Consider the following 144,179-nt stretch of genomic DNA (forward strand, 5'->3'; position numbering starts at 1 on the left):
AAGGGCTTCTTTTTCCAAAATGGAAGCCTTTCTCTGCATCTCCTCTGATAGCAGCGAAGACACCACATCATCCATTTTGAAGGTGACTAATGTGCTTCTAAGAGCCATCACAAGATGGTCCCATGAATCCGATAAAGAACACAAAAGTGTGTAGCAACGATCCTCCTCCTCTAACTTGACACTAGCTGATGTCAATTGTGCAGCCAGCAGATTAAATGCATTTAAATGATCTGTTAAGGATCCACCTTCCTCCATTCGCAGAGAATACAACTTCTTCCTCAGGAACAACTTGTTCACCAAAGATTTGGCCTGATACATGGCCCCAAGTCTCTCCCACAAACTATATGCAGTTTTCTCATCTAGAACATTTAGAAGGACTGCTAAACACTCCATGGTTGGCGTAGTAAAAGCACTTGGGCCACACTCCCATATCAAATAGTGGATGGATGATTTTCAATGGCTGTGGAGACTGGGACTTACATATGGACACATGTTCGAGGTAACTTATTTTAAGAATTTTTCATGTGTTGTAATTTATAACATCATCTTATATTATGTATTCTTGCATCCATTGTATATTATACAATCGAACATATGGATTTTAATGGCATGTCATGGATGTATGATGTGTAGGTCAACATCATTGAATTGAGATTCTAATTGCTTAATTAATAAGTAATATTATTTATCTTTGATTTTGATTGAAGATATGGATAACTACTAGTTAATCTTGATTATGGTTTAACTACTTGGATGGTTAGATAGTCAACTAGGGTTTAATCTTTTAAATTTCACATTTCTTGCACATTTGATTATGTGACTTTGCTTAGTAGGATAGGGATCTTACATATGGTATCAGAGTGGTCTTTAAACCTTGGGCTACCATGCTAATGTGTACAAATATGAATGGGTGTAGGTGTTTCAGATGTCACCATGAACACCAGAGGTTGTAACATGGTTGGATCAAGGAATGGTCCACAAAATGATGGATTGAGGTTGGACTAGATTCTTGCACTTCTGACTCAACAGGGATCCTTGTTGCAACAACAAGTTTAGAGGATGGATGCCTTAGAAAATGAAGTGAGAGGTTGACATGCTGAGGAGGAAGCAAGGAAGTGGGATGAGGATCATCATTTAGAGGCCCTAGGTAAGCAAGAGCAGGAACAAAAGAAGAAAAATGAGGAGAATCAGTTAGTCAAAGCATGATGGAAGTTAAAGGAAGATAGGAGGAGATAAGAACAACAAAAGATGGAATTTGACTGTTGAATTACAGAGAATGTCAATGACAAGATTCAGATTACGGTTGACTTTAACAAAGACCTCAAGAAGGTCACCCCTTGTACGTTTAGTGGAAAAACTAATGGGAAAGATTTCGAGGGATGGATTACTAATATGGGAAAATACTTCCTTGTTTAGAATTTCACTGGGAAATCCAAAGTAGTATGGATCACATTTTAGCCGGTGGGTGAAGCAACTATGTGGTGGGAAAACATCGTGATAGAGAAGAAACTTCAACATGGTGAAGTATTTTGGGAGGATTTCTTACAAATTTTTAGCAAGAGGTGGTTACCTCAGCTATTCTATGAGAAGAAGTCAACATAATTCTACAAGCCAGTACAGGGGGTCATGATCATGACATAGTTCCATGAGCAGTTCTGCCATTTAGTTAAATATGTTCCACAGTACCAAAACGATGAACTATTCATGACCTATAAATTTTTTATGGTCTTACAACCAAAGATCTACAGTGAAGTGAAAATGTATGAGCCTAAGACCATTGATTATGCACTCCGAAAGGTTCTTAAATAGAAATAGACGTTGAAGGATGCAACCTCAACAAAATCATATAACAATCAAAATTATACAAGGAAATTTCAGGAAGATAAACCAAAGAATGGTGGACATCAGTAGATTCAAAGCATGAAAGGGAAGGAATCATTTGGAAGGAATTTCACTTGGGATTCTCAAAATGAGAACATAGACTATAACCAGAAATTAGGGGTTAGACAAGGACACTGGGGCATTTGTTTTAAATGTGAAGGTGAACATTTTGCTAGAAATTATCCACAATACATAAACTATAGAGAGGGAAAATCCCCTAGGACACCATGTCATATTAATGTAGTCATCGATCTTAGACGTGATGAAAACTAGATTATTTATATCAAAATCAAAAGTTCATGATTCAAGGTTATGCTGACAAAGCGAGCACTTGTCTCAATGACCATGATGTTGATTGAGTATGCAACATAGATGTGTTGCAATATTAGGTCCAGTGGGACCAATTTTTGGCATTATCACTTGGAGGGTGATGAAAAGAATGTGCATGGACCCTTATCATGTATCTTTTATATGGACATTGTGTGTGATTTCATATTTTTTTAGATATTTTGGGGTATTGTGTGAATAAATATTGTTATGATTAATTAGACATCAGGTCAATGTCTCTTCCTAGTGGGGAGGGATGTCACAACCCATCCTTTGATGTTCTTAATATGTTGCTTATGTTGACTAGGCCAAACCATGTTATGGATATTAATTAAGAAAAATAATAAAGTTTAATATTCTTAATTTTTGTTAATTAATGAAAATGTTTAAGATGCTTTTAAATTCATTAATTTATGAATCTAGGTGATGCATTGATTGAAATGGTTAATTTAATGCATAGATGTATGTCTAGGATCATGACATGATAATGGATTGCATATTTTATTACAACCTATGATTAGAATGATGCATGTCAATAAATATTGATTGATTAGAGATGCATTATTAACTAATAATTTATATATGGATACCGACTCATTCCTTGTTTGAGTGTCTGAGTGGTTGGAGGTTCAACAAGATGAGAGTGTGGTTGAGGTAGAAGAGATTAGCTTGTTGGAAGTGGATGATTGGATCTTCTAAGCGACTTGCATAGACCACATAGCTAATTTTTAATTATGTTATCTACATTGCTCCTTGATTTTGTCATACTGAGAGTTGATTGTATTTCTACTTTATATCCTTCATGATGTTTTATTATATTCACCTTATGTTTTAATTAGCATTTTGGCTTGGCAAGGAGAAGAGGTTTAATAAACTAATGGATAATAGCATTTTTACAAAGTAAACAATATTAATGCTCTAAATTGTATTAATATTGTTTAACCAAAATCCAACACATGAAAGTTAATAATTTTTTTAAAAATGATATATGTTTATATTTCCTTACATTACTTTAGTCATTCCTTGGATGCTATAAAATAATAATTTTAAAAGCTAAAATTTAAAAACCAAATTAGGTCAGTTAAAATTTCAAGATTAATAAAAACACATACCATTATAAAATATGGGAAACACGAGAACTAGAGGTGATTGAACTAAGGAAAAGGATTGGGAAGTGGGCTCAAGAAGGAAGAGGGTACAACAATGGTTGTACTAGGTTCTCTATATTTCTCTTTGTTTGTACAATTTCTTGAATATGATGCTTTCCTTTAGAACTTAAAGAACTGAGAATAAATATTTGGTTGACTAGAATATATTGTATTGGTTTTCTTAGATACATCTATCAACTAGATCGATTAACGATAACAATTTATCATATGCTTGAATAAAATTGTTATACGTGTAAGTTGTTGTGTTGTGCATTTTGTGAAGGCCTTATTAAATCTATTCCCTACATAATTACCAGTAGAAAGACCATCTTTTAACAAACAATGATACTAACAAAGCTACCTTTAAACTAACTATTTCCCTATCATTTAGGTTTGTTATGTTAATATGAACTAGGCAATTATAAACCATAGTATAGTGTGAACAAACACTCTAAAATTCTAGGATTTGTGAGATGGGATCACCACCTAACCATGTGGATTGGAATCTGACCTTTAGATCTCCTTAACATGATTGTTTTGTTAGATCCTCTTGATGTGACTTTTTTGTACACTAATACTGACAGAAGTTGAATTGGCTATAAAGATATTTATTGTCATTCCCTTGCTAAAATGTTGGGTGGTTCTATGCCAAAACATAAACACCAGACTCCTTAACTCCCTGGAGTGGAAAATAAACTCTTCTATGTTTCTTTTTGTGGCATGCTCAAAGGCTTAAGAGAATTTAGTTCCTCTACTCAATTTCATGGAATGCTTGTAGTTGTAGTTGTTGACATTAAGGTTAATTTGTCTATTAGTAACTCAACAATTAGTCAAAATGGTTACGTTGCTATTGAACTCTACAGTTGCTATTGAGTTATCATTCACTCTATAGTGTTAACCAAGTGTTTTAGATACTCCCGAGCCAAGGAGTCAGTTTGTAGTGTTTACCAAGCTACACAATGCTTACCGAGATTTAGAGACAAAGTTCAGTGTAAATCGAGCATAACAGAGGCAATCGATCTATTCATAAGAAGTAAAGACGATCATAGTGTTAACCAAGCTCTAGTATGTTAACCAAGCTATATAGTTTCTACTAAGTTCACACTGTTAACAATATGAATCTAGTGTTGACCAAGTCATGCAATGCCAACCGAGTGATTCAGCAACTACCGAGTTTCTCAGTGTTCACCAAGTCACACAGTGTTGACCGAGTTCAAGCTAATTGGGTGTGATTAGTATGGATCAAGCTTCAAGTTCAACCAAGTGCCAAAGATTTTCAAGGGTTGATAATGTTTTCCATGTATCAAAATATCACCGAGTTTGTCTTTAGAACCCAAGTTACGACAATTGGATCAAATTTGTGAATTATGATGAAATTGGTATTGTAGCTAACTCCAAAAAGTTATGATTTGGATAGTTATATATGTAATACATTGTATCATATCCAAGTATGAATGTGAAGAGTATATGATGAGAAGTGTGAATTAAAGAAGGCTACAAACAGTATGAGGGACAACAGAGATTTATCTATCACATTCAGGTGATCATTACAATACAAGGAATCTCAACCAACAAATTCGAGTTGTAGATTAGAGATCAGCCATTGGTTCATATAAATAGGTTCTTCAGTCAAATCCTTTAATAGGGAAGACCTAACAGTCTTTGCTAAATCTCCTAACCAAGTGCATACTTCATTGTATGTTTGTAAATCCTTTAACAAGGTGGACCTCACAGTCCTTATTGCTCCTAACAAGAAAAATCACCATAAGTGGTCAATTGTAAGCCTTAATAGGTTAACTTTATACTGCAATACTAAAGCTTGTGGGTATCATCCCCACCCTAGTTTTACTTTCTATTGGAAAGTTTCTAGGTCACTATATCTCGTGTTAAAGTGTTATAAATGTTTTTAATGCTTTCATTCTTTCATGCATGCAATTAGATCAAAATATTATATGAAGGATTAATTGGTGAAGTAAGATAAAGTTTTACAGTTCATGATTCACCCCTCCCCTCCTAGTAACCTTGTCTACTTTATATTTCCAATAATTGGTATCAGAGCTTCTTGGTTCTCACATTAGAAGTTTAACAACTTGAGATAAAGATCAGATGCAATGGAGATATACAAACTAGATAAGGCTATTGACAATAAAAAGTTGGATCTAGAATTGGCCATTAGACAACTCAAGAAAGCAAAGGAGCAACTCTCTCAATCATTGAAAAGAAGGAAATATCTTGTAGTACAAATAAAAGACAATCTCTATACTAAAGAAAGAATTGAAGACATTTGTTTAGAAAGAAACTCAAATGAAGCTGATGAAGCATCAAAGACCTATTAGAAAAGAATTCCAATATTCAAGAATAAGTTAGAAAGCTAAAAAGAGAGCAAGAAATCAATTAGTCAGACTATGTGAAGTCATGGAAGAAAATGACAAAGCCAAAGAAGTGATAGAAGAAAAGAACAATGAAATTCAACAACTATCCCTTTAGCAAGCAGACTTCATTGATCAACTCACCAATGCAAATGAAGAACTTATGAATCTAAGAACAGAGAATGAAAGACTGTAGAATAAACTCAACATTGAAAAGAAAACCTATGAAAGAATGATGAAATCTCAGGAAAGCATGAATCAATTAAATGAACAAAGTTAGTATAGACACAAAGGAAAAGTTGGAATTGGATATATGGAAGAAGGTGAATCATCTCAGTAAGGAGCTCAAAAGAATAATAGGTCTACTTGTAATTATTGTGGTAAGATAAGTCATACATCAAAAAAATGTTAAAGCAGTGGTAAAGAAAAATTCAATAAAAAGGATTACAGTTGCAATAAGCATGGTCATAGAGAAAGTGAATGCACAGAGAAACCTAAGTTTGAAGGAAAGTGTCACAATTGCAAGAAACAAGGACACAAATCTTCAAAATGCAAAACCAAGTAGTGGAACCCAGTAAAACAAATTGTGAAAGCAATATTTGGATGGGATTACAATACATGGTGTAGATGTCACTACTATGGTGAATTTGGGGACATTGAAGTAAATTGTGTGAAACATCACATAAGGAAAAGAGATACTACAAAAAGATGTTTTATTTGTACAGAAGTTGAACATCTTGCCAAGAACTATATGAACACAAGTAGAATTAAAGATGAAAAGAAAGCCAAAGCTAACAATATCAGAAAACAAATAAGGCAGCAATGGGTACCAAAATCTCTAGAGAATGCAAGCCAAAATCATGAAGTAATTGGCACCCAAGTCAATGAGTTGGGTGGCTCAATCATTTCAACTTAGTTCCTTATGGAGATTACTGAAACTATGATTTAGAAAAAGCCATCCAACACCAGTTGCAGTTGGCAAGCGGAATGGTCCAATCAACATTCAAGATGAACAAGGATCACCAAGCATGATGAAAAGCAGAAGACCTTACTGAGCTAGGTCAGGTTGTAAGACCTTATTGAGCAAGGTTAGGTTGCATATTGTTTTTGATTGCAGAAACAAAGTTGGTAGTTCCTACCGAGTGATGGTGACTCTACCAAGCTATAGATGTCTCCCAAGCATAAAGAATAAGCTAAGTGAAGGACATCCTATCATCGAGCGAGGATGAAGTATAAAGCATTAATAGCAATTGAAAAGAAAAAAATTGTGAAAAGGAAGAAATCAAATGCATTATTTCACCACAAATTTCTAGAGCTATTTGTGAAGAAAGAATTTAGAGCCCCCAAGAAATTTGAGTATTTGTTGTTGAAGAATTCTCAAGCTTTCAGAAACCCTACTGAGCATGGCATCTTTAAGCAGCAAAGTGAAGAATTCTCGAGTTGAGTCCAACAATTGTAGAGGCGCTCAACCTAGCTGGTGCACAGTCTCAAATTCTGCCCAAGGTATTACTTGTGCCTAACATCCATTTATTCTACCACTATTTTATTTAGGAACTTAGAACCCTAGAGATGAATGAAGCGTACAATGAATTGTGTGGATGGTGCATTGAAACCTAAGCATCAACATTTGGAAACTAAGGGTTTGACGTATATTTCACATGTGCCAAGAGATTTTAAGGTCAAATGCATCCAATTTATTCTAATCATGTTCACAATGGGCAATTATGGTTGGGCCAACCCATTTAGATTATAAAGAAAATGATTCACAGAATCACTGGGCTTCCAATGCTAAACAAAGCTAAGACAACCAAACCCCTAGGTCGGGTAGAACTAACCAAGAAGACTCTTGTCAAGTGGGACAAAAGAGGCAAGGAGCTTAATGGTATAATAGACATGGAGCTGAAATTTTCCATACATGTAATTGCATACAAAATATACAACTCTAATCAATTAAACAATGTGTCATGTGAAGCTATCGATCTTACATACAAAGTAGTGAAGATAATCTATCCTTCAACCTTGTCAAGTTGTTGTTGAACCAATTCACAAGAACATGGAGAGCATTAGAGGGTCAATGAATAACCCTTGTAAGTTTGGTTCTCTTTTGACATGTTTATTCTTCTTTGTTCAAAATTTTTTCGCTTCCAAAGGTTTAGAAGTATGAGGAAGGATATTCTTGTTTTACATTAGATCAATGAGTATATAGTAGAAACGGGTGAAAATCTTGATACCATCATGGATAACTATTTTGAAACATTCAAAGAAAAGATGCAAAATAGATTTAGGATCCCTAAGAAGCTTGTAGAAGATTACAAGGATGATATATGTTTCATGGTGGACTGTGACAAAGTATATATTCAGGTAGTCAAACCTAGAGTGGCATGGGTTAAGCCTCCAGAGTATGAGGTTAACATTCATGACACTAAGGATATTATAGAGGCTCTGTTGAATGAGCCTATGGATCCCAAAGCCACCTATTTCAGAACATATGATGAGGCAAAGGCAAGGATTAAGCTTGAGATCAAGCTACCTCAAGCAGTAAATAAAGGAAGGAAAAGAGTAGAGAAGCTATTGAAAAGAACAAAGCAAGCAAGTTCTCCTCTAATGCTTACCAAGGGAAAAGGTGATGATGTAGAAGATGATGATGAAGAGGTCGAAGTAGAGGATGAAGTAGAGGATGTCAAATTTGAGGAAGAAGAGCCTCTTAGGAAGAAAGGTAAGGTTATCATAACCAATTCTGCCAAGTCCTCCCCTATTGTATTCACAAGAAGGGCAACCAAGTCTAGGAAGAAGTTGAAGTTAGGTGAAGATGAATCCAAGACAATTATCTTCAAAAGATCTACACCTACACTTCAAGAAAGATTGAAGAAGATGGAAGAAGGAACTTGCATGGCATGTTTCAAATTTCTCAAATATGAGACAAGGAATGAGGAAGAGAAAAGGAAGATTGATGATACTCTTATAACCAAACTAGGTAAATGGAAGTACTCACTAGATGAGCTTGCACAATAAATTCCTAATGAACTTATGCAAGCAATGAAACCTAAATGGGAAAATGTAGAGAAGACTGCCAAGGACATCTTTGAACAGACTTTGAAGCAACTCATGCCAAATCTCTATAAGAAGGAGGTAAAGGAATCCTTGATGCAAAATGAGAAGAAGTTCACTCTCAATTTAAACACATGTATGATATTTCTTAAGGACATTGAATATGTGGTGAAGGCAGCTACAAATACATGGAAGAACATCTATTAGTTGCATCAACCAAGTGACTTTGTTGTACATATTGATGAAAAGGATGATGAAGATGAGGATAAAGAAGTAAAAATAAAAGATGATGTCAATCTGGATGATTATGAGGAAGAACAGGAAGCTACTAGAGGAAGCCTTCTAGAGATACAAGGCATTGAGGAAACTGATGCAGAGAAAATTGTAGCAATAGACATGGCTTCATTTCCTCACTCTCCGAGCATAGCCTTAGTGCAATCTGGCTCTAGAAAAAGCTTCTACCATGTAGGTTGTGGACACCACTACACCACCAAGCACCCAACCAAGCTTTGAATCTGTTCAGTTAAGTGTTACATTAACTGAAGTTCCCAACACTTCATTTGCCAACCAGCAAGTTCCTCCATCATCAAGTTTGATCGAGCAACAACAAGGTGTTCTTGTTGTTAGTGTCATTTCTACATTCGTTGCTAGTCCATCAATTTCTACAATGATTTTTATTCCAAGTATATCCATAGCTAGTACAATGACAGTTGAGAACTAGTCTCAACCAAGTACTAAAGTCTTAGATAAGGGTAAACAAATTGTTTCTACCATTCTAAAGGAAAAGGGTAAAGAAGAAGTAGAGGCAATTGATCTAGATAAGGATATAGTTATTCCAAATTGGGATATCTCTACCCTCACCCCTAATCAAATGGATACAATGGGTGAACAACTAAAGAAGAGAGCTAAGCAACAAAATCTTAGAGAAGAAAAGAAAAAAGAAAATCAAGTTCTTGAAGACATAAAGAACAAATTTATTGATGCACTAAGTATTGAGGTTGATGCCAAACAACCCATTTTGGACCAATTAGTAGAAATTGTTCACAAATACAATGAAGACTTGAATGGATAGGATAAACTACTACAAAGAGCTAAAAGAAAATTTGAGAACAAAGTGTTGGAACAAGTTACACAGAGAATTGTAATAGATAAAGTAGAGTTAGCTATTATTCTTGGTTCATTAGAAATCTCTGTTAACAATGTTGTTTCATTATTTGTCAAACTGAGTAACACATCTATCTTCACAAAGGATATCAAGGATAAACTGTCCAAGATAGATGAAGATATGAAGGCAAGTGCACACTAGTTGTCACTTGACCCAACTCATAGTTCTACACATTATTCAAAGATCAGATATCTAACAAATTTATAAGTAGAATTATTGAAGGAAGAAGCCAGGATCGTGGAAACACTTGTAGAAATTTAGGGCATGATTCTTCCAAACATGGATGCATTACAAAAATACATTGCACATGCAAAGACACTCATCCATGACAACAACTTCTCCATAGCTAATCACATGATGGAATTATTAGCAGAAGTTTATATTGCATTGCATGCAATTAAGGTACTACAGGAGAATTGAGACAAGACAATGGTACTTATTCTGAAGGTACATTTTGATTTCTTGTCACATTTTGGTATTAACATATAGATATTATACACCTTTGGCATTTATGTCAAAAAGGGGGAGAAGTAAATATGTTTAATATATAAAGAGCGAGAAGATATTGTAAAAAAGAGGAGAAGATTACTATACTTCAAATGTATGTATATAAGGAAGATACATGCATGGGGGAGTAATATAGTATTATGTAGATACTTGTACAGATAAGTAGAAAATATCTTTACAAAAGTAATTTTGAAAATTTAGAAAAATAGAGTATCTTATCGAGCTATAACTTTAAGAAGTTAAACCGAGTTGAAGATATAGAATCATGGTAAAGGAATTTTTTTTTGACTTGATAAGTGTTTTTTTCACTAATGCCAAAGGGGGAGATTGTTGACATTAAGGTAAATTTGTCTATCAGTGACTCAACACTTAGTCAAAATGGTTACATTGCTACTAAGCTCTACAGTTGCTACCAAGCTTATCATTTATTCTATAGTGTTAACCAAGTGTTTCAGATACTCCCCAGCCAAGGAGTCAGTTTGTAGTGTTTTCCAACCTACATAGTGCTTACCGAGCTTCAAAGACAAAGTTTAGTGCAAACCGAGTGTAGTAGAGGCAATCGAGCTATTTAAAAGAAGTAAAGAAGATCATAATGTTAAACAAGCTCTAGTATGTTAACCAAGCTATACAATGTCTACCTAGCTCATAGTGTTAACAATCTGAATCTAGTGTTGACTGAGTCATGCACTGTCAATTGAGTGATTCAATAGCTACCGAGTTTCTCAGTGTTTATTGAGTCACACAATGTTGACCGAGTTCAAGCTACTTAGAAGTGATTAGTATAGACCGAGCTTCAAGTTCAATCGAGTGCCAAATATTTTCAAGGGTTGATAATGTTTTCCATGTATCAGAACATCACTGAGTTTGTCTTCAGAACCTGAGTTACGATAGTTGGGCTGACTTTGTGAATTATGATGAAATTGGTATTGTAGCCGACTCCAGAAAGTTATAATTTGGATTGGTATATATGTAATACATTGTATCATATCCAAGTATGAATGTGAAGAGTATATGATGAGAAGAAATGTGAATTAAAGAATGCTACAAGCAGTATGAGGGACAACAAAAATTTATCTATCATAGTCAGGTGATCATTACAATACAAGGAATCTCAACTAGCAAACTAGAGTTGTAGATCAGAGATCAGCCATTGGTTGATCTTAACAGGTGCATTAGTCAAATCCTTTAACAGGGAAGACCTAAAAGTCTTTGCTAAATCTCCTAACTGAGTGCATACTTCATTGTATGTTTGTAAATCCTTTAACAAGGTGGACCTCACAGTCCTTATTGCTCCTAATAGGGTAGATCACCAAAAGTGGTCAATTATAAGCCTTAATAAGTTAACTTTATACTACAACACTAAGGCTTGTGGGTATCATCCCCACCCCAATTTTACTTTGTATTTGGAAGGTTTTTGGGTCACCATATCTTGTGTCAAAGTGTTATAAATGTTTTAAATGCTTTCATTCTTTCATGCATGCAATTAGATCATAATATTATATGAAGGATTAATTGGTGAAGTAAGATAAAGTTTTATTGGTTCCTGATTCATCCCTCCCATTTCAATAACCTTGCCTACCTTATATTTCCAATAGTACTGTAGTCTCACATGAAACCAATTGAATTGTGAGCACATCATTTGTATTATTTTGTTCTAAGCTACATTTATAAACACTTGTTATTTAAACCTTGACATGTCATTCAGAGTTGAAGGTTCTTACAATGCTTTCATTTAATGCTTAAAATGGTTCCTTCCACACTTATCTTTTTGTTACATAAATCCCCTGTTAGGATGATAATTTATTTGATCTTTCATTATATAGAAGGATCAAAGGCTAAAGTTGAAGCGTTAAACAATGTATGCCACATGTTGGACTTCCATGACATAATATATATGCACTCCACTTCACTATCTCCTTCCTATTCCAAATAGGAGTGAAATTTATGAAGATATTTCACCTTTTCTCAATAACATGACTACATTACTACTCTTAGCATAACACAACATTTTACCCTGTGTTCTTTGCTCTATGAAATCATGTCCATTATTAGATTGTTATCTCAAGTTTTTCTTCTTCTTGTAATCTGGTAGAAATTGATTTGATTATCTGTGTGGAGGAATAGGAAAGTAATTGGTGGTTGCTACATTTTCTTAAAAGCTTTAGAGAACATACAATCTCTTGTATGGATTTTGCATAAGGAATTATTATATAAGTTCCAACATATTGTTTGTAAACCAAACTGCTTCAATCTATTGAAATGAGAGCATATAAGGACTATACCAATTCGTGTAGGAGCACCTAAGGAACAAGGAAAAAAGGAGGATAAGAGATATTATATGATACATTTAAATTGATTTGAGTAATTTTTAATGAATTTGAGTTCATTTTGTCAAGGTGTAAAGGCTAGACAAGTCATTTGTAATAAGTTACCAAAATTGTGCAAGGAGGTCTTAATGTGGTCAATAAGGTCAAAATGTGTTTGTAAACTCAAGGAAGGGTAAAAATATTGTAAATGGTGATAAATATTCCATTATGATATGTTTTTAAGGTTGACACAAAATTTTGAGATCAAAATGTTCAAAATGTAAAAGTTGCAACTTCAAAACTTTGCAAAAAGTGCAAAAAAGGGTTAAAAGCATGTAATAGGTTGGTTCAAAATTTGGTTGTGAAGTTGTAAAATACAAAAAGTCTATAAAATCATTGTAATGGTTATTCCAAATCAATATATGAGAAGAAAGATAAGAAGGAAACATTTTGGGATCTATTTTGGAGATTTTCTATATTGTAGTTTTGTTTGATTTTTTTAGTTTTTGTGTTATTTCTAGGCCTTGTATGGCCATGTACATCCCATAAACCATGCATAATTTATATATTTGGATAGAAGGATGAATAATATTCCTTCTTTTTTTGGTTTGGAGGAATTCCATGAAGTTTTGAAGAAGTTATGAGCATTTTGGTGAAAGTGGTTATTTGCAGATTTGAGAATCCTTGGCAATAGTCATATTTTAGGGTTTAGCACAAACTCATTTGTAAACATCAAGACCTCTAAATAGATTAATTGGAAATATATGTGAACCCACTTCCATTTCCTATTGGTTTGATTCATTTTAATTCATATTTGTAGACGTTATACATCTCTTAGTGAAAATTGGTTTTTAAATACCTTCAATGGAGTTGCAAGCAATGATTTGTTGTCACATAATGATTTATGAATTAAAATAATTAATGACTTGCATATGTAGAAACTATATTCATATAGGGTTAATATGAAATTGGTTTTGAATCATTTGTATTTTTCTTGAAAAATATATTGGATTCCCTAGGCAGGGTTACAAGTTTTGTTTATGGTTTATGATAGTGAAAATGGGTCTCGGTACAGAGACCAAAACTTGTAATTGGTTTATTGGATTGGGCTTAGATTTGGATATGATTTAGCAAGACTAATTTTTAATATGCCCTCCAAAGGGTTTGGCAAGAAAATGTCAGGATTTTTTTAAAAATAATATACAGTCAAACCATGTGAATTGTGAAGTATTGATAAAGTTGTTGAAGCATATTTTGTTTTATCTCATGAGATGTCTCTAAATTAATGGAATTATTTAATAGATGCTGTAAGGATCAACATTTATCCCATTTATTTCTTTGTTCCTACTATGCTCTACATCATAGAAAGTGGAGATTTGAGGAAGCAGTCAAAAATCTGCTTGCATACATAATAGTTTCATTCCATGATTTAACTTCGTGATTTTTCTTTTAATAATGTACATGTATTGTTTTTTTATTCTAGAATTATTGGTTGTGGATTTCCATAAAATTTATGCTCTCATGTAAGATCCATGTCCTACTAAGCAAAGTCACATCATTAAATGTGCGATAAATGTGGAATTCAAAAGATGAAACCCTAGTTGACTATTCAACCATCCAAGTAGTTAAACCATGATCAAGATTAAAAAGTATTTATCCATGTCTTTAATCAAATTCAAAGGTAAAAAATATTATTTATTAATTAAGCAATTAGAATGTTAATTAAATGATGTTGATCCACATGTCATACGTCCGCGACATAACAATAAAATCTATATGTTTGATTGTACAATATACAAATGGATGCAATAGTACATAATTACATTCCATCACAATGATTATTTACATCATTGACATCATATAAGATGATTTCATGCATTACATCATGAAAAGTTCTTAAAATAGTTTGCCTCCAACATGTGTTCATCTATAAGTCTTAGTCTCTGTAGCCATCGAACATCATCCATACGCTAACCATAGAGTGTTTATCTCCCTTGGGGTTAATCTTGACATGGAAAATTCCCCAACCCTAGCACAAGAAGCCTAGCAACTTGGAATAAGAGGATCAAATGGATCTGGTGCAGTCGTGAAACATACTACTTTCCAAATGTGTCCAAGTAGCCTAATTATGAAATATGACAGGGAGCATAAAATAACAAGCATATCTACACATATGCAATGTAAAAACAACTTTAACAAAAGCACTTTGTTCTAGATTCAATTGATAGAAAGAAACAAAACATATTGTATCCATTTCTAATCAGAACTGACAAATAGAAAGACACAAAACATATTGTATCCATTTCTATCCCTCCCAGTTTGCCACATTACACCCACCCCATAGGAAGTCTAAACACGTCCACAATAAATCAAGAAGCATACTAAGTTCAATATTTAAAACTGAATTCCAGTTGTGCTATCTACACATAGGCATTTCACAAGTTGTTTCCAAATAAGGTACTCATTCCTTTAGAGAAATTATCACAAAGCACCATAAATGTCAAGTCCTAATATCAAATTTCCTTTCTTATTATAAATACATAAGCACACAAGTTAAACTCTTGTTGAACCATAACATTGATTGTACCAAGACTCTAAGCATGTACTTACCACAATATAAGTAGGTTCCATCTAAGAATGCAATGATCAAATTTTCAACCCAAATATGAATGAATTATGCTAAGTCCTGACAATTAATCTATCTCAATTAGTGATGAAAAGCATCATAGAAACCAAACAATAAATGAGATACATGTTGATCCCTTCAACATTGATGCAGTGAAAGGTAGGAGAATCCCCATAGGAGATATCCTAACCCCCAACAAATAAACACATAGCGAAAACACAACACAAGATAACAACAATGCAAGATCTAATACCAAATCACAACTCTTTATTCATATAATAATTGTTTACATGCAATATGACCAGTTGTAAGGCCTTCTAGGTTACGACCAAATACAACAACAATTACAATAACAATTCTACAAGATCCCTCAAGATCCAATCTAAACCCTAGCTAGTCTAGATCTGTAACATAACAACAATCTGGTAGAAACCTCCAAGATCTCAACTTGTGTTCGCAAGCCACCAAGCAACCTCTTTGTCTCTAAACTACAACCACTAGCTCCTTAATCCAAACTCGCAACTCTACCACAATCCTGCTATAAACTGCCTCACATTTGGTGCTCTGTCCATAGACTTAGGAAAACTCACCCTTCAGCTACTCTCCAAACTCACTCCTCTAAAATGAATGAATCACTCCATGAATGAATTAATAAAAGACTCCACAAGACCCCCTACTTATACCTAATTAAGCCACAAGTCAGCCTAGCAATTACAAATTAAATAAACCCCTTACATTATATGCACATTTAAGCCACAAGTTGGCTCACAACAAACATTAAATACAAAACTTTAACTCTCACATTAACTCACAGTTAACACACGATAACCACACAAAATACTTAGGACAAGCCCAAGTTTACAATACAAATTTAAATGTACACAGGAGAGAAAACCAAGATCACAAATAGGTCCACACAAACTCCCAGATTGATCCATGACATAATAACATGCTACATGCATTAAATTTACCAAGAACTCTAGTCAGCACCAACAAATTGTCACATGACAGTAAACTTCCAAGCATCGCTGAACTCCTAATACATGTTGAGCACAATAGACCATGCTGAACTCTAAGACCATGCTAAGCTCCAAGCCCATGCCGAGGTCCCAAACCATGTTGAGCTCCTAAAGCATGCTGAGCACCAATCCTTCTTCAATCGAGTACCAGTCCAAGCACCCTCCAAAGCAACTACCGAGCCTCCTCCCATGAATTACAAAGTATTCACTAAGAAAACCCAAGATGCTCCTACATCAGACTCCCTAGGTAAATAGAACAGTGTGTCCCACACTTTGATGCCCAAAGAAATATCAATAACCATCTTCATCTTAACCAAAGGCTTCCACTCCAATAGGGACAAGAAAACCAATTTGCAAATCATCCACATTTGCATCATTCTGTCAAACACTAGAATCTTAATCATCCAATCAACATGCTCACTCTCAAGAACAAATTGAACATAATGCTTCATCAACAAATCCTCATCCACAACAACAACTAGTGAATCCACACCAGCAACAACAAAATCCACATCAATAGCAATATGTAGATCTCCATCAACACATGCCAAACTCTCAACACTGGCAATCTCATTGCTCACAACAAGATGCTCTTCAACATACAACTCGTCACCAACAAAAACTAAGTCATCCATGATAGAGTTCTCTACAATTTCCAAGTCATACTCAACTAAGTAATGATGAAAACCAACCTCTGTCCCAACATCAAAAAGGTTAGGAATATCTTTAGCAACGACCTCCAACTACTCTGTAGGTTTTGTATCAAACTCCACAAATTGATCAACAAAACCAAACTCTTCCACCTCGACCTTATCATGTCATCTTCTCTCTTGAACAAGCCTCTTAACCAACCAGACAACTCTCTTCCAGATCGGTAGAATCTAGCTCCACAAACATCTACAAAATTCCTTCCTTATCCCATCCTTAACTTGATCGATGGAACTAGCTTCAAATCGAGTAGACACCTCCTTAGCTCGATCAACCAAACTAGCTTCAAACTATGTAGACATCTTAGAAAACCTCCTCTCCACCACATTACATAGATTCACAATCATCTTAGGGTCAAATCCTCTCAGATCCATCTACTAAGATCTTTGCAAACCCTCTGCAACAAATCCTTCTCAAGCTCCTTGTGATAAACCCAAATTTTTTGCAACTCAAATCGCAACCTTCCACCTCACACGAACAATCAGGAACCAAATCACAAGTCTAGGAACATGGATCTCCAATACAAAAACTCTCAGTGATCATGCCTCAAGAATATTAGTCTTCCATCTTTACATCCATCTGCAAGCCCTCTACAATTTGCAAGTTAGAACCATGATCTACCACCTCACAACCAAGAGATCTAGAACTTTAGAAAGAAAATTCACCACCGGATCAAGATCTTCTCAGATCTACTTCTCCAACCCCAAGTCCTAGTGCAAACTGCCACAAATTCAATGATCTATCTACACACTTAGGAATGACCTTCGCTCTAATACCAACTGACACAATGAAAGTTAGGAGAATCCCCAAAGGAGATGTCCTTGCCCCCAACAAATAAACACACAACACAACTTAACAACAATGCAAGATCTGATACCAAATCACAACTCTTTATTCGTATAATAACTATTTACATGAAATATGCTTGACTGTAAGGCCTTTTGGGTTACAGCCAAATAAAACAACAATTACAATAACAATTTTGCAAGATCCAATCCAAACCCTAGCTAGTCTGGATCTGTAACATAACAGTAATCTGGTAGAAACCTCCAAGATCTCAATTTGTGCTCGCAAGCCACCAAGCAACCTCCTTGTTTCTAAATTGCAACCACTAGCTCCTTAATCCAAACTCGTAACTCTACCACAATCCCACTGTAAACTGCCTCATATTCGACGCTCTATCCATAGACTAAGGAAAACTTGCCCTTCAGCTACTCTCCAAACTCACTCCTCCAAAATGAATGAGTCACTCCATGAATGAATGACTAAAAGTCTCCACAAGATCCCCTACTTATACCCAACTAAGCCACAAATCAGCCTAGAAATTACAAATTAAATAAAACCCTTGCATTAAATACATATTTAAGCCACAAGTCGGCTCACAAAAAACATTAAATACAAAATGTTAACCCTCACGTTAACCCGTAATTAACATACGATAATCACACAAAATGTTTAGGACAAGCCTAAGTTTACAATACAGATTAGGTGCACATAGGAGGGATAACTAAGACCACAAATAGGTCCACACAAACTCCCAAATCGATCCAAAACACAATCACATGCTACATGCATTAAATGCACCAAGAACTCCAGTTGGCACCAAAAAATTGTCGAGTGACAACAAAATCCCAAGCATCACCGAACTCCCAATACATGCCGAGTGCAACAGACCATGCTAAGCTTTGAGACCATGCCAAGCTCCCAGAGCATGCCGAACACTAATCCTTCTTCGACTGAGTACCAGTCCAAGCACCCTCCAAAGCAACTACTGAGCTTCATCCCATGAACTCCAAAGTAGTCACCAAGAAAACCCAAGATGCTCCTACATCAAAAATTCATTAAATAATTCCATTGATTTAGGGGCATCTCACGAGGTAAAACAAAATATGTTTCAACAAGTTTATTAATACTTCACCATTCACATGGTCTGACTTCTATTCAAGAGTATATTATTTATAACTTTTGTTCTTGACATTTTCTTGCCAAACCCTTTGGAGGATGTGTTCAAAACTAGTCTTGCTAAATATATCCAAATTTGAGCCCAATCCAATAAATCAATTACAAATTATGGTCTCTGTACCAAGACCCATTTTCAATGTCATAAACCAAAAATAAAATTTGTAACCTTGCCTAGGGAATCCAATATCTTTTTCAAGAAAAATTCAAATGATTCAAAACCAATTTCATAGTAATGCTATATGAATCTAGTTTCTTCATATGTAAGTCATTAATTATTTCAATTTATAAATCATTATGTGAGAACAAATCATTGCCTGCAACTCCAATGAAGTTATTTAAAAACCAATTTCCACTAAGAGATGTATAACTTCCACAGATCTAAATTAAAATGACTCAAAACAAAAGGAAATGAAAGTGGATTCACATATATTTCCAATGAATCTATTTAGAGGTCCTAATGATTCCAAATGAGTCTGTACCAAACACTGAAATATGACTATTGCCAAGGATTCTCAAATTTGCAAACAACCAATTTCACCAAAATGCTCATAATTTCTTCAAAACTTCATGGAATCACTCCAAACGAAAAAGAGAAGACATATTATTAATCTTGTTATCCAAATACATAGATTATACATGATTTCCAGGTCATACATGGTCGTACAAGGCCTAGAAACAACACAAAAACTTAAAAAAAAATCAAAACAACAATATAGAACATCTCCAAAATAGATCCCAAAATGTTTCCTTCATCTCCTTCTTCTTAGATATTGATTTGGAATGACCATTACAATGCCTTTATAGAATTTTTGTAGTTTATAACTTCTTAACCAACTTTTGAACAAATCTATTACATGCTTTTAACCCTTTTTTGCACTTTTTGCAAAGTTTTGAAGTTGCAAATTTTACATTTTGATCTCACAATTTTGTGCTGACCTTACAAACTATTGGAAATATAAGAGGAGTAATTGAGAGGGAAGGGATGAATCAATTACTACTAAAATAAATCCTAGATCTATTAGATGTCAAATATATAATTCAAACTGATAAAATTGATCATTGCTGATACTCGGTAAGCATATCAAAATTGCTGTAACTCGGTAAATGTAGAATGTGTTTAACTTAGCAAATCTTAATATATTGTTAGTAATTTACTTGCAAGCATGAAAGAAATAACATGAACACATATGACACTAGGATTTTAACGTGAAAACCCAATTTGGGAAAAAACCACCAATTGTAACTAGTTATTGTTTTTCATTCTTCTGAAGTGAGCCCTGTTAGGAGCCAACCCTATTAAAGGTTACAAAATACACTATTAGGTGTGACCCTGTTAAAGGATTTAATCACCCTATTAGGAGTGGCCTTGCAAGAGGTCTTGAAAAAATTTAATGGAATTGCCACCTTGTTAGAGGATTTACAAATGGCTATTAAACCAACTTTGTTAAGATATTTTAGATCACTGCTACAATGGTTAGAGAGTAACAATGAAATGACCTGATTGAGATGCATCTAAATTGCTACTTACAGATCTCTTTTATAGCTTATACTTGATCTTTCTTGATCGAAAACACTTTTCTACTCCACAAGGATACCTACTTATCCTTCAAGTTTGCTTCCTCTCTTCTTATATCTTCTAATTCATTCAACTTGCATACTTTGAAATCACAAATTGACCTTTTACTTACACCTTCCAGATTGTCAAGTCGGCTCAAATACAAATTAGAACAACCAATATTCATTACCTCAGTCAACTAGAATCAATAGGTAAAATAATTAAGCTTTACATGCCAAAATAAGAAAGGTAGCCGACCCAGCTTGGTAGAAACTAATTCTGAAGTGATTTCCTGTGTTAACTAACAAAAGCTTAGTTAACACTGTGAACTTACAAAATTCCTTTGGTAATTGAGTGAACTCAGTTAATACTAGCTCTATTCAATTTTTCTTTGTTAACCGAGTGAGCTCGATTAACAGTCTTTTCTGCATAAATTCCTTCGACGCTCGAGTGAGCTCGGGAGATACTACCTTCTATATAGAGCAGACTCAGGAATGCTCAGTAGACAAGGAAAATTGTCTTCACTAACCAAGTGAGCTTAGCATGCACTGACTATCAATTGATATGACATTTGTGTAACATCAAAGACAACACAGGATTAATCAATTATATCTAACAATCTCCCTCTTTGGCATTGATGGCAACACAACATGCCATAGTACAATGAAAATTTTGAGAAAGTTTTTCTCTCTTTGATTTTACACAGAAAACTTCTCCTATAGTATTCTCCCTCTGTGAAGGAACTACTTAACTTCTCCTTCTTGGAATTACAAAAAAAATTTAGAAAGATATGATAGTAAACTTCTCCCTCTTTGACAACACATGCCAAAGACAATTTTGATTAGTGCCAATGTACCTTGAGTACAGATTGATCTACAATATGTCCTTGTCAATACTACATTAATTGATTGATCTTCAACTTAGTTCTTGTTGATGCATCGCTAAATTTTATTTAGTGAGCTTCGGATAGGGGAATGACCCCTAGCTTATTTCTTAGATACAAAAATGCATCCTTAGGTAATGACTTGGTGAATATATCTACAATTTTTTCTTTTGTATGCACATATTCTAATCTTATTTCTTTGTCCTGTACTAATTCTCTTACAAAGTGATATTTTATAGCAATTTGCTTTATTTTGGAATGCATCACTAGATTCTTTGATATGTTGATTGCACTGGTGTTAACACAATACATGACTATTGGTTCTTTGATTTCAACCTTCATTCCTTCCAACAATTGTTTGAACCAGACAATGTTAGAGAAATTTACTATTGCAACCACATATTCTACTTCTGTTGTGGGTTTGAGATGTGCAATTTTGCTTCTTGCTTGTCCAAGATACCAACCTTTTACGAAGAAAGAATGCTCCACCACTAGTGCTTTTTCTATCATCAAGATTTCCTGCCCAGTCAACATTAGTAAATACTTTTAAGTCAAAATTGCCTCCAAGTTTATACCATAAGCCATAGTCTTTAGTACCTTTTAGATATCTAAAGATTCTTTTTATTGCCATCATGTGGCTTTCTTTGGGTTTCGCTGAGAATCTTGCTACTATCTCAATTGCTAAGGCAATATCGGGCCTTGTATGTACTACATACTATAATTTCTCAATCATTGATCTGTATAAGGTCTGATCTACTTCTTTGGAGTCATGATCTTTGATATACTTAGATAAAGTGATATAGATACCATTCTTGTTTTGCTATATCTGCAATCCAACAAAGAATTTTATTTCACCAAACATGGACATCTCAAATTCTTTATTCATTTGTTCTGAAAATGTTTTGCATAAGTCATCATTTCCTATAAATAGATTATCATCCACAAATATTTTTGCCAACACAATCTTCTTATCTGATCCTTCCTTGATATACAAACTACTGTTATCATTTGTTCTTTGAAAACCAATTTGTATCAGATAGTTATGTAATCTTTCATACTAGGCTCTAGGAGCTTGTTTTAGACCATGTAATGCTTTGTGTAATTTGCATACCATGTCCCTTTTGTCAAGATCAACAAAACCTTTTAGTTGTTTAATGTAGACTTCCTCATCAAGAATTCCATTCAAGAATGCAGATTTAACATCCATCTGATATACTTTGAATCCTCTGTGAGTTACATATGCCAGTAGAGTCCTAATGCCTTCTAATATTGCAATAGGGGCAAAAGTTTCACCATAGTCAATACCTTCTTCTTGAGAATAGCCTTTGCATACCAACCTTGCTTTGTTTCTTGACACTTTTCCATCTTCATTCAGCTTATTTCTGAATACCCATTTTGTACCAATCACATTTTTATCTTTGGGCCTAGGAACAAGAGTCCAAGTTTTATTCTTTTCTATATATTATATTTCTTCATTCATGGCGTCAATCCAACTTTCATTTTCTAGTGCATCCTTAAACTTCTAGGTTCAAAATCAGCAAGTAAGCATGTACCTCTTAGTTTGCTTCTTGTCATTGTTCCATCTGATTTGTCTCAAATGATCTAATTAGGTGCATGATGCCTTTTGACATATTTAGCCAATACAGGTTTTTTGACCTTTGAATGAATTGTACTGTCTTTATTTTGAATCTCAACTTTAGGATCGATTCCTTCTATCTATGGCTTGGGTCCTTCAGACTCGGTATGCACTAACTCGGCAACCTCTAAAAGTGACTCAGTCCCTGTGACTCGATTTGCACTTCCCGTAACTCGGTAACTATTGGAGACTTGGAGAGCTTAGGAGATGAAGTCTCCTTTTTGTCAAATATGTTTGGCAATGTATCAAGTTCATAATTAACAAATCTTCTGTAATCTTCTGGCTCCTTTTTGCTTTATTCTTCACTCTTTTTTGCAAACTCATCAATTCTCACATGTGCACTTTCTATGATTTTGTGAGTGGACAAATTCAGACATTTGTATGCTTTACTTCTGTAGGAATATCCTAGAAATATACCTTCATCACCTTTTACATCAAATTTGTCTTTTCTAGATTCTTTCAAGATATAACATTTGTTGCCAAATACTTTCAAGTAACTTACATTGGGTTTGTAGTCATACCATAGTTCATAGAGAGTTTTGTTTGAGTCATTCTTCAACTGAACTCGGTTCAAAGTATGAACTGTAGTGCTAGTAGCTTCCTTCCAGTATTTGATAGCAACATTATTTTCAATCATTAGTGTTGTTGCACAATCCATGATGGATTTGTTTCTTTTTTTAGCTATTTCATTCTACTTAGGAGTACCAAGGGCTGACATTTGTCTTTTGATTCCTCTTTCAATGCATAAATTGTTGAATTCATTCGAGATGAATTCACCACCTCTATATGATCTTAGGCATTTCAATCTTTTTCTAGTTTCTTTTTCTACTCTTATCAGATACCATTTGAATTTCTCAAAAGTTTTTGATTTTTCTTTTAGATACATAATAGTCATCATTCTAGAATAATCATCAACAAAAAGAATGAAATTTTTTTCTCCACTATAACTTTCTATTCCAATGGGTCCACATAAATTAGTATGCACAATTTTTCCAAGACATCTTTTGATTGATAGTTTTTGCTCTTAAAACTAGTCTTTCCCATTTTACCAATTTGGCAATTTTTGCATAATCCAACATCAGGTTTCTTCAAACTAGGGATACCTCTTACTCTTATGAGTTTTCTTATCTTGACCATATTATCAAAGTTTACATGACATAGTCTTCTGTCCCATAACCAACTTTCTTCTACTTGAGCAATAAAACATGAGCAATCACTAAGATCAAGATAAAATAGGTTACCTATTGTTTGCTTGCTTGATCCAATCAAATTTTCTTTGTTATCCAGTAGTCTTACCTTGCCATTCATGAACTCTACCTTAATCCAATGTTGTTCAACTATGCCACACTCAGTAAATTATGTTTTAGTCCTTCAACCCAATAGGCATTATCACATACAAGTTCATTGGTTAATGAGATACAACCTTTTCCTTTTATGCAACAAGGTTCATTGTTTCCAAACCTTACACTACCTCCATCATAGTGTTCAAAATGTTCAAACTTAGTTTTATCTCTAGTCATATGGTGAGAACATCCACTATCTATGATCCAAGTATCATTTTTACTAACATGAGAGACAAGTGCCATCTTATCTCCCTCATCATGAGATTCGTCTTTTACAACAATATACACTATTTCATCTTCATTGTTATCAGAATCTTTAGCCATAAAATAAGTTTTTTTACCTTTGTCTTTGTAGGATTTGTGACCTTTGAATTCCTTCTTGCCTTTGTACTTGTGGCTTTTCTTCTCTTCCTTGCTTTCTTTGTTTGGACATCTAGTAGCAATATGACCAATTTCTTCACAAGAAAAATAAATTAGAGAAATTTTACCTTTGTACTTCTCTCTACTCTTAGAATATTTCTTTGCAAGTAGGGCTTCAACAATTTCAAGATCACTATTAGAACTTTCTTCAGTTTCTTCCTCTCTTCTTGATTGATTGTCTTTTATTTTCTTGCCTCTTTCTTTGATTGAGAATTTAGCTTCAAATGTAGACTCAATATTCTTGGAAGCAGGAACATAGTTGTCAAAGTTGTCTAGTTCAAAAGCTATTAATCTTCCTACTAGGGCATCCAAACCTATCTTTTTATTTGGATCACATCTCTTTTCTTGAATAACAGACACTCTAATTGCATAGATGGGAAGCAGAGTTATGAGTATTTTTCTTACAACAACTTCCTCTTTGATTTCTCCTCCAAATGCTCTAATTGCACTAACACTGGCCTTAATTCTTTCCATATATTTTGCAACGTTTTCATCTTCTCTCATTCTCATTTGATCAAATTGTCCTCTAGGGTTTTCTGTCTTGGCTCTTCTTACGTTTTCATCTTCTCCATAGATTTCTTTCAGTTTGTTCCACATATCAAAAGCAGTTTTACAGTCTTTGACCTCATCAAATTCAACATAACTGAGAGTAGATGCAATATCAATCATCATGATGTCATGGTTCTTTTTCTCAACAATATCTTCAATTGATAATGTTCTAGTGGGACTTTTGTATTCTTCATCAAGGTATTTGCAGCTTGAATCACTAATGGTAGCCAGATGAAGCCTCATAAGTCCTTGCCATACTGCAAAGTTGTCTCTATTCAGCTTTGGAACTGTAACGCCCCGCCAAGGGATCCAAAAGAATTAACCTAAAGTTTCACTAAGTTTGCTAAACATTTTTTTTTAAAAAAAATTAAGAATGTATAACATACACATCAAACACATAGTAGCGGAAGCAATAACATGTAATCATCGACAACCATACATTGCAAGTTACATTTCTTAAAGATCCCAAGACGTTGAGTCACGTTTAAATTTAATTAAATCTAAGTCTAACAACTATCACATACATGTGAAAGAATAATTAGAAAGTCCCATGTCCATAATATACATTTGTTCCGAATGCCTCTCGGCAAATTAATTCGGAATGCTCAATCATCCACTGTACAAGTCACAGGGTATGAAAGGCTTAAAAGAATATACATATGTAAAGATCAAGATACAACATCCTCAAATCCATGATACAAAGTACAGTAAAATATATGAAACTATTCACCATACATGATACATCCATACATCCATAATGATAAAACATCTATCATAAAATCTAACCATCCATCATACTAATCCAAGAACATAGTGTAGGTAAATGCCAATCACGAAATCTCCAACCACGGTGACCACGGAACGGATCTCAATGGTAAGAGTAAAAGCACTACCACCCGACCGCGTGGAACCTAAATGGTCCACTCCCACCGCGCTGAGGAGATAGTCTCAAGTCCCAAATAGGATAACAAAACCTATAATCATAAATACTCTCTAAGTCCAAGAAATCCTATAAGTATGCTAACTCAAGGGTTCCTAAAAAGATCGACATCTATATCCCAGAGGTACCACAAGACACGTAGGAAACCTAATATGAAAGCGGGAAAGTGTCATCGCAAAAGTCATGTAGAAGTTACCCGAGCAATCCCTTAGGAATCCCGGGTCCCTACTGATCCTGCGGCCACTAGTATCCTCTCGTACTGACGAGGCATACTATGGAATGCAAGGTCGTAACCAAGCGTCCTCTCTACCCCATCCTAGTCTGTACTAGCACTCATGGCATGGGAGAGAACATACAATTATCTTGTTAGGTTCATTTTCTCTCATTTAGTGTAAATGTTTTCACTTATTAACAACGACTTACAATGGGTTTCTCAAGGCAACCTCTTAGGGCTCCGACCCCCATTGCAAGCCACTTCCCGACTCTACACATAGATAACCTACCCTAGCTCATGAACTCGTAAATCAAAGAATCATAATAAAACCATCTCAGTCCTATACGAGCAACTGAAAAATATCATAAAAAGATAATCCACAAAATTACATTAGTTCTTCATGAGCAACGGATAACATCAAATAGTAATCATGTAATCACGACAGTCCTCTATCAGCAACTGAAGGCATCAATGATAAGTCACAAAATCCAATGGTTCTCTAATGAGCAACCAGAAAGTAATACAAGTATAACTGATCGAGACTCAGAAATGGTTATCAAATATAACTGATCGAGACTCAAAAATGGTTAAGTTAGGTATTCTCAAATACATACACCTCAGCTTCACACAAGGAAACTGGAAGCAATCACAAACAGTAAACACAATCATGTCATAGAGCACTTCATCACATTACCATGGTCGGGTTAAGAAAGATCGAGACCAAATCATCATGACATCACATTCACAACCCCGAGCCTCTGGTAACAACCTGAACTGGTCAACGCTAAACCAACCCCAAAACATTCAAAGTACAAAGACAACATCAAAGTCTCAGAGATTGGATCTGAAAGTATATTATTTGAGTTAAGGTAAGGTTTATGTTTCAGTTTAATGTCGAATTCAAGTAACAAAGTTTTCATATTTACCCCCCCTTACGATTAACCCTTTCTATAATAACTTCCATTAAGTCAATCTTCCAAATTTACTATCTAATCAGATAGTATTCATTATTAATTAACTTTAATTAAACTAATTTTAGTTAAAGAAATCAATAATCATTTGATCTAATTACTTATTTTAATCTATCCATTAATTGTTAAATTATTAATATTCAACCAAAATTATCAATAATTTAATATTTACCATTTATGTGAAATACATTTAATATTTATTATTTAAGTATTAATAGAATAAAACTTTTATTAAATAAAAATATATAATAATTTTATTAATTAAAAATTTTAATTAATAATAAAAAATCGTTTTTTGTAAATAATATATAAAAAAAAAAAAAAATTTTTACAAACTATATATATATATTTTTTAAAAAAAAAATAATAATAAAAAAAAATAAAAATCAAACTTTTAAAAATAAAACTGCCGGCTTAAATAAGCTGACGGCCTGCTGCAGTCCTGCGGACGCAGGGCCTGCGGCAGCAGGTACGTCGTACCTGCTGTCGCAGTACTTGCGACGCAGGTCTGTCGGCTGAGCCGACCGTGGGGGGTGGGCACGGGGTAATTCCCTCCCCCCCCACAAACTTATAAAAATTATAATTTTTTTAAATTTAATTTTCTTTTTTTTTTAAAAAAAAAAGGGGGTACAATCAAAATATATATAAACATTTTTAAATTATATATATATTAAAATAATTAATTAATTAATTTTTTTTTTTTTTTTTTTTTAATATATATATAAATATATGCTTTGAAAGATTGTTTCCTCCTCTATCTTGATATAGAAAATATAGTCATGCATCCAAACGTTTAATCTAGAATCTCGGTATTAAATTCAACCCTTCCCATTTAAATCTCATGTTTGAAGAAGTTTATAAACAAGTAACTGATAAATACCAATATCGTAATGTTTAAGTATTCTTCACAAGGAATTTCAGATTTACAAACCCCAGACACGAAGAAGACAGGAAAGGATAATTGCGTATTAAATCGATAATCGAAAACACCAGAGATTACCTGATTCTGATGCTATTATGCAATCTCCAGGAACTGTAAAAGAATTCGCTCCTCTCAATAACCTTCCTCTGGAAAACTTTCTTGGTATCAGCTTTCTGAAATTCGCTTCCAAAATTGTCTCCCCCCAAAAATTTCTTGTCCAAATTCGTCTATCCCCCAAAAATGAACCCCCAAAGTTGTGATAAGCAAATTCTCCTCAATTCGGGGCACTAATTGTGCGTTTACCCGAGAAGACTCTTTGCACAACTCAGTTAACTCCAAATTAACTTTTATTATCTTTTCTAATTCTTTTGCATTCAACTTTCATGCACATTAAGTTGAATGATTAAATAACTTTATTTAAAATTTCACTTGACTTCACTTGTTAATTAATTTATTACTTTAAATCTTATGTGCACTTTTAAGAAATTAAAATAACATTATTAATTTTTATAATTTAATCTTTTAATTTAATTCTTATATTTAACTCATGTTTAGATCATGCGATCTAGAATTCTTAATAAATTAATATCTTTCAACTTTTTAATTTATTTTAGAATTTAATTGATAACATATTTAATTAATTTAAATAACAATAATATTTAGCATTTATTTAAAAATGAACTCCAAATATATTATTATAAAATTAAATAAATATTATCCTGTTCTAAATATATCTTGAACTTTAATTCTTTTATTTAATTAATTAATTAATTAATTAAATATAAAGATATCATAATAATTTCTTATTAAATTAAATCATTAATTAGTCTTTTTAATTAGACTTAATTAATAGAAAATACACCAAGGACTCATAAAGCAATATACGAAAACCCATCATAGAAAAATACATACCAAATCAAGCAAAAGGGTTATAATCACAAAATTACATCATTTGATGCATTCGGAGGGTACTTAACTCAGATACTTGTCCTAATTATCAATTAGGACAATTGGCTAAAGGGTTTAGGATTTGGACTTAAGAGTTTATCTCCCCTCTCTTACCATTGAGACAGTGCGATAGGGTACGCTCATCCTGACAATTTAGGGAAGTCGATACTCGGTACCTGCAACCTGCATAAAATCCACGCATGTACAAACACAATATTCTAAGCTAAACAGGCAATGGCAGGAAGTGGTGCATCGTGTAGATCCCGACTAGCAGGTGACTACGACTCCCTTCCTTAACCATATTAGAAACACCATACATAAATAAAACAACACGCACACCATACACATGCAGTATGGGGTAAGTATCCATACGAGGCACATGAAATAATAAGCCATTTAACTAATCATCATCGATAACTAAAACCATTGAATAATCATCATACATGCACGAAATATAGAGTACTAAGTAATCTCATCATATAATAAACTGAGTGTAAACATCCTCTGATAATCTCTAAAATAATAATACTACTCATCAAACATAAATTGGCCTAAAAGAGTTTGGCAATCATATCATAAATGTAGCTCGAAAAATGTAAACTAGGGGCAGGCACTACAGGAACCTCTCTTTTGTAAGACATCATGATCTTTAGCTTAGGTCCTTGAAACCTTCTCTACAAGCACCAAAAGCTCTGATATGTTGGAAATATAAGAGGAGTAACTGAGAGGGGAGGGGTGAATCAACTACTACTAAAATAAATCCTAGATCTATTAGATGTCAAATATAAAATTCAAACTGATAAAACTGATTACTCTTGATACTCGGTAAGCATACAGAAATTACTGTAACTTGGTAAATGTAGAATGTGTTTAACTTAGCAAATCTTAAGATATTGTTAGTAATTTACTTGCAAGCATGAAAGAAATAACATGAACACATATGACAGTAGGATTTTAATGTGGAAACCCAATTTGGGAAAAACCATCAATTGTAACTAGTTACTATTTTTCACTCTTCTGAAGTGAGCCCCATTAGGCACCAACCCTGTTAAAGGTTACAAAACACCCTGTTAGGTGTGACCCTGTTAAAGGATTTAATCACCCTGTTAGGAGTGGCCTTGCAAGAGGTCTTGAAACAATTCAATGGAATTACCACCTTATTAGAGGATTTACAAATGGCTGTTAAACCAACTTTGTTAAGAGATTTTAGATCCTTGCTACAATAGTTAGAGAGTAACAATGAAATGACCCGATTGAGATGCAACTGAATAGCTAATTACAGATCTCTATTATAGCTTATACTTGATCCTTCCTGATCGAATAACACTTTTCTGCTCCACAAGGATACCTGCTTATACTTCAAGTTCGTTTCCTCTTTTCTTATCTCTTCTAATTCATTCAACTTGCATACTTTGAAATCATAAATTGACCTTTTACTTATACCTTCCAAATTGTTAAGTCGACTCAAATACAAATTAGAACAACCAATATTCATTACCTCAGTCGGCTAGAATCAATAGGTAAAATAATCAAGCTTTACATGCCAAAATAAGAAAATCCTTTGGTAGCCAACCCAACTCGGTAGAAACTAATTCTAAAGTGATTTCTTGTGTTAACCAACAGGAGCTCAGTTAACACTATGAACTTACAAAATTCCTTTGGTAACTGAGTGAACTCGATTAATACTAGCTCTGTTCAATTTTCCTTTGTTAAATGAGTGAGCTCGGTTAACACTCTTTTCTGCATAAATTCTTTCGACACCTGAGTAAGCTCAGTAGATATTGCCTTTTATATAGAGTGAACTCAGGAATGCTCAATAGACAAGGAAAACTGTCTTCACTGACCAAGTGAGCTTGGCATGCACTGACTGTCAATTGATATGACATTTGTATAACATCAAAGACAACACACAATTAATTAGTTGTATCCAACAACAAACATATCATAATGGAATATTAACCACCATTTACAATATTTTTACCCTTCCTTGAGTTTACAAACAAATTTTGACCTTATTGACCACATTAAGACCTCCTTGCACAATTTTGGTAACTTATTACGAATGACTTGTCTAACCTTTACACCTTGACAAAATGGACTCAAATACATTAAAAATGACTCAAATGAATTTAAATATCTCATACAATATCTCTTATCCTCCTTGTGTTCATGTTCTTTAGGTGCTTTGCATCGTTCTATAGTGATAGGCATATACAAAATGTCATGTTGTAATCATGTACACAAAAACAAAATGAAAAATGAAATGCGAGTATATATATAATGAAAAGTTTCCAACAACCAAAATAAAATTGTTGCTCCTTTCCCATCACAATTTTGTCCTTAATATGGCTTAAATTTTATAGATAAAAATCAAATTTCATTGTTGCATATAAAAAGGATAAAACTGCTAGTTTAAAACAAGGACACATTGCGTCTAGTTCCTGTCATAAGTTCTTTATTATTTTTTTATACGTAGGTGTTGTAGCAAGTAATTTTGTTTTATTTTTTAGAGGGACGTGTTGTAGCAATAATATGGAATATAGTTGAGTAATGTGCTTGTCCATGGATATCCATTGTATTATATAGACATATAATTGTAACAATACATAATTTATTTTTTTGAAAAATAACAATGATTTTGAAGAAAATGAGGGCACAGAGAAAGGCCATGTGTTCACATTAGCATCTATTGCACCAACAATCAATTTCATGAAATTACACTTTGGGCAAAAGATTGTGAATATAATGATCAGGTAAATGATGCAAGCAAGATCTACAACTTCCTTTGAAAACTTTAGAAAATAAATATGGAGCGCTATTACTTCAAACAACTAAACTGATTAGCAATTACACGGTACTTAAATATGAAACTGACAGGCTGTTTTAATCTGAGAGTTTCTAATTTGTCATTCATAAAGTAGAATAGTACCCTCACACTTTAATTGTAACTATTATGTGTGTAAAACAAAATTTCTTCCGTAAAGAAAAATTATAGCCAATTCCTAGCAAGATACGCTACTTCTTCCACAAATGTTTGAAGTAAATATGGAGCGGTATTACATCAAACAACTAAACTGATTTGCCAAAAAGACTCATTAAAAAGTACACATAGGGAATAATAATCAATTTGTTAAGTTGTGGTCTAGTGGTTTACTGGAGGCACTTATAATAAATATAACCTAGGTTCAAAACCCAATAATCATGCCTTACTAATGTCTTATGTGAAATTGAATCTGGATCATTGCTTGACCCATGGGCTTCATAAGGCATTGGTTGTTTTGCAACAGGCCATGGTTAAAAACTTAATTTTTCTCAGATGCAAGGCCACTCTAGGATGATAAGCAAATCCTCAAACAAAAAAAGGCAGGATATACCATACATAATAAAATTTGGCAACTTATTAGCATACTAGTAGTCTCTGAGAGTTCAACAAGGAAGGTACTTTGTGCAGCCATGATGTGATCCCTTGCTGCCATACGGACAAATATACGATCAATAGGCAAAAGTTGAAATTCTTTGGCAGGGACATCTGCCCTAAGCTATAGACCCAGAAGGAAACTAGTTCTTAGCCAAAATAATATATCAATAAACTAGAAAACCTTTTGTTAGAATATCATCCAACTTGAGCCAAAATAATTGCCAAGCACACTTGCTGAAGAAGACTATCATGCTCAATAGCTAAATTATTAGAATCAATCTCAATTAGGAATGAATTTCATTGTTCTATAGTTGCTCAAGATCTAAAGTCAAATTTTTAAAAGTCAAAAATTCCCACAGTCAATTGAATCTAAATCAAAACTTGCCAACATATATAAATGTTCCATGTTGTGAGAGAAAAATGGAATTCAAATACTGGTAACTACCTACAAACTGCGTATCCATTAAAAAACAAAAAGGTGAGAAATTCACTAGTCAGTAGGAAGAGATGAATTTCTTGACTCAGAAGCAAAGAAAAATGTGCAAATTTCGTTCCGCAGATTTTATGAACATGACTCCATAAATTTTTGGCTCTGAAGTTTCCAAACCAGAAAAGGCCTTGCTCGTGTAAATAAGAATCTGTATCTTAAACAATATTTCAAAATCTCGAGGATAAAAAAGAACAGAACCTTTTCAATAGAAAAATATCAGATGAAGAATTTTCTAGCAGGAAATGTATTTAGATTTTTCTAGATTAAGATTTTTCTAGAAGAAGCTGAGATTTTTCCAGAATTTTTTATTGTGAAAAAGAAAAAAGCCTAAAATTGAGGGGAGAAAGATAAAATATGTCAAGATATGAGAAGATATTGTTACATATTGTTAGACAAATTTATTTGAATTGTCTGATTATATTAATGGTAGCTCTAAAGTTTGGAAAGTTGTCTTATCATATTAATAGCAGGTGCAAAGTTTGGGAAAAAAAAAAAATTAAGTAGAAAATTAAAAGGCAACTCATGACTGTAGCAAGGCTACAACCAATAAGACTAGAAATAAATATTTTTTTTGAAATTTTTAAAATATAAAAATATATGACAACTATATAAAATAGAAAGTTTTTGAAAAATAGAAAATTCTGATTGGAGAAATTAATTAAAGAGTAGCATTGCACTGAATGCTATAGTATCCTGGATAAAAAATTGAAATACAATGGCGAAATGTATTTTCTGACTAAATAAAATGTATTTTCTTTTTTTGGTAACGAAGCAATAAACGATCAAATGAAACAGGTCTCAAGCCAGACAAAGAGATTCATAAATCCAAACAATTAAGAAATTATGTACTTCTCAAAAATCTTTCTAACAAGTTGTCATAGCGGAGCCTCCTAAGCGGAGCTTCGTATTCATTTCTTTACAGCTCTGCGAAAGCAGTAATGGAAGGAGGGTTTAACATAGACGTCTCCGGCGATGGCGCTGCGCGCTTGCGTGAGGCCATTAAGGGCAAGCTCTCCCAATTTATGGGCGCTTGTACCGACGACGTTTTAGCGGTGGGTTCAGCTTGACTTTTTCGTATGCTAAATTTTCCATGTTTTTGAAAGGTAGGGCATACCTTCCACGTAAATGGATCACTCCTAAATCCGGTTCCAACATTTTATCCCGTCCATTTAGTATTTGAACCTTGGGGTTTGCCGCCGTGATTGCTTTGTTATTCAATTATTTGATCTAACCCTGTTTGACGAGTAGTGCGTTGAAATTTTAGCGCATTGTGGAAAATGAGGGATCCGGGTTCAGGTTATGCAAATTTTGAATAATTAACCTACAAATTCAGGCTTTTAACTTCTGGGGCAGGAGTTTAATTGCATGGTTTTACTGTTGAATTGGATGAATTGTGCCGTTTAAATTTTGAGCGTCAATGCGTGAAGTCTTTAAGGCGGTCGATACCTAAATCAGTATACATATCGATACACGCCTTGGGAGTCCGAATTTCCTTGAGTCACGCAAATGTAAGTTCCGTAAAAGTCCCCAGTTATTGCTTAAGGCAAGGTTACTGAATACGGTAGATTAATGGTATTTACAGTATTTTTCAGTTTTTGCAATCCTCCGTGTAAAACCCTGATTAAATGGTGAGGAATTTGTAAATATAATTAGCATATTTCTTTCTTACCTAAAATTGGATGTGAAAAAATATAAAATATACTCATATAATGATGGTTAATAAATAATTTAATTCTTAAAACTTATGCATTGGCGCGACAGCTCAAAGTACAGGGTAGAAAACTGGTTGATGCAAAAGCTAGCAGACAAGCTAATCCAGAAGCCGTTGTTCTAATTTCATGGATTGTGAAAATTGATGTCTTTGACAGATATATTCACAGCTGTTAATACGCAATTTACCATTTTTTTCTATGCCTTTTATATTTGTTTCAATAGATCATTTTTTTTTCTGTATTATGCGTTAAGAGTGTATGAAACGTTCAGTATGAGAGTTGCTACCTTGATGTAATGTTTTCATATTGGAAAGCGGGAGGATTTTTTAAGCATTTGGCTATGTTTTGGTACTTTTTCGTTTACTTTTTTATATCATTCTTCTGTGAAATTTGTAACGGTGGTTTATTGCTTCTTATTTTGTTATTATATTTATATAACTTCAGTTTGTGATAGACTAATTGTTGGATTCAATTTCCATTTGCAGGAGTATGTTGTTGTTCTGGTCTGTCATGGGAAGCATCAGGATCAGGCAAAGAAAGACCTCGATGCATTTCTTGGTGAGCACAGCAGCCCATTTGTTACATGGTAAGTCAAGTTTTTGAGCCTTTCACGCGTCTTTTGAGCCAAATAGTGTTGTGAGCAATATGATCTAATATATGCATTCATACGAGAATGACATTACGTTTTGAAATCTCTCAGTAGTATTTGAGAAGTGGAACAACTCAGAGTGAAATGCTGTTGCCAAATTGATATGTTAGAATAGTGCTCAGTGGCTTTAATTGAAAACATGAGTGTCTTTAAGGTTTTCTGTAAATTAAAAACATTTAACGTTGATGCACACCATTTACAGGAAGAAATATAGTAGTTTATTCCATTAACCCTTTGTGAAAGGTTTTTCAATTCCTATGATTTTTTATTTGTCATCATTCATTTTCCATTGATATATAACATCAGCAGCAGCAGTAGCAATCGACTAAGTGGGGAAGGCTAATGGCTAATGGACAAAATGTCAAAAAACCGAATTTCTAATCTGCAAAGCTACACAGAATGACAGCGAAGACAAGCTTAATATAATAGCTCAATGTTGATCAAAAGCAGTCATGTTTAGTTATTTCAGTAGAAATTGATGATAATTAAAAGACCCACTCGGGGCACAAAACAGGGATTGATATTTGTTGCTCTACATTTGCAAAACTCAATGATATGATTTTCATTTTCTTGTGTATCTCTCAACAGATTTTTTTAATGGCCATCTTTGACCTTCTTGATATTTTAATTGTCTATAGCTCATGCAAGTAAACTGAAGGATAATGGAAATGAACCATAATCGCATGCTCTGAACCTGCCTCTTGTTCATGATGGGTTAGTTGTCAAATATTTTGCAGAGGGGAGTCATGTCTTAATAGATTACAAAATAATTGGATGGTATGATTATTGCGAAGTAATTGGTAAAATACTTGCTTGATATTAACAAAGACCGAGAGGTCTATATATACAAAAGAATAAAGTGACGTTTCCTTAGGAAACAATTGTAAAGAATAGAAACATTCTATTCTAGCTGAAAGAAAGTTGAAAAAGCTACAGCTAACTAAAGCTAACTAGATATTTACAATAGATTACCATTAACTAATAATACACGATTATCTATTATCGTAATACTCTCCCTTAATGGTTAATCTATTTAGAACACCAAGCTGTCCTCTGAATTTGACAAACTTATCAGGACCAAGAGGTTTGGTGAGAATGTCTGTAGTTTGATTTGTGATAGGAACATATTGCAAATCTATTGTCCCGTCTTCAACTAGCTGTCGTATGTAATGACAATGAACATCCACATGCTTGGTTCGTTCATGAGAGACTAGATTTCATGCTAACTTGTAATGCTTTCATTATCAACAAACAGAGTAGTTGTTCCTGCTGGTGACATCTGCATATCCTCAAGCATCCGACAAAGCCAAACAACTTCACATCTTGTCTTAACAGCCCCTCCATATTTGACCTCTATAGAGGAGAGAGAAACTGCCTGTTGCTTCTTACTGGTCCATGTGATTGCATCGGATCCCAAACTGAATATATATACAAAACTTGACTTTTTATCATCAATAGAGCCTGCCCAATTTGAATCTGTGAACTCACTAATTTAGGATTAGAACTTCGAGAGTACAGAAGTCCATAATCGGAAGTGCCCTTCACATAACGATGCACACGCTTTGCGGCCATCCAATGATCAGCTTTAGGAGTTGTCATAAAGCGTGATATAGCTGACTGCGAAGCTGATATCAGGCTTAGTAGCAGAGAGGTAGATGAGGCTGCCTACTAGTTGCCTGTATGTAGTATCATCAACGGAAGGAGAATCAAACTTTGCGGATAACTTGAGACCTTTCTCAACGGGTGTAGAGGCAAGCTTGCAATCCTGCATATGGAATTTGTCTAATAGAGCCTTGGCATATTTGGACTAAGAAATGAATATAGCAGAAGATTGCTACCAAACTTCAACACCTAGGCAATAATGCATGAGCCCAAGGTCAGCCATATCAAAAGACTAACATAAATTCTGCTTGATTCCCTGAATCAAAGAATGCCGAATTGCTAGTGATGATCAAATCATCCACATAAATAAACATAAGGATGATGTCACTGTCAGTAGTCTTGATGTACAAATTTGAGTATGAAGAACTCTTGAAGCCTTGATCACTGAGATACTTATCAATTTTTATGTACCATGCTCGAGGGGCCTGCTTCAAGCCATAAAGAGCTTTTACCAATCTGAGAACTTGATGGTCTTTACTAGCAACCTTGAAACCAGGAGGTTGCATCATGTAGACCTCTTCATGGAGGTCACTATTTAGGAAAGGACTCTTCATGTCCATCTGATGGACTTTCCAATGTGTTGATGTGAGTTTTTGTACCACTACATAACATATTAGCAATTGAATATCTGATACAGAGTATCAAACACACAATTCCTCTCTTGAAAAGTTAATGCTCATGGGACATGAGAATAACTCCAATGTTCCTTACGCCAGTGGATACTCACTCAGTTTACCAATGTGATTTGCTAGTAATCACATAGGCGGCCTTACGCTAATTGTTGAGGATGACTTGGACTTTGGTGGGATGATGGAGATGGTGGTTCGGTGTGAATACTAGATGATGTTGGTAGGGAAAGTGATGGTGGTGGAGGGTGAATGGTTCTTATGACTGGTATCTATCTAACTTTCTTCTTCAAAATTCTAAGTCCTAAACTACTTGCTATCCTACTCTTACTCCTATGGATAGAAGATTAGCAAATGGACTAGGATCGAATCTAATAAAAGTTAACCAGCGGCTTCACCTCCATAGATGCAGTGATTCAAAGGAAAATGAACTAGTTTACCACACAAGGCTTCCCAACAAGCTGCTAGGATGCTAGTGGCCTAGTATTGATCCCTATCAGACATCTACTAATGCTACCATGAAACTATTCATCTACTTTACTCTTCATTTAACAATTTGAAATGCAACCAACTTTAACAACTTGAAAAGAAATTTTACTCTAACTATTTGGAAGTAGAAACCATGCAATGACAAAGGCTCTTAATCACCATGCAAGTCACAACAATGAGAAAGAAATAGCGAATTTGGGCATTATCTTTGCAACAGTTTTCTCTGACCATTACAAATGAGAGCAAATGGCCTTATATAGAGGCCAAAATGTACAACCGACGGTAGAGATAAAGAGGCAAAATTGACGATCCGGATTGGATCCTAGAAACCCTAATTAGGGTTGCCACCCCATCGGCCAATGAGAAGACGCCACTTGCACCAAACTGGTGGCCAATCAGAATTAGACACTCGTCCTATTCTAGAAGAAAGAGAAATTGCCACTTGGGCTTACATCAAATGATTTTCTAATATAATTCTTCCTTTTTCTTTCATTCTTTTAGCTAAGGCAATGAACCTAGCTAGCCTTTTGTTGACTTCTTCCATGGGAGGGCTAGGTGTGTGCTTTATCTTGAGCTCCGCCGATTCCATCACGCAGTTTGCTGCTTGTAGTGTCTTCTCATGATCCTTCTCATACTCTTTTGCAAATCCGATAAAGGCATTGAGGGAGGATAGGGTGTTCAAATGTTTCTTTTTGATAACAACCTTTCCTAACTCATCCAATCTTGATCCAAGTCTTGTCTCATTGATGTCCTCTTCTCTGATGTCTTCAAAATCAAGTGCCACCCCAATGTCGCTCATCATGGTTGAAATGGAAGTTTCAACGCTTGCGCTATGATGTGCAACTGCCTTCTGTATCTCTTCAAGTGTTCTCAATCTAGTAGTCAAGGCGACAAACCAAGACTCAACTGTACTCAATCCTCTTTCATCAACCAACTTGGCCGTTTCCAAATATGCCTCCGGTAGCCCAATGAACGCATGTAGCTTGGGAATAGCTAGATCTTTGACTGGAAGGAACTCCTTCCACTCCTCTTCAAATATTTTGAACTTGTTTCTAACAGTCACTAATGACCGAAATCTCGAGATGAAGGAAGGCAAGAAATTTCGCCCATCTTGGATTGTATCATGGATCCAACCCTTGACTTCATGTAGCTGAGCTGATATCTCTTCTAGGTTGCTCCTGCTATTTTGAGGAAGGGCTGCCTGGTGTAACTATTGGATAGGCTGGCAATTTCTCCAATATTTATTCTCGGCCTCCAACTTTACGATCCTTTCATTTGCCTTCCTCAACCTTTCTTTGATTGAAGCTATACCCTCTTGGATCTCTTCACATTCCATATCATCCATGTTCCTTCCCAAGTTGTGTTCCATTATCTCATATTCTTGGGCCGCAATCTCATTCACTACCTTGTTGATCGTTGGTATAGCAATCTGAACCTTTTGGTGATCATCATTGTCGCTCCTGATTACTTTTTCCACAGTCTTTGCCATTTGTTTTTGGTTCTCGCTATCACCTTTTTCTATTAATCCTCGGATGTCTTCCACCATTCGGGCAGTTACTACCTTGCCTCTTGGTATAAGCATTTGGCTTAACCATAGTGGTGCGATGCATCTCCCCAAATCTGGATTTGGTTCGACTAACAAAGCATCACCAATGGCCTCGAGTGCTTGACTTATTGCCTCAATGTCAATCGGCCCATCTTCTTCTCCATTAGTTACTGCCATATCATCTCCTTGTTGGTTTTCTGAGAGAGGGGAGTACTCGGTGCTCTCACTATAACCACTTGATTCTGAATCAGAGCTCACCTCTACCGCGACCCCTTTATCACTTGAATTGACCTCTTGGCTTCTAGCCTCAATTATGCTTTCTCTTGATGGTGCTGCATGCTGTCTCTTGGCTGGAGGTTCCGGATGTTCTTTGCTCTTCTCAACCTCCAAAGCTCTCTTTTTGCTTCTAACTGCTTCCTGTTGCCGTCTACTTCCTTCACCCTTCTATCCGACTGATTCTACTGGACCTTCTTTTGGCTTCATCTTCTCATAAGTAAGGGGAATTCTTTGTCTTTTTAGCTTCCTTAATCTTTCATTATACCATGACTCGGTATGCAAATCAACTGCTCTTGTAATTGCTTCCAAGGAAGGATCCTGATGATCGTTCCAATCTATTGGATTCAATTCTGTTCCTTCTACTATATTATAATCTTCTCTCAGCACATTTCCATCGTCTTCCAGTTGATCGGGAATATCAAGGCCTCTCCGTTTGATATCTCTCATCATGTTCACCGACAACCTTGAGAAAGCAAGCTTTCTCACATGAAAGTCATCCTTGGCATTGGCCCAAAAGTCTTCTATAGTGGGAACATGCTTAAATACATTTCAATGAGATGCCTTGATAAGACCTTTAGGATCGAATCCTTGCCTTGCTCTGTACCATTCCAATTCCTTCTCTGCAGCTGCAAAGGCGGGACGATTGGGGCAACTATCATTGCCAATTCTGAATGAGAAGGTAATCCTTGTTTTACCTTCGTTTCTCATTATTCTATCATAGTGCTCAAGTTGCCTAGCCAATTCCATCAAAAATACCTTGTCGGGTGGGTATCTTGGAAGCCTCTTGGGACAAACTGTGCTTCCTACAACTCTAATGTATGTGAATTGCGGAAATTGGATGAACCAACTCCCATACTTCTTTATCTTTGCTTCTGCTTCCGGTGAAAGTCTCCTAACAGGTGTCCCTTGTAGTACCCTTACTGTCTTCATGGCAAAGGCATCACAAAATATCTTATAGTCTTTGTTGTTATGCAAATGAAGCAGTGTGTAGCATTCATGCACCAAATATTGCCTTGGCCCATTGCCAACTTCTTCTAAAGCCTTAAGTCTCGGACTTTTATATAGTCTAGCAATTAGTTAAAACATATAGGATCCCATATAGAATTGCTTTTGGTTTTTTGCTGTTCTGAGTTGCAACTCTAGATTCTCATTTACGATCCTAGCCCAATCAAATCTTCTTTTACCTTTTTCAATTCCATCAATAAAGAAGTACATCTAGTTTTCAAATTGCATACTTTGAGCTAGGCCTATAGTTCGGCTGAGAAGCACAATAAGATCTCCATATTCTGATTTGAAGTGCACCACTGTAAGCTTTGATGACTTAGTTATGCCCTTCTTTCCCTCATGTAGCCAATCTTGTTTTAGATGTGTGAAATAGGCCTCTTGGTTATCCTGAAATGATTTGGCTGCCTGATCCATCATCACCATTGTCATGCTCTTGAACAGGGGAATGTTAAATGCTTCTTCAATTGCTTGTCCGCCAATAGTGGCCAACACTCTTTTCCCTTCATAAAAAATGATAGATTTACTAATTAGATCAAACCTGGATGCGCACTCTATAACCAATTCTAGACGCAACAATGTAGGAGGAAAAATTGCTGCGTGTACAATTCCACTTTTGTATATCTTCTTTGCCAAGTTGGATTGTACTTCCTTTAGTCTGTTCTTTACTTGTATCATGTTTACTGTACTGACATTGGTATCGGTTATTCGCCTCATTTTTGAGAAGAAAGTTGTTTTGGGCATCATATCCTCTTTGTCTTTCTTAGTGTTTGTTCCCTTATGGTTCTTGCTTGCACTAACATCTACCATCTTGTCAACCTATGATGGGATGGTGAAGTGGTGGATGATGAATGCGAGAAGAACCAAGGGAGACAATGTCTAGACAAGAACGAAAGAGAGAAATCCGTTTAAGGACCCCTTTCAACTCTAAATGATTTGAAATTACCTTTGCCAATAGTCGGGTCTTCTTTTGGAATTTAGGATCAGACTTTGAGAATTTCAAACCCCTTGCAAATCTTGAGGCCCTAGCTGAAAAAATCAGAATTTAGTGCTCTTGAAATTGTCTACCATTTGCTCAAAAAAAATCAGACCTTTGATCATAATAACCTCCTCCAAATAAAATCGCCCAAATTAGGGCAGAAATTGCAGCTACTTAGTAAAATCAGACTTCGCAAAAAAAATCACCTAGCAATGGAAAGTTTCAGATCTGCCCTAGAGAAGCCGCCATGCATGAGAACTTTGCCCTTTAATCATAAAAATTGCCAATATAAAGTGCAGATCTGCTCCGCAAAAAAAATCGCCAAGCATAGGGGATTTCTACCATGAAGAAAAATCACCAAAAAAGAATGCCAATCTGCCCTTTCAAAATCGCTTAAAGGAGAAGAAATCGGCTCCAAGTTAAAAAAATCGCCTAAGCACCCAAGGGGAGGAGTGAGTAATGAGGAAATGAGGGAAAAGAGTTTCCTCTGATACCCTACTTGCTCATCCTCCCGAGCTAGCCGATTGGGACCCTAGGAGCAAAAATAAATTAATTAGAACACAAGGCATGGCCCCCCCAATCAAATGCTTCGCCAAAAATTAACTTTACCAAGATGAAATTTAATTTTTTAAATTGCCAATTAGACCAAAATTGCAAAAAGAAAGTAAATAATGCCTTGGAGATGCTAAATGTTTCCATTTAATGATGATATAGTAATTAATATGTCATTTGGCTAGCCAAAAGCCATTTTTTCAATATTAAATTACCAATTTCATTAAGATTTAAAAATTTCAAGACAAATTTAATCCATTTAATGCTAATTTTTGCAATTCAATTCAAATTGATTTCGCTAGGCAATTTTAGTTTTTTGACAAAAATAAATCATCTGTAGAGTCTAAAATTGAATTTGCAATTTGATTTCATCATCACAAAAAATTAATTTTTTTTCTCACTGAAGAAATTCAAGATTTTCCAAAAACTTAAATCTAACAAATTTCATTTTTTGAAAACTATTCAAATTTATACAATTATATCCAAATTAAAAAAAAAAATGTCTAAGTACAAAATTTACAATTTTATCCTGCCAAGTATTGCTGTTTGAAATTTTGTCTAGCCTAAGGATGAAATTGGTTGTTCTGGAAAATCAAGTTGAAAGTGGGTGAGAATAAATCTAACCCTCTCCCCACTGGCCCTGAAGGTGTCCTATCACTTAAAGTTTTTCAAAAATCAAATTAAATTTTTTTGGACAACCCCAAAAAATTTGCCAAGGTGATTAAACAAAGGGGGTGCCCAATGTTTTGTGGCGATGGTGTGAAAACCTCACAACATAGTGCTGCCATGGCTAGGACTAATTTGATGGTGCTCGTGTTTGTAGTAGTAGCAAAGGTTTCCTCATAATCAATGCCTTGATGTTGAGAAAAGCCCTTCGCAACTAAACGAGCTTTGTACTTATCCAAAGTACCATCCAATTTGTATTTGATTTTGTAAACCCATTTGCAGCCAATAGGTTTCTTCTCTAGTGGAAGATCAGAAAGGACCCAGGTTTTATTCTTCAGCAGGCTCTGGTGTTCATATGTCATGGTCTGTTCCCACTCCGGAATTGCTTTAGCCTCAAAATATGTTCGAGGTTTAAACACACTGGGAATGTTGGCTATGAGAGCAAAGTTAACAAACTCTATAGGTTTTCTCTTTTTCCAAGCAGGTTTCCCATCAATGAGCTCATCATCATTAAGATCAGCAAGTGTCTTAGGCCACCACTTAGGCCGGAGAGGAGAATGACCAACATTAGTATTAGGAGATGCTTGGTGATTTGGTTCCTCATTAGAAGAATTAGGATCAAACTCAGACGAAGCATGTACAAATTGAGGTGATCTTGTAAGAGAAGCTGGAGGTGTCTGTACAAGGATCATTGGTATAACTGGAGCTGTAGGAGCTACTGGAGCTCTCCCATCAATTGGACCTAATGGAAGCCAAACTCCCAAATCATGAGCCTTCATAGGCTGGTCTGTTGGATGAAGAACGAGAGAAACAGGCATGAAAGGTCCTTGTTGCTTATCAAAGATTACATCATGACTATAGATGAGACGAGACGTCTCAACATCGATCAGGTGGTAGGCTTTGTGAAGACTACTGTATCCAATAGGCATGAGTTTCTGACTCTTGGCACCAACTAGGTGCATGACGCATTAGGAATCCAAACAAAAGCATGGGAGCCAAAAACCTTCAGGTGATTGATTCTAGGCTTGCAACCTAACCAGAGCTTTTCCGGAGATTTACCTTTGACTGCCACTGTGGGGGACTGGTTCAACAGATAAACTGTAGTGTTAACTGCATCTACCCAAAACTTCTTCGGAACATGTCTGTGTTTGAGCATGGATCAAGCCATCTCGGTGATTGTTTTGTTTCGATGTTCAACTACACTGTTCTGTTATGGTGTGTGGGGTGTTGTTAATTGGCGTTTGATGCCATGAGTATCCAAAAATCTAGAGAAAACATTAGAACAAAATTCCTCCTCATTGCTTGATCTAAGAGTAATAATAGATTTCCCAGACTATTTTTCAATTAAAGATTTAAACTTTTGAAATACAGGAAATGCATCTGATTTCTTTTTCAAGAAATACACCCACATTTTTTTACTGAAATCATTAACAAACAACAAAAAATACCTAGACCTAAGAACAGGAGTGGCTATAGGGCAACAGATATCGACATGAACAAGCTGAAGTACCTGAAAAGCTTGCCTTGAATCGCCACTGGTGAAAGGTGTGCGATGTTGCTTCCCAGTTTGACATGCATCACAAACTCCAAGCTATTGAGTCTGAATCTCTGGCAATCCAAGAACAAGCTCATCCTGAGCAAGTTGTGAGAGATAATGCACATTTAAGTGCTCATATTGCTGATGCCAAAATGTGCTAGCAGAAGATTGTCGAGTAGCCATAGCTAAGTCTCGAGAATCACCATAATCAGTAAATTTGAAAAGACGATGACCCTCAAGACCCACTGCAATAGTAGATTGAGTCACCCGATTAGTAAACTAAAGGTGACATCCAAGTGTGGAGATTGTTGCAATAACTGACTGATTGTGAGTAGATTTAGTTCCATCCTTTGAACATACGACACATCGAGGAAAATGAGATATCCTCCCAGCAGACTGAATCTGAATGTTGCCTTTTCCAACAACAGTGCACTCTTCTCCTCCACCAAAAATAACAAAATCTGTGTAAGGCTAGTAACCAGTGACCCAGTCTATACGATGGGTGAAGGAAGTGACGAGAGGCACCCAAATCAATGTACTAGGCAAACAACTTGACACGATCTGTAGGTCTTTTAGCCATGAAGGCGTAAAAGGCAGATTCTATCTGTTTAGTGTGCTCTGCACTTTTCGCTTTGGGCTGCGAATTTGATTGCTTAGATTGTGTGGCTAAGCGTCTTTGACATTCAACCTTCATGTGCCCAATCTTGTGCCAGTAGTTGCATTGAATGTTCTTCTTTCGCGAGCCATCTGATGCTAGAGCAGAAGACTTTTGCTGAAACTTGCCTTTATCCTTCTGAAAGGGTTTAGCAGCAAAGGCTTGTTCTGTGGAGGTGGAGCTGGAACTGCTACCAAACTATTGTTTTCACCGATCTTGTTGAAGCAAAAGTGTGCAGAGATCAGTGAACTTCAAATCAACACTAGAAGATGTGATGTTGAAAGTCTTGATAAAATGCTCAGAGGACTTTGGTAAACTTTGAAGAGTGATAACCACAATGTCCTCTTCCTCCATATTGCAACTGATGGCAAGCAATTGATTATGGATTTCTTGAATCTGATTCAGGTGTGCCTAGAGCGAGATTCGCTCATCCATGACAATAGAAAACAAAGCGTTCTTAAAAAAGAAAGCTTTGCTTTTGTCAAAAGTCTCATGAAAACCTTTGAGATGTGTCCAGATCTCGGCAACTGTCTTGTCGGATGGAATCTAAGAGAGCTGATCATCAGCTACGGATAACTTGAGAAGCATCCTCTCGATTATTCACATCCCATGTATCTTGATTAGGACCAGGAGCAATCGGATGCTTCGTAACACCCAGAACAAGTTGATTGGTGTTCTGATATTCAAAAATTGCGATGATCCATTGCTTCCAAGTGCCATAATTTCGACCATTGAATTTGGAGTTGTGCTCGAGCAAATTGTTTGTTAGAGATGCCATGGCACATTTTTCAATGAAAAAATGTGAAAATCTATGAATGCATGTTTTTCGAGGCAAAAAACAAAAGACTCAGAAAATTTGGAGAGTGACCTATAAGGGTCCATTTGGTTGTTGGAATATGATTTGAGGATTGGCATTCAGAATCCTAGATTTGGGATTCTAGAACTTGAAATCCAGACTATGGTTTTGGGAATTTAGTTTGGATCGTTTGGTTCGAACTCTAATATTTTGAATTTGGTATTCTAAACATGTTTGGTTCAAACTCAAATTTCAAAGAAAGAAAAACCATCCAAGAATAGTTTTTATATTTCAGTCAAAGATCACTACATTCAACCATAGCTTCCAGTGGAATAAATTCAAAAACTTGGATTTGGATATCATAGCTATTGAGAACCAAACAATAATATTTTGAATAGCACATAAATCTATTGGTTGCATTGGAGTTGTTGAATCTATTGGTTGCCCTGAGGAGCTCTTTGTACTAGATTTGTGAATACTCCACCTTTTGAAGCATTTTACAAACTATTTGATGTTTATGCAATTTGTGTATTGCAGAATGGCTTTCCCCCTTTAGAATGGTGTATACGATTTGTTATTTGATATGTCTGAAGTCTTCGTTTTAAATTGAAAACTTCGAGATTTATCCTTTTAATTTGTTATTTGACAGTTTTAATGCTTCAAGTTGCATCGCATGTGCTAAAGACTTTGGGATTTCATGTGTTAATTCATTGTTTGAGAGATCTAATACCTCAAGATGCTTCATACTTGCTTTAGATTCTGGAATTTCATCCAATTTGGTATCTCTTCGATGTGCTGTGGAGTATCTGGAAATGAGAAAAAATTTGGCAGTTGGGAATCAAATCTCCCAAACAAAAGACTTTCTTAGGTATGTTTCAATGGTCTCATGGCTCGACTCCATTATTGTCCAATGATGTGTGGATATCATGTCAATGCATAGAGTTCTGCTGAGACCATTTTCAAACTTTTAATGGATTGATCGATAAAAGCGTCAATTAAAAGCAACAAAAAAATTGGATTTAAAACCTAATTAAATTTCACTTTATTTGGAATCCTCATTTTGGAAAAAATGGAATTTTAAACGTGGATTCCAAATAACAACTATTTTGAAGGAAATTGGAATGCTTGTTTTGGGGGTCAAATGAGAGTACCAAATCCACATTTCTCCAAATCCCAATTCTGATTTTGTGCACCCAAACAACAGATTAAAAAATTTCAAGAATTCGGCATACCAATTCTTGTCTAATTCCAGCAACCAAATGGGGCCTAAGAGAGCTCGAAAAATCCAGAAAGAATATGTTGTTGATTTTTGGATCCGTTGGCTTGAAAATTGAGGCACCCAGAAAAAATAGATGACAACCTAGTTAAGCTCTTGAAAAACCCAACAAGGATCTGAAAGCAGAAAAATTTTCCAAGCTCAAAATTTAGGGTTTCGAAGAAAACCCTAGTCGGCAGCAATGGAGGCAAAAAATTGTAGAAAAAAGATGATTTCAGGTAGAAAAATGGCCGATTTCTTCTACAAAGATTGGTTTCCTGCCAAAACGTCATAGATTATGAAGAAATCGACACCAAAAAGTGGTGTTACAAGCACGTTTTTGAAGAAAAATGACAAGAAAACGTGGCTGTAAAAAGCGTCTTAAAAGACACAGGAGTTTTCTTTAGATCACAACCATGGAAAAATGACAACCTTTGTTGTGTATAGGTGTGATTTGTTTGTCGAAAACAAAACTAGACAAACCCTAGTTCGAAGCAAATATTCCAGACATATAATTTCGAAAATAGCTTCTGATAATTTCGGAAAGGAAATTATTATTTTCGAAAAAATAAAAGAACCCTTGCTCTGATACCATATTACGAAGCAATTGGTAAAATACTTGCTTGATATTAACAAAGACCGAGAGGCCTATATATACAAAAGAATAAAGCAAAAATCGTAAAGAATAGAAACATTCTATTCTAGCTGAAAGAAGGCTAAAAAAGCTACAACTAACTAAAGCTAACTAGATATTTACAATAGATTACCATTAACTAATAATAGACGATTATCTATTATCGTAATAGATTACAAAATAATTGGATGTTATGATGACAATTTGAAGTGTTGAAATGGTTGAGGTTGTAGAAGTTATTGCTCAAGACGATTTTCTTCATTTGCCCTCTCATCAACTTGTTAATTATAGGACAATTTTTATGTTGTCACAACATTCTTCCGATGCATGACACTTTTTGACTACTATTTATTGATCAATTCTTTGGAGGATTTTTGTAACCAATATTATTAAGCATATTTTAATTTGGATTAGAGACCATCGTGGAAGATACACCACAAACAAGGAACAACCAGTTTGGAGTTCCACCTATCTAGAGCAGTACCACTATCATATTAGTGCTTGATCACTACAAGATGTGAGAAAAACTTTACCAACAGATTTTGTTGGTTGTCAAACAAACAATGAACGCATGGTACAAGCCATGTTGGCATTACTTAGCATAGCAATGTTATATATCACATATGATTGAATAACTTATACTGAAAGATTCAAATGTGACAGAGACCTACCATTTATAAGATGACCTTTGAAAGTCAATTTTTGCAATGTGTCACGACCCCTCTAGGCTACTACTTACAAATCTTTATATACTTATAGATAATTTGTTAAGTATGACTTGTGGTCTTATTATCGAGATTTATTTAATTTCTTAGAAAGCAACTTCTTTAAATATTTCGTAAAATATTTAATATGCTTCCTTTGAAGTAATTTGTATAAATGTTAGTGGGTTTCTTTTTGAAATATGATTATTTAATATTTTACAAATAATTTAGTTCTTAAAATATTTAATTTGACTTTTGTGGAGATGACATTTAAATATTTCATAATTATTTAATTGAGATGATCTTTTGCTTCTTAGGAGATATTTATTTGATTATCTGACAATTATTAAATTTAGTTGATTTTCAAAGTTCTTAAAAGTTTTTTGGTCAATTCCTTGGAAATTATTTAATCATGTCGCAATTAGCTAGTGGAGAAGATTTTAATTATTATTTTTGTTTGTGATTATTTAAACTAGTAATGTATTTTTGGATGTTTCCTTCTTTGGTGTTATTTATAGTGTTTCGCAATGAAATCTATAATGCTTAATAGCATTATTATTTATAGTGTTTTGTAATGAAATCTATAATGCTTAATAGCATTATTTATAATTTCCTTATATGTTAGACATTATAAATATTTTAACTACAAATTTTAAAACTAGGTGTTTTAATAACTATTAAATATAACTATTAAACAAATCAAATAAATATTAAGATAATAAAGGAAATGATCTTATAAAACATAGATACTAAATATAACTATTAAATAATAAATGAAACTAATTAATTAATTAAATAAACCATAAAGTTATTTTAATTGAATTATAAGTATTAATGATTCAAAGGGACATAAATATATATAGATGTATGTAATGTTAACTATTACCAAAATAGAACCTTGATTAAGTGAACGAATAACAAAGTTTAAAAAAAAAAAAAAAATTATAAATACATAGCAACTATGTAACTTAGGAAATAAAAAGCTAAGGAATAAGAAGTCTATAAATTCGGAATGGAGTAGCTATGACGTATGATTTCCGAGCAATGCTGCAATAGCTTGATTGGTAGTAAATACAAAGGAAGGTACATACGAAACCTTTATGTTAATTCTTTGGGATCAAGGATGACAGGAAAAGCTACAATGAGGGCTTGATGAACTTAGTTGACATCCTTATTGGTGCCGCTGTTTGATGCTTGATAGGTGCTGCATATTCCCAGACATACTTTGTGGTTGTAAGTGCTAAACAATACACTAATTTTCAGAGTCGATAATCTTTTGCTTATCAGAATGCAATTCTTCCACTGCTAAAAGTGCTTTTACAATGTCGTATAGTTTGTTATCACAAATGGATTAGCATTGCATGTATAGCTGGATAGTCCTAGGTAGAATGCAATTGGATACCAATGCCATGCCAATAAGATGAGGCCATCACATACTTTAAAGTTAAGTGACATAAGAAAAGACTAAGATCCTGGTTTTTGGTTAGGATAAAATTGAAAAGTATTGTTTACTTTGGTTGGAGATGATTCTCAGCATGCAAAACATTTTGAATATAATTATTAAACAATGTGATACTTTGTTGAATAAAAATTTACTTGTACAAGAGTTGAAAACTTTGCTTTTGACCTCAATTTTGACCTTAAGTTTATTTGATTTGGTGTAATTCAAATGTCAGGTTATGGGATCACATTGCATCCAACATGCAAGACTATGCACCATCTTCACGGCCATCACTACCAGTTCTCATAAATGAGCAAGTGCAAATTTGTTCCGACTCCAAGAAACTGGACATGAGTATTGATCCAGAAACAGAGGTACACCAGCTGTCAAAAGTTGTTTGTTTTTTATTACATTTGATTAGATAGTACAGTGCTTTACAAATGATTACTTTTTTCTAGACATTTCAAATCAAAGTTTTGCTGATATAATCAAATTATATGCCAGTCTAAAAATGACAATGGAGAATCAAATTCAATTGTGACTCACAAAGAGGCAGATGAAAGGCCAACTAAGGTGTTGGGAGCACCCCGAAGAAGGAAGTGGATTTCTGATAATAACTCATCAGCTGAAACAAAGGAAACATCAATACAACATATTGAATGTGAAGAAAGAAATGATTATAGTGGAGCTCGACATTCCAATTCCGATGGCAAATCAGGATCAAAGAGACAGCGATCTCCAGAGCCTTGGACACGAAGAGGACATTTCCGATATGATAAAAGACATGCAGACAAGGTTGTCATTTTGATTGCTGTCTAATGTTTGCTAATGTAATGCACTTTTTTGTATTTTTAACAGGAATAGCACATTATTCACAACATGATGTAGTTTTAATTTCAAATTGATGGGTGATTTCATTGAGCAGAAAACAGACTCACCTACAGGATTGCATGCAACTCGTCGACTTCTTCAATCTGCTGTACGTGAAGCTGTTAGCCCTATTGGGCCAACCAATTCCAAACCTATTGGTCCACCCAATTCTAAACGATTAGAAATAGAATCATCAAAAAAACGCCTGCGCTCTGTTGTTTCTACAAATGTTGGTAAGTGAGTTGTATAAGACACTTTTTTATTTTCTTGGGGTAATTTTTTGTTGCTATTTTTCTTTTGGAGAGCCTTGTGAAGCTTAGCATTATGATCCCTTTTTGAACTGATTGGTGCAGACCATTCAGATGCATTATCAGATGTTGTTGAGGCCTCAAATAGGCCAAGGGCACTTGCAAAATCTTTACCAGCTATGGCTGTTGCTTTGAAAGCAGCGGCTGCAGCAGCAGAAGATGTAGCAAGGTTCAAATCAGCAGGAAGTGTCTTTGAGAGGCTGGGTAAAAGGTCTGACAGCAACCTAAATGAATTACATGAAACTGTTGAGGAACAAATGCTAGACAATGAAGGAAATGGTGAGGAAAATACAATGACAACTGTTTACCAAGGATACAAATATCAACATAGAGCTGAAATTCAAAAAAAATTAAATAGGGGGTCAATAGATGATGTAGACTTAAAGGATAGAGAGAGTATTATGCCTTCAGATAATGTCAGGGAGGGTTATGGTGAGGCACAGGAAGATGCAAGGCACATGCGATATCATGGAGGTGCCTCAAAAAGAAGAAAACAATTGGAAAACGTTGAGAGAAGTGGAGTCTCAAGGTTCTCAACATCCAAGGATAGACACTCTGTACAAGCACAAAAAGCTGAGAAACGTTCAGAGGAATCAGTGACTGTGCAGTATAGAGTTGCACAAAATTCTCAAGAAGTGGCAAGGGAAAGTAGGCTTCAGAAGACTTCATCGAAGACTCCAAGTGCTTCAAGGGAAATTGTGAACATATCTGTGAATGTGAATACCTGGAAACCACCACCCCATTTCCAGACAGCTAGTGATTCAGTTGCAACAAAAGCAACATCTGACATGGATTGTAGTTTACCAGAAGACCACAATGAAATGCATGTTGATGGAAAATTTTCTGACGTCACTGACATGGGTGGTCTCATAGGTGAAGCTGGGAAGATCGTACCTACTGCTGATCCAAATGTAAGTAGTGTGTATTCATATGCATGTAATTTATTCTTTGATCAATTGATGATAATGTTTTTTATGGTTTATCTTTATTTTGACAGAGTGCGTCAAATGCAGATAATTGCAGTGATATTAGGGATGGCACTTCAGCATCTGGTGAGATACAAAATCGTGCCCCACAAGTTTTAGGATCATCAAGTATAGGCTTTGCATGCAAAATGATAACCATTGTTTTGGTGAAGATTTATAGCTTGAATAGTAATGAAAAGAAAATTTCTTTATTTTTTGATCCTTGTTTTTAAATAAGCTACTTCAGACTAATTGAGAATATGTTGTCTTAAATTTTAATTTTACCTTGAATATCATTGTTTAACAAATCAAAGCTATTTATTGAGGCAAAGCAGAGTTCCTTGTGTCGCATGCCCTGGTTCCTTTTACAGATATTTTCTGTGAATATCATATCCCTCCTATGTGTTGAGCATTTTTTGTCTCTAATGTCTCTTATCAGTCTGGGAATCTTTTTGCCTTTTAATTTGATGCGAATAATCTGATGGAGCCTCATTGTCCACTCTGCATGGGGAATGTATCCTAGTGGGTAACAATATGCTAGGCTGTACTTGATGTTCCTAAGATGTCCCAGGAATCTCCATCTTTTAGTTTGATGGGAATAAGTAGACAATGGCATCATCAATGGCAATGTCTCTGCTGCAAATTCCTTAAATTGGGGTATTGTTTGTTGGTGCCATGTGCTCTCTCCATTTTGACCTATGGTGGTTACCATTCCATCACTTTTGTACATTAAACAACTGTCATATGTCACAAGCTGGCAGAGGATGTGGATTTTAAATGGAATGTAATTCAAGCTGGTGTTAGATCCAGCACAGACATTCTCTGCCATTCTTACAAATAATTGTAAGAAACTTTGAGATATAAAAGTAAAGAGATATTGTGTCTCTACTTAGTTGAGATAAATAATGGTATTGGTGGGATTGGTAACATAAATTATGGGTCCCTACTTTTAGTTTGTTACAGTCACTGCTGTTGGAAATTAGGATATTCTTGCCAAATTTTATGTACGACTTGTGGAGTCATGCAAAAAAGAGAAAAAAGAAATTATAAAATTTACTTTGATTCAAAAATGTGTCAGTGACTTACTATTGAATGGAAAATACTTTTGTTTACTCTATTTTCACTTTCACTTTAAGTATCTTCTCATTTACATAAAATAAGTAGAAGTGGCATGCTGATATCTTGCGTTAAGTTCAAAATCAGTCCAGATTAGTATAATGCTCACTTTTGAACTTTTCCTTTTTAATAGAATATAAATTGCTCACATGATTCCTTTAAAGAACAAAGTTGTAGATGTCTTTTCTGGTAAAGAACTATCCTTGGAAGCTGGAATCTGATGCAAAGACACCCTATGTTCATAAGCTGATGGGCTAATATGTTTCCGGTTTCAATTGATCCACTGTATTTCATGAAATGTTTAGGAGCTCTTTGTTTTCATTGATGCAATCAAATGATGCCAATGGTAGGCTTGCCACCTGTAAAAACATGAGATACCAGTTTAATTAAATGATTTCTTCATGTAATCAACCCCACAAAAAGGTAGATCAAGTGCTTTTAAAACTGCTAAGCCATCATATGCCCTGGAGGATCAGTATAGCTAAGGCTGGATCATGAACATGTCAGGTTGGATGTGGAGAACATTATGTCCAAAACCAAGTGGTGCTTTTTCAACTACTAATACATTATATGCCCCAGAAGATCTGCATAAGCTAAGGCAGGAGCATGACATGCCAGGTTAGATGTGGAAAATGTTATGTCCAAAATTGAGTAAACCAATACATTAAACATATCCGTAGTCCAATAACTCTTATTGACATTGCTATTTATTGTGGTCAAGTGCTGCCAGCCCTGATGCCAATTTTTTGTTGAGAAACTGTGATTTTCGCAATTAATTGATTGGAAACTAATTCTCGATTCTGGTGAAAGTATGTATTTTCTAGTTGTTCTCTCCTCATTTCTGCATTGCTTTTTTCTTGATCTCTTCCCTTATGCTAACTTTGATTATTTCCAATATATCAAAAGACGTATATCTTTTATTTTGCTGAGTTATTCAAGAGAAAGATTGTGTTATTATGAACATACCTATGTGGTAGTTTTTTAAAGTTCTGAGCTACATTAACAGCTACTGCTCTGGAGGCTGTAATTACCTGAAGTGGTTGCAATTTGCCTAACTTATTTGTTAGGTACTATTGGAAATGATCTAGGTTACTGTGGCTATAGATGATTGTCTAAAATATTAGAATAATGTTGTATTATTTACCTCATTATGGTCATTTAAGTCACTTAAACATATCTGGTCTATAGATGATTGTCTAAAATATTAGAATAATGTTGTATTATTTCCCTCATTATGGTCATTTAAGTCACTTAAACGTATCTGGTCACTTAATGTATTCTTAGATGTATCTGATCAGTTAATGTATCTAGTTAGATATTTAGTATATTTCTATTTATGTTCTTAGTAAACAATTGTTTCTTTTAGAAACATTTTTCTTGTATTAACTTTTTTAAGGAGCCCTGGTCTGTTGTGTAATTACTCATTGAATATCAACTGATTATCATTTAATGGTATTAGATATTACGATAATGGTTATCTATTTGTAATCTAGTGTAAATGTTAGAATGTTTCTAATATTTAGTTAGCTTGTAGTTATCTGTTAGTTTTCTATTAGTAGTTAGAATAGAATGTCTCTTTTCTTTACGATAGTTTCCTAAGGAAACATTGTTCATTCTTTTGTATACCTCAGTCTTTTGTTAATATAGTGCAAGTATTTTGCCAATTATGGTATCAAAACAAATACTTTGAAAAAAATCTTTTGTTCTTTTTTGAAAAATTTCGAATCAAAATTTTCTTGGATTTGTGAAAAAATGATTTTTTCCCGTGCATCCTTCTTGGGGCTGTAATTTGAAAAACCCGAAGAGGGTTTTTTGGCCGGGTGTTGGTTTCACTCAGGTCGTGGATACTGCATTTCTTTTTACAGTCTAGTCGTGGGTGCTATAGACGCCATCTTTTGCTTAAAATTTACTTGCAACCCGTGCTTGTTTCTTCCGCAAAAAAAGTGACTTCTGGGTGCCATTTTTTTGTAGATAGGATCTAGTTAGTCATTTTTTGACTTTTTTTGACTGAAAAAATGGTCGTTTTTTAACTTTTATTTGCTCCATTGAAGATGTCTAGGGTTTCTCAAACCCTTAGTAATAGATTCTCGCCTAGAAATCGTGTTTTTTCTAGCACATTTCTGACATTATTTTGGGGTTTTTGCAGCTAGGGCTGTTTTTGGTTGAAAGCCTAATTTTCTATAATGGATCCAATTTTTTTATAGATTCTTGGTGGAGCTCAACTGGGTTGTCGTCTGTTTTTTTTGAATGCCTCAATTTTTGAGCCAGCGGATCTAGAATTTGACATGTTCTTTCTAGGTTTTTCGAGCTCTCTTTTGGGTACCTCTTCATTTTTTCTGAGTCTTTCGTTTTTGCCTCAAAGTACGTGCCTTCATAGATTTTCACGCTTTTTTCATGGAAAAACGTGCTATGGCATCTATGACTAATATTATACTCGAGGGCAATTCAAAATTCAATGGTTGTAAATTGTAATTATGGCACATGGAAGCAGTGGATGCTAGCAATCTTTGAATATGGGAATATTGATTAGATTGTTTTGGGTGTTACCAAGCATCTAATTGCAGTTGGTACTAATTAGAATCCATGGGATCTAATAATTAGGAAGCGGTGATGCTTCTCAAATTATCTGTAGCTGATGATTAGCTCCCCTAGATTCCATTTGATAAAACAAGTGCCGAGATATGGGAGTATCTCAAGAAACTTCAGTAGACTTTAGGTGAAAGAAGAGCCTTCTTTCTCAAGAACACTTAGTTTTCTATTATCATGGATGAGTGAAAATTGCCAATGAACACTTGAATAAGATTCCGGAAATACATGATTAGTTGCTTGCCATTGGATGCAAGATGGAGGAAGAGGACATTGTGGTCATAACCCTCAAACGTTTGCCCAAGTCTTACAAGCATTTTATTGAGACTCTCAACATCACTTATATTGGTGTTGATATGAAGTTCACAGATCTTTGCACACTTTTGCTTCAACAAGAATTCAGTAGCAGTTCCAGCTCTACCTCTACAAAGCAAGCCTTTGTTGCTAAATCTTTTCAGAAGGATAAAGGCAAGTCTCAACTGTCTTCTCAGCATAAGTTCTCTGCTTTAGCTTTAGAAGGCAATAAGGTTTGCAGCCCAAAGCGAACAGCGCAGAGCACACTAAGCAGACAAAATCTGCCTTTTACGCCTTAATGGCTAAAAGACCTGCAGATCATGTGACGTCATCTTCCTAGTACATTGATTTAGGCGCCTCTCGTTATTTCATTCACCACAGAGATTGGTTCACTGATTAACAACCTTATTCAGGGTCTGTTAATTTTGGTGGTGGAGAAGAGTACATCGTTGTCGGCAAAGACAACATTTAGATTCACTCTACTCGGAGGGATCTCATTTGCCTTGAGGTGTACTACATTTCAAGGATGAAACTTAATCTACTCTCAGTCAATTAATTGTTGCAACACTCACCATAGTTGGATGTCACCTTCAGTTCACATCAGTATACAATCAGTGATAGGGCGACTTAGTCTATTGTTGCAGTGGGTCTTGAAGATCATGGTCTTTTCTGATATACTAATTTTGGTGATTCTTGGGACTTAGCTATGGCTACCCGATGGTCTTTTGTCAACACACTTTGGCATTAGTGGTATGGGCACTTAAATATGCATTATATCTCTCAGCTCAGCAACTTGGAGTTTGTGATGCATGCCAGGCTAGGAAGCAACATCGCATACCTTTCACTAGTGGTGATTCATGGTGAGCTTCTCAGGTACTTCAGCGTGTTCATACCCATATATGCATCCCTATGGCCCCTCCTGTTCTTGGGTCCAGGTATTTTCTGCTATTTGTTGATGATTTCAGTAGAAAAATGTGGGTATATTTTAAAAAATAAAAATCAGATGCATTTACTGTATTAAGAAGTTTAAACCTTTAGTTGAAAAAGAGTCTGGGAAATTTATTATTATTCTTAGGTCAGACAATGGGGGGAATTTTGTTCTAATGAATTCTCTTGCTTCTTGGATACTCATGGCATCAAATGCCAGTTAATCACACCCCACACACCACAACATAATAGTGTAGTTGAACGTCAGAACAAAACAATCATCGAGATGACTCGATCCATGCTCAAACACAGACATGTTCTAGAGAAATTTTGGGCAAAAGAAGTTAACACTGCAATTTATCTTTTGAACCGATCACCCATAGTGGTGGTCAAAGGTAAGACTCCGGAAGAAGCTTGGTCAGGTCGCAAGCCCAAAATCAGTCACCTATAGGTTTTTGGCTCTCATGCTTTTGTTTGGATCCCTGATGTGTCTGGCACCAAGTTGGATGCCAAAAGTTAGAAACTCATTCTTGTTGGATACAATAGTCTTCACAAAGCCTACCGTTTGATCGACACTGAGACATCTCGTCTCCTGTACAATCGTGATGTAGTCTTTGATGAGCAACGATGAACATTTATGCCTGTTTCTCATGTTCCCGATCCAACAAACCAACTTATGAAGGCTTATGACTTGGGAGTTAGGCTTCCATTAGGTCCACATGAAGAGAGGGCTCCTGTAATGTCCTCTTTCTAGCATTCATAGCATGATGTTGTCGTTAGCCTATTTCCCCACGGTCCTGTAGGCTAACCAGGACATTAAAGGGACTTAGAGGCCATTTGGTCTAGACAGTTTCAGTTGCAGGTCTTTCTGAGGGGTTTTGAGGCAACTTTGGGCATACTTACTATTTATAGTATGTCATCTTGGATATGGTCGGACATCCAGTGGCAGCGGTATGTCGATGGTAATTGTTTAAAATCGACAAAAAGACTTGTTTATCATTGATAAGATTTGTTATGCATTGATAAAGCTATTTTATAAAGTTAAGTTTAAATATTTAACTTTATTAATGCATAGACTATAGTTTGTGGGAAATATTTAAATTAAAAGAGTCCCCTTTATTTTATAACACATTGGAGACATAAGTTACATAAAGGAAGTTATGTTTTATCCCATATTGAGAAAACGAAGGATGGAGCTCTTGTGAGAACACTATAAAAGAAAGGGAAGAGCTTCTTTTTAGTATGGTTGGAAATATCAAAGAAATTGGAGAATTTTTTGGAGGTTATGTCTCAATAGTTTGAAGGACGAAATCCCTTCAAGTTGAAAATCTTGACGCCATTGAAAGATATGGTCTTGAGATTCAACAGGGTAGCAATCCGAAAAAGCAGAAACGAAAAAGCAGTCCGAAAAAGCGGAATCGAAAAAAGCAAGCGGAAAAAGCGGAATCAAAAAAGCAAGCGGAAAAAGCGAAACTGAAAAAGCAGGCGGAAAAAGCGGAATCAAAAAAGCAAGCGGAAAAAGCAGAACTGAAAAAGCAGGCCGAAAAAGCAGTTCGAAAAAGTAAAGCAGAAGGGGCAGCATAGAAGGAAAATTATTACAGCCATCTACAACCAGGTTCCCTTGTTAGTATTGTTTTTTTTAGGGTATCATAAGTTTCAGCTGTAAGTGTGCATTATACTAGCATTGCCATTTTGGTAATCCATGTAAATGCCAAAGTCTTGGCCATATTTCATGAGCATTGTATTAGAAATTTGATTGCAATAAAAAAGATAATAGTTGCTGGTGTCATTTAAGCAATTCAATCTCATTATTTATCAGCTAGATAGTTTGCATACCAACTGTTTGCAAAAATGCCAGTTGGCTGTAGGTGTTCTTTTCTCATGCTTAGATCATAATATATGCACTGAATATTGTCAAAATTAGGAGCACACTCATGTTAGGTCATTGTGTAGTTCATTGTAATCTTCTATCACTAGATTCTCATTGATGCAAATTGGAAAAAAGTCATTTAAAGCAAGCTGAAATACTATATCAGTCATATGTCTCTTGCATGTGAATTGTTTGACAAAATTCTTTGAGCCTTCAATCAGTATCTTTGAGAGCAGATTTGAGGAGGGTTATTACAGTGGTATCAGAGCTTGCTTGCAAAGTGTTTGACGAAATGTCAAACAATTGAAGTATAAAGATTTTTGGTGTTTGAAGAAGTTATAACCTGTTGGGGTCATTACAGTGGTATCAGAGCTATAAGTCCTGCCATCCTGTGGAGGTCTTATTTGGAATAGCCAGATAGAGAGAAAAATGTTTGACAAAATGAATGCCAGTCCAAATCAGGGAAAGGAAAGATTCTTACAGTTATTAGACACCTTAACACAGGGACAACGATCAACAGAGCAGAGAGCACAGGAACAGAGTCAGAGATTCGAGCTTATGATGCAGATGATGGCTCGTCAAATGGGGTTGAATGCTAACGTAGGTGGAGGAAATAATCATAATGGTAACAATCAGAATGAGAATAATCAGGATGGGACACATAATGGAGGTGAACAAGTTGGGAACAATTTCGGTCATGCACCCCAGCAAGCTAGGACAGTGAGTTCGAGGCCCATGATTCCCACATTTCCTCCTAGAGCTCCAGAGCAGCCCATACTAGAGCCCCAGATCACTAATATACAGGACTAGCTGAGGAGAGATTGGAAAGCCGGAGGTCCGGATTTTATAGTCGCAATTACCTTTAGGGAGTATATAGATGTGCGGATGAAGCATATGCCACGTGGACATGACAAGAGCCAGAGCTATGAGCTACAGAAGAGAGTAGGGAAACTTCAGTTACCATATTATGATGGCTCGGGGAAGTCTACAGCAAGAGCTTGGGTTCAAAGGCTTGACACATACTTTCAAATGAACCCTATGCCTGAGGAAGAAGCTATTAAGTATGCAGCAATTCACCTGGATGGGTTAGCACACGAGTGGTGGCATCATGGTATGGTCACTATGGGTCATGCACACATTACCTCATATGTGGAGTTTAAGGAGAGATTGATTGAACGTTTTGATAGGCCTAAGGATCGTACCTTCACTATGACAAGCAGAAACTTGTATGAGGAATTTAACAGACATGCTGATTCGATACAGGGAGACATTAGCATATCTTCAGGTAATGGTTTATTTGCATCATCTTCACAGGTAGAAGGGGTTACAGACATTGTGTAGGTTGAGCCAGAAGGTGATATCATAGGCACACCGGATTGTGCGATTGACACAGATAGTGATTCCAGTACAGTTGGGCTGGATGAAGTTACTGCAGTTGAGGATACTGTCATGTTTGAGGATAGTACAGTTGATCAGAAAGTGAGCATTCAGGACTTTGTAGAAAGTGAGTATCAGGCACAGTTGGATGCTTCTTCACATGAGATAGAGGCTAGTAGCTCTTTACTTGGTTTGGCACGCCAGCTGAAGACAAGGGACAAGAATATTGTCACGGCTTTATCCCATCATGATAGGATACATGGATTGATTGAGAATCACATTTGGATGATTCAACTGCAAGAGAGACAGAAAGGAGTCACAACAGGTTCTTCTTGTGATGACTTACAGCAGATCAAGGAAGGCATGGAGGCAATGAAGTTGGCTCTCTAGGATTTTGAGAGACATGTGGACGAGCGTTGTCTTGAGGTGAGTTTAGTTCGGGAGTTAGTGCATATAGCAGGGACTTAGTTTCCTTTTACAGTCGGGTCACATGTTGATGATGATATGAGTACGTCTAGCATTCACACTTCGGATTCAGATACTGTAGACAAGTTCGTGAAGTCAGTTGGTATTATTCACATTACTCAGGTGAGAAGTTTACTTGAATTGCCAGTTGGCTTCGTTCATGGATTAGATGTTGGGATCCTTATCTTAGTACTTGGGATCGTTTTGACCGGAGATATTTATCATTCTTTGGTAGTAGTATTTGTTGCACCATCATGGACTTGATTAGTAGCTTGCCAGGTGTAGTTCTCGTCCATGACAGTAGCTTGTTTGATGCTGGAATTAGTTTTTACACACTTTTGTTGGGCATTGTTCATGTATCTAGTCGACCATTCTTGTTGGAATCGGTTGATGATCTCTCAAATATGACAAAGTTTACAGAAGAGTCCCAGGATCTGATTATTACAGATGACACCCAGGGGGATGTTGTGGACAATTTTGAGGACTTAGTCTCCTCAACAGTTTCCTTTGATACAGAGGTTTATGTTGATGCTTTAGTCACTCCGTTTGATGATACAAGTTCAGCAGTTGGATTGCAGAATTTGGATGGCAGTATTACAGACGATAGCTATTATGAGGTTACTCCTTTGGACAGTGTACTAGGGGTAGAGTATAGGAGTTTGACTAGCCAGCACAATCATGTGTCTAGTCAGCTGAGAGTTAGTGAGCGAGACATTGCTATCGCTTGCCAGCATTTCGATGCCGCTCGTCAGTTGTTAGCAATTTATGGATGGGGTTCTCCTACTAGTGATGAGCAGGGAGGCAGTTATCTTTCCTTGACAGAGATCCACTCTTTATGGGAGGCTATTCGGATTCTGAGACAGAATTATATGCAGTTGGTAGCCGACAGAGATTATCTTATGGAGTGGGGCAGTACATCATATGACGCATTATTGGTCAAGGAAGATGAGGTGAGTGAGCTTACTTAGCAGCTCGAGATGACTTTTGAGTTTCTTGAGAGTACACAGTTGGCTTTCGAGGAGTCACAGTTTCATTTAGCTGAGGTGACCGTGGAGTTGGAACGACTTCAATCGTTACTCGATTTTGTACAGTCACTGACCGTGGTGTCTGGTGGTCTGAGGATGTCCATGGTCGAGGTTGATAGAGGCAATGGAGATGAGGATATATTTGTCCACGACACTAGTATTGGCATATTTGGTCTGTTTCCATTGGAGGTAGGTTCAGCTGGGTTAAGCACTGCAGCTGAGCATTGTGGTATGTTTGACTTGAAGGGCACAGAGACTAGTGATTTTGTTGATTCTGTGCCCATGGCTATATCATCATCTGACTTAGCTGATGATCAGTCACGATGGGTCATATCACGTCTGCAGGATGAGTCTTTGACTGAGATTGGTTCTTTTTACAGGCATTATACTAAAGGATATGTTCATCGGTTTGCTTTTGATCCATGTGTTGAGGAGTTGATGGCAGACAGGTTTGGATTGGGCTCTTATTTTTGCTATCTACCGTGTAATGACTATTCACCATCAGCAGTGCATGGGTGTTATGGTTATGAGACAGTGGCCAGTAATATGCAGAGTTGTGTTAACTGCAGTAGATGTACAGTGTGTGGATTCTCTGTATTTGGTGCAGTTTCATGTGGGAGTGGTCACCATTGTAGCAGAGTTGGAGTGTGCATTTCGCATAACACGGTGGGTTGTGTGGATGGTGTTTATTATGTTGACAGTTTGGGTGATCTACTCTACTTGGGGTCTAATATTTTGAGAGTCTGTGCCTCGTGGGTTCCTCACTGTGGTAGTAGTGCATTTGGAGTTCAGTTGCACCGTGATTCACGATTCATTTATGGATTCCTCTTGGTTAATTTTCAGAGGTTGTTGCAGGAGCCTATGTTGACTGACAGCAGTATAGTTCATGACTACATTTGAGATCCAGGTGGATTGATTGGGTTGTTGTTTGACCATTGCTTGGGGACAAGCAATTTTGGGAAGGGCGGACTGTAATGTCCCCTTTCTAGCATTCATAGCATGATGTTGTCGTTAGCCTATTTCCCCACGGTCCCGTAGGCTAACCAGGACATTAAAGGGACTCAGAGGCCATTTGGTCTAGACAGTTTCAGTTGCAGGTCTTTCTGAGGGGTTTTGAGGCAACTTTGGGCATACTTACTATTTATAGTATGTCATCTTGGATATGGTCGGACATCCAGTGGCAGTGGTATGTCGATGGTAATTGTTTAAAATCGACAAAAAGACTTGTTTATCATTGATAAGATTTGTTATGCATTGATAAAGCTATTTTATAAAGTTAAGTTTGAATATTTAACTTTATTAATGCATAGACTATAGTTTGTGAGAAATACTTAAATTAAAAGAGTCCCCTTTATTTTATAACACATTGGAGACATAAGTTACATAAAGGGAGTTATGTTTTATCCCACATTGAGAAAACGAAGGATGGAGCTCTTGTGAGAACACTATAAAAGAAAGGGAAGAGCTTCTTTTTAGTATGGTTGGAAATATCAAAGAAATTGGAGAATTTTTTGGAGGTTATGTCTCAATAGTTTGAAGGACGAAATCCCTTCAAGCTGAAAATCTTGACGCCATTGAAAGATATGGTCTTGAGATTCAACAGGGTAGCAATCCGAAAAAGCAGAAACGAAAAAGTAGTCCGAAAAAGCAGGCGGAAAAAGCGGAATTGAACAAGCAAGCGGAAAAAGCGGAACTGAAAAAGCAGGCAGAAAAAGCGGAATCGAAAAAGCAAGCGAAAAAAGCGGAACCGAAAAAGCAGGCCGAAAAAGCAGTTCGAAAAAGTAAAGCAGAAGGGGCAGCATTGAAGGAAAATTATTACAGCCATCTACAACCAGGTTCCCTTGTTAGTATTTTTTTTTTAGGGTATTATAAGTTTCAGTTGTAAGTGTGCATTATACCAGCATTGTCATTTTGGTAATCCATGTAAATGCCAAAGTTTTGGCCATATTTCATGAGCATTGTGTTAGAAATTTGATTGCAATCAAAAAGATAATAGTTGCTGGTGTCATTTAAGCAATTCAATCTCATTATTTATCAGCTAGATAGTTTGCATACCAACTGTTTGCAAAAATGCCAGTTGGCTGTAGGTGTTCTTTTCTCATGCTTAGATCATAATATATGCACTGAATATTGTCAAAATTAGGAGCACACTCATGTTAGGTCATTGTGTAGTTCATTGTAATCTTCTATCACTAGATTCTCATTGATGCAAATTGGAAAAAAGTCATTTAAAGCAAGCTAAAATGCTTTATCAGTCATATGTCTCTTGCATGTGAATTGTTTGACAAAATTCTTTGAGCCTTCAATCAGCATCTTTGAGAGCAGATTTGAGGAGGGTTATTACAGTGGTATCAGAGCTTGCTTGCAAAGTGTTTGACGAAATGTCAAACAACTGAAGTATAAAGATTTTTGGTGTTTGAAGAAGTTATAACCTGTTGGGGTCATTACAGCTCCAATAGTTCCTGAAGGCTCATGATTGGGAGTTAGGCTTCCATTAGGTCCACTTGAAGGGAGGGCTCCAACAGTTCCTGAAACTCCAGTTATACCAGTGATCCCTGTATAGACACCTCTAGCTTCACTTGTAGGATCACTCAGATTCTTAGATGCTTCACTTGATTTTGATCTAGATTCTTCTAATGTGAACCTAATCTCCTGATACTAATAGTGGTCATTCTCCTCTCTGGCCTAAGTGGTGGGCTAAGACACTTGCTGATCTTTGTGATGATGGGCTCATTAATTGGAGAATTGCTTAGAAAAAGATTAAACCTATAGAGTCCGTTACCTTTGCTCTCATGGCCAACATTCATAGTGTGTTTGCACCTCAAACATATTTAGAGGCTAAAGGAATTCCAGAGTGGGAACAGACCATGACATCTGAACACCAGAGCTTGCTGAAGAATGACACCTAGGTCCTTTTTGATCTTCCATCCGGGAAGAAACCCATTGGCTGCAAATGGGTTTACAAAATCAAATACAAATCAGATGGTACTTTGGATGAGTACAAATCTCATTTAGTTGCAAAAGGCTTCTCTCAATGTTAGGGCATTGATTATGAGGAGACATCTGCTCCTACTGCAAAGATGAGCACAATCAGATTAGTCCTAACCATGGCAACAGAGTTTGGCTACAAGGTCCATTAGATGGACGTCAAGAGTGTTTTCTTGAATGGTGATCTCCACGAAGAAGTCTACATGATGCAACCTCCTGGTTTCAAAGTTGCCGGTAAAGAACATCAGGTTCTCAGATTAGTGAAAGCTCTCTATGGCTTGAAGCAGGCCCCTAGGGCATGACGCATGAAAATTTATAAGTACCTCAATGATCAAGGCTTTAGGAGTTCTCCAAACTCAAATTTGTACATCAAGATTAGTGATATTGACATCATCCTTTTGTTTATTTATGTGGATGATTTGATCATCACTAATAGTATGACATCTTTGATTCAGGGAATCAAATAGAGTTTATGCTAGTCTTTTGATATTACTGACCTTGGGCTCATGCATTATTGCCTAGGTGTTGAGGTTTGGCAACAATCCTCAAGTATATTCATCTCTCACTCGAAATATGCCAGAGCTCTGTTAGACAAATTCCGTATGCAGGATTGCAAGCTTGCGCCTACACCCATAGAGAAAGGTCTCAAGTTATCAGCCAAGTTTGATTGTCCTCCCGTTGATGATACTACATATAAGCAACTAGTAGGCAACCTCATCTACCTCTCTGCTACTAGACCTGATATCAGCTTCGTAGTTTGCTACATCTCACGCTTTATGACAGTTCCTGTGGCTGATCATTGGATGGCAGCAAAGCGTGTGCTTCGTTATGTGGAGGGCAATACAGATTATGGACTTCTTTACTCTTAGAGTTCTAATTCTAGACTCAATGAGTTCACAGATTAAGATTGGGCAGGCTCTGTTGATGATAAAAAGTTAACTTTTGGACATGTGTTTAGTTTAGCATTTGGTGCCGTCACATGGACCAGTAAGAAGTAGCAAGCGGTTTCTCTCTCCTCCACAAAGGCTGAATACAAAGGGATAATTAAGGTAGGTTGCAAAGTTGTTTGACTTTGTTAGATGCTTGGGGATATGTAGATGTCACCAACAGGATTGACCACTTTTGTTTGTTAATAACAAAGGCGTTATCAAATTAGCACGGAATCCAATCTTCCATGAATGCGGAATCCAATCTTCCATTAATGAACCAAGTATGTGGATGTTCATTATCACTACATATGACAACTGGTTCAAGATGGGACAATAGACTTGCAGTATGTTCCTACAACGGATCAAACTAGAGACATTCTCGCCAAGCCTCTTGGTCTTGATAAGTTTGTCAATTTAGAGGACAACTTGGTGTTGTAGATAGATTAACCATTTAGGGAGGGTGTTACGATGTCATGTCCCCTTCCCCGTGCTAGTCCTATGGTGTGAGGTTAATCTATCTCCCCATCCGGATAGATTAATGGCATCACCTATGCGGATGCTTACCAGTCATAGAAAAGGGTTATATTAAGAGCATTATTTAATAAATTAAAAATCCTTAGATGAAGTTACTTTATGTTTAAAAGTTATTTACTTTATAAAGTGACTTAAGTGACTACAGGACGAAATTGTTGTTTTATCCCACATCCCTTATTTCAACACTTTTCCCTCACTTCGAGGTTATAAATAAGGGGCTCCATCTTGGGATTTACACACAAGAAGATTTTACGAAATACAATACTTTATTTTGGTTGCTTTAATGTGACTAGTTTATTTCTAAGGACAAAAACCCAGATCATTGGAGTGAGATCAGTTCAGGTTTCACCATTGAATAATAATTTGAAGAAGTTACTCTTGAAGTGCGAGCGTTCCTAGTGGGAGTAGTAGGTCGAACATTATTCTAGACGTTGATTCTTGGAGGCAACATTACAGGGCCGAACTCCCAAAGTAAACTGTAAGTGACACTGTTTGGCATCGTGTTGGTTAGTATTGAGACTAGTGTCTGAGGGTCACGATTGTTATATTCCTCACATAAACCAGAGTTCGGGTAGAAGGCAGGATCAAAAACGACGCCTCTTTCCTTTGAGTTACGCTTGCATGTTGCATTGCTGGGGCAACATAGTAGATTTTCGGGTGATATGGAGCTGCCTGTATTATCAGCGTGAACATGGCTAGGGTCCCGTGATGTTCCTTGGACGGCATATGGGCTGGAGGCATTTGAAGTATTTGCAGACTTGTTTGATATCGTTTGAAACAGTAGCTGTGCTCGCTCCCTAGATGCTGGAAGTCATTAAAATCACTGTAGCATCTCCAGAACGGTCAGCTGCGAGTGTCCACATTCTTTAAGGGATCACGATGGAAGAATCTCACCTCTCCATATTTCGGAATGCAACACAAGTTCCAGGTTCCACCCAATCTCTTGTATCGATTTACTGATATTGAAGTTACCACAATAATTTGTTGAACGTGAATATATGGTTTGTAAGGTTGAATGTTATCATGTGTTCAATTTATAGTTCAATTCAATAACAGTGAATTAAGCATTATCTCAGTATATCAGCTTCTTGCATGAGAACCGTTTGACCAAATACCAGGTTGTTAAACATAGTCAGAAACATCATATTTGTATTCCTGATAACTGCATAAGTCCATTACAGCAGTATCAGAACGAATCCAGTCACCTAAGAACTGTTTGAAAAAATTCCTATTAATATATAATCAGCATTTTGATCCAATAATTTTGAGTAGAGAATATTACATACGATGATAAACAATGTCTATTATCATCCAATGGTTATCTATTTGTATTTGTAATCTATTGTAAATATTGTAATGTTTCTAATACTTAGTTAGCATGTAGTTATCTGTTAGTTTTCTATTAGCTAGAGTATAATGTTTTTATTCTTGACAATCGTTTCCTAAGGAAACATCATTCATTCTTCTGTACATATTGAGCTCTCCCTCTTTATTAATATAATGCAAGTATTTTACCAATTTCTTTGTAATATTAGCCCATAGGTTTTGAGTTGATTTTGTAGTTATTATACTTGGAATTGAATTTCAGAAGATTTAAACAATTCACTCTGTTTTTTTTTTTTAAATCAAAGGCTTTAAAAACAAGGGTTTTTAAACTTGCAAATTTCTGAAGATTTCAGAGGTTTGCTGTTTGCAGATTATGAAGGCTTTCTTAGTGAGCATGAGGGTTTCCTATCTCAAAACTGCATTTTTTGGAGGTTTTGTTTGTCATGTTTGAGGTTTTCTGCATTTGGTCATGGAGGGAGGGTTTGTGCCTCTTTTCCCTTAAAAATATGGATGGAGGGTTTGCTGATTTTTTTCTCCAAAATATAATGGATAGAGGGTTTTTTGATTTTTTCTTCGAAAGATAATTCTTGGAGGGTTTTGCATGATTTTTTCCTAAAAAAGTTGTGTTCATTTTTTTTCATAGAAGCATAAATTAGTCTGGGAAAAAATAGGCAAATCAGAGTAGATATTTTTTTGAAAAAATTGGGATCAAATCAAATTTGCAAAAAAATATAAAATGTTTGTAGAAAAACAGTAATAATTATTTTAAAAAATATAATTCAAAGGGCTTTTCCACATCATAGATATATTTAGAGCAAATAAAATATAGAGTTCAACCAGAAATTCTAAAGATTCTAAAGAATAGATTTTCATTTTTATATTCATATTGCTGATTATACTGCATAAAACATTTAACATATTGTTGTGAGGTTTCACACCATCACCCCAAAACTTTGGGGACCCCCTTTTTTCGGGCAGGCCTTGGCAATTTTCACGGATTTTTGGAATTTTTCAGTTGCCTTAGCAAATTTTTCGGAGGAGTTCAGAGGTTTCGAATTTGAAAATTTTACACATTGGATGCCTTCGGGCCAGGAGGGATTTGATTTGGTTTATTTTTTACCCGGTGCAAAACTTGATTTTCCGGAACATGTAGTTTTATCCTTAGGCCAAACAGGCTTCAAAAATAACATTTTTCGATAGTTAAAACAATATCCGATAGGATAAAATTGCAAATTTTGGACTTGGATGATTTGTTTTGAAAATTTGAAATAATTGTATAAGCTTGAGCATTTTCAAAATGAATTTGTTAGATTTAGTCGTTTTGAAAAATTTTGAATTTTTTGGTGAAAAAAGAAATTTTTGATAGTGAAATTGAAATTGGAGTTTGAATTTTGATTGCCAGGAAAAGGATTTATTTTGTTAAAAAATTGAAATTGTATTGCAAAATTGAAATTGAATTAAATTGCAAAATCTTATTAAATTGGTTAAAATTTTGCATAGGGGATTTTAGAAATGTTAAAGGAAATTGGTAATTTGGAATTGAAAATCGATTTTGGCTCGCTAGATTTGATTTTAATGATATTTTAATTGCCAAAATATTATTAAATGAAAATTTTGACATCTCCTAGGCTTACCTTGTTTTTGTTTTGCAATTTCTGATCAATACTGACAATTAAATGGGCCAATTTCACTATAGGCTAAGTATTTTTAATGTTGCATTTAAATTTGGGCCATTAATTGACTAAATTTTGTTTCCTCTCCAGGTAGATTGGCCCACTTGGAGAGACAAAAAGTGTGGTATAAGAGGGGCTTCCCCTCTTATTTTCTCATTCCTTTTTCCTTCTCCTTGGATGTGCTATTTTTTTTTAAAGGAAGGCGAATTTCAGACTTGGGTGATTTTTTTTGGCGGCATTTTTCTCCTTGTTTGGGCGAATTTCTACCCTAGGCCGATTTTTGGAGCAAATCTGATTTTTTTCCAGCTTGGGTGATTTTTGTTGAAGTCTGATTTCTCCATCTTTGGCAGTGTTTTCTCCTTCTAGAATTAGGTGATTTTATTTGGTGAAAGGACTATGTGATTTATGGTCTGATTTTGGCAAGTATGATCGATTTCAAGGAAGTCGAAATTCTTATTTTTGCTAGGGCATCACATTTTGAAAGAGGTTTGAAATTTTCGAGATCTGATCTAAATTTGAAGAGGGCCCGGTTATTGGTAAAGACAGATTTAAGGTAAAATTCTATTCATTTTTAGAGGTGAAGATTGGTTCTAAGGGCGGATTCTATTCCTTATTCTTGTTTGGTTCGTTTCTCTTATATTCTTCTTGCATTCATCATCCACCACTTCATCATCCCATTGATAGGCTGAAGTTGGGAGATATATGTGTAGATTTCATGATAGGACATTTGGAGAGAGAGAAATAAGCTAGACCACCCTAGGATCGAAGTTGGGAGATATAAGTGTAGTCCATTCTAAAGTAACGAAGAGGCAGAAATAAGTGGTATTCCCATCCCTAGGAAAGAAGTTTGGAGATTGATAAGTGTAGAGATAGGACTTGGAGAGGCAGAAATAAGCGAGATTCCATCGATAGAAAGAAGGTTGGAGATTGATAAGTGTAGTCCATATCATTTAGAACGAAGGGGCAGAAATAAGTGTTTAGGATGGTAGATGTTAGTGCAAGCAATAACCCAAAGGGAACGAATACCAAAAAAGACAAGGAAGACATGATGCTTAAGATCACCTTTTTCTCGAAAGTGAGGTGAATAAGTGATACCAATATCTGTACAGTGAACATGATACAGTTGAAGGACAAATTGAAGGAAGAACAATCCCCCATGGCAAAGAAGATCTACAAGAGCGGAATTGTACATGCGGCGACTTTTCCTCCTACCTTGCCTTATTCAGAATTGGTAATGGAATGTACATCTCGGTTTGATATTGTTACGAAATCCATCATTTTTGATGAAGGGAAGAGAGTGTTAGCCAACATCGGCGGAGAAGTGGTCAAAGAAGTGTTTAATATTTTCCAGTATAAAAGCATGACAGTGGTAATGATGGATTAGGTGGCTAAGTTATTTCAGGATAATCAGGAGGCTTATTTCATTCATCTAAAGCATAATTGGTTACATGAAGGCAAGAAGGGAGTCACCAAGTCATCAAGGCTCACCAAGTTCGATTTCAAATCAGAGTATAGCGATCTTATTGTGCTTCTCAGCCGAGTCAGGGGCGTAGCTCAAGGTATGCAATTTGAAAACTGGATGTACTACTTTATTGATGAAATTGAAAATGGAAAGAGAATATTTGATTGGGCTAGAATTATAGGTGAAAATCTAGAGTTGTAACTTGGGATAGTGCAAAATCAAAAGCAGTTCTATATTGGATCCTATCTTTTCTATTTGATTGCGAGACTATATGAAAATCTCGAACTTAAGGCCTTAGGAGTGATTGGCAATGGGTCGGGGCAATGTTTGGTGCATGAGTGCTATCCACAACTTCATTTGCACAACACCAAAGATTATAAGATGTTTTATGACGCCTTTGCCTTGAAGACGGTAAGGATATTACAAGGGACACCTGCTAAGAGGCTCTCAACAGAAGCATAAGTAGAAGTTAAGAAGTATGGGAGTTGGTTCATCCAATTTCCAAAATTCACATATATTAGAGTAGCAGGAAGTACAATTTGTCTCAAGAGACTTCCAAGGTACTCGCTTGACAAGATAGTTTTGATGGAGTTGGCTAGGCAACTTGAGCATTATGACAAAATGATGAAACTTAAAGGTGAGACAGGGATTACCTTCTTATTTGGAATACGCAATGATACTTGCCCCAATCTTGTTGCCTTTGCACCTGTAGAGAAAGAGTTAGAGCTATATCATCTAGGATGGTATAGAGCAAGACAAGGATTCGATCCTAATGGTCTTATCAAGGCATCTCACGAAAACACATTCAAACATATCCCTATTATAGAAGATTTTTGAGCCAATGCACATGATGACTTTCATGTGACAAAACTAGCTTTCTCAAGATTGTTAGTGGTCATGATGAGGGCAATCAGATGGAAAGGCCTTGATATTCCTAATTAACTGGAAGATGATGAAAATGTGCTAAGAGAAGATTATGATATAGTAGATGGAACAAAATTGGGTCCAGTGGATTGGGATGATCATTAGGATCCTTTCTTAGAGGCAGTTACAAGGACAGTTGATCTACATTGAGTCATGGTACAATGAAAAGTTAAGACAATTACAAAGTCGGAAGGTACGCCTTACTGATGAGAGGATGAAACTAGAGGAAGGTCTGACAAAGTTAGTCGGACATAAAGGTGAAGGCAGTAGCCAGCAACCAAAAACAATTAAGAGCAAGAAGAGAAGTTTGGAAGTTTAGAAGAGTAAAGAACATCAGGAACCTCCAGCAAAGAGATAGAATGCAGCACCGTCAAGGGAGAGCATAATTGAGGCTAGAGGCCAAGAGGATAATACAAGTGGACAAAGGGCCGTGGTAGAGGTGAGCTTTGATTTAGAATCAAGTGGTTACAGCAATAGTACCAAGTACTCTCCTCTCTCGGAGAACCAACATAGAGATGATGTGACAGTCACTATTGAAGAAGAGGATGGGTCAATTGATATTGAGGAAATAAGCCAAGTGCTCGGGGCTATTGGTGATGCTTTGCTAGTTGAACCAAATCCAGATTTGGGGAGATGCATTGCACCGCTATGGTTAAGGCGAATGCTTATGCCAAGAGGTGAGGTGGTGATTGCCCGAACAGTTGAAGATATTCAAGGGTTAGTGGAAAAGGAAGATAGTGAGAAACATAAACAAATTGCAAAAATGCTGGCAAAGGTAATCAGGAGCGATGATGAGGGTCACCGAAAGGTTCAGATTGCTATACCAAAGGTTAGCAAGGCAATGGATGAGATTTTAGCCTAGGAATATGAGATAATAGAGCATAACTTGGGAAGAATCACGGATGACATGGAATGTGAGGAGATCTTGGAAGGCATGATTTCAATTAGAGAAAGATTGAGGAAGGCAAACGAGAGGATTGTAAAGTTGGAGGCTGAAAACAAGTATTGGAGAGATTGCTAGCCTATCCAACGATTACATCAAGCAGCCATTCCACAAGACAGCGGGAGCAATATAAAAGAGATATTGGCTTAGTTGCACCAAGTCAAGGATTGGATCCATGATATAATTCAAGATGGGAGAAATTTCTTACCTTCCTTTATCTCGACATTCAGGTCATTGGTGGCTATTAGAGACAAATTCAAAACATTTGAAAGGGAGTGGAAGGATTTCCTTCCAGTCAAGGACTTAGCCATTCCCAGGCTACATGCATTTATCAAGTTATCAGAGAGATATTTGGAGAGAACCAAGTTGTTTGACGAAGGAGGAATGAGTATGGTGGAGTCTTGGTTTGTTGCCTTGACCATTGGATTGAGGATACTTGAAGAGATACATAATGAGATTGCATAGCACAGCCCAGGCATTGACACTTCCATTTCAACCATGATGGACGATGTTGGGGTTGCACTTGATTTCAAGGGTATCAAAGAGGAGAACATCAATGAGACAGAATTTGGATCAAGATTGGATGAGTTGGGGAAGGTTGCCATCAAGAAGAAACATTTGGGCACCTTGCCTCCCTCAATGCCTTTATTGGATATGTGAAAGAATATGAGAAGGATCATGAGAAGACACTGCAAGCAGCAAACAACATGATGAATTCAGCTGAGCTCAAGATGAAGCATACGCTTTGCCCTCCCATGAAGGAAGTCAACGACAATTTAGCCAAGTTCATTTCCTTGGCTAAAAAGATGAAAGAAAAGGGTAGAATTATATTAGAGGTGATAGAAATATTGTCATTGATGTCAAAGATATGACAAAGGAGTCGCAATTAATGTCAAAGGTAGAAGTTGTTATTGATGCCAAAGGCATGTAAACTCAATGCTATATAATGGTCTTTAATGTGTAAACAAATATTGAGGACTTTGTGATCATCAAATCTAAAGTTATGGTTTATGATGAACTCAAATAAAAGACTTAATATGCAGAAATGATAGTATGAAGACCATCTGTAGAGATTATTAAAGAGACGCCATTAAGGTGATTCGACTGTACAAAGAATGAAATAGCCAATTCATGAACAAACATGCTACAGTATTTAAACGAAAGAGAAGAAACCTACAGTGGAATGGGAAGTTACAGAAAGAGTCCATTTCATATACAGTCAATACAAGAATGTTAATGACTAATAAAATAATACCATATGGAGCATAGACATTGATTGACTAATAAAAGAAGACCATAGACGTTTGATCAGAATGAAGTATTCAAACACGTTGAAATGATAAAATTATGAAGCCGCTAATCCTTGATGAAATGAAATAATAGTACAGTCAGCAACAACTTCAGCGATAACATTGGAAGGGCAACGTCCATCAGCAAAACGGTGAAGTCTGTGAACAGATAAGCAGCAATATATTGAGTATAAAAAATACGAATGGCATCAAACTCATCATTGTGGAATGGAGAATATAAAGTTGGTTTCAGAAGAAATATTTATGCAGCAGCCCTAAAAGCCACGTAAGTTTATGACAGAGAACACAGTGGATAAAAGACAAATATAGTTTGTCTTATTCAAAGATAAGTCAAAAGACAAAGGAAGACAAATAGCAGATAGGACGAAAAAAATAGGACAAGACAAATCGAAAAAGGAGTAGGTTCAGTTTCATACAGAAAAGAAAAATTGTAGAAGACAATTTTTGTTATATTCAACTGACACGTCAGAAGTTATCAGCACCTCATTCAAATTGCCAAGTAATCTTCAAAAAATAGATTTTTGAAATGGAGACGAAATTATGGTGATGACAGCGAGCATGTTTTTTGTTATAAAGCTAGCAATTATATGATAACGGAGATTAAGAGACAAATATATTTTGTCTTATTCGATGGAGTCAGATTAAACGACGACAGTAATTCTGAATGATAAATTATAAAAATGATTAGAGTTATTGGCTCCTGTTAAAAGGTGCAATTATGTTAAGGGAGAATTAATTAAATGAAAAGATGTGTCCCTTCAGGAAATTAATTAAATGAAAAGATGCGTCTCTTTGTTAAAGAGAGATACTATTTCCAGCCAAGAGAAATATAAATAAGAAATAAGTTTTGAAGAAGAAAAATGAGAAGAAATAGAGCAGAAAAGAAAAGTAGCGGTTGAAGAAGGGAGTATTAAAAATGATAAGTCAAGGATAAGTATGCATGTAAGCACATGTAAGAAGTATAATATCATCCAGATTGGGAACATATATAAAAGATATATTTATGAGACATATATGCAGATATAGAAGAAACAAATGCAAATTATAGAAAGGATGTGCAGATTTGAAATAGAGATTTGATTGTCCATCATCAGTTGAAGTAAGCAACATTGTCAAGGTGGAAAACAAGTTTGTGCGTAGTGGGTCTGTGCTCACAAAGACAAAGTGGGGGTTGGTGCTTCTAGTGGGTTGGAGCCTGCAAAGTGTGGGAGTTGGAGCTTCCAGTGAGTCGGTACTCATAAACTTAGAGGTAGTAGCCTCTAGTAGGTTGGAGCCTACAAATCAATGTAAAAGATCAAAGTTTATATAAAAGTATTTATTGTCGTGGTTTTCTCCTGCATTGGGTTTCCATGTAAATCATGGTGTCATTGTGTTCATGTGCATAATTGTTTATTTCAGCATTTGAAGTTATTGTTTGGATCAAAGTTTTAAATTTGGCAAAATTTTTAATATACAGATTCACCCTCCTCTCTCAGTATAATCGTGTGCTCTTCAATTGGTATCAGAGCTAGTGCCTTGTATAAAGCGTAACCGCTTGAAGGTAGATCTAAGAGAGCACAGTGGGCAAAATCTTTCAAAAGAAAATGCCAATGTTTGATGGGACGAACTATGCCTATTGGAGTATAACAATGGAAACTTATTTGACGGCTATTGGTTTTGATGTTTGGAAATCAGTTGTAGATGGTTATACACAGTCGCAAATTGTACCAACGGATACAGCCGGAAAAAAGAAAGTGAAAACAACGCCAAAGTAAAACATGCAATTTTATGCAATCTTTCCGAATCAATATTCTCAAAAGTTATGCACTATAAATCTGCCAAGGACACTTGGGATAAGCTGAAAAATGTTTATGAAGGAACCGAGAATGTAAAGAAATCCAAACTACAAACTCATCGGAAAGTATTTGGAAGTCTCAGCTTGAAGGAAGATGAGAATATAGCCATGTTTCTTGATCGTGTAGATGATTTTGTCAATTCTATGCAAGCTCTTGGTGAGGAAGTTAAAGAAAGTCTTGTGGTTGAAAAGATTTTAAGATCACTACCTATGAAGTTTAATTCTAAAATATCTGTAATTGAAGAAAGAAAAGATTTAGATACATTGACAAAAGATGAATTGCATGGAATCCTTACTGCTTATTAAATGCGGGTTGGAGGAAATGAATCAAAGAAGGAAATAACATTCAAGGCATCTAAAAGGGGTAAAAGCAAAAATAAGATTTCAAGTGAAAGCTCAAGTAGTGAATCGGATGAATCAAATGCTCACTTCAAAAGAAATTGAAAAAGTGGAATGTAAAGAACAAAGAAAAATTCAAATGTTTCAATTGTGGAAGACTTAGACATTATGCATCAAAATGCCCTCTAAACAGTAGTGACTAGTTATGATGAAGAAGAAAAATATACAAAGAAAAAGGATAGGAAGCATGCTAAGAACCATCAAAAGAAAAAGAAGTTTCACAAGCACAATAATAGCCTTTACTCGAAGAAAGAAAGTAGCTCATCAGAAGAGAGCGAGGATGAATACCAAAGTGATGATGAAGAAGATGAGATACTCTTTTTAGCCATGACTAACGAGCAAGAAGATGTTGATAAGTCATGCAGCGAGGTTGAAGAATTTGATGAGGTAATTTGTGAAGATGAAGAAAATGATGAGTCATCTAGCGAGGATGAAAATGTTGATGTCATGGAAGAGTTACATTATGCATACAAACAAAGTACAAAATTGAAAGAAAAAGTTACTAATTACAAAATGCAGATTAAAGAATTAAAGAATCAACTAGAAGAATCCAAACAAGTTGAGAATCATGAAGAGGAGTGTACCAAATTAAGACAAGAAATTGAGATGCTGAAGAAAGATCTAGAGGAAAGCAATATCAAATTAAATAAGAGTCTCAAATTTGAAAAGAGCTCTAAAATCCTATCCAACATAATTGATAGTCAAAGACCATCCACAAGCAAGAATGGAGTTGGTTTTGAAGGAAGTAAGCAATCAAGAGCATACATTCAAAGGCTTTGTCAAGCAAGGAAGTAGTATGGCAGATTCATCTACAAAATTCAAAGGAATTGAACTTAAAAAGGATTATAGAAAGAAAGACAAGGTTGCATGGGTACTTGTACCCACACCCCTAGTACTCGTACCCATGTACCCAAGTACTGGGTACACGTATCCCAAGTACCGGGTACTCGGTGGAGAGCATCATAGCCAAGGACCTTGATTGAGATTTCTGATTTTTTTTTAGGTTTTTTGTTTGTGTATCAGCTCATTGTTTATCAAGCTTAATTCAATACCTGATTAGTTCGAAACTTTGATAGAATATTGATTAACAATAAACTTTATCACTATTCAAGCATAAGTTATCATTTCCAATATGTCATTGTCATATGATTTATGATCTTGTTCATGTTTAAATTTTTCCGTCTCTGTTATTTGTTTATCAAGGTTAATTCAATACCTAATCAGTTTGAAACTTTGATACAATATTGATCAACAATAAACTTTATCACTATTAAAGCCGGAAATTTATCATTTGCAATATGTCAATGTCATATGATTTATGATCTTGTTGTTCATGTTTAAATTCTGCCTTCTATGTTATGCATCTAAACATTTATCACAAATTATCATTACAAACATATAACAAATCTGAAACTGAAAACAATACATTACATTTGCAAACTTTATCACTATTCTTGATTTGAAAAATCATTGTCATGACTCATAAATTCAGGTTTTCTATAAATATAAAAGTATAATTAAAAATAAAGTTTGACATTCCCAAGTACCCCCGTCCCTTATTATAAAATATAGCTGTACTGGTACCCTAAGTACTCCAAGTACCCCCGTCCCCGTGCAACCTTGAAGAAAGGATATAAACCTAGCTTCTATGGATTTTGTTACTCATGCAACTATTTTGGTCACATGGCGAGAGAATGCAAAACACGAATAATTAGAAATTATTTTGAGGAAGAGAATGCAAAACACGAAACAAAATAATTTGAATTAGAAATTATTTTGTATAATGCAACAAATGCTTCCACATATCGAATCAACTTTTGAAGATTATCATATTCAATTCAGACATGCGTCAAAAGGAGTATTTGACGATTTAAGGCAGTAGCTTTGAGAGTCTAAACTATTTGACATCAGTCGAAGGTGTGAATATAGTAGAAGATTTGAATTTGAAGATTGATAATCTAATACTTTGCAAGAGAAAATATGATGCTCCTTGTAAGTCAGGTGGTCAACAAATCTATTTTCATATTGAAGCCCATCTATACATAGTAGCTTTCTCATCGTTGTCATGGGGGATCACTACCAATTAAGGCTACACGTGTAGTGAAGTTGGGGATTCATGAGTTTACAATCATTGGATAATTTCATCATAAGTACTAGGCGAAAGTAAAGCATTAGACCAATCCTAGTTGATGGGATTCATTACTCCTATAGAAGACAATAATAAATTGACACCGATTGATTGCACTTCAACCTTCTTTTGGAGACTTAATAGAGCTGGGAGAGTTCAATCAATGAATCCATTCTTTGTGGCGTTAAAACTATCATGTGGTCATCAACTGTGATTACATGGATAAGTATATTCCAATATCGACGGCTGAAAGACACACATAACTACATATATCTCTTTTATTTAAGTACCGATGATGCTAATTAAGCATCAATGATGGTAGAAGATGATTAGAAATTGGAAGACTTTGGAAACGACGTAAATAGAGAATTAGCATCAATGATGGTAGAAGATGATTAGAAATTGGAAGACTTTGGAAACGATGTAAATAGAGAATCAAATAGTTATTGGCGAAGTATTGCGTGCATAGTGATGAGAGTTTAATATTGTCTTTAATACAAAGGATTGATTATATTGTGCATGTACGAATCTTGTTCCACACATACAAACAAATATCGATTAGTAGTGTTGATAATGTTCCTTATAGGTGCATTGCAAATCTTATGTGCTGGTATGCTTTCTAAGGAAAAATGAGGAATAAATTAGAAGGCAAATGACAAATATGGGAAATTAAAATATTGATAACATTCAAACTCAAATCACCCGCAAATGCCCACTGACAAGTCACTACTTAAGCGATATGCATATGGAAGGATAAAATTGGAACAAAGGCACTACTCAAATGGCAAGTATGGCATCAAGAAAGGTATCGACTAGGATAGGAAGTAAAAATAAGAAGGAATAGAATATAGCACGACCATGAAAATGATGCAGTAAAACACTTATAAGAAATGATCATGAGAGTAGTAAGGGTGATTGTTTCAAATACATCGAGATGTCATAAACCCATGCGGTAAGCCTAGATGGAAATTATATGTGCTAAATCATATTGGGAAAATGAGATTCTCATTGGGCAAGACCACCAACAAACATGTGATGATGCCAACATGGGAAGGAGAATAAAGAAAAACTATGAATACCATGCAAGCTGCGTAGGAATTAATACATGGACAATATCCAAAGTACAAAGAAGTGAGAAACATGTCGCGGCCTCTAAAAAGAACATGAATTAGACGATATCACATCATAATAATGCCACGCAGGTCCTTATAACCATCAAGGGAGAAAGATAAAAGAAATAAGCCTTCCAAATATCTGACATCTGAGAAACATGGAAATTGTACTGACATAGCAGCAGTTATGCAGCGGTGGCAGAAATGTGGGTCCACCCAAAGGTACAAAAGCTATGTATTATTGAACAATTCAAATACATATTAGACCCCTTGGAATTAAATTAATTGTTTTGATATAGAGGCAAATATATTTATCTCTCATTTGATTAATATGGTTCATATCTTTTAATAGTAATGACATTTAAAATATATATTTATGAACCTAAGGTATAAGGCTATGGTATGAAATCCATTCAAACAACAATTTATTGTTGACTTGAAAATGAATATTAATGATTTTAGTTTTGTATTCGAATAAAATGGACATATTGTCATAAACCATATAATTCCTTATATGAGGAATATTGGAAAATTGGATAATATTATGTTAGCCTATGAGGTTAACACCATGGAGATTAATGGGACTCAAAGCATGGGGTATGTGAGATGTTAAGATCTCCATCTGACTGCTATGGCCGAGAATTAATACATAATCTCCATTTGTTAGAATATTCTGATGATGACAACATATGCATATGTGAAACTTATATTCCAAACTCAGATCATAAGAAAGACATCTTCCATGATTGGGACCATGCATGCCTTCATGTTAGAAGGGGCAACTAGAGGATCAGCTTCAGTTATTTTCCAAGGGTTTTAATTATATTAATTTGAAGGAAGTGGATCGTATTAAGATAGTCACTTGTGAACAATTTCTTCCAAAGAGGAGAATATAAGAGTGGAAATTTTACATTGTGGGGGGGAATAATGGTCAATGTTCCATTCCCACTCGAAGCATCTTTAGAAGGGAGATGTAAGAGAGGTGACATCGTCAGAGTTTCAAATCTAAATCATCTCTTGGGCAACTTGTATTAGGTGATGTATAGATAAGTATTTATTATTTGTAAGTATTACATTTATCTACTCATTATTCCTAAGTATTTATTATTAACAGTAAATGTTATCACTGTTCAAGTCAGAAGTTTATCATTTGCAATATGTCATTGTTATATGATTTATGATTTTCTTGTTCATGTTTAAAGTCTACCTTCTCTGTCATGCATATAACATCTATACATCTATCTTATATTATCATTACAAACATACTGCAAATCTGAAACTGAAAACAAGACATTACATCTGCAAACTTTATCACTATTCTTGTTTTGAAAAACCATTAATATAATAGTTTTGAGATTTTCTATAAATATTAAATTATATTAAAAAAAACTTTGACTTACCGAAGTACCCCTGTTCCGATGCGACCTTGCAATTGTCCATAGTCTGTTAATGTTGTATCTTCAGTCGGATTATTTTGATCAAGAGATTGAAGTTTTCTTAGTAATTATGTTTATCAATTAAACTTTATTACCACTAGTCAATAATTATTAGATGAGTCATACACACACACACACACACACATGTATATATATTCATATTGTGTGATGTTATTGCCATCTAATAATTATTAATTAAAGTTATTGATCAACACTATATTATCAACACTTGGGCTACAGAGAGACATGCCTCTTCTACCCTTCTATATATATAAATTTAGATCTGCACTTGGAACACACATAAGTTACAACAGTTCTATCACATTTTCAGCGATCCTTCCTTAACATGGAATCAGAGCAGGTTCCCTACCAACCTGTGATATTTCAGGAATGACCAAAGTGCATTGTTTGGTGCTTGGCAATGAAAGAAAAAAAATAGTGTCACTTTATCAAACTATTGATTAGGAAATATAACTGCAAATGAAGGCATGAGCTCATACATTCATATGTGAAGTTATCTTGATTTGAAGAATAATTATTCTAGTTCTCAACATATAGCCGATATGTTGAAGAAGAAGGATTATATCTATTGTAGGAACAATGAATGGTCAGTTTGTTCTGTGGAAGAACATACAACAACTGTCATCCGTTCCTCCATAGACAATGCTCTCGGAGGTTAAACCGTGGGCTTTAGCAAAGAATCTATACCTCCTAATTTCAAAGGCTTGTTAAAAGATGTTCAAACTTTTAAGGTAGAGGTAAAGGGGAGCTCAAGGAATTGTGAGTAATGGTGTGGCCAAAGGTAGTAAATCAATGGAAATGTTCGTGGATTTACTTTCCTATTGATCTTTCACAGATCAACCAAACTTTGTTGGAGAAGCAAATCAGTATAGTCCCTACGAATACTTTTCACAACCCGGAGTTTGAGTTTTGCATGACGAACAAAATCAAGGGTTGGCGGCTTGTGATTGTGGGAGGTTCAAAGACACCATCTTACTAAATGAAGAGAAAGAAAAGTGAGTAGTTTCAAAAGTGAATTAAAATGCGAGGAAGAAGTAATAAAAGATTGCGAGAGTTGTCATACATGTACACCCATCTTCACTGATACCGGTCGATGATTCAATGAATGTTGTGATGTGCGAAGTGCCCCAAAGAGCACCCATACTGAAGTAAAATACGTTGCTCATGAAGGCAAAATACTAGCACATGAAAAGTGAAGAGGGAATGAATTGTGTGGTATTCTATGAAGAGAAATAGTCTTGACAAGTCATCACCATAATCGACATTAAAGCAGAGAATTGTTTGAAGAGCACACTCATCTTAGACCACGACATGTGAAGTTTATAGTCTAGTTGAGTGTATTACACTAATCAATGAAACCAAAATATATGAAGCTTCGTCCATAAGTCCTTATCTTTCAAAGTGGTTGAAGGTGAAGAACAAATAATACGCACACAAATGAACTATGAATGATTTGGGATTTGGGAATTTCCTTGTATTTTGACACATGAGTATATCAAGTCTATTGTCTTTGAATGGTTCAGAATCAAGTTTGAAAAGGGAGTTCAATAGTTTAATGGAAAGCCACATTGGAAATGTAGTTAGTGGGTGGTTTATAGTTAGGAATTGGTTAAAACTTCCTAACCTCCTATAGTGAGCCGAATCTCTTAGAAATATTATATATGCTTTTCTTGATTCGAATTAGTGGAAGTGAGACATATGGAATAGAATAATATGTCGAAAGAAATCATATGGAGTGTCTACAATAGATATAATGAGTATTATTTCCAAGAGGCAGGTGGATCACATTCTTTAAAATTATTATTGGAATTTATCCCTTAACCATACATATTTGGATCTTCTCGATTAAGCCTTTAACATTTGTCATTAATAGGATGGCAATAGACATTTTGTGAAGATTGGGATCCCTTATCAAGAATGGACAATGGTGTTTGCAAGCATACGCAGGTAACTATGTAAAGCTTCAAAGTATTATCTTTGAGGGAGACTAAGATGGCTCACATACCATTGATGGTTGATCCAAAATTGTTCTTGAAAGAGGAGACTCAATATCATAATATTGGGATGAGGAGGGGTAAAGTGGTTTAGAGTTGTGCATTTCATTAGAAGATGCTTCATTGCTAAGGCATTCATAGTGTTATGATAGATTAACAATAACATATTTTCCACAATCCATGATATTATATTCATGCTTTTGGGTAAGATTGTGTGAGTTTTTTCATCAATGTTTCAGATCATACTCAATGATCCATGATGAGAGAGCTAAGAATGTGAGAATGTTATGATGGATTTAAGAAGCAACCCTTGTGGAATATTGTCATAATGTAGGAGGTTCCAGGTTTGAGATGCCTTTCAAATTTGGCTACGCTCAAACTATACAAGTGTGTTATATGCGAATCACCAGATGTTACATGTTGGAGGATAGGGTTCAAGCTCCTCAGAGGTTATATGTTGGAGGACAGAGCTCGAGCTCCTCCCATTTATTGGGGGTTGTGAGAGATTAGAGATTAGATGGAGGGCTGCCCTCTATTAGAAGAATTCAAATCGAGTTGGCCTTTTGAGGAGGCAACCATGGATTCTACATGGGATTTATTGGATGATGGTGAGCAGTTTCTCTAGATTAGTGAGAAAAGTATTCTCTTAAGTAATGTTTTAATATATTCTTTGTAGTTAATCTCTTATTATTATCCTTGTATGTACTATAAGAGTCATTTGGCTTGTTATGCTCTTGTTCTTTTCTTTTTCCCTAGAGAATGTTCTTGCAAGAAGAGAAGAATGGTGGATTAGGAATGTTGCTAAGGCGTTTTTACGGGTGATAACATCCAGATTATGAAATAAGAATAGGGGCTCTTCCCATGAGAGGGAGCAAACTACGACGAGATATTGTTCAAATATCAAGATGGTCATAGAACTATTTGTATTAGGACTTGATCTTATGATGGTAACTCCTAAGTGGTCTTGAATCTAGCACCTTCAACCGCATATGAATCATGTCAGAAAATAAGACTCTTGGAGTAAGATGTCTTTTGATGATTAGGATTATAATTATCCTTTCGTAGCAAGAGGGAGTCTGACAATTCATTAGAGGAAACCTTGGATGAAGAAGTCAAGAGGTTGATGCATGTACTTGGAGCTTTAGATGAAAGCCACATTATCAAGAATGTTTGGTGTTGCCAAGCCTAGAGATAAATCCATAGTTTATTACATTCACTAATGTTACTATGGAATCAAACATGTACATTTGTGTACGAGAAACTACTTCTACGAATGATGTTCGGATCCAAATTTTAACATGGTGTAAATGATCATGTACCAAATGATGAGTCTCTTGGAGCAAGACATTTTCATAATCAAGACCATGTATGCTTTCGTAATAGAGAGAGCTACTAGAGGATTTGTTAAATTTATCTTTGAGGATTTTGATCATAGGGATTCATAGAGAGTATATATTACGAAGTAATTGGTAAAATGCTTGCTTGTTATTAACAGAGATCGAGAGGTCAATATATACAAAAGAATGGAATGATGTTTCCTAAGGAAACAATCGTAAAGAATAGAAACATTCTATTCTAGCTGAAAGAACGCTAAAACAACTACAACTAATTAAAGCTAACTAAATATTTACTATTAGATTACCATTAACTAATAATAGAGGATTATCTATTATTGTAATACCCTCCCTTAATGGTTAATCTATCTATAACACCAAGCCGTCCATTGAATTTGACAAACTTATCAAGACCAAGAGGCTTGGTGAGAATGTCTGCAGTCTGATTTGTGGTAGGAACATGTTGCAAATCTATTGTCCTGTCTTCAATCAACTGTCGTAAGTAGTGACAGTGAACATCCACATGCTTGGTTCATTCATGGAAAATTGGATTTTGAGGTAACTTGATAACGTCCTCGTTAACAACAAACATAGTAGTTAGTTCGGTAGGTGACATCTGCATATCCCTAAGCATTCGACGAAGCCAAACAATTTCACATCCTTCCTTAACAATTCCTCTATATTCAGCCTCTGTAGAGGAGAGAGAAACTGCTTGCTGCTTCTTACTAGTGCATGTGATTGCACCGGATCTCAAACTGAACACATATCCAGAAGTTGACTTTTTATCATTAACAGAGCTTGCCCAATTTGAATTTGTGAACCCATTGAGTCTAGGATTAGAACTTCAAGATTACAGAAGGCCATAATTTGAAGTGCCCTTCACATAACCAAGCACATGCTTTGTGGCCATCCAACGATCAACCTTTAGAGTTGTCATAAAGCGTGAGATATAGTTGACTGCGAAGTTGATATTAGGCCTAGTAGTAGAGAGGTAGATGTGGCTGCCTTCTAGTTGCTTGTATGTAGTATCATTAATGGAAGGAGAATCAAACTTTGCAGATAACTTGAGACCTTTCTCCACAGGTGTAGATGTAGGCTTGCAATCCTACATATGGAATTTGTCTAACAGAGCCCTGTCATATTTGGATTGAGAGATGAATATACTAGAAGATTGTTGCCAAACCTTAACACCTAGGCAATAATGCATGAGCCTAAGGTCAGTCATATCAAAAGACTTGCATAAATTCTATTTGATTCCTTGAATTGAAGATGCCGAATTGCCAGTGATCATCAAATCATCCACATAAATGACTGATGCAGGCAAGGGATGAATAACTAGGGCCAAAGGCACACCCAGCTATCCAAGCCACCATGCAAGAGTTAACACAATGGAAGAAAACACGAGGAACAACACCAAGGAAAGAGAGAACAAAGATATATTTACTGATTCATCAAATATTCAACATACATGCCCAGCTGTAAGGCCTTTTGGGTTACGGCCAATTACAAATGTGCAACTTCCAGATCTCCAAATCAGCTTTTTAATTCCACATATCTCTTTTTCTTTTGAACTCTCCCCCAAAAATCTGCCCTAACCCTAAACCTAAACACCCTACTTATACTTGCCAAAATGGCTTACGGATAATTCTAGAACATAGAGAAACCACAAGTCGGCCCTCATCAAATATAATTAACTATACCAAAATTAAATGTGAGCAAAGTCGGCCCAATTGGAACTAGGCAGAATGAACTAATGTGCAGGATTACAAAGAAACCCAAGATGCTCCTGCATCAGACAACCAGAGTTGGGAAAAAAATGATTCTCTTGAATCATGCAAGTGTCACACCCTGAGTTGAATTCAACTCAGACTGAGAAATCCATGTAGCATCTTCAACTGGTCTATTCTTCCACTTCACCAAATATTCATAGTAATCTTTTCCTCCTGTGCTCTTACCAACTCTTTGATCCAATATCTGTTCAACCTCTTCGATTTGCTTCTTAGGATAATCATCAGATACAGCAATTTCATCCTCTGACTCATGATACTTATACAAATCAGCAATATTGAATATAGGAGATATATCCATGTCATCAGGTAACTCAACTTCATAAGCATTACCACTATCAAACTTCTTCAAGATCTTACAAGGTCCAAATTTCTTCATCTTCAGTTTACTGTATGTTCTAGCTGGGAATCTTCCTTTCTTCAGATGAACCATCACCTCATCACCAACCTGAAAATCATGGTGTCTTCTAGACTGATCAGCATTCTCTTTTATACTTCTGATTACTTTGTTCCAATCTCAACTTCACTTCCTTATGCAAAGACTCCATAAAATCAGCAAATTCTTCTCCTACAACACTTCTTTTTTCTTCACCACCAACATCTCTCAAATTTGATATGCCTTTAGGATGCATTCCAGTAACAATCTCAAAAGGTGTCTTCCCTGTACTCCTATTCACAGAATTGTTATATTCAAATTCAGCTTGTGCCAATACCATCTCCCAATTACTTGGCTCATTTCCAACCAAACATCTTAGCAAATTACCCAGGCTTCTATTCACAACCTCTGTTTGTCCATCTGTTTGTGGATGGAATGTAGAACTAAACTTCAACTCAGTACCCATCTTCTTCCACAAAGTCTTCCAAAAATATCCAACAAACGTACTGTCTTTGTCAGAAATAATACTTCTTGGTAATCCATGCAATCTCACAATCTCTTTAAAAAAAAGTTCAGCAACATGCTCAGCATCTGATGTCTTCTTACATGGTATAAAATGAGCCATCTTAGAAAATCTGTCCACTACCACAAATATGGAATCATACCCTTTCATTGTCTTAGGCAATCCAAGAACAAAATCCATACTAATGTCAGTCCAAGGTTTCTCAGGAATAGTAATAGGTGTATACAAACTAGTATTTTGACTCACTCCTTTTGCAACTTGACAAACTCCACAACTCTACAAATTTTTGAACATCCTTATACATTTGTGGCCAATAATATTTTTCTTTCAGCAAACCCAATGTCTTATCAATTCCAAAATGTCCAATTAATCCACCACTATACTTTTCTTTAATTAGATTCAACCTCATAGAACTTTTAGGAATACACAACTGAATGCCTTTGAACAACATACCTTCTTGAATGAAATACTCATCATACTTACTTATGTGATCTGTCAGATTTGGTGCTCTGCACTCTCTCCATGCCTCAGAAAAATCAGGATCAACATCATATAACTCTTTCATCTCATCAAAACCAAGAACTTCAACCTTCATTTCAGTCAACAAAGAACGTCTTCTACTCAATGCATCAACGACTTTGTTAGTAACTCCACTCTTATGCTTAATCACAAATGTAAAACTCTGCAAATATTCAACCCACTTCATATGTCTTTGATTCAATTTATGTTGACTTCCCAAGTATTGTAAAACTTTATGATCAGTATACAACACAAACTCCTTAGGCATCAAATAATGTCTCCACTTCTTCAATGCTTGAACAATAGCATAAAACTCTTGATCATACATAGAATATTTCCTTCTAGCATCATTCAACTTTTCACTAAAGAAAGCAACAGGCTTACCTTCTTGACTTAATACAGCTCCTATTGCATTACCACTTGCATCGCATTCAACTTGAAATACTTTGTTGAAATCAGGCAAAGCCAATACCGGTAATTCTGCAACCTTTTGTTTCACAGTCTCAAAACTCTTATCAGCTCCATGTGTCCACTTGAATTCTTTTTTATCTCCCCTCATTGTCTCAGTCATAGCATTGCAAACAGCACTGAAATTCTTTATAAACTTTCTATAAAAACTAGCTAAACCATGAAATGATCTTACCTCACTCACATTCTCAGGTGTAGGCCATTCCAAAATTGCTTTAACCTTCTCAGGATCCATCTTCAAACCATCAGCTGAAATCAAAAATCCAGATACACAATCTCCTCTTGCATAAAAGAACACTTTTTCAGATTAATCAGCAACTTTTCCTTTTTCAACCTCTGCAATACTTGTCTAATATGCTCAAGATGTTCTTCCTTAGTCTTACTGAATATCAGAATATCATCCAAATAAACAATCACAAACTTACCCAAAAATCTTTTCAGAACTTCATTCATTAACCTCATGAAAGTACTAGGTGCATTAGTCAAACCAAAAGGCATAACCAACCATTCATACAAACCATCTTTTGTCTTGAAAGCAATCTTTCATTTATCACCTTCTCTGATTCTAATATGATGATAGCCACTCTTCAAATCAATCTTGGTAAAATACTTTGCTCCACTTAAACAATCTATTATGTCATCCATCCTTGGCATAGGAAGCCTATATTTCACTGTTAACTTGTTAATGGCTCTGGAATCAGTACACATTCTCCATTCTCCATTCTTTTTAGGTGCTAATACAACAGGTACAACACATGGACTCAAGCTTTCTCTGATCAAACCTTTCTGTAACAAATCATGCACTTGTCTGTTAAGTTCTTCATTCTCTGTAGGTGTCAATCGATATGGTGCTTTGTTTGGCAAACTTGCTCTAGGAATCAAATCCATACAATGACTTATACTTCTTATTGGAGGTAATCCATCAGGAAGATCATTAGCAATAATGTCTTTATATTCATTGAGCAATTCTGCAATTTCTTCTAGCACTTGGTCAATACTACCATCTGTCACTCGGTCACCACTATCTGGCACTCGGTTAGCATTATTCTCTTGCACTTGGCCTTCATTGATAAAACTTGGTTTTTTTGAAATTATGGCAAAACAAACCTGATTCTTCTTCACTTCCTTTTCAAATTGTTTCCCATTAACCATACAAATCTTTACAGTAGTACAATTAACCTCATCTGAGACTTCAATCAAAGGCAACAATTTTTGTTTCTTCCCATTCACCCAAATAGTATATTGATTCAATCTTCCATCATGTACAACATGTCTATCATATTGCCAAGGTCTATCCAACAAAATATGACAACAATCTATGGGCATAATATCACACAAAACTTCATCAACATAATGTCCAATTTTAAATTTTACAAGGCATTGCTCACTTACCAATATCTTATGCTCATGTTTGATTCGTGAAACATGATAAGGTTTGGGATGTTTCAGCCTCTCTAACTGCAACTTGGTAACCAGCTCTTCTGATGTTAGATTTTTAGAACTCCCACTGTCAGTGATCACTTTGTAGCATTTTCCAACCATCTTACATCTTGTCTTGAAAAGACTTCTCCTTAAAACAGGTTCCTCATCACTTCTTTTATTACATAAAGTTCTTCTCACCATCAGATTTTCTCCAACCTCAGGTCCACTTGGTGAACTTTCAATGTCTTCTTGAATCACAACATTTCTATTATTCTGTCCACTTTCAGAGGATCTACATTCAAAAGATCTATGCCCTTCTTTGCCACATCTAAAACAATTACCATGAAATTCACTTCTAGAATAGGAATTACCTCTTCCCCGGTAAGAATTAGTGCCTCCTTGGTAAGAATTACCACCTTTCCATTCGGTCTTGCCTTTATCATCACTCTTCCATTCAGATTTGCCTTTATCTTGCATAGAATTGTCAGATCTACTACTTTCTCCATAAGATCTACCTCTACCTCTTTGGAATCTACCACCTCTACCTCTTTGTCTTTGTTCATGCTTCTTTGTGAAGATCTCCTCAGCTTTCAAGGCATACTGGTATGCTTCTTCCACACTTTCCAACTTCGCAAAACTTATCTCATCTTGAATTCCAGATCTCAATCCATTAATGTACTTTGCAATTTTCTCAACATCATCATCCACATGTCTAGATCTGATGCCCAATCTATAGAATTCCTCGGTATATTTTTTCACAGTCATGTCCCTTTGTTTCAAATTTTGCATCTTTCTCAATAAGCTAACTTGGTAATCAGCAGGAAGGAATTTGTTCTTTACCTTGTTCACCATTTTTGGCCAAGTTCTTATCTTCTCCTTTCCTCTCCTTTGTCTATCAGTTTGCAAGTGCTCCCACTATAATGATGCATGACCTTTCAGCCTAGTGACCGCAATCTTCACCTTTTTGTTATCAGGAGTGTTTTCATACTCAAAGAACTTCTCCATATCAGAGATCCAATCTAGCACAGTATTTGTATCCAATTTCCCATCATAAGGAACAACTTCTACAACAGGCTTTGAATTTTCCCTAGACAATAATCCCAACAATCTTTCCTCATCTCGATCTCCTTCAGGTTCTAGATTATGGTTTGGTGCTACTGCTTCATCATCACTTACATTTTCAAGATGCGCTCCTCTCCTCTGGGCTATCTCCACATCATCTAATCTGGCTGCAATTTGTCTTAACTGATCCAATATAGCGTTATCAACATTATTTCCTCTACCACGAACCATCTTTACAAATTAGGTTCTTGCAAGATCGTAACCTTCTGCAAGTTATAGGTCAAATCCACAGATCTGCCACCCTACAACTAGATCCAAATCAGGGTTCTACACGATCCAATCTCCACAAGGATGAACTTCGGGCTCTGATACCAACTGATGAAGGCAAGGGATGGATAACTAGGGCCAAAGGCACACCCAGCTATCCAAGCCACCCTGCAAGAGTTAACACAACGGAAGAAAACATGAGGAACAGCACCAAGGAAAGAGAGAACAAGGATATATTTATTGATTCATCAAATATTCAGCATACATGCCTAGCTGTAAGGCCTTCTGGGTTACCGCTAATTACAAATGTACAACTTCCAGATCTCCAAATCAGCTTTTTAAATCCACATATCTCTTTTTCTTTTGAACTCTCCCCCAAAATCTGCCCTAACCCTAAACCTAAACACCCTACTTATACTTGCCAAAATGGCTTACGAATAATTCTAGGACATAGAGAAACCACAAGTCGGCCCTCATCAAATATAATTAAATATACCAAAATTAAATGTGAGCAAAGTCAGCCCAATTGGAACTAGGCAGAATGAACTAATGTGCAGGATTACAAAGAAACCCAGGATGCTCCTGCATCAATGACCAAAAGGATGATGTCACTGTTAGTAGTCTTGATGTACAAATTTGGGTATGAAGAACTCCTCTGGAAGCCTTGATCACTGAGGGGCATGCTTGAAGCCATAGAGAGCTTTTACCAATCTGAGAACCCTATGGTCCTTACCAGTAATCTTGAAACTAGGAGGCTGCGTCATTTAGACCTCTTTATGGAGATCACCATTCAAGAATGCACTCTTGACATCCATCTGATCGACCTTCTAGCCAAACTGTGTTGCCATGACTAGGACTAATTTGATGGTGCTCATCTTTGCAGTAGGAGCAAAGGTCTACTCATAATCAATGCCCTGACGCTGAGAAAAGCCCTTCGCAACTAAACAAGCTTTGTACTTATCCAAAGTACCATCCGATTTGTATTTGATTTTGTAAACCCATTTGTAGCCAATGGGTTTTTTCTTCGGTGGAAGATCAAAAAGGACCAAGGTGTTATTCTTCAATAAGCTCTGGTGTTCAGATGTCATGGCTCGTTTCCACTTTGGAATTCCTTTAGCCTTAGAGTATGTTTGAGGTTCAAACACATTGTGAATGTTGGCCATGAGAGCAAAGTTAATAGATTCTGTAGGTTTGCTCTTTTTTCCGAGCAGTTCTCCCATCAATGAGCTCATCATCACGAAGATCAATAAGTGTCTTAGCCTACAACTTAGGCCGGAGAGGTGAACGACCAACATTAGTAGCAGGAGATGCTTGGTGATCAGGTCTTGTGAGAAGAATCATGATCAAACTCAAGTGAAGCATCTACAAATCGAGGTGATCTTGTAGGAGAAGCTAGAGGTGATCTTGTAGGAGAAGCTAGAGGTGACTGTACAGGGATCATTGGTATGATTGAAGCTGCAGGAGCTATTGGAGACCTTCCATCAGGTGAACCTAATGGAAGCCTAACTCCGAAATCATGAGCCTTCATAGGCTGGTCTGCTAGATCAAGAACAGGAGAAACATGCATGAAAGGTCCTTGCTACTCATCAAAGTCTACATCACGATTGTAGATGAAAGGTACTCTAGCAAGAGAGGCAAAGACGCTAGTCTACCGTGTGGGGAAGCTCTTAAGCATCGTGAGTATGTTCCAAATGTGTGGGTCTGGCTGGTAATACCAGCAACCACGAGAGCATTGGAGGTCACAACTACAGATCATCGAGAGTTGTGATTGATCACTGCGGGCAAACAGGAACACTACCCAAGATAGAGTCATGTAAATAATCTCCCCTCTCACCGCAGCATAAGGACGGGACATCTTCGGCAGTAGTTTTTCGGCAAAGAACTATCAACCACCATTGATTTACAACCTTCTCATGATCTTGTAGATGATGTTGTACAGGGTGTAAGTTTCTATGTTGGTGAATGGGAGGTTAGCCTTGACGAGTAGGTTGATGAAGTTGATTGCACATAGGGTAATAACATGACAGGGACTTTGTATGATGAGTCTTTATATACAAATGATAACCTAACAACACTTTGGCCTTTGCATGCAAGTCAAGAGAATGGAGGAAAGAAGGACTATGATCTTGAGAGGTGCGATGAACCAGGTATTTCTTATGCCCATGACATAAAATTAGAGGAACATACCGAGATGACACTGCAAAACGATGAACCACTTCAAAATGACAATCATGAAATGCATATCTTAAAGAACTAGTTGAAGGTTAATGAAGATAGAGTTGTGGCATCTTTGGTACGTTATGACAACACTCACAAGATGGTTGAGGATCTCTACAGGAAGGTTCAAAAGGGAGTGGAAGCAGATTGACTTGTTTCTGATTTACAAGTGATCAAAACAACTCTTGAAACTATGAAATCAGATTATTTATATTTGCTTTCTAATAGGGATAACATTCTTAAAGTTGCTGAAATACATGTTGATCAGCTGAATCAAGAAAGGAATGAGATTATGGAGCTCAATAGAGAGCTTAAGTATACTCATGAGGCATTAGATGATGCTCGGATTTCCCTTCAGGAAGCAGTAAATTAGATTAGGATCACGAATCACTCTCAGGAACATGCGGATAAAGAGAGACAGGAAATTTTCCTGGAGGTAATTGATGAACTTGATAGCATTCAACATACGTATGATTTAGATAGTTGCCCTAAGCGACCAAGTTCCAAAACTTTAGATTACATTTAGCTTATAGACAACCCTTTGTTTGAGGTAGATGCTGTTTGGATTTACGATAACCCACTTTTTGAGGTAGAGGAGAGAGTTCCTCTTGATTTCTAGGAAGAGGATGACCTTGACTTCAAAGATTCAGATCAAGCTACAGTTCTTAAGAACGAACCGTGGTCACAGGATTGGTGTGGTGAAGTGACTATTGCTGCCCCTCTTTCGTTCAACCTTTACGTGGTTCCGAATTCTAACTTATATATAGGTTGGATGGATTTTTGATTTCAGCAGTTAAACAGGCCTAGTGGAGGATTGAGGAGAGTTATGTGTTGGTTATAGGGGATGCTTCTTCAGCTTCATTCTTTCTTATGAACCCTATATATTTAGGGATTCTTTAAAGTAATGATGATAGTATTATCTTTTATTCGCCCTTGGTGTTGATTTCAGCTTTTGAGCAGCTCGTTTCCTACATCATCCATTTAGGACGGGCTGTCACCACCTACTGGGGTATACATAACTTCTGGATACATTTTTATCTCATCATATCATTTGGTTATGCCATCATTGTTTGGGATCCAGGTGTTGACAATATGTATCTATGGCTTGTTGAAGACTTTATTGTATTTCTATTCAGTTTAAGGCTGGATGCAGTGATGAATAGAGCTATACAGTTTACAAATGCCGCATTACTTCATAAATTTATATGGGATCCAAGGATCCGGTTGATGGATGGATCGCAAAGGGATACCTTGCTTTGTAGTATGGCCGGATTTGTTTTCAGATTGGGCTACAGGGCTACTTGTAGATTCGTATGGGATCCTGGTACGGATTGCTTGAGGACAAGCAATTTCAAGAAGGGGAGATTAGTAATGTCCCCTTTTTGGGACATTAGAGGATTTTCAGATATACCATTATAATATTAAAATTTATTTATGAGAGCTGGAATAAAATGGAGCAATTTATTATTATATAGGGGGGGCTAAAGGTCAAGGAGGAATAAGACGAAAAGCCAGAGGGAAGTTGAAAAGTCATAGGGGAATAAGACGAAAGCCAAAGGAGAGTCAAAGAGTCTCATTTTGTGTATTAAAAGGGAAAGAGGCTCATTCTTGGGCATGCTTGATTTATTTTTCAGATTTCAGTTTCTCTCTTGGGAGAGTAATCGGAAAGCTTCAACTTTTAGCTAGTGTGAGGACGTAGCCCCTCGTGCCGGCAAATAGTGGACGCAAACCCATTGTCCATGGAGACATCATTTCAGGTGTCTCGTATGCACTTACAAGTTCTTCTCTGTGTATTCCAATTTGACTGTTAAACTGTGTTTAAGATTGAATTTTTAGTGTTGGTTATTGTATTGGTGTTGTATAATGCAATGATGTGTTTTAAGGAGTTATATAAGAGTTTACTGGTTTTTATATTACTGGTTTCTAACGCATTTTCATATGCTCAAATCTTGAATATTATTTTGGAAAGAATGGGTTATTATCTTGTGAAGAATCTTCTGGTTTTATTGTTGTATCATATTACATCTGCCTATGTTTGAGTTTTGAATATTATATTCAAGAAGAAGCTGGATAAATATTTGTTGGAGTTTCTACTGGTTTCGATTGTATTTTGTAATACATCTGCATATGTTTAGTGCTGAATATATTTTGAGGAAAAATCGAGTAAATATCCGATTTGGGATATTTCAGACAGTCATAAAGAAATTAGCACAGGACATCTCCTAGCTAATGTAGCTAAGTTGTCTTGTGTCAGTAATGTAGAATCTGTGGACCAGATGGATCAGTGCCTACATTAATCCCCACTAAAGCTATAATATTGTCATTCTGTATTTTGAATTCCATGATGAATGGATTACATTGACAAAGCCAATTTCTCAAAATTCATAATCTCCCAAAGGGATGGCAAAGCTTTCTGAATTTTATATTTATTTAGGAAGTAAACTAGGTAAATCCTGATAATCCAATTGTTGATTCATTGCAGTTATTCCTTGGTCAACAAGTGCCCATATAAAGAAAAAATTGGTTATATGGAAATTTAGTTTGTGAGTTTCCAGAATTTAAACTGTGAAAAATACAAGAGATTTTTGCATCTGTTGGAGAGGACAATTTTAGAGAAATTAGCCCAGACTGCTCCAAAAGGTCTGGGTGTCCAGCCAACTGAATATCAATATGTATCTGCATAGGAGTAATGGAAGCCTCTTGGTTTCAACTGATAGAATTCTGCTATACAAAATCTAAAATTCTGAGTAATTTTGCATCTGCTAGTGCAAATTGAGTTTGAATAAAATTATCAAGATTGTTCGAGAAGGCAGATAATATCAATAACTCTGAGATGCTTGAGAAGTTGAGGAAGACAAAGCAAATCAGAAATAAAGAGGAAGTCAGATTTGTTTGGGAGGTGTGCGAACCTAGTCTGAATTGATTAGCTTGTGCCATTTGTCTTCTTTGTAGGGCTTGGAGACTCCCAAGCTAGTTTTATTTCAGTTATCATGAATTGCTAGGTAATTCTCCATAGTGATTAATTCCACAGGCTTGAATTTCAGTTGTTGGATTTAATTGAGTAGATTCTCCTTTTGGGTTTGGTGAACTGAAAAATATAGGTAAGGTCAAACTGGTATAAGTTGACTGTGAATTAACTGTCATTGGCTTTTATCTGTTTATTAAAAATATTTTTGTCTGATTACAATTACCTATTTGAGTTGTTACATATGCAAACGATTTAATTCACTTGTACTCAATGGAAAAATCAATTTCTTGCTGTTAATTTGACTTGTTATTGGATTTAGGCAAATCAATTTCTTTGTAGATCCAAACCACCGCAAGCATAACAGCCATTGTCATAATCTTAACCACAAGTGTTGTAGAATCATCATGTGACAGGCATAGCCTTGCTTGCAACAAATTTACTGCTGGTTGGCAGAAAAAAAACTGCCACTGTAAGCAGAGAATTTTTCCTTCTGAATTTGATTGACTTGAGAGTTATTTTCTGGGGGATGATGTTTTTCTGATCCATGTTGACACTGAGAATTTTTTATATTTTTAAATACTGCAGATGCAGTTTTCTATTTGTGAACACAGACAACATTTGAATTCCATCTTCTCAATGAAGGCTAGTTCCCACATTTATCTCTCTTGATAAGTCATCACATATCAACCTAAGACATTAGAGGTCAGAGTATTAAATTGAAAGCTTTTCAAAAACCAAAGGAGAAGAAAAGCATAGCAGTAGCAGATGTGGGCTTACTGTTGATTTTGGAGAAAGTTTGTAATAGCACTGAGGGTTTTGTTTCATTTGTATGGGCCGACCTTGATATTTGTGCACCCCTTGCATGTGAGAAACGAATTAACGTTTCATTGCATAGGAGAAAGGAATTAACACTAGTGTGAGCTAACCCTTGATATTTGTATGCCCCTCCTTGCAATTGAAATTTCAAATAGAACATTTTTTTGAGAGGGCCAGCCCATATTCCTTCTTGCTGGCCAACCACAGGATATTTAAATGCCAAAATAAATCAATGTAATATTCGTAGGGGACTCACAAAAAGGGCGACTTCCTTGACTAGAGAGCCCAAATTGGACAAGTAAACAAAATAAATAAAAACTAATTGCGCTGGCTGAGGCTGATCTCTCCTAGTTCTGGTTCTCACCTTTTGAGAAGTTTTAAAAAGATGCATTTACTACTGTTTTTGCCGCTCTCTTTGGAGAGGTGCATCTCTTGGTTGATGAGGTTCATTTGTTGCTATAAATAAGAGATCCTTTTGAGTTTATTTGATCAAGAATTTCAACAAGTATCTTCCCATTCATAGCTGATCTAGAGCAGAGTTGGAGGTGAAATAACAGAAAGTAATAGTAAAAAATATAAAGAGTATTTCAGGTATGTATTGAAGGAATTTGATACAGAAATGTTAGCAGTTATAAGGCAGAGTACAAGGTAATTTAAAACAGAGCTATAATTGTTTTTGGGCAGATTTAAGAAGCAGCTTGAGCAGATTTAAGAAGCATGTTTTAGAAGATTTAAATCAATGAGCCAAATTACAGCAGACTTATGAGGGTTTATCAACAGATTTATGGAAGATTTTTGAGCAAGCTTAGAAGAAATTAAGAGTAGATATCTGAAAAGGTTAAGCAAATTGATTGCATCAAATTTGTGAGGAGTATAGCATCTACAAGAAGATCCTTATGAAGAAAAAATATTTCATCATCTTTCATTAAATAATTTAGAAGATGGCGCTTCTTTAAAGAGAGATTGGTGTCTCTTGTGAAAAATGAGGGGATTTGTCTCATTTGGGTTTGATGCCTACGAAGTTTGTAAAAACAGGTTTATATAAGCAATATTTTGCCGTGGTTTTCTCATGTAAGGGTTTCCACGTAAAATTGTGTGCTCTACCTATGTTGCATGATTATTGCATCTTATGTTATTGATATAATGCATTTGGTGCTTTTGTGATTGTTAAAAATTAGAAAATTGTATTCCCACCTTTGTGTTCTATGTTATTTAATAATTGCATCTTATGTTATTGATGTGATGCAATTGATGGTTTTGTGATTTTCAAGTTAAAAAGTAGTAAATTGTATTTAGGTATTCACTAATGTAGATTTGATTGCATTTTAATACTTGTTTTCTCTCAATCTGAGTTTAAACTAAAAATAAAAACTGGCGTTCTTGTGGATTTGCATTTGGTGCTTGTATTGAAATCCCTGTAAGCACAACAATTTGATTGTGTAATGGTTCCCTTAAATGACTCTGAAGTGTGTGACTGCCAATTATTGAGCTGGCATTGTTAGCAATATTGTCATTGACTCATTGATGTCAAGAGTGGCATGCAATTATCATAAGTAGATGCTGTCATTTAAGATATGATGAGACAAATCCTAAAGCTGTTGATAACCTACTCTAGCAACTATTTTCAAGAGTTGTGAATATTGCCTTGCTGCAAAAAATATCTCCTACTTGTGACTTTCAAGAGTTGTTTCAAAATAAATATGATAGGAGAGGAGATTCAGAAAGAACTTGAAAGAGAAAGAACACTAGACTGGAAACATTATGCAAGAATTTGAATCATTGGGAGGGCATTTTGAGAATGGTGGTGATATGTAGGCTATTGCCTGCAGGAATGGTTAAGATAAGGTATCAGAATAAAATTCGCACAATAAGTACAGAACTTAAAAGGTCAGGCTACATAATACATAATGATTGGCGCATATATATCAAAAGGTTGAGAGTGCGAACTTGTGTTCCAAAGTATGAAAGATATGAAAAGCAATCAAAGAAAGTGCACATATTTATAGTTATACCATAATACATTGACTTCTGTGTATGTAGGAAAGGAAAAGAAAACTAAGGGATCACATAGGAGAGAGGAATTAACACCCGTGAGGGCTGACCCATGATATTTGTGCACCCCTCCTTGCAATTGAAATTTCAAATAAAAATTGTTTTTTAAGAGGGGCCAACCTATGTTCCTTCTTGCTGGTGGACCCTAGGAAATTTAAATGCCAAGATAAACAAGTGTAATATTCTTTTGGGGCATCAGAAGAAGAACAGCATCCTTGACTTGAGCATGTGAATTGGACAAGTAAACAAAATAAATCAAAATCAATTGCTGCTGTTTCGGGTTGACATCTACTAGTTATGGTGCTTACCTTTTGAGAAGAAGCTTAAATAAAGTAAAATGTATTCAATGCTGTGTGGGCCGATATCTCTGGAGATGTGTATTTCTTGGGTGAAGAAATGCATTTTTTGGCATAAATAAGACACCAATCTGAGCCCATTTGATGAAGCAATTCAATGAATATCTTCCCATTCATAGCAGATTTAGAGTAAGAATTGGAGGCGAATTGTTTAAGATTAATAACAGAAAATATGAAGAGCGTTTCAGATGTGTATTGGAGGAATTTGATGCAGATTTATAAGCAAAGGGTGGAATTACAAGGCAATTCAATGCAGACCTATAAGTCTGTTTGGGCAGATCTAAGAACAGGTTTGAGCAGATTAGAGAAGCATGTTTGATCAGATTTAAGTCAATGAGCAGAATTATAGCAGACATGAGTGTTTATGAGCAGATTTATGGAAGATTTTTGAGCAAAATTGGAAGAAATTAAGAGTAGATTTGTGAAGAGGTGTAAGCAGATTAATTGCATCAAATTTGTGGAGTGTGTTACATCTACAAGAAGACACTTATGAAGGAAAATTATTTGATCATCATTTGTTGAAGAATTTGCTTCTTAAAGGAGAGATTGACATTTCTTGTTAAATTGGTGCTTCTTAAAAGAGAGTTTGGTGTTTCTAGCTAACTTGGTGCTTAGCTGAGAGGGCCTGGGGGGTTGATGCCTATGAATCGAGGTGATTGGTGTCTCCTGTGGCTTGATGCTTATGGAGTCCAAAGAAGAGATTACTACGAGAAATTTATCTGTGTGGTTCTCTCCAATTCCCATGTAAAATTGTGTGTTCTACTTATGTTGGGTGATTGTTGCATCTTCTGTTATTGATATAATGCAGCTGATGTTTTTGTGATTGTTAAAAAGTAAAAAAATTGTATTGACTGATTCACATGCCTCCCCTCCCAGTAAATCGTATCTTCATCGCACAATGTTACGTACAATAGGCACAAGATTGATATGTTTACTATGGCTTGCAAGGTCCTAAAAGGCATGAGACTTTCACATACAATAAGATATTTCTTCTTCAGGCATAAAAGAGATCAGTTATGGAATCTTGTATGGACCCCGAATCATATGAAGCAACATACTTCGAAGGACAATAACTCAGATCTAAATGTATCTGCAGGATCTTTTCAGGCGCTTAAGGCATTTCTGAATGGATTTTGATAGCATTCTCTGATTTTTGAATAACATACTGGCGAAATGTCATGCATTTCTGGCATGTGATGAAAATGTACTAAGGTGTCAGAAGAATAATTTAGCCGGCATAGGCCTTTTGGTGCAAAATGATAATTGATGTTTTGATGAAGATTTGTATTTAAAAGTGAATTGTGATCTTTCTTTTCTTAATGGATGGTTCAAGATTGGAAAGGCGTATATATATATTGTTTTGGATTATTGAATAATTCAATGTTAGTTATTGATGTAGTGGAAGTCAAAATTAGTTATTTTACTGGTCAAACTTTATGTTTTTAAAATTCATTGCTCAATAACAATTTCCTTTGAGGAATTATTGTTGCAGCTTGCTGAAAGATGAATAGAATAACTTATTTACCTTATCCTTACATGTATATGGACTAAAACTAACATGGTAAATGGACTTATTTTTTATTTATTGCAGGTTATTGCACTCCAGTCGTAACAACTGATGATGGTGATTTAAGGACTGTTTTTGTTTCTAATGTATTGTAAACCTTGACAACCTTTTTGCTTTACTTTTATTAGTGAAAGATTTTATTTTTTGTGATCGAGTCAAATGCTTACCCTTATTGGTGATATTTCAGGTTCATTTTGCAGCAACAAAAGAGGCATTATCTAAACATTTCAGCCGTTTTGGTGAAGTTGTCAAAGTTACTATACAAACAGATCCTGGAAACAGCCAACCAAAAGGGTAGATGATGATTCTATCAGCTTAGTTTACCATGATTCAGTTTTTTTGTATTGAAACAGCTAATCTCAATGGTTTCTAATTACTGCATGTAATCAACAGGTCAGCCTATGTTGAATTTGCTAGCAAAGAAATGGCTGAAATGGCTTTGGCATTGGATGAGACATCATTCATGTCCCGAATGCTGAAGGTAGCTTTTTGAGGGTTTTGAAGCTTGTTCAGTTGTAGATCCATATAATAGTTGTGCTTACATTGTTGTTTATGCACAGGTAATGCAAAAAACTGCATCAAGTGCTGATCAGGTTATCCTGTCTCGTCCTCCAGTACATCGTTCTCTTCCATATTTTGCCACAACTTCAGTGAGATCTGTATATCCGAGGGGCTTTCCAAGTGCATACAGAAGAGGAGGCTACATGTCAAGGCCTTTTGGTTCTCGCAGTCTTCAGTGGAGGCGGGATAAAGCAAGTGGTGCTTCTCAAAAGTCAACGGGGTCAGCTATTGACTCTCAGCCAGCAACTAGCTCTGTGCCTTCCAGTGATGTCAATCCTTCTGGTCAAAGCTCTTCACAATCGCCGAGGCCTCTAACTTACGTATGCAATGTTTCAAAATCATTGAATGAAAATGCTAGCCAGTCTCAGGAGTAATGCTCAATTTGGAATTCAATGCAGCATGCCAGTCAAGAGATGCTCGAGATAACTGTTCTTTTCCCAGTGCTAATTTCATTTTCATGGCAGTAATGAAAAGAATGTGTTGCAGAGAAATATCACGGTCAAGTGGCTTCTTTAAAGAAGGATCCAAAGCAGTAAATTTGATGAGTGCCATTGATGTCCTGGCAATTCCAAATTGGAGTTGCTTTTGTAAGAAACTCAGTGTATGCTCTGAGAAACATTTCAAATATTTCTATCTGCATCGTGAGAAGTTTCATTGAGTTGCTCTTTTAGCTGTTACAGTTGATGTCATACAACCTGCATTTCCTTTCTTGCTTTGCTGTGTTTTTCAGGTGTTAAACCTATTGTTACAAGACTCATGCAGCTTCGAGAAATTGCTTTTGTTGTCTTTATATGACATTATGTGAACATTTCCACTACATCAAAATTAGATTTTGTTGACAATTGTACATTTAGTCTATAAGATGTATATCAACAGATGCTGCTTTTTATTTGACGGTCGTCAAATGAGGGCTATCCAGAATCTTCGCAGATGAACTGTGTTGTATTGAAACTATGACACGAACAAGTGCAATGAATGCCTGGTATATCTAATTGGAGGCTGTATAGAAGGAAAGAAAGGAAATTAATTATACCATTCTTTGCAAGTGACCAAAATGAGAGCAAATCACAAACAATCTGTTTGATTGGGATAATAATGTCCATGAATTTACCATTTTTCAAGTTATGCGGAAGGTTGAGATCTCCATTGGTAAGCATTAGGCCGTAGGTGCTCAAAGTGAGCATTTTGTTTTTCCATATATTGAACCACTTGTAAACTCAGTAGATGCTTTTAAGCTGTGACGGGTCCCTTTTTATTACAAATACATTTTGATTATGCTGAACATAGCTGGATTTGATGTGTTTTGTTGTGTTTATTTCTGTGATTGCATTTTATCTCTTATTCTGCTGGAGAGACACTGCCAGTCAATTTGTTCATTTTTTTAAAGAATTTAAAAATAGGTAAAATAATTACACAGGTCAATACAACATCATAGATGAGCAATTTTCTACGACATTCTATTTTATATCCATTTCCACAAGATCTTCCAAAGAGAAATAGAAAACAATATATAGCCAAAATTGAGATTAATTATTATTTACCGAGATTAATCATTATTATGTTGAGATTAATTATTATCTATTAAGCTTCACTACTCACAACTTATCATTGTACTAAAGACTCTTGCGGATTATTTCACTAAATTTTAATTGAATAACTAGTTTTTAAATTTTAATTGAATAACTAGTTTATGTTATTTATAGATTTTTTGCCAAATTATTTCACATAGTTCATCATCCATTATGCCCCCAACACTTCAAATTCAAACCATTTATACATTGTGCTATACAATTTAAAACAAACTAAACTAATAAACTATGGATCCTATTGACAGTTGAGGAGTCAACTCAACCTTTTATACATTGGCAACAAAAGATTTAATATAATAGACAATGAGATGAAGACAAATTAGCATCAAAAATATAAAAAATATTAGGCTAATTAAAAAAAAACAAAAAAAGTAGTGTTATATAAAATTTGAATTAGTTGGATGTGTTGGGAAAGGTTCTTAAATAAATATAATTTGAAATGTGCTTGATAGGATTGTATAGCTATTGTAGACACCTAAATCTAACTACATCACTACGTAATTTTATTTAGTCATCTTCTAGGAGGATATTATTAATTAAATATTTTATATATAATTAGTTAATCGTTATCCCTAGTTAATTAAGTTATTTAATTAACTATAGTCCAATTGATAAAATCAAATGAGAACCCAAAATCAATTTATCTATTAAATCCCCATTCCTCTATTAAAATTAAATTGAATAAATCTATTAGGCAAGAGCATACAACAGAATGGTAACTTGTGAGCCTCTCATGTGGGAGGTCTTGGGTTCAAATTCACTTAGCATGTAAAAATTATTAATTATAATAATTAATAATAATTAATCTAGGCTTTGACTGTTTACCAATAAAAAAGAATAAAAAAAGAAGAATAAATCTATTTAATTTAATCTCACATCCCCTATTTATTAAACAAATCATTTAATAAATCATCCTAAACCCCTAAATCATCCCTAAACCCTATCATTACCCCTAATCCAACCCATTCACCCATACTAACTTCACTTAGCCAACTAACTAACCCATCCCATCAAAGCTAAGCCACCTACCTCTTAACCCCCTTTCTAAGCTAAGCCTAAACCCCCTTCTAAACATGTGCAAAACTTTAAGTAAGGGTTAAGACTTTCTAACCCAAGCCAACACCAACAGTCTCCCTTATTCTCTTGCAAGAGCATTAATGACTCTTATATTCATAGATGCCTCATAAATGTCTCTTACAAGCCCACACCCCTCATAACTCCACCTTATCCCCTCACATTCCCCAAAATGGTCACATTCCCTTAAAGTCTTCCATCCCCTCACACTCATCCTCCTTGTGACAAGTGTCACTCCCTAATTGGCTCCAAACAAGCATAATCCATGTGCTCCCCTTTCAGAGCATCCTAGCCCTTCCTCACCAATCTCTCATCCTTGCATCCTGACCCTCCATCTCACTACTCCTTGGCCTATAAATCAAACCCTTCCCTCTCACAATCCATATAATCTCCTAATGCAAACTTATAATGCCATATTGACCACTACAACATACCCATTTCACACTCTTACCATGTTAGAATTCATCTTCACCTCCATTGGTGAATCTTTTACCCATCTCCATGCATGACCACTTACAACTTGAAGCTTGAGCATATTGGAGCACACATCCATTCGTATCAGGACACATCAACGTCATCATAGGCTACACATTTAAGGAGCTTACTATTCTTGGTCTGCTTTTCTCCATGATGTTTGCCTTCGACTTATCGTCAATGTTACTTTATTTTGTATTGTGAATGTTTTGTTAATCTTATTATTCCATTTGCAATTACTAAAATAGGTGACACATTTTAGCACACCCAGTGGGACCCTGAATTCGGGTCATTTCAATCAATTCGACATGTACATTATCAACTAACTAAAACTAACATATTGTGCTTGTTTCGTATGTGTTAGGTTTTCTAACATTTTTTGTAGCTTGCAAAATCCCAAACCAGGTAGCGCGCTCCTAACCACCTAATTAGTTTCTTGGTAAACAACCTTCAAAAAATAGAATATTTGTGAACCCATGACTGTGAATTTGTGAGGACAAACCAGCAGGATTGTGAACTTGCGCAGGTGGGAATGTGTTCATGATGAACCCCCATTATCACGTGGCATCAAAAACCTTCCCCAACATTCCTGTAGACCAATCCTCCTGCGAGAATGTAAGTTTTTACCAGCGGGATCGTTATAAAAACTTGCAAGAATGCTTGACCAAAACAACGGAGCCCAGAAATCCAATTTTATCTTTCATCCGCAAACCCATGGGAACACCTTCCTGAAAACTGTGAAAGTGCTCTATAATTTTTTTTTTCCTGTGGCTTGCTTTTTCTTCTTCTTCACCAGTTTTTGCACCACGATCCCACCTTTTTTTGAGACCTTGTTGGAATCCTAATGGTTCATTTTTTGCAAGGTTGACTAATACAATTGTTAAAACTCAATCTCAAATTCTGAAGGGTAAAGCTTTCAATATTTCAGTGGAATGAATGTTTGCATCTTTTAAACATGTTTTTCATTGGGATGATTGCTTAAATAATTAGAAAACAAAATCTCAAATGCCGAATACTAAAAATGAACCAATGCGATAAACATTTAGTTTCTAGTACAAATAAACATTATGTTGTAAACACTTCAACTTTGGGCTTAAAATGAGTAAAACTCAATCTTGATTGCACTAAGGCTAATCTGTTCTTATTCCCATATTTTTCAACGTTTTCACTCGCTCGATTTCCTTTTGTTGATGCGATTTCTTATGTTGACCATCACTGTAAGTTGGAAATGAACAATATATTAATCATGTGTATTTTCAAAGTAGTTATTAGGATACACTAAGTGTCCAAATTAGAAATGAATCAAGTGCCTTTTGTGTCTTGAGATTATGCCCTTTAGCATATCTTCGTCTTCTTTGCTTTTGCAAATTAAGACCATTAAATACGTGACACATATATCAAAGTTGTTAGCAAGATCATTCGCAACAACCTAGGAGTGCATTTGGTGAGTTCATCCACCTTTGGGAAGCACGTTCCCTTTGGTGAGAAGCTCAAATCGGTAAATAATCTAGCCGATATATAAAAGAGGGGAAGGGTAAACTTTCTTGCTCCATCAAGCATGTTCGGGTGGTGTGGTTCTATGGGTAGCCCGAGGTGGAAAAACTTTTCCATGATTTGAGCATGTCCAGAATAGATCCTTAAGTGGATCACATATGTAACAACTGATTCTTTGACTCCATAGACCTAATTACAAGCCAATTTAGTAGTTACCCTTTTCTCCTTGGTGTATTACTCATGGTTCAAGAGAATATAAGGCTTCTCTGAAGTTACTTGACATATGTGTTTTCCCTGGTAGAGGCATAAGGCTACTTGGGTTTCATCTCCAAGAGTCATCCTCGAAGAAGGGGGGCTCCTATTTGTCATATCTTGAAGGATCTCTAACATGTAATTTTGTCGATCGACTCTTGTATCGACTCACCTCTTCGATTAGAGGGAAATATCACACCTCCCGATAGGCCTAATGAGTAATACATTGAAACCAAAGTGACCTTAGGGATAAAAAGTGTGTTTGAATTGTTTTATTTTTGCAAAAGACTCGTGAAAAACATTTTTTGAACATAAACATTCTTATGGTTACTATCAAATCCTTTTGCTAAAGAGATCATTTGTTTATCTCTCTTAAAGTTGCTTTGTCCTTTGAGAGACTGTTTTGCTCATTGTACAACGTATCCAAAAGAGTCTTATCCTTATTGTTTCAAAACAGCTGTTAGCAAGTCCATTCACAAAAAATTTAAGCCAGTCAATTTTACTCAACCAATTTCAAAACAAATGTCATTACGCCATTTTTTGGCCAAAAATCCCTTTGAAAACACTAAAAAAAACATCCATCTTCAAACCAAATTTACCCTTATTATCTCAAAACGATTGTTAGCAGGTCTATTCGCAACAACCTTAGGCCTAGTCTATCCCACTTTATTCCTTATAGCTGAACTCAAGCCACTTTGTCCTTTTGATAAAAACCCTATTTGGAAGACCTATTTTTCCAAGAAAATCTATATTGCCCAACCTAAAGTGAAAGGTAAAAACCCAATTAATTTTGTAGACACCTAAATTTGATTACACTATTTTAGTAATCCTATTTAGTTATCTAAAAAGGCATTATTAATTAAATTTCTATTTAATTAATCCTTTGTCATCCCCTAGTTGATTAATTTAATTAATCATCTATAGTCCTAATTGATAAATCAAATAATCTATTATTTATCAATTAAATCCTATTCTTCTATCTAATTCCAAAAATCCCCATTTATTAAATAAATCTATTTGATAAATGAAATCCTCAAATTCAAAAAACCCCTAACCTATTTCTAATCCTCCATTTAGCCTAATCCACCCCATCCACCCATGCTAACCAAGCTTAGCCACTAACTCACCCACCCTCATTAATGCCATCCACTTGCACATCTCTAACATCCCTAATCTAATCCTAAACCCAAGCCTAATCCACCCCCTAATGTTGTCACATTCCTTAAACAAGTTTAAAACTTTCCTAAACCAAACCAAAGTCTTCCCTCAAAAAACCCAACCACTAAGTCATGAGTGCTCTTACAAAACATAAAGACTCTTACAAGCCCACTCATGACTCTTACACCCATCTTCCACACTCTTCCCTCTTCCACACTCATTCCTCTTACATCCCTCTTACATACTCAACCCCACTCATCATGACTTTAACCAACCCTTAACCCTACCCTCTCACACTCATCCTCCTTGTGACAAGTGTCACCTTCCCATTGGTGCTAAACAAGCACAATCCATGTGCTCCCCTTTGAGTGCATCTTAGCCCTCCTTAAGCCTTCATCCATCCTTGCATCTAAGCCCTCCATCCCTCTACCCCTTAGCCTATAAATTGAATCCCATCCCAAGCCATTTCATCAACAATCTTTGAGCTAAAGTTACCATGCTATTTTGAGAACCAAAGCCATCAACCATACCCTTATAATGCCAAATTGAGAGCTCACAAAGCTACCAATTTGCCATTACCCATCTCCATTGAAGCAGCTTTTGAGCATCTTGAGCATACATCCACAACAAAAGGACACATCTACAGAATCAAGAAAGCATGGAGTGTTTTCTCTTGTGAGGTTTGCACTTCTTATTTTCTTTCTTAGTCTAAGCATATATGTGAATTTAGTTTTTGGTTTGTGAATGTTTACTTCATTTGTTAATGTTCTTTGCATACTGATTCTGGTTCTACATTTTGGCACGCCCGGTGGGACCCCACTATGGGTCATTTAATCATCTATTTTCATCTATATGTCATTTTTCTAACCATCTAATGTTTGCTGTTGTTTGAGTGTGTTGTGAGGGTGTTTTTCTTGTTTTTGCAGGTTAAAGAACACACTTAGGAAGAAGAAATACCATCTAAAAAAAAAAAAAAAATTCGCATTTTCAGCTTTTTTTGGCGCAGTTTTGGCTTCTGCAACCTGTTCTGTCTGCGAAAATTGACTTCTGCAAAAATCCGCATCTACGAAAATCGACATCTGCGAAAATCCGCGTTTGCGCAAATTGACATCTGCAAAAATTCGCGTCTGCGAAAATCGACGTCTGCAAAAATCCGCGTCTACGAAAATCGACATCTCTGTTTTGTCCTCTTCGTATTTTGGTGCCTCTGTGGTTCAGCGTCTTTGTATTTTGGCAGACTGTGTTCTCTGCTTGCTTATGTTCCATTTCTGCTATATTATTTCTGCACTTTGTAGCTTAAAAAAAAAAAAAAAAAAAAAAAAAGAGTATAAATCAAAATTTGACTTTTAGTGGTTCCGTAGGATTTAGACCATTTTAAGCATTTTTACGCGTAGAAAAAAAAACAAAAAAAGTTAAATTTTTTTTTCCCATAGTTAAGCTCTCATTTTTGAAGATTTTGGCTAACTAACTAAATTGCTTTTTTTTGTCTCATTGCAGGTTGGAGCACATATGGAACCACTAACCATGTTTCTTGCAAGTTTTCATGTTGCTAAAAAATGAACTTGAATGTTTAACCATTGGTCTTTGAATGCATGTTGCTAAAAAAAAAATGAACTTGAATGGTTAAACACATTTTTTATTGAATGAATGTTGCTCAAAAACACACTCTTGAATGTCATGGATTAAAATCAACTTTCTTTGGAATGCATGCTTAAAACAAAAAAATCCAATCTTGAATGCCAAGGATCAATTAACCATTACAAATCTCTTTTTCACATGCAATCTAGGTAAAGTTTGATTTTTGGACATTTAAGAAACTTTGTTAAGTTAAAATACAAATTTACAAAAATCAATTTGAGTAGTTCCTTGGACTCACCTCTTTTCTAATCACCCATCAAATATTAACCATTGGTTGCAATCTCAGCGCCATTTATGGGGATGGGTCTACTTGAAAAAGGTGTTAAATGTTCCACAATCTAACTCACTCACTTGGTCTTTGAATGTTTGCTTTAACTTTATCAAAATTCTTAAATGGTCAAAACTCTAGATTAAATCGATCACACTTTGAGTTTGGGGCACTAAAATTGAACAACAACTAACGTGGAGAGCCTCCGGGCGCGCGCTTGAAATCGAATCTCACACACTTTTGTTTTGGGCTTAAAACAAACTCACACTCAATCTTGAATGCCTTAAAGAAAATTAATCGATACTTGACGTGGAGGGCCTCCGGGCGCGCGAGTTTGCTTTTGTTGACCCTAACTCTTCTTATTGTGTGCATTCTTCGATCGATTTACTTTTGTTGGCGCTTCAAGTTGGAATTGAACATTGTCTCTTAAACATGAGTGCTTGCAAAGTCTAGATTAGCACACATAAGAGTCAGTTGGTAAAAGAACAAGCGTGTTTTTTAGCCCAAGGTCATCCGAGTCTTCTCTCCCCTTGTCGTCTTTCGAGGCCATCTTGGGTGCATAAGATTAGGATCCAAAACCTTGTTTCTTTTTTAGGAGGCCTGCTTGGGGATTTCATCACCCCTTGGACGACCTCAACTCCAGCGTTCCGGCGGAGTATAAGAATCGGGAGGTGAATCGAAAGACACCTCTCTTGGGATCAAGATTTTGTCATTCGGGCTAAGCCTCAAGGAACTTTATACCCTTGAGAAGTGAAAGAGGAGAAGTGGGTTACCGCTCCTCTCGGCTGTGTGACATCCTTTTGGTCTCATCTACGGATTTGGGCCTCACGTACCTTGCGTATATCGAGGACTCCCTAGCTAAACCAATTGTCTGCCTTGCAGAAAACTATCTAGGATGTTAATGTGTTTGGAGTGACTGATCGAAACATTTGTAGAACATACACACTCCTTGGCGCAAGTACCACATTCTGAGAACCACAAACTTCTATCTGGGTGTTCCTATCTATTGCTTGTTTTTATTTTACTTGTTGAATGAATGTTTGCCAAACTTGGTCAATCCTAGCTTAGGGCACACTTAGCGTAGTCACTGCCTATTTTGGAAGTTGAACAAGTTGAAGCAAAACAACTGAGATTTTTCCCAAAGCCAAGCAAATTCAGGAATTTATGTCGGAACAACCCAAACCCAAACAGAAGTTTCACAAGGTCAAACTCAAGCCATCTCTAGCATACCAAGAACTTTCAGCCAAGAGAAAAGCAATAACACCAAGCCCACGAATTTCCAAACTCCACAAAGCAGAGGACAAAGCTACCGACGAAGCACTTCAAGAGGCCTGGTTAGAGCACACCATCAAATTTAGCCAACATCCAGGAGTTAATCCTGCTTATGCCTTACCAACTAGGCATGATTTCTATGATTAGACACCCTTGTTTCTCCACATCTTCTTGGATAAGCTTCACTTTAGAGTCATCTTTGTAGAAAAGCCATCCATCTTAGCTTATCCCCTTAAGCATTATTAGCTCATCCATCTCATTTAGAATCATACCATCTAGCTAGTAATCAAAAATCTGCACATCTAAGCTTTCAAAATTGTTGTCACCTTGCTAAAAGTTTGCCATTCCTAAAATCTTCCAAATCCACCAATCTCACCAAGGTTATCCCTTTGACAGAGCTTTGTCTAGGGTAATCTAGCTTTGTCACTTGTTATCCCTCATCACCTTGAGCTAAAGGTTGGGATTTGCAAGTGGTCAATCTCGTGTTCTTCCTAAAGGATCATCAGTCTATCCTTAAGTTGACACAATCACCACCAAGCTTGCACATAGGAAAGCAGACCTTTTGTACTTTGACAACATATCTTTGAAGTTAGAATCCCCAACCCAATCCTCCTTAGGTTTTTTCATATAGCTTTGCCTCAACCTAGGAAATCATTTGCATAGAAAAGCCTTCCCCCTTTTGCATCCATCAGCATTATTGCATCTCATCCCTAGGAGCATTTTTCATGCCACCCGTCACTCGCTTAGCCAAGAAGAAAGAGACAATGGAGCCCTATCATTTGGATCGAACAGCCTCGCCCCCCTTGAGCACTCATCCATCCTTCAACCCAGAGCCAGCTATGCCATCACCTACTGACATTGAAGCTTTCATGAACCAACCAGGAAATGCAGTATTGGTAAACGCCATTATAGACAAAAATAAAGAGACAATCATGGCTAATTTTCGAAGGGAAAATGTAGGAACCTTTGACTTTGGAAGACCCCCTCCATTATCAGATCCATCTCACCCATTGTTTGGGCAGCTTCCACCACCCATAGGCTCTTACGATCCAAATTATCCTCAATATATTCCAAAAGAAGAGCCTCCAGCCAATCCATATGACCCAACAGACCCAAACATACCATCATCCACCCAAGTTGAAATCTCCATGCCGCAAGCCAACCCAGCCACCACCACTCCATCCTTGGTTCATACCTCTCCACTCCAAACCCCCTTTACCCAAAACACCTCACCATTCACCCCCTTCACTATTGCTGTTGCTCCCGAACCTAGCCTTCCCAATCCACCCATCTCCCAAATCAGTGCTAGCATCTTTGGCCAACCTTAGCAATATACAACAGGGATGCCACCCATGGGGCCAAGTAATCAACCTTTCATCACCCCCAGCTTGTTCACCATGGCCCAAAGCACAATCCCATCATTTCCATTAGGTCTTGGGAGCTCAATACCACCAGCCACAAATCCACAAGCTACTACCTTCACTCCACAAAGCTATCAAATCCCACAAGCTACTGCCAATCTTCTACCAAGCTCCCAAGTGACCCCAGCTCCCGCCACCACTATACCAAGCTTCCAAATCCAGCCACCAAGCTATCAAACCCCATCAATTCCATTCCCAAGCTTTCAATTCCCACCACCAACTAATCCATTACCTCCAATTACCAACTACTTTTCAATGCCACTTCTAGGAGGTAATCCACCACCCCATCCAACCACCAATTATTTACAGATGCCATCCCAAATGGGGGCACAACCCACATACATTGGTCAAACCCCACAAGCCCTCTGATCCTTTCCCCAAGCCTCACAACCACCTTATACCTTACCTCCACAAAGCAATCTATTTACCCCACAGCCAGCTTATGTTCCTCAATCCCAACCTCAAATCCCATATCAACAGCAAGCCTCGCAGCACATGCAACAATATGCGCCACCTCCCCCTCAACAACCCGTCCTCCACCATGCAGCTGCCCAAACATGTACAATTCCTATCAGCAAATCCCTCATAGCCATCCATATTCAGTGGCCCCATCCAACACATACCTACCTCAAGGCACTCCTACATTGGGGGCACCCCAACCATCACCTATCAATTCAGAGTGGGAGCAAATGAAGACAGCTCTGAAAGCCATCCAAGAAGGGAATGATCCAAAGACATTCAAGTTTGAGAATGTGTGTCCTTACCCATTTGACAGAGCCATTACCACGACACCATTTCCCAAACACTTTGAGGTACCTAAATTTGACAAGTTCAGAGGAAAAGGAGACCCTGTCACACATATCAAAGAATTTTACATGCATTGCCAGGACGTGGCATACAATGATGTCTTCCTCTTGCGCCTTTTTCCCAAAAGCTTGGTTGGACCAGCTCTTGAATGGTTTTATAGAATCCCCTATGGCACAATTAAAAACTTTGCTGAATTATCTAAGGCATTTGTAGCCCAATATGCCCATCTCGTTGAAATAGAGCTATCAATAGTTGATCTTGTCCACACCAAGCAAAAAGGTGGAGAAAGCCTTGCCGAATACCTGCAAAGATGGCAAACCCTTACCACCCGCATATCCTGCACCTTGCCAAAACGCCATGTGGTGAAAATGTTTATTGATAATGCACATCCCAGCTTGGCTCACCACATGACCATGAACTGTTTGCAGACCTATAAGGATATCAAAGAGAAAGGAATGATCCTTGAGCAAGGACTCATCAAAGATGGTGCGGTAAAGATTTACAAAGAGGCCAACCAAAATCAATCACATTCCAATGAAAAGTCTAGGTATTGGAACAAAAACAAGCATGTTGCAACAGATGGGGTTACTGACACCAGACATGTGAATATCATTGGTCCTTCTCGAAACCAGTCTAACCCACCATATCAAACAAACAACCAACAAGCTACCAATTACCAACAACGAAATAACCAAAGCTATCAAAACCACAATACAAGACCCAACTTTCAAGGGTCTAACAATCAAGCTAATGCCATCAATGTAGCTGCAGGGCAAAAGCCCAGATTCCAACCTGCACCTAGAAACTATACACCCCTTGGTGAGCCATTGGATGTTATTTTTGAGAAATTGGCTAAGGAAAACCTTATCAAATTTCCTCCTACCCAGCAAATTGATCCAAGCCAATCCAAAGCTTCATGGTACAAGGACAATGAGTATTGCAAGTTCCATAGGGTAAATGGTCACACCACCCTCAGATGCATGAAACTGAAAGACTATGTGCAAGACCTCATTGATCAGAAGGAAATCACTGTTGGTGCCCAAAACTCTCCCAATGCAAGCTTACAAATTTATCAAAATGCTTTTCCTCCACACAACAACCAAAATCTTGGAAAAGCACCTATCCAAAACAACACCAACAATCGCAAGCCAAACCAACAGCATGGGAAGAACAATGACCACACTTCATCCTATATAGACTATGGTAGCCTTATAGGGTGTATATCTGAGAAAGAGCCTTCAGTCAATGTTATCAATATCCGAGGACCAGACAATGAGTGTGCGGTCACCACTCGAAGAGCACAATTTAACATCGCAGGCCCACCAGTTTCATCAACACCATCAGCTCCATCAAAAAGCCGGTACAATATCTTGGAACACCTTGGGAACATGCCAGCCCAAATATCCATTTTAGACCTTCTCCGCACTAGTCCTGTGTACAAAGACATCCTTGACAGTGCTCTCATAGAATCCCGTGTCCCTTCTGATATCAATGCTACTGATTTTCGTAATCTTGTTGGACACCTTTCATCCTCATGTGCCCTATCTTTCAAACCCACCGACATACCCGCGGTTGAGCCAGATCACACCCTTCCACTTCGCATAGCCATCATGGTATCCAATTTTGCCGTGAAAAGAGTAATGATAGATAATGGATTAGCCTTGAACATTTGCACCCTAAAATTCATAAAACAAGCTGGGTATACTGAGGCAGATATGATCAGTGAGGTTATCACCATCAAAGCTTATGACAACTTGGAAAGGACCACAGAAGGGACTATTTTGCTACCAATCAAGGTTGGGCCAGTCATTCAAGAGACAGTTTGCCATGTTGTTGATCTAAACCTACCATTTAACATCCTCCTCGGTCGCCCATGGATTCATGCTATGAAGGCCATTCCATCCACCTACCATCAGTGCATCAAATTTCCGCATCAAGGCACTGAGGTAACCATCCATGCCGATCCAAAACCCTTTGCTTACTGCAATGTAGTTGAAGCTTCATATACAAACCATTGCCCTGGAATAGACATCGGCACAGCCATCGCCAGCTCATCCCATGCTTGTAATGATGCAAAAACCATCCTTGCCTCCACCCTATCTACTGTAAAGATCAACAACAAAGGATGTGGAGAATATAGTCTATCAGATGCATTTGCTGTCGGAGCAATCCCACTTGATCCACATACCCATGGACGACCAACATATCATAAAGCTAAGGATATTCCACCTCCTCGATACAAACAGTTTGGCCCAACCACCTTTGTGTCCTCAAAAACCCCTCTTCATGAGGAGCTCACTCCAGATATCAACAATTGGCTACATAAGGATGCACCTCCAAGAAATCAAGCACGCCTTGATCACTTCAGCCAGAAGTATCCCAAACAACATAAGCTTGTCACTGAAAAATGGAACTATCAAGGAGGTGGACTAGAACCAGAAGAAAGGGGCATGCAATGTCCCATCGAAGCACATGATTGGGAAGTAAAGTTAGGTCTTTGCTTTGGCATACCCACAACTGGGGGCACCAACGAGAACGGTCACGCTTTTTCGAACATCCACCGCGACCTTGTCGAAATCGAAGACATTCCTGAGGAAGTTGAAAAGAGAGCCTACGACGATATCCCAGACCAAATCTTCCTAGGAGACTCTATTCTCCGAGAACTATCCATCCATCTCATTGACCTACCACTTGCTCATCCACAACTCATAGATTGGGACCAACCAAGTGTCATACATATTGATGAGTTTGCATCAGAGGAAGCACTTCTAAGATTCATGGGAGCTGAAACTCCTCATAAGAAGACAAAGCCAGATTCTGCCTACATCTACAAGCTAGATCCCAAGGGGTATTTTGGAGAAAATCCCCAACCTAGTTTCGATACATCCAAAACTGGAACTAAGGTAAATCTGGGACTAGCTAAGGCAGTGAAGAGAACCCCTCAGCAAGAAAATCTAGAGCCACAAGCAGAACATGAGGATTTAGTATTGCCTCCTCAAGATAATCGACCAGAGGTGTCTTCTATTCTAATAGAGGATACTAGAGAAGTCAACATTGGTTCTTCAGAGATCCCTAGAATTGTTCACATTGCTGCATCCCTATCACAAGACCAAGCTGACCTCCTCTTTGAGGTTTTACAAGAGAACATTGGCCGATTTGCATGGTCATATCAGGACATGCTAGGACTCGATCCAAAGCTTGTAGTTCATCATCTTGCAGTCGATCCAAAGATCAAGCCCGTCAGACAAAAGCTTAGAAAAATGCACCCCAAGGTGGCATTACTAGTCAAAGCTAAACTAGAAAGAATGTTAGCTGCTAAGGTTATCCGGCCTATTGACTACTCAGAATGGATCTCCAACATGGTCCCTGTCACTAAGCCTTCTGGTGACATCAGAATCTGCACTGATTTTAGAGATCTTAACAAAGCTTGTCCAAAGGATGATTTTCCCTTGCCCAACATAGATATGATTGTAGATCTTACAACTGGACATGAAATTTTGTCCCTTATGGATGGATTTTCTGGGTATAATCAGATCAAGATTGCAGAAGAGGACCAGCATAAGACAGCATTCACTACCCCTTGGGGAACCTTTTGCTACACCATGATGCCTTTTGGCCTAAAGAATGCTGGGGCTACCTATCAAAGAGCTATGACAGCCATTTTCCATGATCTTATCCATAGCATTTTGGAAGATTATGTGGATGATATCCTGGTCAAATCTCACACCTTCATGGATCATCTTGCTGACCTAGAAAAAGTCTTTGATAGGTTGGCCCAATATTATCTCATGCTAAATCCCAAGAAGTGTGTCTTTGGGGTCACATCTGGCAAGCTTCTAGGCTTCATAGTTTCTAAACGGGGTATAGAGATCGACCCTAAAAAGGTCAAGGCTATCTTAGACATGCCTCCTCCCCAGACACTGCGACAGCTTCGCTCTCTTCAGGGAAAACTTCAATCTATCCGGCGCTTCATCTCCCAACTTGCAGATAAGTGTACACCATTTTCACACCTGCTAAAGAAGAATGAGAACTTCAAGTGGGATCTTTTATGTCAGCGCAGCTTCGATCAGCTCAAGCAGTATCTCACCAATCCCCCTATCTTGGTTCCACCAGTTCCTGGCCGTCCCTTGATCTTGTATATATCAGCAACACCTACTGCTCTAGGGGCACTTTTAGCACAACATGATGATTATAGTAGAGAGAGAGCCATCTACTATATCAGTAGAACCCTAGTTGGTTATGAAATCAATTACACTCCTATGGAAAAAGCTTGTTTGGCAGTTGTTTTCTCAACTCAAAAGCTTCGCCACTACATGCTAAGTCATACCATCCAACTAGTCTCCAAGATTGACCCTCTCAAGTATATGCTCTCCAGAACAACACTTACAGGCCGTTTGGCCAAATGGGTTATGCTACTAAGTGAGTTTGACATCCAGTATTTGGATAGAAAGGCAATCAAAGGGCAAGCTATAGCAGATCACCTAGCTAATGCACCTCTAGTAGATGCATATCCTTTGCTCACAGAATTTCCAGATGAGCATATCTGCCTAATTGAAGAACAACCCCCATGGAAGCTTTATTTTGATGGCTCATACACCTCTCATGGTTCAGGGGCAGGAATATTATTAGTTACACCTCAAGGAGATTACATTCCAAAAGCCTTCAAGCTACAATTCCCTAGCACCAACAATATAGCAGAATATGAAGCTCTTGTAGCAGGATTAAAGATAGCTGCAGAATGGAATATCACTGAGTTACAAGTCTTTGGTGATTCCCAACTCATTATCAAACAAGTCTTAAATGAATATCAAACCAAAGATGAAAAGCTATTACCCTACAAAGAGCTAGTTGATCAGCTGACCCAGCATTTTACAAAGCTTCAGTTTACACAAGTGCCTCGAATGCAGAACAAGGCAGCAGATGCCATGGCCACTATCGGCTCACTCTTGGAAATTCCCCAAGAAGCTACGCAGTATGAGTTTTTAGTTGAGTAGCTCCTCACACCTGCCTATGCGAATGAGGATTCAAATCGTGTTTGTATCTTGGTTGGTCCCCAATCCCCTTGGTACCATGAAATTCACGCTTACCTTAACGATGGTATCATATCCCCTCACCTCACACGTACCCAACGCTAGAACCTCATCCGAAAATCATCCCGCTATGTTATCATAGCCAATACCCTATATCGTCGGGGTTATCACGATACTCTCTCTCGATGTTTAGATGAAAATGAGGCCGCGATGGCATTAAAAGAAGTACATTCCGGACTTTGCGGTGCCCACACGAGTGGTATTGTCCTAGCACGACAAATCCTTAGAGCAGGATACTATTGGCCTACCATTGAAGAAGACTCTTGTGACTTTGTCAGAAAGTGTCTCCCATGTCAGCAACATGCAAATCTTGTGCACGCGCCAGGATAGGATCTACAGCCTATTGCACCACCTTGGCCTTTCGCTTGTTGGGGCCTTGATCTAGTTGGAACTATCACCCCTCTCTCATCTGATGGACATAAATGGATAATAACAGCTACAGACTATTTCACTAAGTGGGTGGAAGCAGTCCCCCTAGTCTCAGCTACAGGAGTTCAAGTCTCCAAGTTCATCTTGTACCACATTGTTTGCCGCTTCGGCTTCCCATCCACCATTTTCACTGACCACGAAGGTAATTTTGAAAATCTCAACATGGAAGAATTATGCACTTCCCTCCGCATCCATCACCCCTTTTCTAGCCCATATTTCCCACAAGGTAACGGCCAGGCAGAGGCAACTAATAAAACCCTCCTCAAAATCCTAAAGAAAGTTGTCAATGATTCTGGCCGTGATTGGCACCTTCAAATAAACCCGGCTCTATGGGCCTATCGAACTTCCTTCCGTACATCCACAGGCACAACTCCATACTCCCTAGTCTATGGTGCCGAAGCGGTATTACCTATAGAAGTTGAACTTCCCTCACTACACATATCTTTGCGAGGGCAAATCTTAGATGAAGAATACAGAGTAGCTCGACTCACCCAGCTAGATCTCTTAGACGAGAAGAGACAACAAGCCTATGACCATCTCACAGTCTATCAAACTCGTCTCAAAAGGAATTTCAACAAGAAGGTGCTCCCACGACACTTTCAGCCAGGTGACATGGTCCTCAAAGAAAATATGAAAGTCCAAGTAGATCGAGAAAAGAAAGGCAAGTTTGAACCTACATGGCTTGGTCCCTATGTGGTTACTGCCTCCTTTGGCTCCGGAGCCTATCAATTATCTACACCAGAAGGAGAACTCTTGAATGATCCCACTAACATCATTCATCTCAAGAAGTTTTATGCTTGAAGATCCTTGGTATACCCAGCTTTTGAAAAAATACAAAAAAAAAATAGTAAAGAGAAATAAGCGTCCAATGGTGAAAACTTGGCAATTCAAGCGCCTTGGATAGGTACCTTGGTGAAAACCTGGTAATTCAGGCACCTTGTGTGCTAAAGACTAATACGTTATCTATCACTATCCTATCCCTCATACATCCACCCACCATCCCATAAAACACCTGCTTGTTCCCTTGGTGTTCCAATCAAATATCCAAAATCTGATGGAGCTTGTCAATACCTCCTGTACAGCTTGTAAATCTTGTACCAAAGCCGGTATTATACCTTGTAAATCTTGTACCATACCTTGTATATATTCGAATCTTGTCCAAAGCTTGTACCATATTCCATCTTGTAAATGATCTTGTATCCTAGCTTGTATCCTATCACATGCACACACAGAATCCCATTTTCCTTAAACTTTTCACAAACCATCTACCTATCCACCTATCAACTATTATAGACACCCCATCCTTCACAAACATTTCCATCTCACAAAAAACCAAAACATGAACAAACTTGTACATTTGTAACATATCTTGGTCTGTCAGCTTGTACATCCTCCTTAGCTTAGTATCATTGTATCTATCTGGCTTTCATGATAGTTCATCCTTGGTCAACATCTTGCACACATCGCACACCTTGGTTAGATATTCCAATGCATCCTTTAGCTAGATCTCCTATCACCAAAGTGTTATCCTTCTTAGTTCAGCTTGCCAGACGCATCACTCATCCAGAGCCATCAACTTAGGTGCTCTTTGATAGATTTTTGCAGGATATAGCTTTCCTCATGTCTGATCTTGGTCCGTTAGTACCTCGTCCTACCCATCTCGTTGGCAAACAGTTCTCTTTTGGATTTTCACTTTCTTGTGATTTGGGATCTTCCCTTTTGGGTCTTGAAATATCTTTTCCAAGCAATCTCCTTGTTCCCTCCTCAAGGTTGCCATGATCTTCCATATCATGGTATGCTACGAATGGGGCAATTAGAGCGTAAGGTCTTGATCAGGTCTTTTGCTTGTTTTCTTTTTCTGCTTGTGGGTTACCTAGTGTCGTTTCCACGCTGCTTCCTCTGGGATTCATGTGTGATACTGGGGCAATCCTTGTGTGTTTTTTTTGAGTCAGTTTGTCAGTCCTCTGGACGGTTGGTGAAAAGGCCTTGATGTTCTTGGTAACCTTGGCAATTAACCAACAGTCCTATAGCAAATCTAGTGCTCAACTACATGGTGGTACTTCTCTTTGAAGTATCCCCCCGCTCAAAAAGCTTCAATGGATTCCTTTTATAGCGCTCTACTCCTCCATCTCCCCCCCCAATCCTGGAAAGTCTTAAGCTTGCTTTACTATTGTGCCTTTGATTTCCCTTTATCATTCTCCCGTAGTAAGAGTTTGAGCTAATTCAGCCCCTTCTCTTCGCCAACCTGCGTCTCAGCTCGTCTCAATTTCTTGTACTTTTCAAGAAGTCATCGAGCCTCATTTCTCTCCTCGCCGCCTTCTTGAGGGGGCATCATCTAAGTCTAGTCTCTCCTCTTCTTATCCGAGATTGGGGCAACCTTGTTGCTAAAACATCTTCTTCGTGTCGTCTTCATTCGAACTTCTTTGAAATAGTGTTGTCTCAACACTACGTCAAAGAGGGGCAAAATGTAGACACCTAAATTTGATTACACTATTTTAGTAATCCTATTTAGTTATCTAAAAAGGCATTATTAATTAAATTTCTATTTAATTAATCCTTTGTCATCCCCTAGTTGATTAATTTAATTAATCATCTATAGTCCTAATTGATAAATCAAATAATCTATTATTTATCAATTAAATCCTATTCTTCTATCTAATTCCAAAAATCCCCATTTATTAAATAAATCTATTTGATAAATGAAATCCTCAAATTCAAAAAACCCCTAACCTATTTCTAATCCTCCATTTAGCCTAATCCACCCCATCCACCCATGCTAACCAAGCTTAGCCACTAACTCACCCACCCTCATTAATGCCATCCACTTGCACATCTCTAACATCCCTAATCTAATCCTAAACCCAAGCCTAATCCACCCCCTAATGTTGTCACATTCCTTAAACAAGTTTAAAACTTTCCTAAACCAAACCAAAGTCTTCCCTCAAAAAACCCAACCACTAAGTCATGAGTGCTCTTACAAAACATAAAGACTCTTACAAGCCCACTCATGACTCTTACACCCATCTTCCACACTCTTCCCTCTTCCACACTCATTCCTCTTACATCCCTCTTACATACTCAACCCCACTCATCATGACTTTAACCAACCCTTAACCCTACCCTCTCACACTCATCCTCCTTGTGACAAGTGTCACCTTCCCATTGGTGCTAAACAAGCACAATCCATGTGCTCCCCTTTGAGTGCATCTTAGCCCTCCTTAAGCCTTCATCCATCCTTGCATCTAAGCCCTCCATCCCTCTACCCCTTAGCCTATAAATTGAATCCCATCCCAAGCCATTTCATCAACAATCTTTGAGCTAAAGTTACCATGCTATTTTGAGAACCAAAGCCATCAACCATACCCTTATAATGCCAAATTGAGAGCTCACAAAGCTACCAATTTGCCATTACCCATTTCCATTGAAGCAGCTTTTGAGCATCTTGAGCATACATCCACAACAAAAGGACACATCTACAGAATCAAGAAAGCATGGAGTGTTTTCTCTTGTGAGGTTTGCACTTCTTATTTTCTTTCTTAGTCTAAGCATATATGTGAATTTAGTTTTTGGTTTGTGAATGTTTACTTCATTTGTTAATGTTCTTTGCATACTGATTCTGGTTCTACAAGGTATACTTAGCATAGTCACTACCTTAACCCACAATTGGGATAAACCTAGTTGAGATATTGTTGGAAATAAGATAGGCTAAGTTACTAAGAGGGGAGGGGTGAATCAGTAACCAATAAAACTTAATCTTTATTTACCAATTAATCTTCCATGAGTATTCTGATCTAATTGCATGCATGACAAATTGAAAGCATTAAAACAGTCATAACACTTTGACACACAATATGGTGACCCAGAAACCTTCCAAATAGAAAGTAAAACTAGGGTGGGGATGATACCCACAAGCTTTAGTACTGCAATATAAAGTTAGCTTGGTAAGGCTTACAATGATCACTTCTGATGATCTGCCTTGTTAGGAGCAATAAGGAATGCTAAGTCCACCTTGCAAAAGGATTTACAACATACAATGAAGTATGCACTCGATAAAGAGATTTACAAAAGACTATTAATTCTACCTTGTGAAAGGATTTTACTATTCCACATGTTAGGATGAACCAGTGGCTGATCTCTGATCTGCAACTATGATTTGTTGAATGAGATACCTTTGAGTGTAATGGTCACCTTGCTGTGATAGATAAATCTTTGTTGCTCCTTATACTGGTGTAGCCTTTTACTTTACACTTTCGTTCTTCTCTGCTTGTTACATTCTCTTATTTTATTATATCCTTAGATGTGATACAATACATTACATATATACCAATCCAAATTACAATTCAACAAAGTTGGCTACAATACAAGTTTACACAAGATACACAAAGTTGGCCCAACTGTAGGAACTCAGGTTCTAAAGACAAACTTGGTGAGGTTTTGATACTTGACATCCACTGTCAATGCTTGACATTGTCATGCACTCGATAGACGTAGAAGCTCGGTCCATACTGATCACTTCCAAGTAGTCTAAACTTGGTCTTCAATGGTGACTCGATGAATACTGCAAAACTCGTCATATAAACTGAATCACTTGATTCACACTGCATAGCTCAGTCAATGCTATCACTACGAGCTCAATATAAACTAAATCACTTGCTTAACACTATGTGGCTCAGTCAACATTGGATTGACATCACTGAAGATATGTACTCGGTACTCACTGCACAACTTAGTTTGCACTGATGAACTCGGTAAACACTAAGAAGCTCAATTTACACTTATAATCACCAACCTAGTAGAAACTACTCAGAACAAACTAAATACTGTTCCTTGAACTCGCTAGCAATTGTAGAACTTGGTAAAGCTTGAATTACTTGGTTAACACTATGAACTATACAATAAGCTTGATAGATACTATCTGTCTGAATATGTGTGTGTGTGTGTTAGTAATAAACAAATTTGACTGTAATGTCAACAATCTCCCCCTTTGGCATTAGTGACAAAAACACTTATCAATCAAAACTGAATTCTCAAAAAGTTCAAAACAATCTTTATCCTCCATTCTATGTCTTTAACTCGGTAAAGTATTTTGTTTTTGAGATTTTTCAAAATTGCTTTTGTAAGAGATGTTTATCTGAATATCTGTACATGTATATAATATGATGATGCTTCCCCATACATATATATTCAATATTATATACATCTTCTCATCTTCTCTCCTTTATACATCACATCTTTACCCCTTTTACAATATGCTTTATATGTTATATACATTTACATTTTCTCCCCCTTAACATATGTTATATACATCTTCTCCCTATTTTTGACATAATTGCCAAAGGTGTATTCTATACAATAATACCAAAATGTGACAAGCAATCAGAATATACCTTTAGAATCAGTGCCATTGTCTTGTCCCAGTTTTCTTGCAACACCTTGCATGTATGCAATGCAATCTGAACTTCTGCTGATAATTCTATCATGTGGTAAGCAACGGGGAAGTTGTTATTATGGATGAGGATTTTAGCATGTGCAATATGTTTCTGTAATGCATCCATGTTTGGAGAATCATGCCTTGTATATCTACTAGTGTAGCTCTTATCTTAGCTTCTTCCCTTAGCAATTCTACCTGCATGTTAGTTAGAAATATGATCTTTGTATAGTGAGCAGAGTTGTAGCTCGGATCAAGTGACAACTGATGTGCACTTTCCTTTAGATCTTCATCAATCTTGGAGAGTTTATCTTTAATTTCCTTGGTGAAAATGGATCTGTCATAGAGTTTACCGAATAAAGGAGTTCCATTGTTGCAAGAGGTTTCCAATGAGCCTAGAATAGTAGACATGTCTACTTGATGTATTGCAATCATTTTTGCTACTAGCTCCAATACATTATTTTTCAAATTTCTTCTTAGCTCTCTGCAACAATTTCTCTTGTCCATTCAAATCTTCATTGAATTTCTCAACCACTTCTGCTAGTTGTGCCAAAATAGGTTGAGAAGTGTCAAACTCAGTGCTGAGTGCCTCTGTAAGAATGTTCTTTGCATCTTCAAGCATTTGAAATTCTCTGTTTCTTTCTTCTCTAAGCCTCTTCTGCTTAGCTTTCTTCTATAGTAACTCTCCTACTATATGCATTTGATTAGGATTTAGATCAGAGATATCCCAATTTGGGATAACTATATCCTCATCAAGATCAATTTCTTCTTCCTTGTCATTGCCTTTTCTCAAAACTTTTGTACTCGGTTGAGGATTGGTCTCAATTGTCTTTGTGCATATTATTTGCATGCTTAGAATAGAAACAATGGTAGAAATTGAAGGACGGGTAGTAAAAGTAGATATTGCACTAATTGAAGGAATACCTTGATGCTGAGAGACCAAAATTGATGGAAGAGGAAGTACTAACTGCTCGGTAGATGAAGTGCTTGTCACTTCTGTCAATGAAATACAGAGTTGAACATGTGTGAAGATTGGTTGAGTGCTTGAACTTGCAATGTTTGACACAACCAACTTAGCAGTAGCTTTCTCTGAGCTAGATGCTTCAATGTTTTGCTCAGAGAATGAGGAAGTGAGGCTATCGCCATTGCTGCAATCTTTTTAGGCTCGATTTCCTCAATGTTCTGAATCTCAAGGAGATTTCCTCATTAGCTTCTTGTTTCTTATCATCTATATTGTCATAATTGGTTACCTCTTTATCATCAATTTCCTCTTCTTGGTCATCTTCCCCATCATCCTTGTCACTGACATTAAAAAAAAAATCACTTTGCTTATGAAGATTATAGATGTTCTTCCATGTTTTGGTTGCATTCCTTACCACATGTTCAATGTCATTGATCAATATTAGACAAGTATTAAATCTCAAAGTAAGTTTTTCTTTATTCTTTTTGATGGAATCTTTTACTTCTTTGTCATTTAATCTCGACATGAGTTGCCTTAGTGTCTACTCATAAATATCTTTTTTAGTTTTCTTTGCATTCTCCCATCTTGTCTTAATTTTCTCCATTAGTTCATTGGGAATCTGCTATGCAAGTTGATCTGGAGAGTATTTCCATTTACCTAGCTTTGACACAATCATGTCTTCAACTTGCTACTTCTCCTCTACAGTTTTGATTTCATACCTCCATGATTTGAAATTTTTAATGCCAGCTCCTGAATCAATTTCTTTCAATCTTTCCTAAAAGGTGGGTGAGAGCTTCTTGAAAATCACATCCTTTGCTTCTTCACCCAACTTTAGTTTCTTTCCGGATGTCCTCCTAGTAAACACTGCAGTAGATGTCTTTGTAGGTTTGGTTTTAATAACCTTACCTTTCTTATTTATTGGCTCTTCTTCTTCTTCTGACTTTTCTTCATCTTCTTCATCTTCTTCTTCTATGTCCTCTCCTTTTCCTTCTGATAATAGGAGAGTAGAGCTAGTTTGTTTCAAATTTGCTATTCTTTTCTTCCCTTTGTTGACAGCCTGAGGGAGTTTTATCTCTAGTTCAATTCTTGCTTTAGCTTCATCATAAGTGCCAAAATAAGTAGCCTTTGGATTAATAGGTTCATTTATCAATGCTTCAATGATGTCCTTGGTTTCATCTATATTAACCTCATAACCTCGAGGCTTGACCCATACAATTCTTGGTCTGACTGCTTGAATATGCACTTTATCAATCCACCATAAAAAAAATCATGTTTGTAGTCTTCAACAAGTTTCTTAGGTATCCCGAATCTCTTGTTCATCTTATCCTTAAATGCATCAAAATAGTTGTCCATGATACTGACATAGTTTTCTCCCATTTTTTCTATATACTCATTGATTTGATAGAGAATAGGTACATCTTTCCTCCATACAACTGTACCTTTTGATGGGAAAAAATTTTGCACAAAGAAAAATAGACAAGTTAAGAGTGAACCAAACTTACAAGGGTTATTCTTCTAAGTACTTATGCTTTCCATATTTTTTGTTGAACTGATTCAACATCAACTCGACAAGGTCAAATGACATATTTTTCTTGACCACTTTGAACATGAGATCCATAGCTTCACATGATACATTGTTTAGATGTCTGAAGGTGTATATCTTATGTGCAATCACATGTATTCTGAACTTCAGCTCCATATTAGTAACACAATTTATCTTCATACCCCTTCCATCCAATTCGGAAAGGGTTTTCTTCTCTAGCTCCATCCAACTTAGGGTTTTGGTGATTTTAGCCTTTGCTAGCATTGGAAGTTTTGTGATCCGATGGATCATTATCTTTGTTATCAAAATAGGTTGCTCCAACCATAACTACTCGTTAAATCTCATCCACTTTATCTGAAAATCTCAGGGATGTGTGGAATGTGGGTCAAACCCTTCACTTCCAGATGTTGATGCTCTATTTTTAACACACCATTCACACAATTTTTCCATCAACTCATCCATTTATAGATTTCCTATATATTGGATAGAACATAAAAAATGAAACGAATATCATTAACCAACAATACCTTAGCTAGGATTTGAGATTATGCTCTAGTTGGATCTAGGGTTTTTGCAACAACTGGACTAAGCTTGAAATTAGGTGCCTTCCATTCGATGTCTCAAACCAACATTTCTGACCCTTTCTTTGTCTTTCTACTAGAGGATGCCATCACTCGGTAGGATTTCTAAAAACATGAAAACTTCAACAATAATTCACACAGATCACTCAGATGCACTGAAATCACTCTGCACAAATAACTCTTGAAAATTCATGGTGACAAATGAATTCGATTTCGCCCTTTTTATCAAATTTTGCATTTCAATCTCATAAATGCTTGGTATGATCATTTTTTCAATGACAAACTGTTTTCCACTCAGCTTGAATTAAATGTTCGATAGGAACATTCATGACTTGGCATCCACACAACAATCTTAGTTGCTCCCGACCTTGCTTGGCAGGGTCTGCAACCTAACCTCACTCGGTAATGACTAGCATTTTCTATGATACTTAGCGATCCCTTTGCATCTTGAATGTTGATATGGATCTTTCCGATCTACTGACTGGAACCGATGTAAGATGTGTGCTTTAGAATCCTAGTTCCAGTTCTCATTGTGGGAGATCAGGTGGAAATGCTTGAGTCATCCAATTCTTGAGTGACATGTTCTTCATTGCTTGAACTTGCATTCTTAAAAGATCTTTGAATCCATTATTGTCTCATCTGCTTTCTGATGTTCTCAAATTTTGCCTTCTTTCCATCTTCAATTATTCTAGTATTCATATAGTTCTTGGCAAGGTGTCCAAGTTTTGTACAAATAAAACATTTTCTAGTAGTGTCTCTTGTCCTCATGTGATGTTTTACATAATTCATTCCAATGTGTCCAAATTTGCTACAATAATGACATCCGCACCAAGTGTTGTAGTCCCAACCAAATATAGCTTTTACAATTTGTTATACTAGATTCAATATTTTAGTTTTGCATTTAGAAGATTTGTGCCCATGCTTCTTCCATTTGTGACATTTGCCTACAAATTTAGGTTTCTCTTTGCATTCATTAGCTCTATGACCATGGTGATTACAATTGTAGCATTTTCCATTGAATTTAGCTTTCCCATTGCTCCAACATTTTTTTGCTGTATGACCTATCTTACCACAGTGAATGCAAGTAGGTCTTTGATTCTTTTGAGTTCCTTTCTTGGATGATTCACCTTCTTCTATGTATCCAATTCTTGCTTTGCCTTTTTGTTTGTATTGATTTTTCTCATTCAATTGATTCATGTTTGCTTGAGATTTCATCATCCTCTCATTGGTTTGTCTTTCAATGTTTAGATCATTTTGCAATCTTTCATTCTTTGATCTTAGATTCATGATTTCTTCATTTGCATTGGTAAGCTAATCAATGAAGTTTTCCTGCTGAAGAGATAGGTGCTAAATTTCATTATTATTTCCTTCTAACTCTTCTTTTATCTTGTTTTTCTCTTCCATGACTTCACATATTCTTATTGATTGAATTTCTTTTTCTCTTTTCAGCTTTCTTACTTCTTATTGAAGTGTACCATTCTCTTCTAATAACTCTCTGATTGCTTCATTAGCTTCATCTGAATTGCTTTTTGAATGGATTTCTTCAATTCTTTCTTCAATGTAGAGTTGGTTATTCATCTGGATTGCAACATCTTTCATTCTTTTCAAGAATTGAGAGAGTTGCTCCTTTTCTTTCTTAAGTTGCCCAATAGCTAATTCCAAATCCAACTTTTCATTCTCAATAGCCTCATCAAGTCTGAATACTTCCATAGCCCTTGATCTTTGGTCAAGTTGTTAAGCTTTTCTCTAAGAATCACAAAGCTCTAATACCAATTGTTGGAAATAAGATAGGCTAAGTTACTAAGAGGGGAGGGGTGAATCAGTAACCAATAAAACTTAATCTTTATTTACCCATTAATCCTCCATGAGTATTCTAATCTAATTGCATGCATGAAAAATTGAAAGCATTAAAACATTCATAACACTTTGACACACAATATGGTGACCCAAAAACCTTCCAAATAGAAAGTAAAACTAGGGTGGGGATGATACCCACAAGCTTTAGTACTGCAATATAAAGTTGGCTTGGTAAGGCTTACAATGATCACTTCTGATGATCTGCCCTGTTAGGAGTAATAAGGAATGCTAAGTCCACCTTGCAAAAGGATTTACAAACATACAATGAAGTATGCACTCGGTAAAGAGATTTACAAAAGATTGTTAATTCTACCTTGTGAAAGGATTTTACTATTCCACATGTTAGGATGAACCAGTGGCTAATCCCTGGTATGCAACTATGATTTGCTAAATGAGATACCTTTGAGTGTAATGATCACCTTGCTATGATAGGTAAATATTTTCTGCTCCTTATATTGGTGTAGCATTTTACTTCGCACTTTTGCTCTTCTCTGCTTATTACATTCTCTTATTTTATTATATCTTTGGATGTGATAAAATACATTACATATATACTAATCCAAATTACAATTCTACAAAGTTGGCTACAATACAAGTTTAAACCAAATATACAAAGTTTGCCCAACTATAAGAACTCGGGTTCTAAAGAAAAACTTGGTGAGGTTCTGATACTCGACATCCACTGTCAATGCTTGGCATCATCATGCACTTAGTAGATGTAGAAGCTCACTCCATACTAATCACTTCTAAGTAGTCTAAACTCGATCTATACTAGTGACTCAATGAATACTATGAAATTTGAGATATAAACTGAATCACTTGATTCACACTGCATAGCTCAGTCGATGCTATCACTATGAGCTTGGTATAAATTGAATCACTTGGTTGACATTGTATGGCTCAGTCAACACTAGATTCATATCACTAAAGATACAAACCCAATAAGCACTGCATAACTCATTTTGCACTAATGAACTCAGTAAACACTAAGAAGCTCGATTTACACTGATAATCACCAACCTGGTAGAAACTGCTCGACGCAAATTGAATACTATTCCTTGAACTCGGTAGCAACTGTAGAATTCAATAAAGCTTGAATTACTTGGTTAACACTGTTAACTATACAATAAGTTCAGTAGATACTATTTGTCCAAATAAGTGTGTGTGTTATTAATTAACAAACTTGACTGCAATGTCAACAGATATATCATGTTAAATCTGTTAAAATCTAAGTTTAAGAAGGTTAAGTTTCCACAAACAAAAGTTTATAGGGTGATAGAAGCATAAAAAAAAAAGTATACACCTAATCTAAGGCTTGCCAAATTATATTAAATTGAGAAGGAAGGTGTGGAAGTTTCTTTACAAATCAAGTGGGATAAAAAATTTCAGAACTTAACCCTAAGGCATGGAGTTAACACAAGCCTTATTTAGTACACTAGCTATACCCACTTTGATTACATTCTTCTTCTTCCACACACATCTTGCACTTACCATATCAAAAAGTTAGATTTTCATATAGATAATCATCCTACCTTACACATTTTATAGGTTCATCATCTTTTAGTTCATATACTTTAGATATCCAAATTCACTCAAACCAAATATAGGTCAAAACATCATTCATCAACCCTATTCTACTTAAGCATTTGGTGTCAACATGTTGAGAATTGTTTACCCTACATTCTACATCCATCACGCTATCCCTCAAACTAAGCATTGTTTAGGGTAATCAATCTTTGTCATTTGTATCCCTCAATACCTTGAGCAAAAGGTTGGTCTCTACACTTGATCATCCTTGTCGTCCAAAAGGTCACAAGTTTACCTTAGGGTTGATATCACCACCATATCTCAGGCTTACACATAGGGAAAACATCCTCTCTTTTACATTGACACCATATCACTAAGCTTTATACCTCCTAGATTTCATATTATTCAATCACTTCCACTCATCTGCCATATATTTCATATCTTAGAGCAGCCTTCCATCATAGTTATTGTCCTTAAAAGCATTTTAAAAATACCATCCATAAACATATAATTGCACTCATTATCCCAAGTATCTTGCATTTCATCCTTAGGAACATCATTCTTTCATGCCACCTACCATGTGTCTCACTAAGAACCAAAGGAAGAAGAAATACATGGATCCTAATCTTAGTGGCAGTTCAACTAGTGCACAACCTTACCCTCCAGTGCCTTCAATCACACATAATTCACCACTACAAAATCTAGAAGAATCAAGCCCCTCATTAGATATCGAGGCATTTATGAACCAACTAGGGCATGCAACTATCATTAATGCCATCATAGACCAAAATAGAGAAACCATTATGGAAAATTTCCTAAGGGATAATGTCGGTGTTTTTTGGTTTTGGGAGACCACCACTTCTAGATATATTTGATCCCACTCACCCTTACTTGGTATATTGCCACTAGCCCTTGATCCAATTGGTCCAAATGATCCTTTTTTAATCCCACAAGGGGGTATCAAAAAATAAAACTAGAACCCATGGACTCTAATATTCTTTCAACCTAACTCGGTGCCCTTATCCCATCCAACAATCAACCCACCATCGCTCAAACATTGGTCCACACAACACCTCAACAACGTCCCATCTCCAACACAATTGCTACCATTGCTTCACTATTCACATCCATTCTATTCAATATCACAAGATATTCCTCTTCCCAAAATGTTGCTTCCACTACCAACATACCCATTAGTAGTGCATTTGGCACATCTCAGTCAAACATCCAATCCACATCACAATCCATTATGAGAATGTCATTGAGTCTACCATTCCACCTTTCATTTCTTCCAATCCATTTGCATCTATGCTAAACACTATCACTCCATTTCCACTTGGCCCTTGGGGTTTTGGACAAACATAAGGAGTTACCACAAGGTTTCTATTTAATACTCCCATCCTGCCAAATTTGCAAGCATATCAACCCATATCACCACTAATCAATCCATTACCACCCATCACTAACTACTTCTCTATACCACCCTTGGGAAGTAGCCAAACAATCCCACAACAACAATTGCCAACAATAGGGATGATTTCCTCCACCAACTATTTGGCACCCATCACCACTTAGTTGCCTTCTCAAAGAGGAGCTCAACTACCATATGTTAGGCCAAATATAACATCTCAAAATATAGCCTCAATATCTCCACCACCACTTCTCCAACAACAATCACCCCAACAACCGTATGTCCAAGCACCAACACAGAATTACCTATCTAGACAACAATCCTATATCTACCACCTCAACAATTGTCCTCTTAGAAGATGGAGCAATACGTCCAACCACTACCACAATATACGATAAATATTTCTCAAAAAACCATTTAGTCCACACTTAATTCACCACAATACCTCCAAAAAAACCATCCACTTTCACCCACACAATTTGAGACATACCCTGCACTAGGGCCATTGAGGATGGGGGCAATAATATCAACACCAGTCAACTCTGAATGGGAAGAGATTAAAAATGCTCTCAATACACTCAAAGATGGGACAGATTCCAAAACCTACAAATTTGAAATAGTCTACCCATATCCGTTTGAAAAAGCAATAATGATGACACCATTTCCCAAACATTTTGAGGTTCCTAAGTTTGATAAATTTAGGGGGAAAGGAGATCTAGTTACACACATCAAGTAATTTTATATGAATTTCCAAGAAGTGGCTTACAATGACATATTTCTCATGCATCTATTTCCCAAAAGATTAGGAGGGCCTGATCTTGAGCGATTCTTTCGAATCCCTCATGGTACCGTCAAAACTTTTGCTAAACTATCAGAGGCCTTTGTAGCCCAGTACTCTCACCTAGTTGAAACTAAATTATTTATAGTTGACTTAGTTCACACAACAAAAAGGGGGGAGAAAGCCTTGTAGACTACTTGAAAAGATGGAAAACTCTCACAACACGGATTTCTTGTACTATCCCAGAGCACCACCTCGCTAAAATGTTCATCAATAATTCTCATCCTAGTCCTTCACATCACATGGTCATGAATTGTCTTCAAACTTACAACAACATCAAGGAAAAGGGAATGAGCCTTGAACAAGGACTAATTAAAGATGGTGTAATCAAGATCTATAAGGAAAAAACCCAAGATCAAGGTCAATACAATGAAAAACCACGGTTGGGCACGTCACCTTCCAATCATTACCCTTGGCACAAGCCATTAAGGCTGGAGACAAAAAAAAAAAAAAAAGTTATTGATGGAGCCACAAATACTCAACATGTTCATATAGTTGGGAAAACATCTAACACACCCAACACATTTTATCAACAAAAACAATTGATTTATCAACAACCACCTGTACAAAACAATCAACATCCTCAAAATCAGACCAATGCTATCACACTCTCAACTAGACCAAAACCATGCATTCAAAGGCAACCTTGAGTATACACCCCATTGGGTGAACCTCTTGATGTTATTTTTGAGAAATTGGCCAAGGATAACCTTATTCAACACCCCCAAACACAACCATTAGAACATAATTAGTCTAGAACATCTTGGTATAAAGAAAATGAGTTCTACAAATTTCATCACTTTAAGGGGCATACCACCCTTCAATGTATGTAGCTCAATGGAAATGTCCAAGATCTTATTGACCAAAAGGATATCACACTAGGGGCCTAGGCATCACCAACTGTAGGATTATTAATATATCAAAATGTTTTTCCTCCACACAACATAGAAAAAGCCCTTGCAAATAATCTTGTCACCAACAAGCCAAACAATGCTCAAAACAAACAAGGTGATAACTGAGATAAGTCTCAGAAATATATGTCTGCCTACTTGGACTATGGAAACCTGATTGGATGCATATCATAGGTTGAACCTTCTATAAATGTTATAAATATCAAAGGCCCAAATGCCTAATGCATAGTCATCACTAGAAGAGCCTGACTCAACATAGCTGGACCATCTATATCTACCCCATCAAGACCCTCTCCATCAGGACCACCCCCATTAGGACCACAATATAACATCTTGGAACACCTTGGAAATATGCCAACTCAAATATCCATTTTAGATCTCTTACACACAAGTCCACTTTATCAAGAGATCCTTGACTATGCCCTTCATGAGTCATGCATCCCTACTAACATCAATGCCACTAAATTTCACAACCTCGTAGGCCATCTATCTGCCTCCTTTGCATGATCTTTGAAAACTTTAGATATCTTAGCTATTGAGTCCAATCATATACTTCCACTTCATATAACTGTCATGCTTTTTGACTTTGTTTTCAAAAGGGTCATGATAGATAATAGATTGGCCTTGAATTTATGTACTTTTAAATTCATCAAACAAGCGAGATACACTAAGGAAGATATCCTAAATGAAGTCATCACTATATAGGCATATGAAAATCTAGAATGGACCACTGAAGGAACTATCTTGCTACCTATCAAAGTTTGGCCAACCACTCAAGAAACAATTTTTCACATAGTTGATCTTAAATTTCCATAAAACATCCTCCTTATTCGACCATGGATTCATGCCATGAATGCCGTTCCATCCACATATCATCAATGCATCAAATGTCCACATAATGGCACTAAGATAACCATCCACGCTAATCCTAAGCCCATTTCTTATCATAATACAATGGAAGCTTCATATACCAACCATTATCCTGGAATCAAAATTGGTGACACCATGGCTAGCTCCTCTGGCACATGCCATGATCTAGACACCATTTTAGCCTCCACTCTTACTATGGTTAAGATTAACTACCAAGGTTGTGGAGAATACAATCTTTCTAATGATTTTTTTGTCAGTGCTTTACTACTTGATCTACATACTAGAGGGTGCCCAATCTACCAAGGGCCAAAGTTAGACGTAACCCCCCAACTCACAAACCTTGGGAATACCAAATTTGTTGCTAACAAGATCCTTGATGGAGAGGAAATAACTCCTAATATTAGCACATGGTTATATAAATATCCACCTCACAAAAGTGAAGAACTCCTTGACTATTTCAAAAAGAAATACCCATGATCACATTGCCTTGCTAAAGAGGAATGGAATTATCAAGGAGGTGGTCTAGACAATGAAGAGTTAGGCATTAGACAACCTGTAGAAGCATACAAAGAAGAAAAAAAGAAATACCTAGGTTATGGACTCCCCAAAAATGGGGGCACCAAAAAGGATGGTCATGCCTTCATAAACATGCAAAACAATCTTGTTGAGGTTGAATACATTCTCGAGGAAGTAAAAAAGAAAGCCTACGATGATATTTTCCTTGAAGAACTTATCTTAGGAGCCTTTGTGCTCTGTAAACTTTTCATTAACCTCATAGATTTACCACTCACACATCCCAAACTCATTGATTGGGACCAACCAAGTTTTATCTATATCGACGAATTCTCCATGGAGCATGCACTCCTTAGATTCATGGAAGCTAAAATACCACACAAGAAACAACCTCTACAGTCAGCTTATGTCTACAAGTTAGATCTAATGGGTTACTTTGGGGAGGAGGAAATATCCAATTGCAATAATGAATAAAGAAAAGAAAAGAAAAAAGAAAAAAGAAAAGAAAAAGTACTCCTTGGTGAAAACTCTCTTAGAGCACCATCGAATCACTCAAAAAATGAAAAGAAAATAAAGGATGCATCTGATGGTGAAAACCTTTCTAAGGCACCTAAGGATGGAGATTTCATCCTTCCTCTGCAAGATTAGAGGCCTGCAATATCATCAATCCTAATAGAGGAGACTAGGCCGATCAATATTAGTTTAACAGAGATACGAACATTCACATACATTGTTGTGTCTCTGCCACTTGAACAAGAAAAACTCCTCATGGAGATCGTTCATGAAAATATTGGTTGGTTTGCATGGTCCTACCAAGACATGTTAGGGTTGAACCCCAAGTGAGTGGTATAACACTTGGCCACAGATCCAAAAGCTAAACTAGTCAAGCAAAAAATACGTAAGATGTATCCCAAAGTTTCTTTATTGGTTAAAGAAAAATAAGAAAAACTGTTAGATGCAAAGATAATTCACCTAATTGACTACTTAGATTAGATCTCCAACATGGTACCTATCACAAAACCTTTTGGTGATATAAGGATTTGGACGGATTTCAAGGATCTTAACAAGGCTTGCCCAAAGGATGATTTCCCATTACCAAATATAGACATGATTGTTGATCTCATCACAAGCCATGAGCTCTTGTCACTCATGGATGCTATCTCTGGGTACAATTAGACTCAGATAGAAAAAGCAGATCAACATAAAATAACATTTACCACCCCTTTGGGGACTTTTTGTTACAACATGATGCCATTCAGGTTGAAAAATGCTAGGGCAACCTATTAGTGAGAAATGACAATAATCTTCCATGATCTTATCTACAAAACTCTTAAATATTATGTAGATGATATTCTAGTCAAGTCTCTTAATTCCCTTGATCACTTATCTCACCTCAAGGAAGTGTTTGATCGGCTAGCTAAGTACCGTCTCATGCTCAACTCCAAGGAATGTGTCTTTGGTGTCACATCTGGAAAGATCCTAGGGTGCATTGTATCACAATGTGGTATTGAGATTAACCCTAAAATGGTCAACGCTATAATGGACATGGTTCCTCCTAAGACACTAAGACAACTTCACTCTCTCTAGGGGAAACTACAATTAGTCAAAAGATTCATCTCCAAACTAGTTGATAAGTGTCAACCATTTACACACTTGCTCAAAATGGATCAAAAATTTAGGTGGGATCCTATTTTCCAACATAACTTTGAATTGATCAAGCAATAATTAGCTAATCCCCTATATTGGTTCTTCCTATTGTAGGAAGACCACTAATATTATACATCACAACTACCCCAACTGCACTAAGTGATATCCTAGTACAACTTGATGATGAAGGAAAAGAGAGGGCTATTTACTACATTAGTTGAACTCTAGCCAGCTATGAGCTTAATTACACAACCATGGAAAAATCTTGCTTAGCTTTAGTTTTTGCCACTCATAAACTTCGTCATTACATGTTGAGTCACATTGTGTAACTAATATCGAAGATTGATCCATTGAAATATATGTTATCATACACAGTAATCACAGGGTGCCTAGCCAAATGGGTCATGCTTCTTAGTGAATTTGACATCCAATATGTCAACATAAAAGCTATAAAATGTCAAGCTATAGTAGATCACTTGGCCAATGTACCCTTGGTTGCTGATCACCCTCTCATTATGGAGTTCCCAGATGAACATCTATGCCTGATAGAGGAACAACCATCCTAGAAATTATACTTTGATGGATTTTACACATCCCATGGTTCCAAAGCCAACATACTCTTGGTCACCCCTCAAGGTGACTACATTCCTAAGTCTTTTAAACTGCAATTCTAGTGCACCAACAACATCTTAGAATATGAAGCTCTTATTGCAGGGCTCAAAATAGCAGTTGAGTGGAACATCACAAAGCTACAAGTCTTCGGAGATTCACAACTTATTATCAAGCAAGTCCTTGATGAATATTAGACCAAGGGTTATAAGCTTTATCCTTACAAAGAATTGGTAGACCAATTAAAGCAACACTTTACTTGGATCCAATTCACACAAGTGCCTAGATTGCAAAACAAGGCTATAGATGAAATGTCTACTATTGGTTCACTTATGGCTATCCTTTGAGAGGCTACATAGTATGAATTCTTAGTTGAGTAGGTACATTAGTCTGCATACAAGAATGATGAATTAACATGGGTATGCATCTTGGTTGGTCCCCAATCGCCATGGTACCACTAAATTCATGCTTACCTACTAAATGGTATCATGTTTCCCCATCTCACAAGAACCCAATGCCAAAAATATATTTGCAGAGAATCTCACTACACTATCATAGCTAACACCCTATATCATCATGGTTATCATGAAACTCTCTCTTTATGTTTAGACCAAAACAAGGCTACAATGAATCTCAAAGAAGTACAAATTAGACTTTGTGCCACTTACATGAGCGGTATAGTCCTAGCTAAGAAGATACTTCAAGCTGGATATTATTGAACTACTCTAGAGCATGATGCCTATGACTTTATCAAAATGTATCTACCTTGTCAGCAACATGCAAATTTAAATCAAGCTCCAGCTGAAAATTCAATCTATTGCATCACCGTGGCCATTTTCATACTGGGGGTTTGACCTTGTTAGTGTTATAGCACCCCTCTCTTCCCAAGGACACAAGTGGATAATTATCATGGCTAATTATTTTGCTAAGTGGGTAGAAGCAGTCCCACTTCTCATTGCCACGTGAGTTCAAGTTTCCAAATTTATCCTTTATCATATCATATGTCACTTTGACATCCCAACTACCATTTTCACTGACCATGGAGGTAACTTTAAAAACCTCAATATGGAAGAATTGTGCACCTCCCTTCATATCCATCACTTATTTTCTAGCGCCTACTTCCCACAAGGTAACAGTTAGGTTGAGGAAACTTAAAAAACCCTTACTCAAAATACTAAAGAAAGTTGTCAATGATTCTAGCCATGATTGGAATTTGTAAATCAACCCCACCCTATGGGCTTATTGCATTTTATTTCATACATCCATAGACACAACTCTATACTTCTTGGTCCATGGTACTGAAGTAGTACTGCTTATTGAGGTTGAACTCCCATCCTTTCACATTTCTTTGTGAGGGCAGATACCATATGAGGATTACAGAGTAGCTAGACTCACTCAACTAGATCTAGTTGATAAAAAAAGGCAACAAGCCTATAACCATCTCATGGTCTATCAAAATTTCCTAAAGCGCAACTTCAACAGGAAGGTTCATCTACACCAATTTCAAGTAGGTGACATGGTCCTAAAGGAAAATATGAAGGTCCAAGCAAATTTAGAGAAGATGGGAAAGTTTGAGCCCACATGGCTTGGTCTGTATGTTGTCACAACATATTTTGGCTCAGGAGCATATCAAATATCAACACTTGAGGTCAAAAAAATGAATGATCCCACCAAAATAATTCCCCTCAAGAAATTATATGCCTAAAAAATCTCCTCAGTGTATCCCACTAATCCCATGGAAAAAACCAAAAAAAAAAAAAAGGTCCAAAAAGGCCAAAAAGAGCAAGTAATAAGTAATCATCCAATGGTGAAAACTTGGCAATTCAAGTGCCTTGGATAGGTACCTTGGTGAAAAACCAATAAATAGATGCCATGTGTACTTGGCCTGTTCATTATCTATCAATGATGTACACCTCTTGCACCATCCTCCACATCTCATCACCCATCTTCACATTTTCCAAAGGTGTTCCAAAGATTCCATCACTGCACTATCATAAATCATGACATACTATCCTTATCCCTGAGCTTGGAAAACCTATTAGAACATTGTATTCTACCAAGGTTCACACATCTATCATACCCTTGTACCTTGCCACATGTATCATATCAGTTGTATTTTATCTCCTGTACTATATCCATGTATCATACCCTTATAAACATAATGTACTATATGCATCATGCTACTGCCTCATCCCGAGCTTTCCCCACCATATGAAAACCCACTAACACTTTTTACCAATATATCCAAAACATCATAAAGTTTGTATAGTAACACTTATACATTATGGATGTTCCCCTTTTAGGCCATAAGCCACGTTTATCCTCAAAACACATCACTTTTTTGAACCTTATAGCAAAATCCCAACTCATCAAAGAGTTGTCTTTAGAAAGTTCTAGTTGCCACCTTTGTCATCATCCCATAATACTACCCATAGGTTCTTGTAGGATGCATTCATTGTCATGTCTACACCTTGGCTCATTGGTATCCAGTTCTATCGATCTCTTTGGAAAAAGGTTATTTTTTCATGGATTTATTCTTACTCTTATTGGATTTCACCTTTTTGGTTCTTAAAACTGTATCTTTTCCAAGCAATTTTGTTGTTCCCTCCCCAAGGTCACCACAATATTTTATATTGTGGTGCACTACAAATGAGGCAATTGGAAAGCAAGATTTTGATTAAGTTTTTTTATTCTTGTGAGTTAGTTGGATATAAACCTTGAATGTTCCAAACATATGTTCTTTTGTGATTATATGATGTAGTTGAAAAATATTGTTTGCTTGTGGATCACCCAATATCATTTTCTCTTTGATTCGTTTGGGATTCATGTGTGATACTTGGGCAATCCTTGCATGCTTGTTCAAGTTAGTCTTATGTAATATTGGGGTAAATTCCTTGATTGTTCTTAGTAACCTTGGCATATACCTAATATTCCTATATCAAATTAAGTGCTCAAACTACATGGTGGTACATCTTTACGAAGTATCCCTCCTTCAAGCTTCAAGCATCATTCCATCACCCCATTACCTTGTTCCATAAACATAAAAGAAAGCTCTCATTCATCTCCATTCTACTATATCTGTATTATCCCATCCCACATGTTCTTACCATAACAATCTACCCTACCTACCTCCACACTTTCCTTTCCTAAGAAAAACCTCCCTAAATCTCCTATCCTACCACCCACCTCAGATTTAAGATCAACACCTATCCCCCTTTTTCCTTCTCTTTTGATTCCCTGACGTCCTCACCTCTCCCTAAAAATCTCCTAACCCACAAGCATTATGCTAAAACTCGTGCATATTATTCCCCCCTCCCCATCAAAGACTATGGTCGATCAATGATATGTTGCAAATCCTATCCCCATGTATATCTCCCTATTATTCAACCTGCATTTCATATCATGTCCACTCATCTCTTACCTCATTACCATGATCCTTTCTTTTTATTACTAGTCATCATTTGCATGATCACACCCCTTTAAAGTTTCAGGCTACTTCTCATTTTCATCATAACTTTTATGGTTCTTTTTTACTCATCATTATAATAGTTTTAGATCTAATTTTCATTATCATAATTTTAGATCCACTTTTCATTATCATAATTTTTGGTCCATTTTTCATTATCATAGTTTTTAAAGTCTACTTTCATTATTATAATTTTAGGTCCATTTTTATCATAGTTTTAAAACCCATTTTTAATTATCATAGTTTTAGGTCTATTTTTATCATAGTTTTAAAACCCATCTTTCATTATCATAGTTTTTAAGGTCCAAATTTCATTATCATAGTTTTAAAACCCATCTTTCATTATCATAGTTTTTTAAAGTCCAAATTTCATTATCATAATTGTCAACCCACTTTAATAATCATAAACCTTTAGTGTCCATTTTTCATTATCATAAGTTTTAAATACACTTTCATTATCATAATTTTTGGTCTAAAGTTTCATTATCATCATTTTAAGTACACTTTCATTATCATTATTTTAGGTCCAAGTTTCATTATCATTGTTTTAACTCCACTTTCATTACCATAATTTTTGGTCCAAGTTTCATTATCATAGTTATAAATCCATTTACATTATCATAAAATTTTATTTGTCCACTTTCATTATCATAGTTATAAATCCATTTACGTTATCATAAAATTTTAGTTGTCCATTTTTTAACATAATAATTTTTTTAGCTCATTTTAAAGTTGTCCATTTACATCATCCTAAAATTTACATTCTCATTTTTTACATCATACAATAAAAAAACATCATATCCTACATCAAAGAGTGTCACTACTATAGTCCATAAACACATTGCATCCTGCATCATAACACGTTAGTACCATCATGCATGTCATACATCTCATCATAAACACATCACATCCTACATCACAAGGCATCAATAACATCATACATTTCATAAACATCAAAATATCACACATCTTTCATCAAACATGTCAGTCTATCTCTTACATCCATCCACATACATCTCATAAAACATCCACATCAAAACATCCCATGACATAGTACTCAGTACATCCATATCCCATCCCAAAGAATGCTCATAGCTATATATCACACTCACAAAAGAATAAAGAATACATCACCCATCCCAGAAACAATACCAAAGTCCATCATAGTCCAAAATCTAGTGTCCATATAGTACAAATACCCATACAAATACATTAGATCTATGCCTGTAAAAGTACATCCAAATATACTATACAAAATACATCATATCATTTCTCCTCCTCATCCTCATCCATATCATCCTTTCCATGAAACTCATAAGGCTCCTTCTCTATACCTAACACTACTACTGGAGGTGGTGGCAGTCTCATCTACCTTGCTTCCATACCTGAGCTCTCTGCCTCATCCCTCCTCCCACTTATCCCCTATCTTACCTCTGGCTCTGCCCTATCTTGTGGCTCTTCCCTATGCATTGAGACCCACCAGTCCTCTGATATCCCCCAATGCTCCATCCACTCTCTCCCCCTCCTTGCATGCCTATATGTGTGCAACCTGTACTTGATCGTGTTTGCCATCTATAGTGCTCTATCTGATCCAGTGGCAATGTTGCATGATATCTACCATGGTAAAATCCTACTATCTCCCAAAGATCCTCCACCTCCCCCCTCAACCATCTCAGCTCTTCCAGACCACCCCCATGTCTAGCTATGCTCTCAAGGTCACCACCTCCACCCTCAACCATCCTAACTCCTCCACCCCTCCCCCCACCACCATTTGTGCCCACACGATCTTCACCTCCACTACCAATCAATCTCTCTCCTATTGGACCTTATCTTGTCTTTCCTATAGCCTCTTCCTCTCCCCCTCCATCACATCCAATCTCTCCTCTAATCACCTAGACTCCATTCACAGTGTCACTAATTCTACCTCTTCTCTATCTACCTAACCCTACACCACATCCCTCTCATACTAAAACTAGTCTCACTCTTTCCTGACCTAATCTCTCTCCTACTGCATGTCATGTAGAAGCTGGTTGGTAGCCTAATGTTCCTACTATAGGGATGCATACCTGCCTACCAATCCGTCATCCCATCCCCCTAAGGACAATCCTCCTCTACCTCCTCCTCCACCCACTAGCCCTTGTGGCCTCCATCCACCCTCCTTCTATGGCCTCACCTCTAGCTGCAGCCTCTCCTCCTCCTACCTACCCTCTCCTCTATCCCGCTATAGCCTAGCCTCCTCTTATCTCACCTCTATTGTAACCCTCTAACTCTGCCTTAGTGGTGCCTCATCCTATACCACTACCTCTACTCACTACCAGACCCCTTGGCTACAAATATCCCATGCCTCATTGCTTGGGCCATCTTTGCTATCACTACTACTGCTCTAGTTACCTGGGTCCAACATACTAGCCTAAGATGCTCAAACCAATCCTTGTACTCCTATGTCGAGCTTGCATTGGCCACCTTACCAAACCAATCCTAGTCCTATGGTGCTAAATCTTGCCATGCTTGCAACAATCCATCCCTTTCTAATGCTAGTCCAAAAATGGTCACTAGCTCCTGTGTCATGTGCTGATACTAGTTTGGCTCCCCTAGGGAAACCTATGGCCATCCAAACTATCATGGGGCCCTATCTGGCTAAAATTGCTCTGCAATATACTCCCAACACCCAAAAATGAAACATGGAAAAATGGTATATGACAAATGTTGCCTCTCCTCCGCCCATAGCCCGAAACCCATATATGACCTCCATATGATGTCCTGAATCTCATCAACCTAGACTCACCTATAGTCAACCTCCTCTATGTGGTGATAGGTGAGAGGATCACCCTAGATATATATAACTAGCTCCTTTTCCTACCTTTCTCTTTAAACAATTGGCCTAAATGTTGCAATGTGCTCCTAGGCCCACACTTGTAGTAATGTAGGGAAACCCACACTCCTCCCTTGGTGCCTTGCACCTTGGTATACAATATGATGCAGATCATAGTATAGCTTAGCTAAAATTAGTGAACCCCATGCGATAGGGACTCTATTATCTATAATTTGAATGGTTGTTAGTATCAATGCCAATGTCACTCTTGTACCGCTAGTGTTTGAGTTAATGCACACTGAGACCATCCACACATAAAAGTAAATCCTCCTATCTATTGCAACTCGATCCAAATTCTCATCTAATGGAAACTAGCCCCTCTAGATACTAAATTGGACTCTAGGCCCCACTAGTCATTGCATCACCACCTTCCTTAAAACCTCCCTGTTGGCCATCACTGGCATACCCTACATGGGTAGCCAAAATATCCTATATACATCATCTAGGGTAACATTAATCTCCCCTATTGGTAGGTGAAATGTGTTGGTCTCACTATGCTAGTGCTTACATAGTGCTATCACCATTGCCATGT

General features: G+C 36.5%; 1 protein-coding gene across 3 annotated transcripts; it reads left to right on the top strand.

The window, feature by feature from the left end:
* The first annotated feature begins 33,990 nt into the window (after nt 1-33,990).
* LOC149568974 (uncharacterized) lies at nt 33,991-102,702 on the top strand. Of its 3 annotated transcripts, none has more exons than XM_089821792.1 (12): nt 33,991-34,407; nt 35,553-35,653; nt 50,772-50,910; nt 51,041-51,331; nt 51,462-51,639; nt 51,760-52,625; nt 52,712-52,766; nt 54,303-54,413; nt 101,111-101,172; nt 101,274-101,380; nt 101,480-101,567; nt 101,647-102,702. In XM_089821792.1, exons 1-12 carry the CDS (start codon nt 34,294-34,296, stop codon nt 102,019-102,021), a joined length of 2,487 nt encoding a protein of 828 aa, XP_089677918.1. In that variant the 5' UTR covers nt 33,991-34,293; the 3' UTR covers nt 102,022-102,702. The 3 variants fall into 3 exon arrangements, with proteins under 3 accessions (XP_089677918.1, XP_089677920.1, XP_089677919.1); XM_089821794.1 differs by having other exon boundaries at nt 101,287-101,380; nt 101,647-102,494; XM_089821793.1 differs by lacking the exon at nt 54,303-54,413.
* The last annotated feature ends 41,477 nt before the right edge of the window (nt 102,703-144,179 follow it).

This window comes from Cupressus sempervirens, chromosome 3, assembly GCF_028749045.1.
Source record: "Cupressus sempervirens isolate cs-2001-9-10 chromosome 3, ASM2874904v1, whole genome shotgun sequence".
NCBI lineage: Eukaryota > Viridiplantae > Streptophyta > Pinopsida > Cupressales > Cupressaceae > Cupressus > Cupressus sempervirens.

Excerpts from the sequence above, each read along its gene's own strand:
- LOC149568974 (XM_089821792.1), top strand. The coding sequence starts at position 34,294 with ATGGAAGGAGGGTTTAACATAGACGTCTCCGGCGATGGCGCTGCGCGC. Across the intron at positions 51,332-51,461 it reads ATAAAAGACATGCAGACAAG|AAAACAGACTCACCTACAGG; the intron begins GTTGTCATTTTG and ends TTCATTGAGCAG. Across the intron at positions 101,173-101,273 it reads GGACTGTTTTTGTTTCTAAT|GTTCATTTTGCAGCAACAAA; the intron begins GTATTGTAAACC and ends GTGATATTTCAG.